This window comes from Chelmon rostratus, chromosome 19 (genome assembly GCF_017976325.1).
Source record: "Chelmon rostratus isolate fCheRos1 chromosome 19, fCheRos1.pri, whole genome shotgun sequence".
Taxonomy (NCBI): domain Eukaryota; kingdom Metazoa; phylum Chordata; class Actinopteri; order Chaetodontiformes; family Chaetodontidae; genus Chelmon; species Chelmon rostratus.
The window spans coordinates 16,796,888-16,940,194 of NC_055676.1; the positions used below are offsets into that span (position 1 = coordinate 16,796,888).

At 40.5% G+C, this 143,307-nt stretch overlaps 8 protein-coding genes and 1 long non-coding RNA gene across 12 annotated transcripts in view; 4 read left to right on the forward strand and 5 right to left on the reverse strand.

The window, feature by feature from the left end:
• The first annotated feature begins 2,009 nt into the window (after positions 1-2,009).
• On the forward strand, positions 2,010-3,034 carry LOC121622913. Its single transcript, XR_006007805.1, has 3 exons — positions 2,010-2,126; positions 2,462-2,607; positions 2,698-3,034. It is a non-coding gene; the product is annotated as an uncharacterized LOC121622913 (long non-coding RNA).
• aff1 (AF4/FMR2 family, member 1) lies at positions 2,884-24,931 on the reverse strand. 2 transcript variants are annotated; one of them, XM_041959981.1, is made up of 19 exons: positions 24,739-24,931; positions 20,085-20,205; positions 18,615-19,451; positions 14,791-14,832; positions 13,002-13,088; positions 12,187-12,220; positions 11,204-11,261; positions 10,288-10,429; positions 9,153-10,178; positions 8,976-9,064; positions 8,614-8,839; positions 8,341-8,432; positions 7,690-7,753; positions 7,441-7,577; positions 6,911-6,982; positions 6,225-6,318; positions 6,068-6,111; positions 5,723-5,961; positions 2,884-5,551 (listed from the first exon to the last, which is right to left on the reverse strand). In XM_041959981.1, the coding sequence occupies exons 1-19, from the start codon at positions 24,789-24,791 to the stop codon at positions 5,427-5,429; spliced, it is 3,582 nt and encodes a 1,193-aa protein (XP_041815915.1). In that variant the 5' UTR covers positions 24,792-24,931; the 3' UTR covers positions 2,884-5,426. The 2 variants fall into 2 exon arrangements, with proteins under 2 accessions (XP_041815915.1, XP_041815914.1); XM_041959980.1 differs by having other exon boundaries at positions 8,341-8,435.
• Positions 24,932-37,647: 12,716 nt separating this feature from the next.
• LOC121623282 (growth/differentiation factor 6-B-like) lies at positions 37,648-39,753 on the reverse strand. The gene is made up of 5 exons (XM_041960521.1): positions 39,531-39,753; positions 38,873-39,030; positions 38,689-38,781; positions 38,460-38,590; positions 37,648-37,797 (listed from the first exon to the last, which is right to left on the reverse strand). The coding sequence occupies exons 1-5, from the start codon at positions 39,650-39,652 to the stop codon at positions 37,648-37,650; spliced, it is 654 nt and encodes a 217-aa protein (XP_041816455.1). The 5' UTR covers positions 39,653-39,753.
• Positions 39,754-42,299: 2,546 nt separating this feature from the next.
• gsdf (gonadal somatic cell derived factor) lies at positions 42,300-45,772 on the reverse strand. The gene is made up of 5 exons (XM_041960382.1): positions 45,418-45,772; positions 44,669-44,826; positions 44,485-44,577; positions 44,256-44,386; positions 42,300-43,591 (listed from the first exon to the last, which is right to left on the reverse strand). The coding sequence occupies exons 1-5, from the start codon at positions 45,537-45,539 to the stop codon at positions 43,442-43,444; spliced, it is 654 nt and encodes a 217-aa protein (XP_041816316.1). The 5' UTR covers positions 45,540-45,772; the 3' UTR covers positions 42,300-43,441.
• An 8,675-nt stretch (positions 45,773-54,447) lies between these two features.
• Positions 54,448-61,038, forward strand: LOC121623056 (serine/threonine-protein phosphatase with EF-hands 2-like). The gene is made up of 18 exons (XM_041960180.1): positions 54,448-54,516; positions 54,632-54,649; positions 54,773-54,781; positions 54,897-55,024; positions 55,425-55,479; positions 55,635-55,810; positions 55,912-56,026; positions 56,164-56,210; positions 56,291-56,457; positions 56,636-56,672; positions 57,189-57,338; positions 57,461-57,802; positions 57,953-58,138; positions 58,303-58,445; positions 58,907-59,013; positions 59,131-59,294; positions 59,408-59,495; positions 59,760-61,038. The coding sequence occupies exons 1-18, from the start codon at positions 54,465-54,467 to the stop codon at positions 59,942-59,944; spliced, it is 2,169 nt and encodes a 722-aa protein (XP_041816114.1). The 5' UTR covers positions 54,448-54,464; the 3' UTR covers positions 59,945-61,038.
• Positions 61,039-61,457: 419 nt separating this feature from the next.
• Positions 61,458-69,565, reverse strand: nup54 (nucleoporin 54). Its single transcript, XM_041960212.1, has 14 exons — positions 69,484-69,565; positions 68,875-68,985; positions 67,761-67,844; positions 66,898-66,984; positions 65,949-66,107; positions 65,000-65,226; positions 64,719-64,906; positions 64,365-64,561; positions 64,203-64,257; positions 63,787-63,880; positions 63,040-63,147; positions 62,573-62,692; positions 62,199-62,309; positions 61,458-62,077 (listed from the first exon to the last, which is right to left on the reverse strand). The coding sequence occupies exons 1-14, from the start codon at positions 69,524-69,526 to the stop codon at positions 61,949-61,951; spliced, it is 1,713 nt and encodes a 570-aa protein (XP_041816146.1). The 5' UTR covers positions 69,527-69,565; the 3' UTR covers positions 61,458-61,948.
• Positions 69,566-70,214: 649 nt separating this feature from the next.
• LOC121622829 (lysosome membrane protein 2-like) lies at positions 70,215-90,586 on the reverse strand. 2 transcript variants are annotated; one of them, XM_041959836.1, is made up of 13 exons: positions 90,092-90,586; positions 82,959-83,116; positions 82,155-82,302; positions 81,485-81,676; positions 81,186-81,277; positions 80,792-80,911; positions 76,723-76,901; positions 74,635-74,753; positions 73,640-73,713; positions 73,476-73,527; positions 73,157-73,309; positions 72,962-73,003; positions 70,215-72,595 (listed from the first exon to the last, which is right to left on the reverse strand). In XM_041959836.1, exons 1-13 carry the CDS (start codon positions 90,212-90,214, stop codon positions 72,485-72,487), a joined length of 1,563 nt encoding a protein of 520 aa, XP_041815770.1. In that variant the 5' UTR covers positions 90,215-90,586; the 3' UTR covers positions 70,215-72,484. The 2 variants fall into 2 exon arrangements, with proteins under 2 accessions (XP_041815770.1, XP_041815771.1); XM_041959837.1 differs by lacking the exon at positions 72,962-73,003.
• A 17,329-nt stretch (positions 90,587-107,915) lies between these two features.
• Positions 107,916-120,131, forward strand: amacr (alpha-methylacyl-CoA racemase). Of its 2 annotated transcripts, none has more exons than XM_041960431.1 (7): positions 107,916-108,038; positions 108,200-108,321; positions 109,694-109,967; positions 111,357-111,500; positions 113,763-113,923; positions 117,734-117,920; positions 118,904-120,131. In XM_041960431.1, exons 3-7 carry the CDS (start codon positions 109,721-109,723, stop codon positions 119,311-119,313), a joined length of 1,149 nt encoding a protein of 382 aa, XP_041816365.1. In that variant the 5' UTR covers positions 107,916-108,038; positions 108,200-108,321; positions 109,694-109,720; the 3' UTR covers positions 119,314-120,131. The 2 variants fall into 2 exon arrangements, with proteins under 2 accessions (XP_041816365.1, XP_041816364.1); XM_041960430.1 differs by having other exon boundaries at positions 109,711-109,967.
• Positions 120,132-129,746: 9,615 nt separating this feature from the next.
• Positions 129,747-143,307, forward strand: part of slc45a2 (solute carrier family 45 member 2) — a 15,253-nt gene continuing 1,692 nt past the window's right edge. Inside the window, exons 1-6 of the mRNA XM_041960784.1 lie at positions 129,747-130,218; positions 132,734-132,910; positions 137,547-137,914; positions 140,131-140,274; positions 142,302-142,425; positions 143,095-143,300. Of these exons, the coding sequence (XP_041816718.1) occupies positions 129,747-130,218; positions 132,734-132,910; positions 137,547-137,914; positions 140,131-140,274; positions 142,302-142,425; positions 143,095-143,300 (1,491 nt within the window). The remainder of the gene's footprint in view (positions 130,219-132,733; positions 132,911-137,546; positions 137,915-140,130; positions 140,275-142,301; positions 142,426-143,094; positions 143,301-143,307) is intronic.

Genomic DNA, 143,307 nt, shown 5'->3' on the forward strand with positions numbered 1-143,307 from the left:
TCCGTCTGCTTCCACATCAGCAAGCAGCATCGACCCTCCACCCCCAACCAAGAGCCCCTGCCCGGCCGGCTACATCTCCTGGTACCTGAACTGCTACAAGCTGGTGGAGGAGCCGGCGAGCTGGGACGCGGCCCAGGCGGCATGCGAGCAGCAGGGAGGCAACCTGGCAAGCATCGACATGAGCTACGACCAGGCCTTCGTCGCCGGAGTGGTGCTGCAGGGCAAAGCCGACGCCTGGATCGGACTCAGGCGGGAGGTGCTGAGCTAGCCACAAATTAAAGACATGAAAACTTATTATTTAAAAAATTATTAAGAATTTAAAACTCAAACGCTGATCTCAGGTCAGACCAAGCAACTAATATACTAGTAAAAAGTACTAGTAAAAAGCACCAATACAACAATGTAGAAAATACTCCTGCATTCAAAACACATAATAATAATCAGCTAAAAGTACTGCAGGAAAATGACCCCTCTGACTGATATTATTATTATATGACATTATTAGATTGTTGTTGCTGCATCATAAATGTGTAAGTATGATTTTATTGTTAAAGCTGGTTCAGTTTGAGCTCTTCTATGTACTTTAAACAGTAGTTAATCCGGTGGTTCCAAGCCGAAGGGTCACAAGATCAATCTGAGGAGACGTGAGATGATGCACAAATCTACATTATGTATGTTTTGGGATTTTTATTGTAATCCTAATCTTTGGTTGTTTTGAACTGTGCTCTAATCTTCAACAATGCAGTGTATTTCATGAGCATATCTTTTTTAATGTAAAATCCTTTTCTAAAAATTAACCTGTCTCTATTTCTGTCAAAAAGATGTGAAGGAGTAAAAAGTACAATAAATCCCTCTGAAACATAGTGGAACAGGTTTACAGACAAGCAGAAAATCCTCATATTCAAGGGAAATAAGCAGAACGAAGTAAGAAGCTGATTGAGAAAGTTATCAAGATATACAGACACCAACAAACAAACATTATTTTCTCATTATTCTCAAGTGGAGCTACTTTCTACAGAAGAATTAACTCAGTCAGTATGGACAGACTCCATAAGGGAGAACTGGAAGAATGTAAGTTTTAACAGTTGAATCCAACCTTATATTGTCTTGTAACGCAGGATGACGGCTCCTACATGTGGACAGACGGCTGGCCAGTTTTCTTCACTCAGTGGGGACCAGGAGAACCCAGCAACATTAAGGACGAGGGCTGCGTGAGCATGCACGGGTCACGCTGGTTCCACGGGACCTGGAACGACACAAGGTGTGACCAAGCTAAGCCCTACATCTGCAAGATCTCCTCAGGTATGTGACACAGCCCAAAACCGATCTGACGTCCGCTTTTTCGTAACACGCACAGTCTACAACCTGAAGCGCTGTCAATGATGTAACTCGTGTCGTCTCTCAGAGAAACCGCCGCCGACTCCCGCCCCCGGTGATGGGAAGTGTCTGCCGTTCTGGATCCCCTACGGTCACCACTGTTACTTCGTGTACAACGGCGAGCAGGGTTTCTCTTGGCCGGACTCCAGACACCACTGCCAGTCGATCAAGACAGAGCTGGCGTCCATTCACAGCAGAGCGGAGGTGGAGTTCATCAGGAGCCTCAACTACACCAACATCTGGATCGGCCTCACCAGGGACAGCCACTGTGAGTGTGGAAACACTTTTTCAGAGCACGGCTTTGGATTATGCATTAAAGATTTGGGTGTGTGCGCGCCAACCTTTTTTTGATGCCTGTATGTTTGGTTTCCTAGTCGGCTGGGCCTGGACAGACAGGACGTCTCTGGGTTTCCTCAACTGGGCTCCCGGAGAGCCCAACGCAGCCTTCCACCCGGGGGAGGCGGCCGAGGAGAACTGCGTGGAAATGTCCCATGACGGATACTGGAATGACAACAACTGCTTGCAGAAGAGAGGTTTTGCCTGCCGCCACCGCCAGTGTAAGGATCACTTTTAAATGACTTTTTGATTGCGTGAAGAGGAATGGGGGCTCTGGTCTGCAGCTTTCATTTCGGGTTACAAAGACAAGCAGCAGTTGAAAAGCTTTTTTATGTGAAACTCTCTTTCAGACTACTCAACAGATGATGGTGGAAACCCAATTTTTCCCACTGATGGTCCAGGAGGTGTCGACCGTAAGTGTCAAACACAGTTTCTCTACAATCTGAGAGTTACCTCCAGACCTGTCACATCATTTATAGAATTATTCGCTGGATTGCTTCTCACCTGCACAACAAGGTTTACATTTGTGGTTCTGAGTTACAGGTCAACAAAAGTGCGAGCACGGCTGTAGACTCTTCTTACTTTTAGTAACTTTTTACCTTCTACTTTTTTCCCACTGGATGCAGCTGGTTGTCACACAAGTGTAGATGTGTTGTTAGCTTTAGAGAAACTGTTGCACGTTAAGTTTAAATTAAAAGTACGTTTAACATCCACGCTGACACACATTTCTGCATCTCTGTTTGTACAGAAGGAGGCCTGATAGCTGGCGCCGTCATTGCAGCCATTGTGATTTTCGTCTTGATCGTTGGACTGCTGTACTATGTCTTCCGAGTCCGGGGGTATAAACTGAGCGACTTAAGTCTTCCAGCGCGAACAGCCAGCCACGTTGACGCGGTAAGTTACTGATTAGCCTGTTATGGTTGGGTGTGAACACAAGTCTTTATGGGAGTGTGAATACTAAGTTGTGTCATTCCTCTGTTGCAGCCCGCTTTCACCAACCCAAACTTTGCAGGAGAAACATAAACCATCATTCAAGCTTTGTACAGTACATCCAGTTTGATACTTAAAAAAAATAATAAATCAGCAATAATGCAGTTTTTAAGTCTACAGAGTTCTTATAACTCTATTATATGTATTGTGATACACTAATGAAAATCAAATGTGTGAAAGGATTAAACTTAAACGGCTGCACTTACACATCTGAAGTGCAGCAGCTGTAATGTTTACAGCACTTTGTGATACATGATACATGTCAGACATGTTGTTATTTAACAACCTTTACAACAAAATACTAAACTGTGATTCCAATTTTCTTTGAGAAAAATAAACAAGAAAAACTCATTTCCAGTGTTTATTCATCTCTGTACACTGCAACACAAATTCTTTACATATTTCACAAAAGGAAAAAAGAAAGCATCCTTCAAATGTTTCCAGTAAATAATTATTTGGACAAGAAGTGTAAACTTGTTGCAGATAAATCCATTGATGAAGCACCAACAATCAGGGATGATGGGAATAAAGCCACAGGTTGGAAAAGACTAGAACACCAAAAAAACAGTTTCTAAACGTTGAACGCCAACATGACCGCGTATTCAGTGCAGACGTCCGTGGTGAGAAACTCTAAAGCTTCTATAGCAGCCGGCTGATGATCTGGCACCAGTGTTCTCGCTCCTTACTTAAAAAAATATCATCATTTATGTGAGAAAATAAAGTTAGGAACACTTTGTGATCCTCGTTTAGCCCTTTTATCGTGTAACTGCGCAGACACATCAACTGAATCAACAAGCGCAACATTTCAAAACCCAACGGTACTCTATTCAAGAAATGCGCCATTTTAATGCGCGAATCTAAAGCAATTTTTCTGTCCCTGCATCACTGTTTCATACTGATTAGCTTTGTATCGTGTGATGTCAACACCTAAACAAATTTGAGCAAACAAAAGTCATGCTTTAGTGCTTAGAATCTAAGTTACAATAAACGAGTGAAGACGAGTCCTGCAAGTTTTTTGTCTTTTGTCCATTAACGCACTGAAATGAACTACAAATACTCACAAAAGTGCATTCTTTAGTAAGCTATAGTTTGGCCATTTATTCTACTCCCACAGATCCAGTAAACATTTTGCAACTCAACAAAGTGTGGGAAACAGAGGAAGAAAGCAGCTTACTGGTGCAAAAAACAAATAAAGGCAACACTACTGTACTACTATACTTCATATCTTTTGGAAGACTGTGGCAGCTCCACTGTATTTGAGAAGTAACTCGAACTGACAGCCAATGTGAACCACTACACGCACCACGTTACCCTCAGGAAGGTCAAACAGGGATGTCAAACTACTCATCATTTCCATTAGAAGGAGGCACAAGTTGATTTTCACTCGGTGACGAGAATAAAATCTACTCCGCTTTGGTCTGACATGAGGACAGCCACATCACCTCTGCCACCACCCTGAGCTGCAGCCGCCAACCGCCGTAACAAAACCATGTGACCAATCATCAGTTTCCGATCATTCACTCCAAATCAGACAAGAGTCAAGACACAAACCAGGACTTACAGGAGCAGACAGGTGAGACTTTAGCAGAAATGGTTATGCCTTGAAATTCTAATGACGCTACACCACCTGATACACAGTGACTCCTTCATTCAGACCGATGAGACTTACAGCTTTCACACTGTCTAAAAATGCCTCCTTATCTAGTGATTGTGATTTGAAGGTGTCCAGACTTATCTTGTTTTGGGCAATAATCATCTGTACATAATTCAGCCAACATTCAACATGTATTTTGTCCCAAGAGGACACATGTCTAACAGTATGGCACATGTTTTTTTTGTATTTTATTTATCCTTATAAATGCACATATTACTGCATTATTGTATATTATTGAAAAACTGAAAATGCAGATGCCAACAATTCGATTTGTTACTAAACATTTTAAGCAGTGACCCATATTCAACCTGTCTCTACTTCATACATAGTCAAAATCAGACTGTCACTGGTACAAATGTTATAAAAATTGACTGAGTTTCCATGGGTGATCCTGGCTGATTGGTGGGAGAAATCCAATGCAGAACTTAAAAAATACAAAATCCCTGAATCCAAACTAAACCAATACTTCAGACTGAAACAGGGAAACTGAATCTCTCATAAGAGAAATGAAATAAAATCGAGTAGCAAAAACTGTGAAAAGTCGGAACATGATACTTTTGAACAATGACTTAAGTGCCTTCAGTTTTACAGGTGTTTTACCGCTCATGATGGAAACAATAACAAAAGCTTTGATAATAAATAAGATCTGTGTCAGTACTGAGGCTAAGCGTAAAATCACACAGCCACCAAATTGTACTTTTGGTTATATTTGATGTGTTTACATCCACAAAGCCCCAATTGATCCCATGACTTCAGCTGACAAAGGACCGGAAAGGTATAAAGCAGGTGCAAGACATGAAATGTGTAAATTACAACAGATGAAACCAAAGTTCTTAAAAGTGCCAGAGGGAAAGAGAGAGACACCAACGTGGACATAAGAGAAAAAAAAAAAAGTATAACAAGTGCAGTGATCTTATGGACTCACACGAGATGACATCTGTGTCTGCCTTTCTCATGAGACGAGTTAATGTCCAAGTGAAGTGAAGATGACTGGCACAAAGCCTGAGGGACAGTTCAGGAGTGACGGGCAGCTTGCAGGGTTTGCAGGCATCCAGGAGCAGGTTGTTGGTCACTTTATCTTTTGGCTGTCCAGCCTCAGCCAGTGGACACCCTGTCTTGTATAGCAGACCATAGAGCTCATGCTTGACATCAGGCTCAGGGGGCCCATAGCTGTGTCCAGCTCTGTCAGCATACCTGAAACAGATAGAAACATTTCAAACATCACACGCTAGAAGCATCGCCTCATGGCTATAAAAGGTCAAGCTGCATTAACATCCATGTCTGTCCAGAGTCACACATGGTGTGAAGATTTTGAAGGAATTTAAATTAAAAGCATTGAGCGTATTTTATTTATTCCATTCTTACCGCTGCCTTTGTGTGCCAGCTCCTCTGCCTGCTCCCAGATGTCATGAGCGCTCAAGAATAACGTAGTGATGTTGACGTAGGTGAACGCCACTTGTTCAATGGCCTGTGGAACTACCACAGCGCTGCTGACAGGGTCCACCACCAACCCGTTGCCACTGAGGTTGGAGCCAGGTCCTGAGCTTGAGGATCCGCTGGCTGGAGACGGCATGCTGGGCATGGGGGACGGGGTGTCTGCGACTCTACAAGGAGACGGGTAAAAAGATGGCGATTTTTTAATGTTTATTTTTTTTTAATACCCCAATGACGGCCAACAGTGATTTTAACTTGCAAAACTGGAGGACTTACTTAGATGTTAAGACAGAAGGAGCGTGTGTTTTCTGAGCAGAGTTCTAGAAGAGATCAAAATGTAATTAGCAAAACAAAACATTAACTGTAACTGATGTATCTATGCAGAGGTGCTTCATTTTGTGTTGACACATAACAGTAATACATGAATACTTACACTGAAGTGATCCGTGAGAGTCTTTGAATACTTGAGTGCAGTTTTGTGTTTGTGGCGAAACATGGCCATCTGCAGGAGAGACTGGCACTTCAAACTACAAGACAAAATTAAATGTTATTGTAAGATTCATAATTCACAATAAATCGTAGAAAACAAATAACAGACTGGTCAACAACTTCTTACTCATTTTCAGTCCTAGAAAAGACAAATGGGCTTATTTTAAGTTCAGGATATTTTATACCCTTAAAATCAATCATACATTAAATTCCAAGACATAAGCTAAGCTAACACATAGGCTCTCTGGGTTTATGTTCATTTGAGGCATGAGCCACAACAAAAAGGGAAAAGATACTCAGACGTGTTTGAAATGGTACACATGCATCAGAGCTAGATCTTCTACCTGGCAGAGTTAACCCACACATACGAGTTGCTGTTGTCAGTGTTTCCAATACTTCATCAGCTCTTAAATCTAAATGTCTAACAGTTCTATAGCACCACATAAAGATAATGGAGTTAAATCAACATCTCTCTGACATAAATAAATGACAGCAAATCAAAATTCAATGCTGCCAATGACCAAAATATAGATGTTGGCAAGCTTAAAAACTTGCCATAGACAGTAATGACATCTAATTAGATACTGGTGTGTGGAGAAACAGCACATAAAAGTGTCATCTGCACCTTACCATAAAGCTAAAAAGTCCTTTTCTGAGGGTGGAGCAGAGGGGTCCACTGAGTTTTTTAGTTTCAGAACAAACCTGTGAGAGTGGAGAATGTGCCAGTAAAACTAAAGCATGAATCAAATTCAGTTATGGAGCCAAAACCTTAAAGGACCAGTCTGTAGAATTTAGCAGCATCCAGATTGCAACCAATTGGTTGGTCTGTTCTGAGTTACTGTAGAAACACGGTGGGGCGGCATGGCAGGAGGACAGAGACAGCAGAAGGACCTGCTGTAGACATAAAGAGATCATTCTACGGTCATGAAAACAACTATTCTTATTTTCAGGTAGTATCAGTATTATATTTAATTTCTGCCAAATTCGGCTGATAGATACCTCTAAATCTTACAAACTGGTCCTTTAACTTGATGTAGAAAAACATTTCAGTGTCATACAGTGTGGAAGAGTCTACCCTGTACTCTTTGCAAGCATGCATGCTAATAATTACCAAAAGCAACTAATAGTGCAGATAACGGATAATAAAAGTGGGTTCGTACTTGAGCAGTTCCACGGTCTCTGCAAACATAGTGTAGGAAGACATTGAAATCTGTGGAACTTTTTCCATGGCAATGCCACTCTCAACGAAGTACATGGCCGCATCCAGGTAGTTAAAAGCTTTGCTGAGCTTATCTGACTACAGAGAGAGCGAGAGAGCAAAAACAAACACAATTTGGTTTTGAGCTACATGCATTTCTGGGTAGACTGCAGTGATTTTAGTAAATATACAAATCAAGAGAGAAACTTACCTCTGCATCTGCTTTGTGCTTCAGTTTTTTGGCCTCCTTTATGTAATGCTTCACTGGATACTGCCTACAGGTCAAAGAAGTTTTATTCGAGGAGTAACAATAATATACTGATAGTTCTTAACACAAGTCTTGACTGAAAATAAGTGCACTGCTCTTAAGCAAAACTGTGGCAACAACTTTACTAAAATCAGGAAAATACCATGACTAAAAATGCAGAAATGTTGGTCTGTTTTCTTTGGACTGACACCTGGTGTTAAAATACAACTTGTATCTGCACAGGGTATCCAGATCGGGAAGAACGCATGTTAATGAAAGGTGTAAATGTGTCGTGATCAGAATGTGTCAGAAATGATCTGCTGCCTGACCAGGAGCACGCTTGGAAAAGAGATATTTAATCTCAATTAGACTTACTCCTGGTTAAATATTTTTTTTTGACAGCAGTTAGCAGTTCCTTTAGCTTTTAAGTAATCTTTAAAGCCATTTGTGAAACAGGAAAAAATGTAAATCGCTTTTTTATTACTTCTACAAACTATCATCCAGTTTCATCCAATCAGTAAATAAAGTTAGAAAGATGTGTTTCAGTATAATAATTTTTAAGCTGTTATTGTTGCATAATGTTGCTTTAACAAAGCAGCAGAAGAGGATGTTTACCTGTCCTCAAATCTGAGCAAAGGCCTCTTGGTCAGAGCTTCCCTGGTGGGCTGTGAAGATGACGGGACGGAGAGGCTGCTCTTTGGGGGCTTCTGCTGGGATTGCAGGGCAGATGTTTAATTAATATTGGAATGGTTTTCCCTCTTGTTTAATCACTAATTAATAAGCCAACAATCACTAAAACTATTTGAACCTGCTGAAACTTGTCTAGTGAGACGAGGCACAGTGCTAACTTGATATTAATAAGCTCAGTGCTTATATCCTGAGAGTCACCTGTACACAGTGTGGGCGCTCCGTGTGCTTTCCGTTGCTCCTCTTGTGCTTGTGGGAGTCTTTGCTCTTTACAGCCTCCTTACTGGTCTCCTGGGTCTCCCCACAGCTGTGTTTGTGTGACTTTGAGTCTTTAGCGGCGTCTTTGGGTGTCAGAGGCGGCTGGAAAGGAACAGGATTTTTCTTGGCCTTCTTTTGTTCCCGCTGATCTGTTGAATTGCTGGAACTTCTGTAGGAGATAAGATGAGGGAGCCTGTGTATTCTGACTTGACTCACACCCACAATGAAAAGAACTTTTCATTTAAAAAATCTAGTTATTATTAATTCTGGTAAGAACAAGTACAGGTTTGATTTATGGGACCTACTCCAGTTTGATGGAAGCATAAGTTGATGAGGTATTTTTGTTTTCCAGCTTCGGTTTCTTCCTGGGAATAGTTTTATTGTCTACCTCAACCTAGAAGACAGAAATGACACATTAAAGAAAAAAAAAAAACAGACTTTCATGATGTATGCTAGCTGGAGCAGCCCTTCACATTTCTCACATTTTGAGGTATACTCTTTTTGCTGGTTTTGGTGCGTTTCTGTATTGTAGAAGCATCAGTGCCTCCTCCATCTTGCTCTATGACCAGCACTGATTTCCTTGCACCGCCGGGTAGCTCCTGGCGGTTGCCGGAGGCCTGGGGGACTCTTGAGAGCAGACTTAGTTCAATCTTGACCAGGAGGGATCTAGGAGGCCTGGAGGGATCCCGAGAACTCTTGGCTGCATGCCCAGTCTTCTGCGGGTGCCTGTGGGTTGCTTTGTGAGGAATCTTGGTGCCCTTCTGGCAGATGGTCTCAGACTTTGTTTTGCTATAACTGATTCTGACTGTCGGGGCAGGAGACAGCTGCTCAAGCTGAGCGGGACTTTGGGCGGGGCAGGAGCAGGGGTTCGGATATTGCACGCCACACGACGGACAATGACTGTTCAGGACCAGTGAGACATCAGGCACTGATCCAGCCTTTCGCTTGTCAAGTGAAGTGTGTTTAGAAGTCCTCTTACTGTCTCTTTTAGTGTCACTGCTGTCCTTGCTTTTGTTGCTGCGTCCTGTTTTCGTCTTTACCTTGGGTCTATCTGTGAAACACGGGTTTTTGTCTCTCGTGGCTACAACTTCCTCACACTTCACATCGAGAGCCGCTTCAGTGTGACCTGGGCAACCTGCCTTTGCTGGTTTTAAGGCGTGTGTGCTGCATGAAAGCTTCCTGCTACAGCTGTTCACATCAGCAGAGGGGGATTTTTGGCTACTATGCTGGTTACAGTTGTCCTGAGGGCCTTCACTGAGCTGCTGGGGTTTTCCAAGGCTATCAGTGAACTCTTTCTGGTGGGAAGAAAGCTGAGATTTAGACTCCCTGGTGGGGTCGACCACCTCTACACTGGAGTGCTTGGAGGTTTGAGTGGGCGGTGGCTGTTTGTGAGCGGGGCTCTCAGAGGCATGTGCACCACTTTGACTTTCAGTGCTGGAGCTCTGCTGGCTGGACCTGATCCAGTTCCCCAACTGCCAATCAACATGGGTCACTGCTGGAGCATCAGTCTATAAAAAGACACACATTTTTAAAAATTAGGGAACAAGAAACAGAGGACGCACGTTCCTGTGTCTTTTATTCAGCGCACACAGACAAAAAGGAGAAGCAGTGAATCACCTCGGTTTTCACTGAGCTGCTCACTGGGGGTTGAGGTGGCTCCTCGATGGTGCTTTCACTGTCCGACTCTGATCTTGAGCTACTCTCTGAGTCGCTGGAGCTGGCGGACTCTAACCCTTTGGAATGTGCTGCTTCAAATGAACTACAGCATACACACACACACACAAAACAACACAATAATATGACACAGTGGTGTTACAGTTATAATTAAACAGCAAACACTGTGGGCCACATGGCCAAGCTGTGCTGCTAAACAGTGTGTCTGGCAAACATGTGTGGGGAAGAAAACAATTTCAATTTGGGTTTTTTGGCAATTTGTTAATTCTACTTTTTTTCTGAAAACCAGAGTTATAACAAATAGTCATTACGTGATTTATTGTTTTGGTTGTTATTCAAAATTTCAAACAGATTCTCAAATGTGGCGACTTTCTTTGTGTTTTTGGTCATATGAATCTTCTCTTTGGGTTTTAGTCTGTTGGTCAAATGAAGCTTTCTGAACACATCATCTTGGACTGAGCCATTTTTTACTTTTTTTATATTTATACACGAAACAATTGAGAAAATAATCTACAGATGAATTGGAGGTGAAAAAAATGTACAATAGCGTCTTTTATTGACAGTATATCTGACTGTAGCGTTTGTAAAATGCTTCTTTGATGTGAACTGATGTCGGTGTAACCACAGCAAACTGAAACCAGCTGATTCTGACTGGCTGGCTGAAAACAGCCCGTAAAGCTTTGGCAAAAGCTCTGATGAAGGCAGCTGGTTAAGACATTATTTTGATTAAACTGCATGAAACCAATGATTCTCTTTCAGGCTCAGTAACTTTAAATGGTCCTCAGGTTGGCAGTTTATGGCTCAACTGCACGCCCTATTTGGAAATGAATAAAAGCTGTCGTTTTGAAAAGTCACTTACGATGAGGAGCTCTGCTGGAGGGGCTGGGATGGATCTGGAGGAGATGAGTCATGGTTTTCTGCAAAGAAATGACAGAGGAAACAAACTGTTCAGCAACATTAAAAAAAAATGCATGTCACCGTAAAAAAATACTCACACTAAGGTGGATTTGGCTCCCGTGCACTGCAGCTGAGCAGGCAAATATTACTGACACCTTCACATTTATCAAACACTAGAAAGACCAAACTTTTAAAACACTTGCATGCTGTCAAAAGCAACGGTTCCTAAAATGTTCTGTTAGCATTTCCCAAACTCCACACCCTCCTAAATTCCACAGCCTGTTGCACAAAAACTGCTTTTCTTGCTCAACATAATGTTAAATAGAACACACAGCACACACAATCTATTTTTTGTCATGCATATAAGAGCCAAAGCAGCCACAAAACATACTATATAAACATTAGTGAGATAACTGCAGGCAGACAGTATTGCTTGATATGACTGACTATGCTTTTGTGTTGAAAGGCTTCTGTTTTTCTGGTATGTATGTATTTACTCTTCTGACTCATTTAAAAGTCAATGGAAAAATAAGAAAACATGACAGAAAGGAATGAGCAGAAACATGTGTAGTAGGTGATGGATGGAAACCAGCAAATGGTGACCAAAAACAAGAGTGAAATGAAAGAGACACATAACAAGACTAATAAATCAGTACATTTACATCAGTAAAAGAGAAGGAAGAAAGAATAGTGAGAGATCACACTGCCTCGCCTCTACATGAGACGTTCTTCTGCCTCTCGCTCTTAATGGAGGCTAATTTGAGATGAAATTGTAGGGTTGTTGCTCTCTGGTATTTTGTGGCGAGTTCACAGAATTGGGCACAGTTGGTTGTACAAGTTGCCACAGAAACAGAGAAGAGAATAAAAGAAGAAGAGAACAATAAAGAAGAAGAGATGAACATGTATATTGAGATTGTATTTTTGCTTCATTCCCTCGTTACTCACTTTGTCCTTGACATAAAGAGTCACGCTCTGCTTCCTGTGAAGAACAAAAAAACACAAGGAATCTCTAATCTGGGTCAAACATTTGCCTGATTTAGAATTATACATTTTCATCTACACGCACACTAAATTGATCATTTTGGTCATCTTGGAGCTTTAGCGTTACTGCGGCCATGTAAAGCTGGACCTGAGAGAGGTGAGAGACAACATGCTCCCCTGAACATGAGGGTCCTCGTCAAACTGCATGGGAATCTGATAATGTCACATTATGAGATATCCTGCATGCAAATTAGAAAATCTGATTTGATTCTACAGCATATTGAAACAAAATTCAGCCATATACTAGTCCATTTCTTGTGCAGCTGACAATTTGACCTCAGGCTGACACTAAAAGAAAGCTCAATGAGCATCCAGAAAGTATAAAACCTTTGGGAAGCATGACTGTGTTTGGTGAAATTATCTTATAATGGGGAAGGCCACTGTGCAACTGCAGTGTTTCTAGCATACTGGCTTGGGCATCGAAGCCAACCCATGACTGTCAGTGAGTATCCCTCCACCATACCACAGAAATGGACCTTAATTTGGCAAAAGAGAGGGAGTTTTGCACATTATCTTCAGTTAAACACTTGAATACTTTTTTTGTGCATCACTAGGATTTTGTCCCCTGCCCCCTCTTTCAGTGGGCTTAATCTGAGAAGGTGATGGTGAGGATGCAGAATTACTGCAACCAAGACTCCTCCTCCTATGTACACGAGGCCAGTGCCAGTGGGCATAAAATCAAGAAAGATTTCAATAAATCTCGACTTTTAAGATCTTACCTTGGCTGGGAACGGGGACTTGGAGGTTTCACCTGTGCTTGGTGTGTGTATAGCTGTCAACAGAGGGGGCCATGAGTGGGTCATTTCCTGTGGAGGGCAGTTTAAAAAAAGAAAATAAGGGAGTGATGTGCATCACTCTATATTAACACTGATGCATGCAGGTTCACTCTTCCTGAGAAGATAAACTTCCATCAAACTGTGTATTTCAGATACAGCGACGGAGACAGGATATTTTATCATATTTCTTGCAGCTTGAAGACTGAGAAGCAGCCAAATGAAAATGCCACATTTTGCATGTCGCCTTTGTTTCTCTGAGAAAGAATATCTACAATTTTGAATTTTCTTATAATTTCAGTGGGAAATATTAGAGAAATTGAGAATAAATTGTTTTTTTTGTGATGGGGAATCTTGACTTCTGTTGCATAGTTCTGAATGATATGGCAGAAATTTTACCATATAATGGAATAAACCTTAATAACTTTGGCTAGTGCCAAGTATCATGCCACGTTAAAATTGGTTGCAACATCTCCAAAACAACTTGTCATGGCTTTACTGACAATTGTGTAAAAATACAAACCAGTACCAGCGTTGTTAATCCCATGGATGGAAATAGCTGGTGGATAAAATGACTCAAATGGGAATAGCAAGAATTCTTTAAAAATACACAGCTTCAATATAATGCAGCAACTATCAGACTCAAATATCTTGAATGAGCTCCATCAGACAAAAACCTTGTGGGGCGCTGATCAAGCAAGGTTCAGGGCACAGCAGCTTCAGAAAAAGACCAAAAATCGGACTTGTCAGAGGAATCCAGGTTCCTTTTGCATCACGCTGATGAAGCTTCAGGTTACACCAGTGCATGTACAGTAATGGTGCTTTTTGGTGTCAAACAATACAGATCATTGGTGGCGTATAGAATAGGTTTCTTTCACATATTAGAGCCTCTGCTGCCTGTTAACTAATGTCTGAACAAAATAACAAGGGAACAACTTGCTCCTACAGTAAATATCTAATGAATGAAACTCTATGTCAGCAAAACAAACATGTTAAGGCTGCTGCAAAGGACCTATACGCTGCTAAATAGTCTATGTCAGAATGTCTTTAATGTTTCAGGAAATACAAATGTTGAAATTTCACTGATCATTTGGTACTTGGTACTCATTCTTTCCCTTGCACTGGTCAGTGGCCCTCATACTGATGTTTGTGAACTACACTGGAGCTGTGATGTGAGTGAATGATTGAAAATACACAGAAACTCTGTGATAAGGAAAATACTGCAGATCCAGAGCAGAAGAGTGTGGTAAGAAAGCTAAAGAAAAGCTTATCGGCAGTTGCTCAAGTTCGTAGGATTGTTAAGCAAAATGTGTCTTTGCTGTTCTGTTATTTAGAATGTGACAAAGTCAACTTTAGATACAGCTACAGCATCTCAACATGACAGCCGAATGCTCTCATATCTAAGTAACAGGAAAAGTGCACTCCCATTTATTGTGCAACAAGAGCTGTCTAACTTATGAAAATTAATTTAAAACTACTATTTAAAAATACACGGTGATATCAGTATCCAGGGTATAGAACATATTTTGAGAAATACATCTTATATTGAAATATAATAAGTGTAACTTCCATGAAAAGCTTTTATTTGTGTTCACATGCACAGTACATGGGACTGCTACTCGTGTGGGCCACATTTATGTGAGTCAGTAATGTGTAAACAAGCAGATTAGATGTTTTAAGCTCAAACGTAAATAAACACACGCCAAGTGTGAGAGTTTTTAACAGCCAGACTTACCCTCAAGATCTCCTCAACACACTGAGCTTCGTTTGTCCTTGTCTGTAAAAAGGAAAGAAATGATGAGCTTCCAAGAGCTGAAAAACCTGTATGCAATTATAACATGAAGACCACAAACACAAAAAGATTTGTTTCAAGGCTCCTAACAAATCGCAGTTAACAAGCCAAATGAAAAAATAAATAAATCACTCCTTATTGTCGATGTGGACAGTTCAACTATATCTCGCATTTATTACCCGCATCTATTAATCTGTCCATCTCTAGTAGGGACATGATCAGTTGTAATTCAAAAGTAATCTTAAAAACAACAATGTGGAAAATCATCTGTAGGTATAATGTGTGAGGCACTGAAAACATGTACAATACAACAGAAGACTTGAGAAGATTTAAAATGCCTGAATGAAAACAATTCACACATAGAAAAAAAAATACAATCCACATTGTTATATGCAATTCCTTTGTATGTACAGTATGCATTAATATGTCGCAATAAAGTAAAACACTAATGTCAAAAGCACAATTATTTAGCTTTTATCTGTAATGACTTGAATGCATTGATTTGATGCCACTGTAAAATCAAATCACAACACAGAAAACTAAAGAAAGCTAAGTGGAGAGGTGCATTGCATTTCAGTGTTAACTTTCGTGGAGAGTTGCAGGTAAGGCTGTGCGATATGACCAAAATCTCTTTTAGGTGTGAACTCCTTGTTTTATCTTAGTTGGTTTGAATCCTTCTGTTCGCAATTAGCCCGTTCAAATGTCCTGCCTGCATCCATGCTGTGCAGAAGAAGCCAAAACATTCTCAAAATCATCAAAATATATTTTGTCAAATCGGGGGAGCCTTTTCTCTTTTGAAATTCAGACAATCCATGTCACAAGGACAAACAATTTGTTCAGTCATTAAAGAAAAAGGCTAAATAACTTAGTTTAACACATATTTTTCATTTAATTATGGTACAATAAATGGATATATAAAAAAGGAAATACATAAAATAATGAATATTGTTATATTTTATATTTTTTGATATATTATTTCTATGTTTGATTTGTTTTAATTTAGACATTTTAAATCTTCCTCAGAACACCTGATTAACAGAAGACGTTGAACGAAATTATTTGTAATGGCGAATATTTGATCTTTGAAATATGAAGAGACAGACTGACTTTAAAAAATCTGAGATTCTTATATTCTGTCTTCCCCCATGTATAGAAAACAGGGGTGGGCAAAACATCTATCAATATAACAAGCCAGCCCGTAATCACTAGATGAGTGACATAGGTCAACCCCCACATCAGATAATACTGTGTGAGAGTGAGTGAGTGAGTGAGTGAGTGAGTGAACAGGCTGCATTTCAGTTTGTTTTCAGGCCTGTCTTTCAGCTTTTCCTTCTGAATGGACAGTGTTTGAGATAAGGTCAGAGTGAATGGGCCCCCAGAGCAGTAATGTAAGTTGGTGACAAAGCTCATTTATTGTTCTGCTGAGCCCAGGGCTGAAGTTATCAGAGGCAGCTGAGTGTATATGTACACGACCAAGTATGTGTCACATGCACGCACGTGCACACACAAACCACAGGGTGCTTGCCACACACACCAAGCTATGCACCTGGGTGAGACATGACACCACATGCTCGAATTCAGCAATATTGCATGCTGGCAGGCAGTATTATATAAACAGAAACTACTGATGTATTCATTCATAAGTGCAGTGGAGTACAAAACAACAAATCCCAAAAGAACTACAAATAATCTGAAATTGTGTGTTTTATGAAATGTTTTATATTCTGTTGTCTTTTTTCCACGAAATGTTGCCTTTATCACTTCGGGAACATAACAGGGCAGAGGGCTGGAGTGTGACTATATGTGATAGTGTGTGCACAAGGAAGTCTGCTCCCTGACCCATGACATCTTCGTATTGACCTGTGTTAGGAATAACACACTACTGTAATCACATTACTTCTTCCAGTTATGTAGAACTGCCCAAAACAAGATCCAAATCATCCTCTAAGTAGTTTGGAGGCCAAAGGGACAATTCCGATTATATTTTATATCCACAAATGTCATATATATCGCTTACTTGAGGAGTGGAGGGTTGGTGGAGAAATAGGGGAATGAGTAACTGCCTAGCTATCCTACATTGGACAAGTCCCAGCAGTGAGAACAGCAGCACATTCAGCACTGCTGTGCTGCTGCAGGAGGGTAAGGGGGAGGTGTGGAGTACTGCAGGTGCAAGGGTTGTGTGTGTTTATGTGTGACAAAGAACAGATGAGTAGAGTTGAACTAGAGTTCAGCCAAAAGTCTCCAGAACAAAACAAGTTCTACCTGTACGCCGGAACAATCTAGCAAGAAAATGAAAAACTATGGAGGGGTTTCAGAGAACATCCTAAAGATCAATAAGCACACAATCCTCTTAGTCCATAGTACACTCTACTCAAGCACAGACAACAGTGTTGAGAAATAAGGACTTCCCTCCTATCACTTCCCACACAGTCCCAGGAAGTGTGAAACAAGAGCTTCAGTGGTATATGATTCACAAGACAATCATGTGTGATAGTAAGCCACTTGAGTACGGCAAAAATCATAAATATGTTTATTTTGGTCAAAACTGAATGACAATTCTTGAAGATGATTACTCATTGACTTTGAAAACATCATGCATCTATTGACCTTTTTTTAAAAAAAAGTCTCTTTTAAACAGTTCTCTGCCTTGAACTTTCAATATAATTAAACTGAAAAACAAATGTCTTGTAATAATAGATAATAATAATAGATAATCTAATAAATATAAAGACTTCTTTACTATATGACGTGCATTATACAGTCATTTTTATTTGGTATAAGATATGGGAGAGGATTGCTGACATGGGACTCTCATCCTTTTTGGCCAATGAAAGCAGCAGTACTGTAACAGCACGGACAGACGGGCATCAGAATCCAAGTGAGGGTTGGCTTGACTGGGTTTTCGCACTCAGCAGCTCACTTGACCGCAGTGAGCTGAACTAAACATGCCACAGCCTGGCTGTGAGTTGAGTTTGGGCTTTTAGGGAGGGGCAAAAAAGACACCGGTTTCATAATCTTTGGAAGCCAAAATCTTGATTAACCAGATTCAATTACCCAGCCCTCATATGAAACATCACAATATACATGTTTCTGAAGAGGAAAAACCTCAAAAAGCAGAAATCAATTGTATACTATTATACTGAAATGGATGGTCTATCTGCAGTCTTGCAGAATACACAACACACCCACATCACTACAGTCCAGCCCAATCTCGTACCAAAGTGTGTGACGGACCCACTCATCCACTACAGGATAGTGTATCAGTGTAAGGCTTTGCCTCACCTAGGTGTGAAAGGTATATGTGTGTATGAAGGTACAGTACCAGCAGGGGGCGATAACAGCAGCAAACAGATGACTTTCACACTGGGTTTGATTCTCGTATGAATTCAAGAGTCAGTGCTGATTGTTGTAAGGAATAGTTATTTTAAGCCAAACCATGATCTTTTCCTAAACCTAACCAAGTAGTTTTGGTGCCTATGCCTAGCTTAGCTTAGAACAAAGACTGGAAATAGCTAGCTTACCAAAGTCCACTTAACAGATCCACTTAAAGTTCACTTATTAACACATTTCATCTTGTTTCTTTGATCAGTGCAGAAACAAAAGTGTAAAAACAAGTTGCAGTTTTAAGGGAAGTACAAGCAGGACTATTTCCATTTCTTGGCAAGCAGTTTCCTTCTGTTTCCATACTTAATGCTAAGCTAAGATAATGACCATATTATATTTAAAATATCATTTCACAGTTTTTGAATTGAAGACAATATACTCACCTCCAAAAACTGTGGCAGCATCTTCACTTTGCCCGAATCAGATTTGTTGATTATCTCCGGTAGAGGCACATATGGCTCTGGTGAAGGCTTTAGCTCAGGTGACCCGCTGACCACCTGATCCTGGCCATCCATGGGCCGAACATACGCTGTAGGCTTCTGGGTCATGACTACGCTGGGCTGTTTAGACAGGAGTGAACTGAAGGTCTGGGAAGGCAGAGCATTACCCTTGTTGGCTTGAGACAGAGATGCATCTTTGGGGGACTGTTTTGTGTTAAATGTGGAAACATCCATAGTGCTGACACATTCAGAGGGCTGATCTGGGGACCCCTGAAGCTGATGTCTATCAAAGGTGTCCTTAGTGTTCATGTCAGTGGTATCTTGGTCACTGGAATGCAGGAAGGGTAAAGGCTGAGCATCAGGAGACTGAGAAGACATTTCCTGGGGAAGGCTGACAGACTCCCTGAGATCTGAGTAGGCTTCTCTCTTCTTTTGTTGATGTGCCAAGTGGCCGAGCTGACTGTGGTTCAAAGACGCATTTGAGAAACTGGATGAATGTCCACGGTGGTTAGGAGAAGAAGAAGCAGTGGACGTCCTCATGGGCTGAGATGAGTAACCGTTACTGGAGAGAGCTTTCTGACTTTGGGTGGACATGTAATGGACCTGGTTATGGAATGGAGGCTTGGTTGGTTTATCTGTGTTTGGCTGACCTCGATTCGACTGTGAGAAGGTTACATAAGTAGGAATGGGTTCACTGGCAAAGGGATTGGGATTATTCACATCCTCATAACTGCCCAGCATCCTCTGGATTCGATTGGAAAGCTCATCCCCTTTGTTTGTCTACAAAAAGAAGGGCTAACAGTTAGTAATATTAACAGAGGACACATATCTCAGTTTACAAAACCTCCTTATAAATATAATTAAACTGGGATGATGTTTTAAACCCATGGTTAAATCCCCAAGAAAATCCACTGCATCGCACTGCTAATTAACAGCACTAAAACAGCATTTCAAGCATAAAGCCCAATTACCATAAATATTGTCAGACGCATTAATTAACAAATAAATATTATTATAAGAAATGAGACATGATGTTCCCTGTTATAACGAGACTCCAGAGTTGTCCACTGTTCTTGTATGTTGTGGGGCAATTTTTCCAGAATAGGGTTTATTCTAAGGCTGTCAAAATTTACCAAAAATAATGTTCGATTACTCCTTCTGAAAACATTTTCAGTCCATTTGAAGACTTATCTTTGCACATTATGTGCATAACAGGGCAAACCAATACAACAACATTCCTTATACATTATACTTGGCATGCAACACTTATGGAATTGAGCTTTTACAACTTTTCTAAGAAGCCAAAAAATAAGGATCTTTTTATCCATAAGAACTTCAATAGAAGCCCTGTTGGAGGCAACACTGCCAAGAGGCTAACTAAGACAGTGTCATCACTTCCCACACAGTCTTTACCTTGTATGGCTCCCCAAAAAGTGGCACATTTTCAGGGTTGAGTTCTTTGGCTTGGCTTGTTTCTTGGTTCCTCTGTTCCCATGCTCGGAGGCGAAGAAGGTTCCTCTCTTCACTGTAAACGCTGTACAATATTATAAAAGAAAGATGGATCTTATATCAGCATTGCATATACAAGTGCATCATTTTAACTCTAACACTAAATACAATTACCCAGTCAGATGAGGTAAAGATGCAGCAGGTGCCTTAAATATTAAAACATGAATCTCACCATCATTGATGACATACTCCACTTACTCAGTGACTTAGATTACAATACAGCCTGTTTTTTATGTCTGTGTTCTGGTTTGTTTTTGTTTTTTTTTAGATTGTCTACGATTCTATACACTTACAACCTCCCCGAAACAACGAAGGTGTCTGATCCTTACGATAAACCCATTTTTGGTTAATGACATCAGAAAATTTAGAGACAGCATATTTATGGCATCTTATCACAGACTCATCTACCCTGGGGGCTGAGCAGCAGTGTCTAATGGGAGAAGACAGTGCCCATCATATCTACAGACAAGTGTAATTAGACTCACAGACGCCATGAGGATTCAACATGACATCTGTTCTCTCTAGTCCCTAAAGATGGCGTGCAGCACATGCAAACATCAAATGCATGATTATGACTACTAGCCATGAAATGATGCCAATAGCTGAAAGAGCTACTTCAGTATAGTAAATTACACTGTGAAGCAAAAGCAGGACCCATGGGATCAGGCCCTGTTTAATGCTTTTAACATAGTAAACTGAACATTTATTTTTCCAGAACATTAAGAAATTTTGCAGTTTTCTTCCCAAAATACAGTGTTGATCATCCACAGCAACCCCAATGGGATGCTTCCATGGCAACAATTGGAGCAGCACAGATTTGGGAGTAAGCCAAACAGATGAGCACTTACTCATTAATTTAGCAGGGATACTGGCCAAATTACTGGTGCAGCACAAACTGGCATTGCCCAGTCACAGGCCCTACATCAGTACTATCCAGGGCTAAAGCAACATACTGTACTGGTATTAAACACACACACACTAGCCCTCCAAAACAAACATGAAACATACATTTTGTTGATGATTGTACATAACGGATGATGCAGCACAAGCATCTTACAGAAATAATTAGAAACAGATTGTGAGAACAACATCTGGGGTTGAATTATTGATGAGGCTGGAACAGAAACCATCTAAAATTAGCACTCAAACAGTGATTTATTCTTAATATTGGGTGAACCTCTAGTCATTTAAGAGCCCAGTGTGCAGGATTTACTGGAAGAAATGAATCATTCATAGGCGTGTTTTCATTACTGTAAAATCACCTGAAAATTACGACTGTTGTGTTTTTGTTACCTTAAATTGAGCTATTTGTATCTACATATCGGGTCTTCTTCCAGAACAGACAAACCAAACACTGGTTCTAGAGCGTGCCTTACTTGCCATGCCGTACTTGGAAGGGAAGAGTGTGCAGAGGGGTATTTAATAGATTGCAATCTGCAACCTCACCACCAGATGCCACTAATTCCTACATGCTGGACCTTTAACAAGTATTTTTTTATGTGCACAAATACTGTATTCAACAGACAAGCTGAACATTAACCCCACTGGCCCACTGACAACTATTCTGAGCAGACTGGCTGACCCTGTTGGTAGTTTGGTTGGCAAGTTTCCTGTCTTTAAATCAAATTACAGTTTGCTGTACTTTGTGTCCTCTGTGTAAAACCTTCCACCAAACAGAAAGAGAGTGCTCTTAGTGCACCGATTTACCAATGACAGATGACAAAAGCTAGAAACTGATTAAATGTTGAATAAAAAGGTGAACTGACAACTTGTCCACATTACAGAATAGCCCCCCCCCCCCCCCCCCCCCCCCCCCCCCCCCCCCCCACAAAAAAAAAAAAAGTTCTGATGCTGGAAAAATATCAAATACATCAATTCATGAAACCATGAAAAAAAAATTTCATTCATTGTGCCATTGTTCAGTGTTTTGATGTTACAAGAACTGCAACAATTAGGCAATCAATAGAAAATTAACTATTTTGATCAATTAATCAATCAATGCCAAACATCCCATAGTTTAACCTTCTCAATTATGTGAATTGCATATATAATAGTAAATGACATATAGGAAGGTAAACTGAATATCTTTGTGGTTTAGAGTTGGCTGGCCATAATTAACTACATCAAAAACTTACCTCAGACCTGAAAAAAATAATCCCTAAAAGCAGTTAATGTTAATGTTGCTTTTGTTTTTTTAGGCAGAAACATTTTGCTTTCCCCACCTGCAGCAACAAGCTAAAGGCCCACAGTGATATGAAGCAGAGGGTTTAGTTTCAGCAGTGAGTTAGTCAATTAGTTGATAAAAAACTGACTGACAAAAATTTGGATAATGACTGATAGCTCTTGGAACACAATGAACATGAACTTCTTTTCTAGTTTTACTATTTCCACATTTTATATACTAAAAGATAAATAATTGACAAAGTTGACTTTTGTCATCAGTTGGCTAGGTTCTCTCCAACCTTCAGGTATTGTCCACCTCCATAAATTTGGACACTTCTTCCATGCTGTTTAACTACTTAACAACATTTTTGATGCTCTTCTTCCCAAACCTAATGACATACTTCTGAACAATTGTTGTACAATTTTGCTGCCAGTGCACTGTTTCCCTATGGGTGTTTAAAGGGACAGTTCATCCCAAAATTATGGAGATTTTTTTTTGTCTTCTTACCTGTAGTGCTGTTTATCTGTCTAGATTGTTTTGATGCGAGTTGCCGAGATCTGGAGATATCAGTTGTAGAGATGTCTGCCTTCTCTCTACTAAAATGGGACTAGGTGGCACTCAGCTTGGGTTGCTCAAAGCACCAAAATAGTATATCTGAAAAACTCAACAGCAATGTCTGTTTCGGGAAATCATGACCCGGTTACTCAAGATAATCCACAGATGTTGTTGCGAGCAATTTCATGAAGGAACTTTTCTCTTTTTACCAAACTATACCAGTCAAACCAAATAAAACAAGAAGAGCAACAAGGAGATGGATGAATGTGAGAGGGATTGAGTGCCTGTCAAAAAGGCTAAACGTTTGTGCAAGTATCTCACCAAAGCTTACCTGCACTTAATGAAGAGCAACATCCGTCAAAGTCATGCTTTTTGCAATATGCCACAATGAATTGAGTGTATCACACGGCGAGAAAGGCGATGTGAGCCTGCATGACAAACCTGCCAAGCATTAGCATGCACAAGAGGTGCAGATATATGCTCCAATGTACAGTCATACTTCAATGACTGTATTTTGCTATCTCTCCCAGTCTCGTAATTATCCTATTTAAATTAAGTGCTGAACTTATATGCCCTTTTTTGTTTGCATGTATATAATATATAATAGCCGATGTTCACTGCATTTCACTTTAAACCAGGGATCTAATTCTGACCACCTAATAAAGGCCAGATGCTGCCTGCTGGTGATTTCAGGATTCACTGTGAGTACTCTTGCCTAAATGTAAGGGGTATGTGGATAGTGGTAATGGTGGTGGGACAGCCCAGAGAGGGGTGGAAAATCCGTATTTTGAAATCCCAACATTAACAGGTATGTATCCCCACAACCTGGCAACTCACGCCAAAAAAAGAACAAAAAAATCTAGATGGATAAACACCAATATGGATAAGAAGGAAAAAATATTTTTTATTGTGGGGTGAATTATCCCTTTACTTCCCAAAAATGATTACACACAGTTTTGGTTTGCAGGAACACACAGTTTTGGTTTAAGAGATTATAAAACACAAGTAATCTGCCAGAATCTACCAGAATATATCAGAAAATGCATGAGCAACCCAAAAAAACAACCAATATAAAGATATATTCTACTTGTATGTGCCTTTAAAACCCAGACTCACTTTTTAAATTGGTCTGCAATACATGACCAGGATCTTCAGACAGCTATAATATTGATCAAGCTGCCATCTGATTAAAGTTGAAGCCACATCATTATATTGATAAATAAAGATGGTGATCATAACAGCAGAAAGAAAGATGTCATTGCAAACTGGCTGTTATACATCTCTTCTGCTCGGATTATCAGAACTTAAGTTACATGTTGATGCTGCTGGAGGAAAATTCAGTGAAATGACATTAACACAAACACTCCGGAGTCAAACCCTTTTGCTGAGTTCTGCTGTTTTAACCTCGTTTATCCAAAGTCCAAGTTAGTCAAACACGACGGTGAAGTTTTAAAAGCTGTCACATATAAGTAGGCTTCGTGTCTAAACACGTAAACGTTATCTTACACAAAATAGCTTTTATAAACACAGCAGCCCCCTTTGACCAGCTGGTAGAAATCACATCAGCCTGCTCTTTCCAGCTGATTCCACCTCCTCCTCGAACTGCTTATCAAGCTAAAACCCCCGCATATTCATTTTATATTAACCGCAGAAAACCGCCAACCCGCACCCACCTTCCTTCTGATACTTTCCCGGAGTTGTAAACTAAAACTTTACTTAAATGCGTGTGAAGTGTTGCTGCTACAGAGCTGGCTAACCGTATCTAGCTAATTAACATTGAGTCGGGCTGTGAAGCTAGCGGCCAGCAGCTAGCAGCTAGCCGCGGCTGTGTCTGCCTACCTCGGCTGAGATGCCATGGTGCGCCTCTCACAACAACCAAAGTTGGTTGTCATGTGTTTCTGACAGTCCTCACCACGGTGTCCTCCTCACTTGGTCACATCGTTTACCGGTGAAGATAATTTGTTCATGTAAATGTCTGTCAGGCCGCCGTTGTTTGATAGTTGTCTGCTAACGTTAACCGTCCGTGTTTGGGTTGTCCACTCTCTCTGCCTACTGGATTGTTCTACTCCACTCAGCCATCCGGGGACCAAGCTCTGTTTTATACACTCAATGCAGTACAAGCTCGTCGGACAACACCTCTAAAGCGGCCATGCTACTGTTTAAAGCGTAAACACAAAGTAAAAATAACGAATGAATCCAATTAGAGCCATATTATCCACTGTTTTTTCTTCATCGCTGCAGTTTGCCCAAACTTTACGCCATTACCCCTGCGTGACAGACATGGTACAGCCATGTGTGTTTGGATATGTTTTTACCAGAGTGCTGTTATGAGTCAAAGTTTTGGCTTTTTGACAGCTGACTTTAAAGCTAATCCATGTTTGCAAATCATCTCACTTTAATATGTGTGCTGACAGACTGGAAAAATAGTATTTTTGGCCTTAAAGGATCACGAATAGATGGATACATAAAACTATAAATACAATCTGACAGAAGTTGACAACAATGCATTATAATGGCAGGCGCAGAAGTGAGAACCACAGAATGAATAGTCAGTGGACTGTCAATTAAAAAAGCTCATTAAAAAGCTATTCAAGCACTAATAAAATTATCTGCTTTGTTTTAAGTGACAATAGGGTGTCTGTTTTGACAAAGGTGCCTTTATTTGAAGCACATTTATACTGATTGACAGAATTACCCTCCTTTCTTTGGTGACGATAATAACAATAAACTTTATTTGTATAGCACCTATGATACAAGAAATACAGGTCAAAGTGCTTTGCATGAAATAAATCCCATGCACCAAGTGCTTTACATGAAAAAAGACAGAATGCACATAAAAACAGGGGTGAAAACTTAATATAAAATAAGATGGAGAATAAAAGCCACACAATGCATAATATTAGGTAAAAAAAAAAACAAAAAAAACCACTGAATAATAGTAATGAAATAAGTACAAGGCAAAGCACAAAAGTTTCAGACCTGCATCAGGAAAGACAAAGCTGGTTAAAGGTTAGAGTAAAAAGCTGAGTTTTTAGCTCCCTTTTATAAATATTCACTGAGCTGGCTTCCCTGATATCTATACATAGTGCTTCCCAGCCATTTTATATAAATATTTATAGCTCATTTGACATTTTATGACTGATAAAATCACTTTATTCCACTGACAGCTCATCTGGAGAAATCAGAATCAATTTTCTGTAGAGAAAAAGTAGCTTGGCATTTCATGGTGAATGGTAGCATTAAGATGCAGCACTCCAGGGGACAGACTAAAGTAACTAATATGGGGGGGGGGGGGGGGATTCTTGTTTTATGTGCCGTTTTCTAACTAAATCAAATCTAATGATTGGCTGTTGATGTGACACCTCACCTGTTCACAGCTAAAAAGCTCTGGACCTGTCAGGGACTCACTCTCCTGCCCAGAGAATACTGAAGCAGACCTTAAAGTCTGACTCACTTTGCCACCTTGGTGCCAGTTTTGGTGAGTGAGTTCAGATCTGATGACACAGAGGCAAAACCGGCAGTGGTTCTGATGTCTCCTGTAGGTTGCAGGAGCAGGAAACAGATGAATCATCTCACACATTTTAAACAAGACATGTTGGATGAACATGCTGATAAAATGCATCAGAAAAGAGTGACTTCTGGGGTGTCCTACCAGGAAGGAAGTGTGATGCTGTACAATAGTAGGTGCCTTTAAAATGGAAGAAACACAATGCAGTGCCCTCTATGGTGCCCTTCAAGAGAAAACATGATGACGTGCCCTCTCGGGCGCCCTTGCAGTGGAGAAAACGTGATGCAGTACAACAGTAGGTGCCCTTAAATTGGAGAAAATACAGTGCCATGGGTACCTTTTCCAGTGGAGAAAATGTGTTGTGATTTTCTGTGCGCTGGTGTCCCACCACATGCATCTGATGCCAGTTTTATTTTTCCCTCCCGTGTCCCTCCGGCAGCCTGAATCCACCACTGTCTGCCTGTTGCTGAGTATGGACGCGGGCACATGTATAACTTAATGCAGCCTGAGCACAGGCTGTGCAGAAAGATCTGTTATTGGACACTCGCCCTGGGTGGTTATATTATGCTGCTACTGGCCGTCTGCCAGCAGACCACACCTACATCGTCCTTCTTCATTTAGACCAAACTGGAGGCTCAGGACAGCTGAATGGACCACGACACCTTAAGATTGTAGACAAACGCAAATATAAAGATCGAACAGCACCAGGTGGGGGATAATGATCATGACATACAGTGCACAATATATCATGATTATTTGATACTAAAAGAGATTTCAAAGGAACATGATTTATTGGCTCATTTCAAATGCAAACATATGCAAAAATATACTTTGACCATATCAGTGCCAGGCTCACACACTCACTAACTCAAACACATGCATTCATCACATTCAGGTTTAACTATAAAATGTGCAGAAATGTGGGCCTGACTGAAACAAAAGCAGACTCTCACAAGCTTGGCATTCGTTTTATTGACCACACGGTATTTATTAAGTTGTATCTATACTGCACTGTCAAAGAAACAGCAAGGACTGATTGAGGGCAGTGATTGGTCAATGACACGCACCATTTTGGTCGAGGGAAGTGTCTCAGATAATTAAAACATAAATGTCTCAGCAGATGTTTCAACTGTTTACTTTTCACTTTTTTTTAATAGCATACTACAGTGAGGAATTTCAACACGTCAACTCAACACTGTCCTGTAACAAGTGTGCCATCCAGAGGCTGGAAGGCGTGAAGGACTGCAGTCTGATACGTCTGCAAGTTCAAATAATAACCACTAGGTGGCACTATATCGCTGTGAGGAAAACAGAACGGAACAGGGCATGCTGAGATAATTCTGGCCACACAAAGGGGAAAATTAAGTTTGGTAAATAGTGGAAGCACAAACACATTATATTATCACCAGATCTGTTCACAATCAGTCCAAAGTAATTTCTGTACAGTTTAGGTATTGCACTATATATACATATGTATATAATTCTGTTTTGCAATTAATTGTAAAATAGGAACTGGGTTTCCAATAATAGGTACTAGTTCATAAGGTTATGATCTTAGTCGAACATGTGAAGTTGTTTATTTCCATAAACACAATCCTTAACATCTCATATTTACATTCATCATTCAACTGAGAACTTCTGCATCACTCTGAGAACTTTTGCCTTTGAACAAATCCAGCAGGGCACTGAGGGTGTCTTGTAGATTTCAAACGTCTCTTAGTGCTTCACAAAGCTGGAGTCGTACATGCAAAGTGATCCACATCTGCGTCTATGCTAAAATGCCATCAAACATCCTCACAACTAAAACAAGAAACTACAAGTGTAAAGTGACATAAAGCAAACCTACAGACAGATTAGCATTTATTCTGATTCTAAAATATCCTTAGAAAACAGAAAACTGTGTATAAACCATATGTTAATAATTGGAAATTTATAGGAATGAAAGCTACCACCTAAATGAGCTTAAATGTGTGTGTGTGTGTGCACATGTGTGTGTGTATAAATGGCTGAAGTCAATTTTCTAGCGCACAGAAAACATTATACAGGAAACTTGTAAAAACAGCTGATATACAAAAACAACCAGCAGGAGAATAGTTGTATATCACTCAAACAGCTGCAGAGGTTGTAATGCTATGCACTGTGTGAAAGCTGTTACACACAGAGTCCAGACAGGAAAAAAATAAAGCCAAATTTGTTTCTGGATTGTTTTTTCATAGATTACGCTCATGTATCTTTTCTGGTTCTACGTCAGTTCCACAGTAGCTGTAAATGAGAGATGTGTAAGCCAGCAGTGTCGTGCAATCATTAATTACTTTGGTGCTATTTTATGTGTTTTGCTAAAAAACCTAAGCAATTCAGATCAGATTTTAAGTAACTATATTAATCAACCATCACTGCAAACTGTGATCCTCATAGATTTTACACTGGTGGAATGTAACTATTTATTAAGCAGTAGCACAAATTCAGTATTTCCATTTACTCTACTTTAAGCTTCTACTCCACTACAGTTCAGAGGAAACACTTTTTACCCCACTGAATTTATGTGACTGCTGTAATTGCTAAGATGTTTACAAATAACACATATGAAGAGCTTATAAATCTGCTCTTTAAATAGATTAAACTATGCAACAGTGTATACAAGTAGAGCTAAAATGGTAAGTCAGTTAACAGAATATTAATTGCCAATTTTGAAAATTGTTTAAGCAATTTCATCAACATTTCATGATTCCTGCGTCTGAAATGTTTTAAAAAAATTAAATGAAATTTTAGGTTTTGCTGCCTTTTCTTTTAATAATTTCTATAATTTATCATTTGGAGTACTTGGGCCATTGGTTGGACAAAGCAAGCACTGTACAGCTGCCACTTTGTGATGGCATTTCAGTTTGAACAATCAATCAACTAGAAAATTCCCTCTGGGAAATTTTGAAAGGGACACGGGGGGCTACTGCCGGGGGGAACCATCTCTGTCAACATAGACATGATCATCTCTCACTGAGCAATGATTGAGGAGCTGTAATCACATTAAGTCTCCTGTGTGTGTGTATCTCTGTAATCAAGTTAACTGTATGTGTGTGCATGTGTGTGTGTGCATGTGTGTGTGTGCGTGTGTGTGTGTTTAAGGCGACAAAATTATCTACGTTTTAAAGTTTGAATGAAGTCTCTAGGAGAAAGTATGGCGAAGCAACGGACAATTGAAAAAGGCTGAAATTTGAACAGTAGATATCAGAGGTAGTCAGTCCCTGATTAATGAATTGCTCTCAGCTGTGTTTCTGTGGCTTTCTCCTTGTCTGTCTCTGTTGATCACCTCAGCTGTCTGTGTCTGCTTCTCTCCTCTGCTTCATGTCTCTGTTAACATGAATTAATGAACTGAATCAATAAACATGAATGGAGCTAATGCTAACGGAGCTAACAGAGCTAACACTAACGGAGCTAACAGCTAACGGCGCTAATAGAGCGAACGGTGCTAACGCTAACAGAGCTAACGGTGCTAATGGTGCTCACAGAGCTAATAGAGCTAACAGCGTTAACAAGGGGGCGGGGGGATGGGGTTTTCATTATGCATTTGTCTGTGTGTGTGTGTTTATGTATCTGTCGTTGTGTGTGACTGCGTATGTGTGTGTCTTCGTCTGTGTGTGTGTGTCTGCTTGAACTACACAAGCAGCCCAACCAGCTCCTACATGGAGATGTGTCTGGTATATGTGTGTCTGAATGTGTGTGTGCGTGTGTAACTTCTGCCCCACCTGCTGATAATTACCTCGCTACCTCTCCCACTTTTTACCTGTTCCTGTTCAGTTTTGACGTGCTTGTTTTTAATCACTTTTTAGCTGTTGGTTAGCCCTGTTTGTGTGTACGTGATAAGAAGAAACGCGCAGGCCCCTCTGCTGGCCCCTATCATTCTCAGGCTGTTTGTCCTGCAGATGTGTGTGTGTGGGTTATTGACCGGCATGTGTGTAAATGACAGTTGCACCTGTTCAACTCTTCCCTTGAAAAAGCGACTTTTTCGCTGTCAGTTTCTTCCAGACAACTTGCGATTGTGACAAAACCGTAGCTGCTATCAACAAAACGATTACACTGTGAGATGCGGACAAGTCTGGGCCAGATGTACGTGTGTTTTATGTCCAGATATTCTTTAGAAAAATGACTAAAGCGTTGATTTAAACAGAGACACTCCCGCAGGCTGCAATTCAGAAAAGAGGAGATTGTATGGGTTTAAATAAAGAGCAGTTCCCCTGAACTAAAGCCTCTTGTGAGAGAACCGTACCTCCTATCATAGTATACTATAGATCATCGGACTCCCGAGAACTTCCTGAGTAGACTGTGTGCTTTTTATTGTCCTTGGACAACAACTTTTCTTTTTATGGTGAAGTAAAGACAGGAGGCATTTCTGCTTTGCTCCCAAAACAGCTCTGAATTTTTACATGGGACTTAATGGGAGAGCAGGAGGGAGCTGGCTGCACAAAAAGTCTCACTATTTAAATTCAGTAAGTCTCTCTGCTTTTTCGAGGACATCACATGAAAGAGGACAAGTTTGTCTACAAAAAGATCCAAAAATTGTGTGTCTCCTATTCACCGTTTGGGTTTTACGGCAATTTTAGAAACACATTTCAGGCGATTACTCACTGGCTGTGTCACTCTAACTTATGACATCACCCACTCTAGGGGGAGAAATTCAGAGCATTTTAGAGAGAAACTTATTAATAATTAATATTATTATTAGGGACACGGGGCAGAGCCCCGAGTCACTTATTACTATCCCGCGCGTTTCTTCTTATTATTAGGGACACGGGGCAACGGCTCTATTAGCTCTGTTAGTGTTAGCTCTGTTAGCTCCGTTAGCATTAGCTCCATTCATGTTTATTGATTCAGTTCATTAATTCATGTTAACAGAGACATGAAGCAGAGGAGAGAAGCAGACACAGACAGCTGAGGTGATCAACAGAGACAGACAAGGAGAAAGCCACAGAAACACTGGCACTGAGAGGGTTGAAAATGGGGAAAAAAGTGGGAGAGGTAGAGAGGTAATTATCTGCTGTTTCCTCAAATTTCAGCCTTTTTCAATTGTCCGCTGCTTCGTCATAGTTTCTCCTAGAGACTTCATTCAAACTTTAAATCGTAGATAATTTTGTCGGCTCAAACACACACACACACACACACATACACACACACACATGCACGCACATACAGGTAACTTGATTACAGAGATACACACACACACAGAAGACTTAATGTGATTACAGCTCCTCAATCATTGCTCAGTGAAAGATGATCATGTCTATGTTGACAGAGATGGTTCCCCCAACAGTAGCCCCCTGTGTCCCTTTCAAAATTTCCCAGAGGGAATTTTCTAGTTATTAGGAACACGGGGCAACGTCCCGAGTCACTTATTGTTATCCCGCGTGTTTCTTCTTATTATTATTATTATTTTTCATCCTCCTCCAAATTTTCGTCCCTTAACTCATCCCGCAGCTTTGAGAAAACCCTCGCAAATTATATATCAAAACGTGCGGTTTGATCGGGATCAGTGTACTATTACTTTTCTCAAATTTTTGAGAAAAGTAATAGCACACCGTGCTATTACTTTAAAAAAAGCCTGCATGTTGTTGCGTCTTACGACGCGAAAAACTGCGATAAATTTCCCATAAGAAATGGGACGGGCGAAAAAATAAAGCTTGAAATTGGAGTTTTTCAAACGTCTGTAGCTCAAGCATACATTCACCGAGAGACTTCATTTAAACTTTAAAATGTAGACCCAAGTCTGGTCTATTGGTGTGTTCATCCACATTTTGATTGGTAGTATAGTTTTTGATCAGTCACTGTTCAATGACAGTGATCGTTTTGAGGGAAATTTTGAGATTATAATGGGTGTGTATTGCGCGGAATGTTCGTGCTAGAGTGGGGGACAGAGTGGCACAGAGTCTAAAAATGATCCGAAAATCTTCTCTTTTTCTCATCGCTACGGCCACAAATTACACTCTACACGCATAATTTTGGGATCATTTTGTAGACAAACCTGTCCTCTTTCATGTGATGTCCTCGAAAAAGCCGAGAGACGTACTGAATTTAAATAGTGAGACTTTGTGTGCAGCCAACTCCCTCCTGCTCTCCCATTGACTCCAATGTAAAAATTCAGAGCTGTTTTGTGAGCAAAGCAGAAATGCCTCCTGTCTTTATATCGCCATAAAAAGAAAAGTTGTTGTCTCAGGAATAAAACGAGATGATATTCGGACTCAGGAAGGTCTCGGGAGTCCGATGATCTATAGTACACTCTGATACGAGGTACGGTTCTCTCTCGAGGGGGGGTTGTTTAGGAGGTGCGCAGAACCCAAATCTCACTGCATACAATACAAACTCCTGTTCTCTGAGTCGCAGAGTCTTTTTAAGTCGACCATTTTGTCATTTTTCTAAAGAATATCTGGACATAAAACACACGTACATCTGGCCCAGACTTGTCCGCATCTCACAGTGTAATCGTTTTTTTGATAGCAGCTACGGTTTTGACACAATCGCAAGTTGTTCGGAAGAAACCGACAGCGAAAAAACTGCTTTTCAAGGGAAGAGTTAACAGGTGCAACTGTCATTTACACACACACCGGTCAAGAACCCACGCACACACATCTGCAGGACAACCAGCCTGAGAATGATTATCTTAACGAGCTCAGTCAAAACAAGGGCATTGTTTGAAAACAATCTCCGTCCAACAAGCAGTTAAACTCAGCTTCAGAAAGCTCTTTGCCAAAGAGGCTGAGACAGTAGTCACACAAATGCAGAAGTTACACAGGCACACACGCACACACACACACACACACACACACACACACACACATTCAGACACATATATACTATACACATCTCCATGTTGGAGCTGGTTGGGCTGCTTGTGTAGTTCAAGCAGACACACACACACAAACAGACAAAGACACACACATACGCAGTCACACACAATGACAGATACATAAACACACACACACAGACAAATGCATAATGAAAACCCCATCCCCCCGCCCCCTTGTTAACGCCGTTAGCTCTGTTAGCTCTGTTAGCACAGTTAGCTCTGTTAGCGTTAGCTCCATTCATGTTTATTGATTCAGTTCATTAATTCATGTTAACAGAGACATGAAGCAGAGGAGAGAAGCAGACACAGACAGCTGAGGTGATCAACAGAGACAGACAAGGAGAAAGCCACAGAAACACAGCTGAGAGCAATTCATTAATCAGGGACTGACTACCTCTGATATCTGCAGTTTTCTCACATTGCAGCCTTTTTCAATTGTCCGCTGCTTCGCCATAGTTTCTCCTAGAGACTTCATTCAAACTTTAAAACGTAGATAATTTTGTCGGCTCAAAATGACCCTCGGCACATTTTGATATCTCTTACGGTTTCGAGCTATGACCATCGAAGGCCGACGTAAGACGCAAACAACTGCGATAAATTTCCCATAAGAAATGAATGGGGAAATTTCCTCAAATTTCAGCCTTTTTCAATTGTCCGCTGCTCGGCCATACTTTGTCCTAGAGACTTCATTCAAACTTTAAAACGTAGATAATTTTGTCGGCTCCAACACACCCCGTGTCCCTTTCAAAATTTCCCAGGGGGAATTTTCTAGTTATTTTTCATCCTCCTCCAAGTTTTCATCCCTTAACTCGTCCTGCAGCTTTGAGAAAACCCTCGCAAATTATATATCAAAACGTGCGGTTTGATCGGGATCGGTGTACTATTACTTTTCTCAAATTTATCGCAGTTTTTCGCGTCGTAAGACGCGAAAAACTGCGATAAATTTCCCATAAGAAATGAATGGGACGGGCGAAAAAATAAAGCTTGAAATTGGAGTTTTTCAAACGTCTGTAGCTCAGGCATACATTCACCGAGAGACTTTATTTAAACTTTAAAATGTAGACCCAAGTCTGGTCTATTGGTGTGTTCATCCACATTTTGATTGGTAGTATAGTTTTTGATCAGTCACTGTTCAATGACAGTGATCGTTTTGAGGGAAATTTTGAGATTATAATGGGTGTGTATTGCGCGGAATGTTCGTGCTAGAGTGGGGGACAGAGTGGCACAGAGTCTAAAAATGATCCGAAAATCTCCTCTTTTTCTCGTCGCTACGGCCACAAATTACACTCTACACGCATAATTTTGGGATCATTTTGTAGACAAACTTGTCCTCTTTCATGTGATGTCTTCGAAAAAGCTGAGAGACTTACTGAATTTAAATAGTGAGACTTTTTGTGCAGCCAGCTCCCTCCTGCTCTCCCATTAAGTCCCATGTTAAAATTCAGAGCTGTTTTGTGAGCAAAGCAGAAATGCCTCCTGTCTTTAGATCACCATAAAACGAAAAGTTGTTGTGTCAGGAATAAAACGAGGAGATGGTCGGACTCAGGAAGTTCTCGGGAGTCCGATGATCTATAGTACACTCTGATACGAGGTACGGTTCTCTCACCAGAGGATTTAGTTCAGGAGGTTCGCCGAACCCAAATCTCACTGCATACAATACAAACTCCTGTTCTCTGAGTCGCAGAGTCTTTTTAAGTCGACCATTTTGTCATTTTTCTAAAGAATATCTGGACATAAAACACACGTACATCTGGCCCAGACTTGTCCGCATCTCACAGTGTAATCGTTTTTTTGATAGCAGCTACGGTTTTGTCACAATCGCAAGTTGTTCGGAAGAAACCGACAGCGAAAAAGCCGCTTTTCAAGGGAAGAGTTTAACAGGTGCAACTGTCATTTACACACACACCGGTCAATAACCCACGCACACACACCTGCAGGACAACCAGCCTGAGAGTGATTATCTTAACGAGCTCAGTCAAAACAAGGGCATTGTTTGAAAACAATCTCCGTCCAACAAGCAGTTAAACTCAGCTTCAGAAAGCTCTTTGCCAAAGAGGTTGAGACAGTAGTCACACAAATGCACACACAAAAAGGGCTAACCAACAGCTAAAAAGTGATTAAAAACAAGCACGTCAAAACTGAACAGGAACAGGTAAACAGTGGGAGAGGTGCAGAGGTAATTATCAGCAGGTGGGGCAGAAGTTACACACGCACACACGCACACACACACACATTCAGACACACATATACCAGACACATCTCCATCTAGGAGCTGGTTGGGCTGCTTGTGTAGTTCAAGCAGACACACACACACAAACAGACGAAGACACACATATACGCAGTCACACACAATGACAGATACACAAACACACACACACACAGACAAATGCATAATGAAAACCCCATCCCCCCGCCCCCTTGTTAACGCTGTTAGCTCTATTAGCTCTGTGAGCACCATTAGCACCGTTAGCTCTGTTAGCGTTAGCGCCGTTAGCTCTATTCGCACCGTTAGCTGTTAGCTCCGTTAGTGTTAGCTCTGTTAGCTCCGTTAGCATTAGCTCCATTCATGTTTATTGATTCAGTTCATTAATTCATGTTAACAGAGACATGAAGCAGAGGAGAAAGCCACAGAAACACAGCTGGGACGAATTTATTAATCAGGGACTGACTACCTGATATCTGCTGTTTTCTCAAATTGCAGCCTTTTTCAATTGTCCGCTGCTTCGCCATAGTTTCTCCTAGAGACTTCATTCAAACTTTAAAACGTAGATAATTTTGTCGGCTTAAACACACCCCGTGTCCCTTTCAAAATTTCCCAGAGGGAATTTTCTAGTTATTTTTCATCCTCCTCCAAATTTTCGTCCCTTAACTCGTCCCGCAGCTTTGAGAAAACCCTCGCAAATTATATATCAAAACGTGCGGTTTGATCGGGATCGGTGTGCTATTATTTTTCTTAAAAAGTCTTAGGACGCGAAAAACTGCGATAAATTTTCCATAAGAAATGAATGGGACAAGCGAAAAAAACAAGATTGAAATTGGAGTTTTTCAAACGTCTGTAGCTCAGGCATACATTCACCGAGGGACTTCTTTTAAACTTTAAAACGTAGATAATTTTGTCGGCTCAAAATGAACCTCAGCACATTTTTTGATATCTCTTACGGTTTTCGAGCTATGACCATCTGAAGACCATCAAGTTTCTCAAAAAATGTTCAAAATCTCTCCCCCTAGAGTGGGTGATGTCATCACTCAGAGTGAGACAGCCGGTGAGAAATCGCCTGAAATTGTTTTCTAAAATTGCCGTAAAATCCAAACGGTGAATAGGAGACACATAATTTTTGGATATTTTTGTTGACAAACTTGTCCTCTTTCGTGTGATGCCCTCGAAAAAGCTAAGAGACTTACTGAATTTAAATAGTGAGGCTTTTTGTGCAGCCAGCTCCCTCCTGCTCTCCATTGACTCCAATGTAAAAATTCAGAGCGTTTTTGTGAGAAAAGCAGAAATGCCTCCTGTCTTTAGATCACCATAAAAAGAAAAGTTGTTGTCTCAGGAATAAAACGAGATGATATTTGGACTCAGGAAGGTCTCGGGAGTCCGATGATCTATAGTACACTCTGATAGGAGGTACAGTTCTCTCCTGGGGGGGATTTGTTTAGGAGGTGCGCAGAACCCAAATCTCACTACATACTGCCTGCTCTCTGCATACTGCCTGCTTCTAATCACTCAAGTTGTCATGGCAACCTCTGAGCTGAACCCACAGGCACAGCTGAGAGCAATTCATTAATCAGGGACTGACTACCTCTGATATCTGCTGTTTACTTAAACTGCAGCCTTTTTCAATTGTCCGCTGCTTCGCCATAGTTTCTCCTAGAGACTTCATTCAAACTTTAAAACGTAGATAATTTTGTCGGCTCGAACACACACACACACACACACATGAACACACACACACACACACACACATGCACGCACATACAGGTAACTTGATTACAGAGATACACACACACAGAAGACTTAATGTGATTACAGCTCCTCAATCATTGCCCAGTGAAAGATGATCATGTCTATGTTGACAGAGATGGTTCCCCCGGCAGTAGCCCCCTGTGTCCCTTTCACAATTTCCCAGATGGAATTTTTTAATTTAATGATAAACTGGCAGCATGAATCCAACAAGTGTCAGCTTCACTTCTTGAGCAGCTCTTTCAAGCTCCTGATGTGAGAGAAATTGAATATATCAGAAATGCATTTTTGGTTTGGTTCCCACGCTCAGCACTCAGAATACATGTAAGGATCTAAGATAAGACCTGAAACTAAAGAGAAGCAGTCTACAAAATCAGCAGAAGTGTTTGTGTGTTGTGTGGGCGCCAGGTGGCTCACAGATGTCACATACTCAGGACCATGAATAAAAGGTTACTCTTCGCCGGGCTGCTGGACGTCGACGCGTCCGCAGCCGCAGCTGCTGGGCAGCTGCACGGAGGATATGATGACAGTGCTGAATTCATCCATGTAGATGATGGGCACCACAGCCTGGGAGGTGGGCTGACAGCATGGCACCTGGACCTGGAGAAGGACAAAGAGAGGAGGACTCAGTAACACAGTTTGATATTAAACTGCATGAACTGCCCAGCAGTATCCAAGTTTTCTTTTTCCTCTAAGGTATAATGTTCAGTTTGTTCTTGCAAATGTTCACTCACTGCAGTAAACACAATGCAAACATTTGTTGCATGCTATAGTGGGGTTTTACATATAAATATACATATATAAAAGCTGCTATTTAAGCAGCTGTTTTGCAAACAAACATTTTACAAACAAAACGTGCGATCGGCTGATCAAATCTGATTGTTTACCCAACAGTCTCTACAGCGCCTGTCACACATTATATGCATTAAGATAAGATAAGATATGACATTAATGCATTAGGATCCAGGTAACGCAAAAGAAATCCTTCTACTGCAGAGTGAGTACTTTTCTTACTTGAAGTTAAACTTTGAGTATTTTTGAAATAGAATTTCATGCACCTGACAGAACGCAGGTTTCAGTCCATCTGAGCACTAACACCGACACGCTGACGCTGTGTCACACACACCTGCGGGATCTTTTCTGCTCACCTCAGCTGGATGTCTTTGTATTTTGGGAAAAAAGTATTGCAAATGTATGTAAATGTAAATCAGTACACTACAAGATAATTATGGTTTGCACACACTTCAAATAGAGAATTATACCTGTGAGTCGGATTCTTGGACATTGGTGAGGGATGATGGACATTGCACAGTGTTCATTTCTGGGCTGCAGAGTGCACACTCAATGATAGTTAGGCTGGCTGGATGGATCACCCAGCTGTCCCATCCCAGATCTGGAAAACAGAAAAATAGAGTTTACACGCATTGCTGTATTTCTTCATATATAAGTGCATGTGAGTACACACGAATATACACACATATTGTTGCATACCTTTCATGAAGATCTCAGAGGCCACGGAACAGCACTTCACGCCTGTACTGTTTCTGCCATCAGCTGACACAGAGTAGCCAGGGACTGCCGGAACTGCAAGGACACAGGAAACAAAAAGAGAGTGAAGATGATTTACGATGAAGAGGAGCAGGAAGAGTATGAGATCTATGAAAGTTCCACTCACTCGCAGCATCCATGGCTCTGTGAGCAGTGTCAGTGAAGGTCCTCCTCCATTGCTCTCTGACACCATCTAGCCCACCAGCAGGTAACTGTGGCTCAGCCTGCAAGTTCAGAGCCCTGAGGAGCCCCTTCCTGATGGACTGCAGTGACTCACCCTGGCACCTGAGCACCACACAGCACTCAAGTCACTTCAACAGCACGTAATATTAAAAAATATTGAACAGAAATGCAAAGAAATGGATCCTGGAATTTTGAGTGTTGATGTTAACGCTTAGTGCTCTCTTTGTGCCCTCGATGAAGTATGTGAGGACTTCACTGATGTTTGACTAAGTTACTGATAACACCGCTGAAACTTAAACAGAACAGTGTGTTACATCTCCGCACATTCTTGGAAAAGCCAATGGTCAAAGTGACCGTGGGTCTTACACAGAACTTCCCTTTAACCCATGTGGAAAGGCAGGCACGCATCAACACATTACAACACGTAATCTGAGAGTCCAAAGCACTGAGGCCATTTCAAAAAACTCTTTGACATAACAAGATGTTTCATAATTACTTTGTCAATCTTGAGGGAGAATTATTCTAAAATGTTCCCTGCATACAAAGAAATGTTAGCACTCACAAAAGCAGAAGACAGCACAGTCTGCGAGTCTGATACTGACCTGTGAGGGGGAACAGCAGAGTCTGCAGAAGCTGCAAGTTCCTCCTTCGATGGCTGCAAGACAAAAGCGATCACCGTGGAAGAGCCCAGAAGCATTGTCATGACAGTGAACGTAAAGGACATGGTGCATGAGTCGGATGGTCAATCTATAAACGACTGGGTTCGAGTCAGTCCAGGCAGGTGAAGGCTGAAGTGCTGTGCGTCTGGTTGGATGAGGCGATACAGTAGGAGTGACCAGGCAGTGATGCAGCACAAGGTATTGTTTGTCAGGGCCTGGGAACCTGCGTTTTTATCTTCCTGTACTCCAGCTTGGCCTTGAGATACTTAACGTTGTTGTTTTGTCCCCTGTGAATGAATTCAGGAAGGATGACCCAGCAGCAGAAAAAGAAAGCGAGACTAATAGACAAACAGTGAGGAATGAGAGGGGGCACAAATAAATCATAAAACACTTGCACCTGTAAAACAGAACTGCTTCCTTTCTACCATACAGTTTCCTCCTTCTGATGCCTCTTACGCAGCTTAAAGGTGTCAGGAAGGTGGGATTTAAGGGGAAACTAAAGGAGAACTAAGGGTTGAACCCAGATGCAGACACAATGGGGACGTAGATTCAAAGAAGGGCAAATTTATTAACAAGAAGACAAAACAACGAAAACTACAACTCGGGGAACTATGACTAAAACACACTATGGGAGAAGGAGTCACACGACAATGAAACAACACAGGGAATGTACACACCTTTTTGTACATGTACATGTATATGTACAAAAAGGCTGACTCCTCTGCACTTGAGCCACTTTTAAACTGTTTGGAAGATGTCAAAGCTTGGATGTCTCAAAACTTTTTAAATTTTAATGAGAACAAGACTGAAGTGATTGTCTTCGGTGGTACTTCTGCGACCTCCCCAGTCGACCTGGGTTCCCTGGCGCAGTTTGCCAAACCCATAGTTAGCAATCTGGGGGTAAAAGTGGACGCGGAGCTTAAATTCGACAGCCAGATTATAGCCGTGGTAAAAACCAGCTTTTTCCAGTTCAGACAACACGCTAAAATTAAACCCTTTCTGCACAGACAGCACTTTGAAACAGTAATACATGCCTTTGTAACCACTCGGCTTGATTGCTGCAATGCACTTTACATGGGGGTCAGCGGGTCCTCCATTGCACGTCTGCAACTAGTGCAGAATGCAGCTGCACGTCTTTTAACTGACACTCGAAAGTTTGAGCACATAACGCCGATTTTAGCTTCACTTCACTGGCTACCCGTCCATTTTAGAATTCATTTTAAAATTCTTTTATTTGCTTTTAAAGCCCAAAATGGCCTTGCCCCGGTGTACCTCTCTGAGCTTCTGCACCCTCACGCACCTACTCGTTCCCTCAGGTCAGCTGACCAGCTGCTCCTGAGGGTTCCCAAAACAAGGCAGAAGCTCAGAGGGGACCGAGCGTTTTCTGTTGTCGCCCCTAAACTTTGGAATGAACTGCCGCTGCACATCAGGCAGTCCTCTTCCGTGGCCACTTTTAAATCTCTTCTTAAAATGCACCTCTTTTCCTTGGCTTTTATCACCTCTTAGATTGTTTATTTTATGTGCACAGGTATTTTACCCTTTATGTAGTATGTTTCTATTTTTATTGTCTGTTTTTACTGCCTATTTTTTATTTTTTATTTATGTACAGCACTTTGGAAACTTTGAGTTTATTTAAACTGTGCTTTACAAATAAAGATGGATGGATGGATGGATGGACATGAACACAAGACACAACAGTGCTAGGGACAAGACTGTGAATAACTATCAACGAATAAAATAAAGAACAGAAAACACTCCAGAAGGAGGAAAGGATAATGGGCTTTGAAAACAGAACTGACTACTGAAGGAACTAGATATGAAAAACAAACAACTCAAAATACACTCCTAGCAAACGGAGGAACAAGAATCTAAATAACAAAAATAATCAAACAGAAACTAGTTACACAACAAAAAGACTCATAAAGAGGAAATGATGGCTTACGAATGAAGACTGTGGCTGTGGTAAAGGGCAACGGAAAAGACAGGCTTGGGTGAATCGACAAATGGACAAAGACACACTCACATAAACACGGCACGGACAAGAACAAGGATATCACAACGAAGAAACACAATGAGACTATGGCTATGGTGATATAACGTAGACAACAAGAGAGCACAGACATGGACAGGGAGGACGCAACGAAACACTATGAACCTGGGCGTCGGCTATGGGAAGGGAAATACAGACAACACTGATGACGGTGGAACACTAACATAAAACAAGACATGAACATGAACAAAGATAAGAACAGCTTACTGGATTACTGACAATAAGCAGACAAAGACAAGACAGCGAGACAATCACATAAAACACGGTGCTGACATGAACAGAGAAAACGCAACAAAACACACTTACATGAAACACGACTCGGACAGGACAAAGGAATCACAACGACAAACACTCACTGACTGGGTGTGGCTAGGGCTAGGACTATGACAAGGGAACATGGGCAACAAGGATTCACAGACTAGGCTAGGTGACACAGACAACGACCCGACAAAGACTGGGGGAAAGACACGGACTTAAATACACAAAGGAGGGAACACTAATGACACACAGGTGGAAACATTCTGACAATCACACGGGAGGGAAAACACAGGAAGTAAAGAAAACCAAAGACACATAACATGAACCTTCAAAATAAAACAGGAAGTAACAAAACCTAGACAAAGACAACACACAATGGGAAACTTAGCAAAAACTGACGTGCATGGCACGGGTCATGACAAAAGGTTGTTTAAATCAACTCATTCCATGCTACTATAATCATATATATCTAGTGGCCACTTTATTAGGTACACCTGTACATAACTTCAATCTGTACTCGGCTCATAATGTTCACTTTTTGTTGACATTGTCATCATGTGCAAGTTCAACCATATTTGTATGACTGAGGTCATAGTTAAAGGGAAATTTTGCCATATTTTAAGTGGATGTCCAGTCAGTGTTGATGGTAAATGCAGTCAAAGCAGTAACTTCATCAGTTTATACTATATTGACTGAGAAAGCTGCATTTTGCTGCTGCAAAATCTGTGCTTCTTCGTCCACCGACGACGTCATTTGAAGCGTGCAGTGATGTGGTTTGCTATGTTTGATATCTAGTCCCCCACTTCTGGGTAGCCAGGGGAAGTGGTGACGCTCAAAAACAAAGCTTGTTCTCTGCGCTTGTGAATTCGCTACATTTCCAGCAGCCGTATTTTATCAAGTCAGGCGATGAAATGCAGCTTTCTCAATATAGCACACACTTCAATTGATTTGTATTTACCATTGACGCAGACTGGAGAGCCACATAAAATGAGGTGAAAATTCCCTTTAAAGGGATATTAGAAACACCTCTCAACGTAATGAAGTCCAAAACAACTCCCCAACTAATTATGACCTCAAACATCCACAGCCAACAACATAGGTTCTAAAATAATTAGCAAAATAAATTAACACAATGTAATTTTGCACTAGAATATCTATATTTATTCTGAGGAGACGACGGGCTTGTGAAAGGTTTTGGCTCTGGACAGTCTAGCATTTTTGGAGGGAACACTCAGTAACAGTTTGCAGCTTTAAATAGCACTCATGAGATTTATGTAATGATAAACTGGCAGCATGAATCCAACAAGTGTCAGCTTCACTTCTTGAGCAGCTCTTTCAAGCTCCTGGTGTGAGAGAAATTGAATATATCAGAAATGCATTTTTGGTTTGGTTCCCACGCTCAACACTCAGAAGACATGTTGCAAGGATCTAAGATAAGACCTGAAACTAAAGAGAAGTAGTCTACAAAATCAGCAGAAGTGTTTGTGTGTTGTGTGGGCGCCAGGTGGCTCACAGATGTCACATACTCAGGACCATAAATCAAAGTTTACTCTTCGCCTGGCTGCTGGACGTTGACGCGTCCGCAGCCACAGCTGCTGGGCAGCTGCACGGAGGATATGATGACAGTGCTGAATTCATTCATGTAGATGATGGGCACCACAGCCTGGGAGGTGGGCTGACAGCATGGCACCTGGACCTGAAGAAGGACAAGGAGAGGAGGACTCAGTAACACAGTTTGATATTCATACTGCAGGAACTGCACAGCAGTATCCAAGTTTTCTTTTTCCTCTAAGGTATAATGTTCAGTTTGTTCTTGCAAATGTTCGCTCACTGCAGTAAACACAATGCAAACATTTGTTGCATGCTATAGTGGGGTTTTACATATAAATATACATATATAAAAGCTGCTATTTAAGCAGCTGTTTTGCAAACAAACATTTTACAAACAAAACGTGCGATCGGCTGATCAAATCTGATTGTTTACCCAACAGTCTCTACAGCGCCTGTCACACATTATATGCATTAAGATAAGATAAGATATGACATTAATGCATTAGGATCCAGGTAACGCAAAAGAAATCCTTCTACTGCAGAGTGAGTACTTTTCTTACTTGAAGTTAAACTTTGAGTATTTTTGAAATAGAATTTCATGCATCTGACAGAACGCAGGTTTCAGTCCATCTGAGCACTAACACCGACACGCTGACGCTGTGTCACACACACCTGCGGGATCTTTTCTGCTCACCTCAGCTGGATGTCTTTGTATTTTGGGAAAAAAAGTATTGCAAATGTATGTAAATGTAAATCAGTACACTACAAGATAATTATGGTTTGCACACACTTCAAATAGAGAATTATACCTGTGAGTCGGATTCCTGGACATTGGTGAGGGATGATGGACATTGCACAGTGTTCATTTCTGGGCTGCAGAGTGCACACTCAATGATAGTTAGGCTGGCTGGATGGATCACCCAGCTGTCCCATCCCAGATCTGGAAAACAGAAAAATAGAGTTTACACGCATTGCTGTATTTCTTCATATATAAGTGCATGTGAGTACACACGAATATACACACATATTGTTGCATACCTTTCATGAAGATCTCAGAGGCCACGGAACAGCACTTCACGCCTGTACTGTTTCCGCCATCAGCTGACACAGAGTAGCCAGGGACTGCCGGAACTGCAAGGACACAGGAAACAAAAAGAGAGTGAAGATGATTTACGATGAAGAGGAGCAGGAAGAGTATGAGATCTATGAAAGTTCCACTCACTCGCAGCATCCATGGCTCTGTGAGCAGTGTCAGTGAAGGTCCTCCTCCATTGCTCTCTGACACCATCTAGCCCACCAGCAGGCAACTGTGGCTCAGCCTGCAAGTTCAGAGCCCTGAGGAGCCCCTTCCTGATGGATTGCAGTGACTCACCCTGGCACCTGAGCACCACACAGCACTCAAGTCACTTCAACAGCACGTAATATTAAAAAATATTGAACAGAAATGCAAAGAAATGGATCCTGGAATTTTCCTAAAAAAATAAATCACTGTGTTTACACAGAAAAAAATGCATTAGTTAGTTGCCACTGTGTACTATATATTTATTCTATAAATACCTGCCAGATGTGGATGTTAACGCTTAGTGCTCTCTTAGTGCCCTCGATGAAGTATGTGAGGACTTCACTGATGTTTGACTAAGTTACCGATAACACCGCTGAAGCTTAAACAGAACAGTGTGTTACATCTCCGCACATTCTTGGAAAAGCCAATGGTCAAAGTGACCGTGGGTCTTACACAGAACTTCCCTTTAACCCATGTGGAAAGGCAGGCACGCATCAACACATTACAACACGTAATCTGAGAGTCCAAAGCACTGAGGCCATTTCAAAAAACTCTTTGACATAACAAGATGTTTCATAATTACTTTGTCAATCTTGAGGGAGAATTATTCTAAAATGTTCCCTGCATACAAAGAAATGTTAGCACTCACAAAAGCAGAAGACAGCACAGTCTGCGAGTCTGATACTGACCTGTGAGGGGGAACAGCAGAGTCTGCAGAAGCTGCAAGTTCCTCCTTCGATGGCTGCAAGACAAAAGCGATCACCGTGGAAGAGCCCAGAAGCATTGTCATGACAGTGAACGTAAAGGACATGGTGCATGAGTCGGATGGTCAATCTATAAACGACTGGGTTCGAGTCAGTCCAGGCAGGCGAAGGCTGAAGTGCTGTGCGTCTGGTTGGATGAGGCGATACAGTAGGAGTGACCAGGCAGTGATGCAGCACAAGGTATTGTTTGTCAGGGCCTGGGAACCTGCGTTTTTATCTTCCTGTACTCCAGCTTGGCCTTGAGATACTTAACGTTGTTGTTTTGTCCCCTGTGAATGAATTCAGGAAGGATGACCCAGCAGCAGAAAAAGAAAGCGAGACTAATAGACAAACAGTGAGGAATGAGAGGGGGCACAAATAAATCATAAAACACTTGCACCTGTAAAACAGAACTGCTTCCTTTCTACCATACAGTTTCCTCCTTCTGATGCCTCTTACGCAGCTTAAAGGTGTCAGGAAGGTGGGATTTAAGGGGAAACTAAAGGAGAACTAAGGGTTGAACCCAGATGCAGACACAATGGGGACGTAGATTCAAAGAAGGGCAAATTTATTAACAAGAAGACAAAACAACGAAAACTACAACTCGGGGAACTATGACTAAAACACACTATGGGAGAAGGAGTCACACGACAATGAAACAACACAGGGAATGTACACACCTTTTTGTACATGTACATGTATATGTACAAAAAGGCTGACTCCTCTGCACTTGAGCCACTTTTAAACTGTTTGGAAGATGTCAAAGCTTGGATGTCTCAAAACTTTTTAAATTTTAATGAGAACAAGACTGAAGTGATTGTCTTCGGTGGTACTTCTGCGACCTCCCCAGTCGACCTGGGTTCCCTGGCGCAGTTTGCCAAACCCATAGTTAGCAATCTGGGGGTAAAAGTGGACGCGGAGCTTAAATTCGACAGCCAGATTATAGCCGTGGTAAAAACCAGCTTTTTCCAGTTCAGACAACACGCTAAAATTAAACCCTTTCTGCACAGACAGCACTTTGAAACAGTAATACATGCCTTTGTAACCACTCGGCTTGATTGCTGCAATGCACTTTACATGGGGGTCAGCGGGTCCTCCATTGCACGTCTGCAACTAGTGCAGAATGCAGCTGCACGTCTTTTAACTGACACTCGAAAGTTTGAGCACATAACGCCGATTTTAGCTTCACTTCACTGGCTACCCGTCCATTTTAGAATTCATTTTAAAATTCTTTTATTTGCTTTTAAAGCCCAAAATGGCCTTGCCCCGGTGTACCTCTCTGAGCTTCTGCACCCTCACGCACCTACTCGTTCCCTCAGGTCAGCTGACCAGCTGCTCCTGAGGGTTCCCAAAACAAGGCAGAAGCTCAGAGGGGACCGAGCGTTTTCTGTTGTCGCCCCTAAACTTTGGAATGAACTGCCGCTGCACATCAGGCAGTCCTCTTCCGTGGCCACTTTTAAATCTCTTCTTAAAATGCACCTCTTTTCCTTGGCTTTTATCACCTCTTAGATTGTTTATTTTATGTGCACAGGTATTTTACCCTTTATGTAGTATGTTTCTATTTTTATTGTCTGTTTTTACTGCCTATTTTTTATTTTTTATTTATGTACAGCACTTTGGAAACTTTGAGTTTATTTAAACTGTGCTTTACAAATAAAGATGGATGGATGGATGGATGGACATGAACACAAGACACAACAGTGCTAGGGACAAGACTGTGAATAACTATCAACGAATAAAATAAAGAACAGAAAACACTCCAGAAGGAGGAAAGGATAATGGGCTTTGAAAACAGAACTGACTACTGAAGGAACTAGATATGAAAAACAAACAACTCAAAATACACTCCTAGCAAACGGAGGAACAAGAATCTAAATAACAAAAATAATCAAACAGAAACTAGTTACACAACAAAAAGACTCATAAAGAGGAAATGATGGCTTACGAATGAAGACTGTGGCTGTGGTAAAGGGCAACGGAAAAGACAGGCTTGGGTGAATCGACAAATGGACAAAGACACACTCACATAAACACGGCACGGACAAGAACAAGGATATCACAACGAAGAAACACAATGAGACTATGGCTATGGTGATATAACGTAGACAACAAGAGAGCACAGACATGGACAGGGAGGACGCAACGAAACACTATGAACCTGGGCGTCGGCTATGGGAAGGGAAATACAGACAACACTGATGACGGTGGAACACTAACATAAAACAAGACATGAACATGAACAAAGATAAGAACAGCTTACTGGATTACTGACAATAAGCAGACAAAGACAAGACAGCGAGACAATCACATAAAACACGGTGCTGACATGAACAGAGAAAACGCAACAAAACACACTTACATGAAACACGACTCGGACAGGACAAAGGAATCACAACGACAAACACTCACTGACTGGGTGTGGCTAGGGCTAGGACTATGACAAGGGAACATGGGCAACAAGGATTCACAGACTAGGCTAGGTGACACAGACAACGACCCGACAAAGACTGGGGGAAAGACACGGACTTAAATACACAAAGGAGGGAACACTAATGACACACAGGTGGAAACATTCTGACAATCACACGGGAGGGAAAACACAGGAAGTAAAGAAAACCAAAGACACATAACATGAACCTTCAAAATAAAACAGGAAGAAACAAAACCTAGACAAAGACAACACACAATGGGAAACTTAGCAAAAACTGACGTGCATGGCACGGGTCATGACAAAAGGTTGTTTAAATCAACTCATTCCATGCTACTATAATCATATATATCTAGTGGCCACTTTATTAGGTACACCTGTACATAACTTCAATCTGTACTCGGCTCATAATGTTCACTTTTTGTTGACATTGTCATCAAGTGCAAGTTCAACCATATTTGTATGACTGAGGTCATAGTTAAAGGGAAATTTTGCCATATTTTAAGTGGATGTCCAGTCAGTGTTGATGGTAAATGCAGTCAAAGCAGTAACTTCATCAGTTTATGCTATATTGACTGAGAAAGCTGCATTTTGCTGCTGCAAAATCTGTGCTTCTTCGTCCACCGACGACGTCATTTGAAGCGTGCAGTGATGTGGTTTGCAGGCTATTTCAGCTTGGATATCTAGTCCCTCACTTCTGGGTAGCCAGGGGAAGTGGTGACGCTCAAAAACAAAGCTTGTTCTCTGCGCTTGTGAATTCGCTACATTTCCAGCAGCCGTATTTTATCAAGTCAGGCGATGAAATACAGCTTTCTCAATATAGCACACACTTCAATTGATTTGTATTTACCATTGACGCAGACTGGAGAGCCACATAAAATGAGGTAAAAATTCCCTTTAAAGGGATATTAGAAACACCTCTCAACGTAATGAAGTCCAAAACAACTCCTCAACTAATTATGACCTCAAACATCCACAGCCAACAACATAGGTTCTAAAATAATTAGCAAAATAAATTAACACAATGTAATTTTGCACTAGAATATCTATATTTATTCCACAATAATAAATGTATTTATTGCACTAATATGAATGTAACTATTGCATTACAATGAATGTAGTTATTGCACTAGATCCTCTAGGTTTGCCTAGAAAGACATTTTGCACTTGAGGGAATGTTCCACAGGTTGATTGGTAACAGGTGATAGCATCATGATTGGCTACAAAAGGAGTGTCCTGGAAAGGCTCAGTCATTCACAAGCGAGGATGGAGCGAGGTTCACCACTTTGTGAACACATGATTGGATAAAAGATGTTACTACATGTACTCAGGAAAACTTTGTAAAAAACCGTTGCCACTAAACACAATTTGTTTGCACTCAGTTTTTTATTTACTTTCACACAGCATCAGGGTTGTAGTATTTCTTAAAATTCTGACTGACATAATAATGGCATAATGGCATTTTTGGAAACTTTATTGAACAATATTGGGAACACGGCCATGAGCATGCTGCTCTTTAAAGTTTGTGTGTGTGTGTATGTTTGTAATTATTAAGGTCAAAGAAATTCACACACACTCGCACACACACACAGAGAGAGAGAGAGAGACAGAGAGAGACTACTTCTATCTTTGTGTGGACCCTCATTGACAGCCCCTTACCCTAACCTTAACCATCATGACTAAATGCCTAACCCTGACCCTAACGTAAACCTAAATCTATCTGAACCCTTACAAACCGGTCTGGAACCTCAAACAGTCCTTTGAAATTGTGAGGACCTGCCAGAATGTCCTCACTCTGTTGGTTAAAAAACCTGTCCTCACTATGTAGCAAGTATAAATACACACACACACACACAGTTGTGTTTCCATCACTTTTGCAGACATTACATAGACTTACATTCATTTCCTGGAGACCCTAACCTTACCCCAAGCCTTCACCCTAAACTTTAATGATGTACATCATGTCCCTATAAGGAAAGTATGTATAGAATAACACCACAAGCTGAAAACAACATATTAAAGGACAGAGGTTGAAGAAAAAATGAAGAAAAAAGGTTCCCAAACAGTGAAAAATAGGACAAAACATTGAGTAATATTCATATATATACAATTGCAACCATACATACACATAGCTACTGGTACAGCTGGTATTCTATTAAGATGAATATTAAATGTGATGCAGTCATATAGTGCAGTCACAATACCACGTTCATCCACTCACACACCAGAAGCAATTTCAGGTTCAATATCTTGCCCAAGGACACTGACATGCAGACTGAAGGAACAAGGAATCGAATCGCTAACTTCTGATTAGTGGAAAGCTTCCACTCTGCCACTGCCGCTCGTGCTGCACAGCAATGGTTCAAAGGTCGCAAACATTATGGTACACGATCTGAGGACTTTCATAAGACATGGTTTGACCCCCGGTAATCAGAAGCTGAATATTTCTTCTGTAACATGACACTTGGCTTTGGATTTCATAGCTGGATTCTGGTTGATGATATTGGCATTGAAACCAGCTGACCTTTCAACAGGTTTTAATACTTTTACACACATTCAGAAAGAGCGCAAGCCACCAAAGCATTGGAAACAGTAGTTAAAAGATTTTTTTAAATTCTTTTTTTAATCCAGTGAAGCATGAAAGAAAAGAGTGAGGGCCTATTTTTACACAAAGCAATAAATACAGTTTTTTCTGCATATGGGCAGTTATCAGTTTCTACTACAACTCCCTTTTTTTTTTTTGGCCGGACATGAAAGGCAGAAATCTGTGCCGATAAACATAATAACAATATTTGTCCCCTGCAGTTATCATTCAAGGATGGGAAGAAATGTAACACGGAGCAATTATGGGTACTGCAGGTGATGTTAACATCTGAAAGCTCAGAGCGAGTAAACTTGGCAGCAGCGATAGGTGTGTGAGCCAGCGAGGGTCAGAGGCACGCAAGGAATGGTAACCTCGAGTCCTCAGGTGCCCTCTCCTCGCTGAGGCACGAACTGGGTCAGGACAAAACTTTCCCATGTACTCTGAATTACTCAGTTTATCTGCTGCAGTGCATATCAAACCATAATTCATCAACTCCGGCGCAGGAATTCTCGGTACAAGCTGATACAAGACTTGCGATGCTTCTTTCATTCAATACAAAATGACAAGATGATCTGAAGTGAAGATTAGATTACATCTGAGATGCAGACATGCAGAAAGAAAATATACCTTTCATGCATGAATCTGTCAGCGTGCTGTATATCTACTAGAAAATATTAACTTTGCAGAAGGGGCTGAAATAAGAGGAAATATATTCCTGATATTTCCATTTTAGCTCACATTTGTACTTTACTTAAGTACAGTTTTTCAATACTTTGAGTATTTCATTTGCTTTCTTTCTATTACATCTATCTGCCAGCTATAGTTCTTAACCATTTCACACATTAAGATATTCAATAAAAAGCATGATAAGCTTACAAAATGCAATGTATTGTCTCGTTGTGGCTCCTTGTAAGCTCAGGACTTGACCACACATATACAGATTTAAAAAAAATGGATAGTTTGTCTGCTCTCTAAAAAAAACAAATGTAAACTAGCCAGCAGTCCACCATTGTTGCTGTTTCAGCCCCCTTACACACAGCAACAATGGCCATGTGTGATCTGACGTCAATGTTTGCATGTACATGTACAATACACAAGAACTACAGTTTTCAAAATTTGCATGTTAGAAGGTGTTTTAAAATCAGTTTTAGTGGCCTAAAATGCGGTCTACATGTGAACGAGCGGCCCAAATGCAGAAGAAATGCTCATTTTGCAAAATATCAGCATATTAAATACGATAATATCATTTAATATATATGAGTTGTCAGCAGTTCAAACAACAAAGATTTCTACTTTAAACAAACATGTTGATTTCACTTTCCAATATTTCACCAAAAAAGTAACAATCAGTGAAAAGTCCAAAATATGTTTTGTTTTGTTATAATTTATGAAGCGGAACTTTATTTATTCTTGTTAAACCCAGTAGTTAAAATTAGCTGCACAACTATGTGTCTTATGCATCAGTATTCAAAATCTAACAATGTAATATATAATATAAACCAGTCAGTTTTCAGTTTTATTTTTAACTTTGATATTTTAAAAGAACATTTTGTTGATGATACTTTTGTCCTTTTACTGAAGCAGGATTTTGAATTCAGGACTTTTATGTGTAATGAAATGTTATCACAGTGCGGCTTTGCTGCTCTTCAACATTCTTCACCACTAACAGCCTCTACCAGCCTATTTGGCCATCAAAACACAAACATGTGATATGATCTTGTGATAGATGGTCTACAGGTCTCAACACCACTGCGACACACTGCCAAGATCTCAATATCAGGTCTTAATTATTTTCAGGCCTCAGCATCTCAGCGCTGGAACGCTTTCAGAAATGACAAACCAGAACCAGTTTCACTGGTGAAATAATGATTGTTACAACATGCACATTCAGATATAAAGGATAACTCTGGTGGTATTCTATATTTCTGTTGAAGAATTACATATTTTATCATATATGAGAGTGGTTAACAAAATAAGAGAAAATAATAATAATCTGCATATGTATCTCCATTACATGTAAAATACTTTTTTTTTACTTTTTTGCCCACATAGATTTTATGTATTTTTTAAGTCTTTACTTAGATCAAATGTGTGTGTATGTGTATATGTATATAGTATATGCAGATATATGTATGTATATACATTAATGTGAGTGTATGTGTATATATATACACATACAGTACATATACACAGTTTATATACTGTATGCATATTTTATTTTGGCGGTGTTCGGCTGAAAATACTCACTAGTGCTCAAATCTGCAACTGAAAATAGTCCCCAGCAGATGCACTGCTAACTGCAAAAAACTACAGTGCACAGCTGTTTTAGGAAATTATTGAGCTGTTCTTCTTTTAATAAAAGTACAGACCCAGGAGTTATCTGCTTTTAAAAAGTGCATTTTCGATGGGGAAAAAATGGGTTTCCAACTGACTGCCACAGACATGTGAAGAATCATGAAGTACTGTGAGACAGATTAACAAATAGTTGGTTTTGGTCTTTTCATGGGATTTGCTGATACAAACAAAAATAGATAATATTGTCAGCCACATCCTTTAAAGCAAATGCGCACACACACACACACACACACAGGTCAGGTCACTGTGTGATACTGCAGCTTTTGACCTCCTACAATCACGCATGAATGAGCGGAGTCCTTGAGAGTCAGACGTCTCCCACCACTTCCTTGTAGTGCCGCTGGGAGTCACACTACCAACATCTGGTCCTGTTTGGGATCACAAAGAAGTCTTTATAGAGAGATGAAGGACTGTGGAGGATGCAAGATGCAGATAACAAGCAGACAACACAGCATACTACATATTTTTAAAAACTTTTCGTGTTTAATCGGATATGTACTAAAAATGTAGCAGGATTTGATGTAGCAAGATGGAGAAGCTACATTAACATAAATTTAGTCGTGGGAAATGTTATACAGATACATTTGTAAATGGATGTCTGCACAACAAGACATAAATATGATTACTGCAGATAGATAGCAGGCTAAATGTAACAGTGTAATTTGACAGTTCAGGTGTATAAAAATATCACCATGAGGCTAAAATAACAAAAATAGTATCTGCCTCAGTTGTTACGACGATGAAGGCCGCTGCTTTCATACTGTGGAAGAGGGTAGGTCTTGATGGACTGATTGGTGTCAGGTGTGCTCAGAGTTCCTCGAGAACAGAAAAGTGAACAAAAAGGGCTACAGTCTAGCCAGAGGTCAGTTAGGTGTTAGTGTTGGGAGAATGTTGATGTTCATAGTTGAGTCACAGGTCTTGAGTGGAGGCCGACGCAAACCTCCTTTCAAAACAATCGCTGCCCTTTATCAGAGCCTTCATCCGTTTATTCAGCGTAGATGCCAGCTGTAGTAAGGTTTAATCCTAATCCACTCTCATCTTGTTTTGTTTGAGCGATCACAAGACCTGTCCGAGACACTTGGCTCGACTATTCACAAGCCGTCAGCCAGTGTGAGTGTGTGTGTGTGTGTGCGTGTGTGTGTGTGATGGTTGGGATTGAGTAGCCACAGAGAGGGAAAGTCCAATTACGACGTTACAAGCACTGGAAGCTGCGCTGGTGTGCCTGGGAAATGGAAAAGTCTAAGATCTTAAAACAGTGTGGCTGGAAGGTTTGTGTAAAAAAATGACGAGGTTTCTTTAAAGGTGCAGAAGAAGTGAAGGAAGGTAATGAAAGAAAGGGAAGGCAGCCAGGTAAGGATACTTTGGTGCCTATTCTATCCATAGGTTAGCAACTGTCGTGCAACATCCAGTAATAAGAATTAGTCCTCTGAAGATTTGTGTATCTTGTTGTTGATGCTGTTCACAATTTATTACCAGAAATGTGTAATAGATAAATAGACAATAGTAGGAAAAGTTGTTATACTGTATACAGAGGTCTATTTCAGGTTGCAAAACACAAGGTCAGGTATTCCAGACTCTCACATGAAAGTATCCTTGTCTTTGACAGTAAAAAAACAGCAAAGGGTCATGGGATGTGGCATGGGAAAATCAGAACTCCAGATGAAGAAATGTGACAGAGGTGTGGCCTTTAACAAAACCAGTGTAGTGGATAGTCATGCTATTGAGTTTCCATAAAAATGGTCCTTTTTATTACAATAATTTAATACCAGTGTCATCACTGTTTGTCATTTCAGTGAGCATCTCTGTTCCAGGTAAATATGTGTTTTTTAGTCTATCACGTCTTTACAGCTCGAAAGTATCTCAAAAAAAGTCTCAGTTGGTTTGGTTTCGATAACTTTTGCACTCTCCGCTCACTTTTTATGCACTCTGTGAAGCTGCTACCGGTGAGTCTTTCAGTCCAGATCTGATGTTGTGAACGGGTGTCTTGGTAGCGGAAGGGGAGGATTACTTAGGCACAGTTATGACCGAGCGCTTCCCTTTTGTCTCCCCGATCAACAGCCATCAGAGCGGCTCTGTTGATCCAGCGCTGGTACCGTCAGTATGTCGCCCGGCTGGAGATAAGACGCAGGTGCACGTGGAACATTTTCCAGTCTATTGAATATGCAGGAGAGCAAGACCAGATCAAGGTGAGGTCAAATAGTTTTGAACACTTTTCGGGAAAATTAAATAGTGTCCACAGTGACATGTCACCACATGACCACTTTATTCTCAACAACGATTGGATTAATTCATTCATTAAATTCTGAGCACATTTTTCAGGGTCCCTAGAGGATCAGTTCTACTAACTTGGTGGACTGGTGTGTTTTCCTCTAGCACCACCATGTGGTTGACATTTTTGGATTTTATTGAAACATATCAATCACTACAAAAGGGATTGCCCTGAAATTTGATAAAACATTCATGGTCCCCAGAGGATGAATTGTAATAACTTTGACGGTCCCTCAACTTTTCATATTGCGCCATCATCAGGTCAAAATCTCCATTTGTCCATATTTTCACTTTAATAATTTTTTTTTCCTCCTGCAGCTCTACAATTTTTTTGGCTTCTTGATGGACCACTTCACCCCAGCCAACAGTGAAAGTAAGGCTGACTCTCAACTCCTATCCGTAGGTTTCATTAGCTTACTGACGGTGAGCCAATCTGAGCTCACCTGCTCTGTACTGAGAAATGTAATGTGGTTTTTCCTCACCACGCTCATCCACCTACCCTACTTTCCCTCTCTGCCTTTAATGTAGGAAACCTAATATCTCACATCTTTCGTAAGAATGAGATCTTTCACGACGCGGAATGGGAACGGTATTTTTGCTACAAGAGCATTGAGGTACCCGACAGCTACAGCGGCCTCCACCTGACCTTCCCCATGACCTTCTGTGGAGTGTCAAAGCTGGTGGAGGCCTTTAAGCACAAACAAGTAGGTACACGGGCACAAAAAAAGTGCACTCATTGCAGCACAAGAAGACACGAGTTTTCTTGCGGCAGTCGGTTTATTCATACTTGTTTTTTCCCCAGTAGCAGCTCCATGCTCGATATGTTCTGCAGCTTCTTGGAGAGACTTGGAGACTCCTAAGAATTCTACCAAATATCAATCAAGTCTCCACCTGCCAACCCAAGGAGATCACTATATGTGGTACATAACAGCAGGCCTTTCCAGGACACATTGTACTCTTTATATATATTTTTGTACATTCTTTTCTATGAGCCGTGAGCGATTCAGCGTGCACTCCCACTGTCAAAAATATCAACGCGTCATTCATCCCTTTACAGGAGATTTACATGGGCACCTTGAAGATCTGCTGCTGATATTCTATAAGGTACTCCACATCATACAACTCATCATACTGCCAGACACGGATGTTTGTTTTAATTAACACCTTTAACTCAATCTGTCCAGAACGGTTTGCCGTCCTCTGAGAAACCATATGTCTTCAATGGAGACTTTGTGGATCGTGGCAAAAACTCCTTAGAGATTCTGCTCATCCTGTTTGGGTTCCTGCTGGTCTATCCAAATGATGTCCACCTGAACAGAGGGAACCACGAGGACCACATTATTAACCTGAGGTAAGCGAGTCTGTGCACTGCTGTCCTCTTTTCAAACTCCTATCAGTGGCTTTGTCTTTTTGTTGTCTTGGTACTAATGCTTTTCTAAAGCTAGTCACAGTAAGCTCATATATGGCATTTTGCAATTAGTGCCCTGATGTGTATACTGATCTGGCTATTCATTGTGTGCTTTCTCCAGATATGGTTTCACGAAAGAAGTTTTGGGAAAATATAGGGTAGGTATTGTGTAATTTTCTTCAATATTTCAATATCATATTACCAAACTTAACTTCAGTGGTGAAATAAATATTCAGATGCTTAAAAAAAAGGTGGCAATAACAGCATTTAAAAAATACTCCATTACAAATTCTGCATTCACTTAAGAAAAGTACATCTGTATTATCAGGAAAATGGACTTGAGGTATAAACATTAATAGTACAGAATATGCAAATGGGTCCTGTAAGTGTTAAGTATGTTCACCACCTTAGCTTAGCATGCTAACTTACTAAGTAGGTCTTAACACAAGGTACAGCTAAGGCTGCTGGGAATGCGTTTTTTTTTTTTTTTTTGCAGGTATCTGATCAAAAAATGAAGTTTATGATCCATGCAATAGTTGTTGAGATAGTTCAATCTGGACCAAAGTGGTGGACCACCCACCCCTGCACCGCTAGCATGGCTAATCATTGCCCGACGTAATAAGATGAGCTGTAAACTGCAATGTAAATAACCGTAAGCTTGATTTGGTCTGCAGGTGCATGGCAAGAAGATACTAAAGCTTCTCCAGAAGATCTTCAGTTGGCTGCCTCTGGCCACAGTGATTGACCAGAAGGTGCTGATTGTGCACGGTGGGATCTCTGACACAACAGACCTTGACACGATAATGAGAATGGACAGACACAAAGTAAGAAAGGCCCTCAGCATCAACATCAAGTGCATCTGAGGTATTTTACAGGCAGCAAATTCAGGATTATCGTGATCTTGATATTAAGCGCATATAATCTGCGTGTTTTTGAATGTGTTCAGTACGTATCAGCTCTCAGGCCTCCCAAGCCGACCAATGGCAGTAAGACTCAGACAACAAACAACAGGAGTAACGAGGCCAGTGGACCAGTGGAAAGCCGCCGTCGCGTGTGTTCTCTGACTCACCAAAGTTCGGCCACAGCTTACAGGCACAACCTCCAACGCCGCTCGCTCCACAGCCAGCCCACGAGCAGTCAACTCAACTGGTCAGTGGAGGAGGAGCTGAAAAGGAGGCGCAGACTGGCTGGGTTTGACCAGTCTTACAGAGAACTGACGAAGTCTGACTCCGACTCGGATCCAGAGTCTGGAGAAACAACAGAGACAGATGAGCATGAGTGGAAACAAGTAAGTGACAGGAGGGATACTGGATCTGGATGGTTGTGATTGTTTTAGTAGATGATTAAACATAATGCACACACCACTTTAATACTTTCTTGTTATTTACAGTTTTTAGGTGTTAGTTAACTGTCCAGATTAACTGAATCTGCCACCCAGATAGTGGACATGTTGTGGAGCGATCCAATGCCCCAGAATGGCTGCATCCCCAACGAGGTGCGAGGTGGAGGCTGCTACTGGGGGCCAGACGTCACTGAGGAAGTGCTGGGAAGACACAACCTCCAGCTCCTCATCCGCTCCCATGAGTGCAAACAGGAAGGCTACGAGTTCTGTCACAACCGCATGGTGAGCACAAAAATATACATGAGGTAGACTCTGATGATGTTAAGAGCGTGGATCTTGTAATGGTTCTGAATGCAGAGATGTGGATTCACACGCAAAACGAAGAGGCAGAGCAGGTGACAGCAACTGAGTTCCTAAACCTGCTAAACGTCTTCTGTTACGTCCAGGTGCTGACTATATTTTCAGCGTCGAACTACTATGAAGTGGGCAGCAACAGAGGAGCCTACATCAGAATGGGCCCCGATCTGGTCCCGCACTTCATTCAGTATCAGGCCAGCAGGACAAGCAGAGAACTCACCCTGAGACAAAGGTACAGATACATATGAAGCTGCACAAAAATTAAGATAACAATTTAAAGGTTTAAAGGACCAGTGTGCTGGATTAAGTGGCATCTGCGGTGCCTGCTCCAAAGGTGAAAAACACAAAAGGTTTGGTTTGTCCGTTCTGGACTACTGTAGAAACATGGTGAACTGCGTGGAAGAGGACCTGCTCCCTCTGTAGAATGAAAATTATATTCCATTCCTACCAATAGATTAAATCCTACACACTGGACCTTTAAAAAATGTCAATATCAAAATCATATTTATGTCCCAAGAACATTAAAACACTTTCAGTTGAGTGACTCATGGGACAACGCGGGTCAAAAAAGCTTTGTGTGAAGAACACTCACAAAAAATATATACTCTTGATAACACTGAGATTGTACAGGCAAGATTATACCAAGATTCACGCAAAGTAAAAATAGATTTTCTTCTACCTGTTCTTCGTCAGTATTGGGTGGACAGAGAGATCGGCTCTGCAAACTCTCAGGAAACAGCTGTTTGTACATAAGTCAGATCTCATCAGTGCCTTCCAGGAGTTTGATCCCAACAACACAGGTACTTTGCGCCCCCCCGGACTGAGACTGCTATACGAGCATAGATGTGGAAACATAATGGTTCATAAATAGAGTTTATTAATAATAACTCCACTGTGTATTGCTGTCAATGTGTCAGGGATGATCTCTTTAAGCCACTGGGCCAGTGCCACAGAGGAAGTACTGAAGCTGGGTCTGCCCTGGAGGGTGCTGCGCCCTCAGCTTGTCAGCAGCACCCAGTCCGGCATGGTGGACTACCAGCAGTGGATAAGAGAGTTCTCCATCACTGAGCCCAGACTAGAGGTCAGCCTTGTACAACTCATGTCAGCATGTTTTTTTTGTGTGTTTATTTCCTTCAGCCTGTTTCCCTAAATGGGATTCGGAGTTCTTGGATCGATTTGACTCTTCCATTTCAGATCTCAGACAACAGCATTTTGGAGACTATGTACAAAAACCACTCCAACCTGGAAACCATCTTCAGAATCATCGACGCAGATCACTCAGGTCAGTGAGCAGCTCAATGTTTCTTTCCTTTTTAATCATGCTGGTGGCATAGCTTTGTCGTTGCCGAACTACTCGATCCACCGCTTTGATCCAGAGTTGAATATCAGCTATGGGGTGGGTTGCAATGAATTTTTGCACAGACATATATGGTCCCTAGAGAACGAAGTGAATCAACAAAACGCATGACATTCAAACACAATACAGATTTATTTTATCCGACAACTTGTGCACAGCTAAATCCTCCTCCTCTGCGCGTCCTCCAAGGTTTGATCTCTTTCGAGGAGTTTCGTCAGACCTGGAAACTCCTGAGCTCTCATCTTAAAATGGAGATCAGTGACAAGGCCATTGCAGACCTGGCCCAGAGCATTGACTTCAACAAGGACGGGAGCATCGACATCAATGAGTTCATGGAGGCTTTCCGACTGGTGGACCTGTCTGCACATACCTGAGAGCCTGGACCAGAAGCTGTAGCTGTATCTGCTGCATAGAGAACACAGAGAACTGTCTTTGATAGAATTATTCACCCGGATACAGGTGGTCTGTGGAAAATCAAATGTAAAGCTGTATCTCATCTATTTGACCTGCATGGGTTGATTGAATGCATTATTGTTTATCCATGAGCAACCTACTTCTTGCTTACCTCCTGTTTAGAAACAGGAAACACAAGTGATGTCATCTTTGCTTTCCTGTTGAGTGCATCAACACCATCCAGACTCGGACAGAGAGCTTCATCACATGGTGCCACGAACATCACCTGGAGCTCAATATCACCAAAACCATATACTGAAGCACAGGAAGTAGGCTGTTGATATAAGCCTGCCATTGGCTGACCATTTCAGTCTGCATTCTCCTCCTCTTTTGTGATCTACATGGTAGACTTTACAAAATCCCTGCAGCCTCTACACTCTGAAAATGGCAAGTTACCCTAACCTGGCCAATAGCAGTACAAACCTGCAACCTGGGCTTAGCGCTGTCCAAGAGGATTGTGATTGGTTTAATGAAATACAAAACAAGCAGGAGTGTTGTTTTTCCAGTTAACCAGAATAATAATGACTTCAGCCAGGGCTTTCTCCAGTGCTGGCATGGTTCTAAAACAAAGTGTAGAGATAACAAAACAAAAGAGCTTGTGGTGGATGTCGTGTATGTTCGTTTTTCACTGAGAGGGTGGAAAAAAAGCAAATTCCTTGTACATGTTCACATGCTTGGCCAATAAAGCAGATTCTGACAGCCCACAGTTGTAGCCATGACAGCAGCTAAAGCTTCAAATATGGATGTTGCTGTAAAAAAAAGCTGTAATTTGGAAAACGTGGATGGCTGACCTACATCTCCAACACAGAAAATCTATACAAGCACCACAGTTTCATGGTGGTGATTATGGTCACAATTCCCCCTTCTGTCACTGATTTATGGCATTGAATAATGGCCAGAGAAGTGTTTTTACAAAACATTACGATGTCACATTGGACAACCCAAAAATATAATGCCTCCGGATGTCGTTAAGAAGTCTTTAGCAGGCCTATGTATGGAGCTCGATTGAAGTTGAGAATGCAGAAATACCTAAGGATAAAAAATAAAAATGTTAGAGAACCGTACTGTTTCACATATCTGCCTGTATTTTTTGTCTGCCTGTTTTGTCACAGTCATGAATCACTTTTTCCACTTTACTTCCACCTGAGCGCTGAAAAACAGTGCGACTGGACCGCATGAGGGGATATAATCTGTGACAGCTGCTTAATCAGGACATGAATCCTATCAACTCAAGCCCTACTTTGATGAGATGTTGGAAAGGGCTTGTCTGAAGGTAAACACAGGAGACGTGAGATGTCCCATATCAGTAACCGCAACAACGCAACAGTATATAACCTCTTTGGATCAAGAACAGGATATAGATGGACAGTGGTAATATCCAGAAATACCTTTACATTACGTACACAAGGGATGCAATGAAGAACTTGTTTTCAATTTAAATGAAATTTATTAATATTTTAACAACAGCATAAAAAGGAATACAAAGATGTATTTACAATGTATTCAGTCACAACACAAACTCAATTCCACAACTTGTTTACATGCCAGTCACATTCATAGTCCCATGAATCCATAATCTGATTGAACGTAAGGGAAGCCAGCTATTATTAGACGATGTTGAGTCTTTCCATTAAGCTCTCCATTGGTCCAGAAAGCACAGATTAACCACTCATTGTTTTGTTGGTACAGATAGAGAGGCATAGTCCTGATAAACTGCCAAAATGGTGGTGAAGAGAGTAATTGCTCCAAATTCGGATTAATTCCTGTGATGAATCCTTAAGACAAGAGATTGCTTCAAGATTAATCCAATACCATGACAAGAAGGATGTGCTGACTTGTGTGGGTGACAGGCATGCCGCTATTTCAGAGGACTGACATGGAGAGTGAGAGCATATCGTATGCATGTGTGTGTTGGTAGGACAGACTCAGCTCAAGAGGCCTCCTCTCATGTGTCCACTGTCACTCAGCCCGTGCTCTATGAGCTTGATGTCTTCCAAGTCATCTTTGATGACGCTGATCAGATGACTTAAACCGTCCTGCTGCTGTTTCAGGTGCTGAGAGGAAGAGATAAGGAAGTGTTTCAGTGTGAAAAATCTGTGCATTCGGAGGTCTGCAAGCACAATTACAGGGCACAGATGTTAAAGTAAGATGCTCTGTGCAAATGTGTTGCCTCACTTGTTTGATTTCTCTGAGAAGATCTGCATCAACACTGTAGCGCTCTTCTGATCTCACAGCACCAAAGTGATTCTGCATCCGGATTTGGGACATTAATTCATTCAACCGACCCTGAAAGAAAACATAAGACAAGTCCTCCAATAAAAGACTGTCTTAAGTAGTGGTTTGATCTCAGCAGCCAAAAACACAGCTTGTGACTTAAAGGTAACCTTTGGAGTTTTTGACCTCTATTAGTTCCATGGGGCTGTTTCTCTAAAATGTCACAACCTTGGTAATTAACTTGTTGCTTTACAATTAAAACCTATAAATATGATAGCATAGCATGAAAAAATTAGCACCTTCACCATACAAACGGCTAAAGTTTTAACACTAACCTTGAACTGTGTGGGGGCATTGAGCTCAGACTGAATAGTGTCCAGCTGCACCCGGAGATGCTCCTCATCCACTTGGATAGCATAACCACTTTTCCTCTGAATCTCCTGTTTGATCAGCACCTGCCAGGCAATCAGGGACAGATGAGGAGGAGAGATTAATATGACAAAACGTATTTGAGCAGAAAGGATAAAGCAGGGAAGTACAGACCGTAAAAGGAATTTATTCAAACTCTCATGAAATTTACAGGTGTTATTCATCACAAGTTGTTTCTGCATGAAAAAAGACAATGCAAGTTTTCCTTTTGTATCAAGCAGCAAAACAGTTAATTGGCAGTTTACCTGGCATCACATGTCCTGAAATGTGACTATTGCACATCTGCACATTGCAATGTCCATGCTGAAATGATCATGCAGCCCTATTTACGACATGTTCTTGCTGAACAAAGGTAGAACGGTGAGGCAGCTACCTGCAGCACCCTGTGAGACAGATCCATCAGCTTCCTCTTGTATTGGGCAATCTTGGCCACCGTGGTCGCCTGGTTCTTCTGCAGTTCACTGATGTCACTGGAGATAATCTGCATGTCCAAATGAGTGAGTAAGTGACTAAAAACTGCTGTTAACATGTTTAGCATTTCTCCACTGACTTAAAATTTTTCTCTTACAAGCATCACGCTGAAACAATCTCTGCCCTGCTGCCACACCTTAGAAATCTGTTTGGATATTTTTTCTCATCAGCATACTAAGATAGCTCAAGATGTTGCATTTTATAGTAATACCAGATAAGTGCTTTTGATATTGACCCAACTTAGAAGTGTGTATGTTCTGAAATTAAGTCTTACATGCACATTTCCTCTTTCTATGCATCGTGAGGGACATCTGGATTTAAATATCCTCCAATCCGAATCAAACTTAATGACAAATTGCTTACATGACAGTAAATGTGAAGGATTGTAATTTACTCAAAGCTATATAAACAAAAACGATTCTAAAACATCTCTAAATTCTGCCACTGCCACTTTCAGCTGTATTTGTAATAGTAATTCCAGCTGTAAGCAACTTGTTGGCAGCTAGCATGAATTGGACATCTGTGTACTCTGTCCTTGACACCACAAAATGTGTTTCAGAATTCCTTTGTCGATAATCAGAGGCCAGTGTGTCCATGTTCATGTCCAGAGAGTCTTTCTGTTACATTTAGAGAACAGTAACAGACTTACATCCACTCTGGTCTGGTGCTGTTTGGTCATCTGCTCCTGGATCTGCAGCCTTCGAAGCAGCTCCTTAAAACCCACCATGGGCACTGGGATTAATCTGGAGAAAAACATTAACATTACTTTCAGTAAACAAACTAACTTCTAAATCGGTTGAGAAAATAAAAGGTGTTACCCACAACTTTAATGCTGTATATTATATTCCACTTATTGTATATGACTTAAGGGCACTAAATATGGTAAATATAGTTTTTTTTCAAACTGCTGCTAAAAGCAATTCAGTTGAAAATATAAGGTGATGTATTCATTGGTACAATAAGTGTAAGTGAGGAGAAATGCTACTTATTTGGGGAAAAATATAAATGTAGCACCACATATATGAACAGTTATAGAAAGTGTACAGTGATTCTTAACCAGCTCACTTCTCTGGGTCAGGGTTGTCCACCTTAGCCTGCTCCCAAATGATGGGGTCCACTCCTAGTGAAAAGAGACAACATCCTCCGTTACAAATCAAGACAATTAATTTGTTCACAATTTGCTGAACTCAGCGAGAGGACGACACAAACATGCACGCAGGCATTTACCTGCAGGTGCATTTTGCAGCAGCTGTTTGAGCTGTGCTGGAGACAGCTCTGTGCGTGTGACTGTCATGGCCACTCCGATCTGTGTGAGCTGGACCTTGATGTTGGCCTGCTCCAGATAACTGAAGAGTGTGGTGGCGGGGATCCGCTTTGAGGTGCCATTAGGAGAACGCTCCACCACATAAACAATTACCTCTGTCCTGAGAGACAGAAGACACATAAATAAGACCCTGCACTGGTGTATGATGAATTTATCTATCACAAAAGTTCTGGCAGCTGCAAATCTTTTCTGAGTCAATAGGAAACCATGTGTATAGTAGTAGTAGTAGTATTGTATGCTGTGTTACAGAAACTTACTGGTCATTGGGCAGGGCTTTCACACCCTCTACATTGACACTGAGTGTCTGGTTGCTTCCCAGGACCTTGTGGAGGGACTCTACCAGCTGTTGCTGCTGAGCTCGCACATCAGCTTCCTTTTTAATGAGAACCAAGACCACTAAACCGTCCTCATCCTTACTCACTGGGACACAGCTGTAGCCCACCGCCTAGGAAACAAAAACACAAAGGACTACCAGTTAATACTCAAACTCGAATGAACCTAACACTTCCAACCACTGTACTGACTTATCTGCCATTACCTTGAACCTGCAGAATGGGTTCTCCTGGGTAAAGTCAACAGGTGGGTTGTTGTTGCTGTAGTAGCCCTTCCCAGTGCCCCAGTACGCCTGCAGCTGGTTCCATTTGGCTAAGATGGAGTCACGCTCATCTCCTAACAAGGTGGGTGCTGACAGAGCAGTGACCTGCTGGTAAAGATGGGTGGGCTGAGTCTGACCTGGCTGCTGGGCCTGTTGGCTGAACAAACCTCCTGATAGGGGGGAAGGAGAGGTTAAATGACAGGTCAGATCATCTTGTCCTTTACTTTTTCTGAAATACCCAGTTGCTCATGGTGAAACTACTTTTTTTTATATTATTATATAAATATTTTTTATATTATTATATATTTATTTTTTATAACATGAGGAAAGAGACCAAAATGTTTCTAACTTTATAAGCTCTAATAGCACAGGCTTATATTTCTGCTACAGCTGCACATTGTTGGATTGATGATGGCGAAGTTTAAATCTGTTACTTTCTGCTTGTTGCTGCCCTCTGCAGTGAGAAGAGGTGTACAGCACAGTTGGAAGAGTCATTATGGTAAGTTGTGTGTAAGCCTGCCTTATATTTATCTGACTCAGTATTTCAAAAAAAAAAATAAAAAATAAAAATCAAACTCTGCTGGTCTTAGTTTGATTCTGAAATGGGAAAATACAAAAATTGTTTGAAATGCATAATTTCCAGCATGCTGGCTGTTTTAAACATACTTTGCTGGCACTCCTGTCCAGGACAGAGTCGTTAACATTTCTCCAACCAGGGTTAATGTGCTCATTTGAGTGTTTTATATTGATCCTTCAAAGATGAGTTGTTTACTAATTTAAAAACAAATGACAGACATCACTTTGTTCTTCAGTGGCTATCTTGTTTGGGTCATAATCTTTCAATCTTCACATGGAAATACTAAAAGTGGTATTTGGAAATATCAGCTCTCACCTTGCTGCTGCTGAGTTGGCTGGATATTAAACCCTCCAAACCCACCCAGACCAGTTGTTCCTAATCCGGGTCCAAATCCTGTTGTCCCAGTAGCAGTCCCAGCGCCAAGCCCAGAGGAGAACCCAAAGGTTTTGTTCTGTGTGTTACCAAACAGGCCTCCTAAAACAGAAGAATGTGCAAACACAGTGAGATAATATCAACTACATTAACGCTACTGAATGCCAGTTAAGTCTACAGTGTTTGGGATATATGCTGCCAGCTCTGCGGAAGGATCACTGCAGGAGTGACAGAAAGGACTTACAGAGTGAGACATCTTGTGGCAGCTATTTGTTGGTACGTCAACACAAAGCTGAGTGTGCAGCAGTACGCAATAGAACAGTTTCAGGAATAAGGTTTAGAACATTGATAGATATTACTGAAATCTTGAGTCATTTTTCCTAGTCTTCCACTTATTTATTTTGCTAACCATTTCTTATTCTAATCTAAAATATTATGACTTTAAATTATTAACTTTGGTCTACATAACGCTTCCTGTAGGACTTACCCCAAGTATTTAGTTCACTGAAACAAATAGCTGTACCTTTACACTTTAAACAGAAAGAAACACACAACAGTCCCCCGAAATGTAATTTCTTGCCCTGCACTGAGCCTCAAAGACAGCCACAGAACAGTGATGGTATATATTCACAAAAAAGCACTCACATCAAAAAGAATCAATATCTCTGTTTTGTAATTAGACCATCTGATGATTTTGATTTTTTTCTCCCCATAATGCAAGTACAGCTGATTAAACCTGCCTTTGATTGTCACCTCAGTTGGGCAAATCTCATTTTAAAAGCAAATTACTGCATGCATGCAATTTTTTCTGCACATCAAAGTAAATGGCAATGAAAAGAAGTGAAAGCTCTTTTTCTTTTTTATTAAGAGTGAATGCAGCTATACAACTGACCTGTGGTGTTGGCAGGAGCAGCAAAGCTAAAAGTGGACCCTGGAGCAGCAGCAGTTGTTGTAGTCGTCCCAAAGCCACCAAACGTGCCTGAGAAACAAAGCAAATAATGACAAATGAGAAAAAGAAGTCGATACAAAAACAGGTGAGATAGATAAATGGAGGAAAGAAAAACAAATGAAATCACTCACTTTAGTAGACGACAAAAAAAAAAAAAAATCAAGACTGAACTTTTAAGATAAATAAGAAGAAAACTGCATTGATCATCTAGCATTGTTCTTCCATGTTACAAAGAAGGTGAAAATGTCTTGGGATTCTACAGGAATCAAATGAGATGAGTGCATAATTCAACATTTTGTCTCCTCATGCAAATGAAAACTATAATGCATGACATTTTATGAGACAAAACAACATACAACATGTGAGATGAAAAATCACTGCACCACATAGATGTGAAAATGGATGAAAATGTGTGTTTAAAGACACAGACTGTACTGATTAATCAATCACAAAAGTCATCTACCTGTGCTAGCCAGGCTATTACCAAAATTGAAAACAGTGCCAGTGGTGGTTGCTGTACCAAAGCACCCCACATTAAAGCTGACTGCTGCTGGGTTGGCATTTAAACCAAACCCCCCAAAACTAAACCCACCAGCCGTGGTGTTTCCAGCTCCCAGCCCCCCAAATCCTGCAGCCAGCAGAGGCAGGCAGCGAAAAAGAGAGAATGACACGAAGGAGTTAAATGACAAAGGGTCAGGCCTAGTATAGGCTCATTAATTGCAAAAACAGTTTAAGTACCTTAATAGAGACAGGACTAAAAACAATCCAAAGCTACTAGCTTTGTACATAACATGTGCTTATCTTACCAGTGTTGGTGGAGCCAAAACTAAATCCTGTGGCTGGTGCAGCAGCAGTGGTGGTGGCTGCCCCAAAACCAGGGGCTGTAAGAGCTACGAAGACAAAATAGAAACAAAATAGTACATTAAACTGGCACACAATTAGATTAGGTCACAACAACAAAGATACCTAAAAATATTTACATACATAACTTCTGTCTTTTTTTTTAGTGAGTAAGCAAAACACTAATATAAAATATGGAAAGCAGCAGTCCCTCTTTATACAGTACCTATGGCAAATTCAAATATTATAGGTAATCTTTCTCTGATAATACATTCATGGGCTCATTCTTCTTGTATTTCTGATTCACTATGTGGAGTTTAACAACAACAGATCAACAGAATGTACTCAGCTTGCACAAAGTACACAGCAAGGTAGATGGCACAATTATTCTAGAAAGCTATACATATGTCTGGGTTTCATGGTAATCTGCTTACATGAACTTCTCTTTGTGCAAAAACAATTAGATGCTTTGCAGTGATACTCAATTTAGGGTAATCTATCTCATATCTAAAGAATGAAATCATTCCGTGCCTCCTCCACTGCTGTAAATTATTATATGACAAACAAACAATAATGATCACAATGATGTCAAACACACATTATGCAAACTGTAAAATTATTACAACCTGTACATTAGTACTGCTTTCAGTCCTATTTTAGTATAGTATGTTTCCTATTGATTTGTGCGCCCATTTATTTCAACCTGAGCCCCAGACAGTGCTGAGGAAACCTCATGGAGAAACAGACATGGACACAAGAGGTTAGTCCCGTTTGCAAGTGTCTCTTCCTGTGTGTGGGAGGCATTCCCGGATTTTTCCAATAGAAACACTCTGGGAGGCGTCTGCTCTTTTTAAAATGTGGGGACGTAAATTTGCCAAAGTAGCCTGTTAACACTTATCCTTGAAGGCTTCTCTCTATACTGGTCCCACACAGGTGAATGTGACAGTACCAAACGGGAATAACCAGTGGCATACAGTAGTGCATCTCATATAACTCTGACCGACAACACATCTCTGATTACTGCGGATCAGGAGTGAGGACAGGTGCCCCCCTCAGTGAGGATCAGCACTCTGGACTTACTGCCGAATCCTGATGAGGCGGTGGTGGTGGTGGTGGCTGCGGGACCAAAGCCAAATGCTGTTGATGCTGTGGTTTTGGGACCAAATGAACCGAATGAAAACCCGGACGTGTCTTCATAAGAACATAGAGAGTGCTATGAGATGTTGGGTGTAGTTACAGTAACGTTACAGCTACGATGAATTTTCCAAGCTGTAACGTTAGTCAACCTCATTTATGTCAACAAGGAGCGTTAGCTAGCTACATAGATGAGCACTAACTTGTGAGGCGTATGCACTAGCCAAAACAGCTAACGTTAGCAGGAATATTAATGGTAACTAGCAAGTAAGCGCTGTTCAAGCCTATCTTAACATTAAACCGGGTTCTAACATATATGTCTAAACAGCTAACTTAGCTACATTCCTCAGGTATAAAGCATTTCACATAATGCTTGTCGTTAGCCGGTAGATGATCCCACCGTCATGACTGCTAACGTTACAGAAGCTTGGTGTCCGCTATCAGTTTCTTTTTTATCTCCAATCTATACACACCATAACGTTCTTTTGACAATATGCAAGTGGAATATTTCCAGCTTCATTTAAATACTCGCAAATCAAATGAAAATATCCTTACTTGCCGCTGTGCTGCTCGTGGCGCCGCCAAAACTGAACGCCATTTTGACTGACAGATAATTCTTCTTCTCTTTCTTCTTGAGGCTGAGCGGTTTTTATCCAACATAACGGCACATTGCCGCCACCTAGAGTCTGAATCAGAGATGGGCACCTACTGCTGCAGGATCAGACAAAATACTGTGAACATCTCATGGAAAATAAACTAATCACAGTCACAAATGCAACTACAAATGCTGGACCACGTTAGGGTAAATGTCAAATAGCAGTATATAATTGGTGATATACTATTGATTGTATATTATTCATAAGAGAAGACCGTAAATCCAACTTCCATTTATGCATCCCTACTACAACATTAGACAAACAATGGATCTTATACATTTGTAAAAATTAAGTTTAGGTTAATATCTAAATATTTTTTTTTTGTGCTTTCAACTGACTATATGTCAAAAGGATTAGAAAATTATCACATTCTGTTTTATTTTCTACACAGTGTCCCAACTTGAGGACGATTAACTAAACATTTGACTTATGTGCACACAATATCAACCCTGAAAGCATCTATTCTGTCAGGTAAGATGGTGCAATTTTACAAATCTAAATTCGCTTGATATACAAATTATAGGCTTTCTTTAATTTTAGCAGTACATTGTCTAAATTAGAAAGTAATTTTATAGGATTTGTAACTTGCATAAAATGAGAACCAAACACAACAACAAAAGTCTTAAATGATGAAGACACACTTACTGAAACTACTTTTATTTTTGTGTACACAGTAAAAACAGTCAACATTTCAAAACAAGCTGACAATTGGAAGAATATGTGGTTATAGCAGTAACGATAACTTTAGAAAGAACAATCTTTAATCAAAATATGGCACAAAGTAGCCCAGGGTCCAGTCATTATGGAGCTTTCTGTTTTGGTTTTACCACCATAACAAAATAATTTATCATCTTTAACCACAATACTCATGTTGTGTAATACTGCTTTTTTTTTGCAATAAAAATTTATGACTTATCCATTCATTCACCCTCTCACAAATTTGTGATGAAACTACATTATGCACTCTTATTTGTTTGTCTTATCATACGTAGTTTAATTACAATCAAAATCAAACACAAATAGTAAAATCAAATGATGAAGCAAAATCTCTCCATGAAACATGTTGCAGCTTCTCCACTATTGTCTGCTATAGTCATTGCTGATTATTAGAGTGCATGTAATGACAAGGTTGAATAAAGCAACTCATTCATCCTTAAAATGTCACAACTAAGAATAAGAGCAGGAATAAAAGCTGAACTCATCACAGTTCAAATGAAGTAAATCTGCAGCATTTTTATATTACAATAAATGGCACCTGAAGTCTAATATGTTCACCAGACTTGAGTGAGAAAGCTGTAGCCCTGTACAACAAATCTATCATTCAAGAAGAGTGTTTTCAAAGTGCAGTATGACCCTGCCGGTATATAAAAACTATAAAAACTGTTTCATGCTCAGTTTTGTTTGGTATCTGGAAGAAAATGATCTAAACTTGAGAGTAGATTTGTTGGTATGACATATCTTCTTTTCACAAAATATGTGAAAAGTACAAAAGGCAAAAGAGATCCAGTAACATTGATTCTTTTAAAGGCACAACTATAGTGTTTCTTCATATTGAACCCTCATGAGTTGCAATGGCTGGACACCTGACATGAAATCTTAAGTTTTCACAAACAATGAGAAAAAAAGGTTGGTTGGTGCACCAACAATGCAAAGGCATTCAACAACAGCATCAAAAAAGCGCATTTTGAAATGATAATAAGATGAATTACATTTTGATATGGCCACATCAGATAGTATAAGCAGTCATAAAGGGCAAAAACACTGCCAACACATAAATTCAATAATGTATGAATCATTGTTTCTGCCATAAAACCCTGTCATGTTCAAGGCTTTACATGGCTGATGAAAGTGTCGCTCATTATAACACTAGAAGACATTTGTGAAGCTCTAGTTTAAGATGTTCCTCATTCAAAGATTTCTACATTAACATTTACAAAAATGAGAAGGACTTCTTATTTTACAAAAAATTAAAGTATCCAAAATATACAGCGTTTTGTCTGATATTAATTCCCATCATACACTGAGAGGAATGTAAGCGGCTCAACACATCTTACACTGTATATATACAAATACATGCCATACTCTAAGGGTTTTTCAGGTACGGGTGATAAGGACACTCACAGGAATCCCTCTACAGCGCACCAACAGAAAGTAATAATGAACAATGAAAATGTTTTGTAACATAGGATGAAATGAAAATGAAACATAACAATACTGGATTGACTAAAATGTCTTCACAAAGACTTGCTCCTCTCACCTGCTTTAATCATTTTATATAATATCTAAGCAGAGGCCCCCTGAGAGCGACTCATGACACTGTATCCAAAAAACTCACAGTTTGTGGACTTCATTACCCTGGTCCCGTCACTCTCTGTGCCCTGTTACAAAGTACTCAGTCGCTAAAATCTGAATACACAATCTAATCGAGGCAAACAGAGAATGAGGTGAGGCCACAGCACTAAAAATCTAATTTATTGTTGTATTTATTCTATTTATTGTTTTGGACCACTAACAAAGTGTTATCTCTAGCCATTAGAGAACCACAGCTTGTTGTCAGCATTTTTACATTAACATTTTCAGCAACTGATTTACCCGAACAGCGAAAAGTAGCCCTTGACACACAGTGTTTTCAAATGAATGTCAATTCTTTTTTCCTGGGAATACAGTGTGTTACTGGACTTTGGGTAACTCTCCATGGCTAAGACTAACTACATTATTTTTAGGACTAAAAATATGTTCCCCTCCTCTACCCCGTTATCCCCCTGAGATTTCCAATTGTAAAGGCAAAACTGACAATTTTCTATGGTGGAGTTTTTTCTCTCTCCTGAAAGGCCAAATCCGTGTTCATGATTCTGAGGTTTGAAGATGTACAAAGCCCCGTCTAAATCTTCCCTCCCTCCTCAAGCCTGTGGGTCAGCTTTAGGTGTCAAACCAATATAGGTTCCATTTTGAGGATCTTCCTTTTCCTTGTCACTGACTGGGGAGTAAGACGTGTCCTCTTCTGTGGATGTCTGTAGCGGGACATTGAGGATAAAAACAACGTGATTAAAAACTCATCTCATCTTACTTTAACCCCTTACAGTTATACCTCTGAGCAAAAAGGGTTGATGTCCTTGAAGGTCCCATCTGTGACATTTTTACAGTACTTAAATAGACATTTAGTATTAAAAATGTATGTTAATGTTTTAAAACCAGACGTTTGGTACAGCACCAGACTTATTTCAGTAGGAGTGAAAGTTATTTAACTGCACTCTGAAAAACGAGATTAAAGGTACACATAGACAATAAGCACTCAATTTAGTAAGACAGAAGCTTGAATAAAGCAAAGACAACATAGAATTAAAAAAAAAATCTGCAAAATAATCATAAAGACTTACAGCATAGAGTGGCTTGGTAAACACAATGCGCTTAACTTCTTTCTGCACAGAAAATACATGCACAGTGCCATTAGTGTGTGGTTAAGTAATTAAATGAATTACACAAAAATTAACACTAATTATTTACTGGGACAAAGCAAGCAAATGGTGAGCTGTTAGAAAAAAATCAGGTATTGGCAGGTAGTGGTATCATACCTTCTTATTGCGTTCCCGGATCAGAAGGACGATGAAGATTGCGAGCATAATGGCACCCAGTCCCACAATAATGAGCGGGAAGTTGGACACTAGTGTGACAATCAGCAGCAGTTTCTGTACTCTCGCTGCGGATGCATCATCAATCACCACACTCTATATGTTAAAAGACAATATGACAGACACATTACGGAGAGAAAATCTGTATATCACTCGTGACACTCTGTACACTCTGTAGCGGTTCAGTCCTGATTTGTGTTGTTAAAATTTGGTAACCTATGCATAAACCAAAGGGGTTTCTTTTTAAAATTGTGTTTCTTACCTCATTTAGGAACATGACAGGAAAGACAGTCTCATTCAGGGCTCTAGTTTTCCTGTTATGGATGTAATGAAAACAGTGTGAAGCAGTCATATGCAGCACAGACACACATCCATCAGTACTATAGAACTATAGAGTTTAGCTTGTGTTTGGATGCAGATACTCACGGGAATCCAGGGACTCTGCTGAGCAAGATGTTTACTTGTGCTCTCTTGTTTGCACGCACGATCACTCCAGTGGTCTGCATGCAGAAAAAATGTAGTATTAACGATGTGACGTAATGCACTGAATCATCAGAACGGACAACAAAATGAAACCTATGTCACTGACTATGTTAACATGCACAAAATGCACAAAATACTATGGCTTTTGCCCTCATTTCGACAAAGACAATATTTCTACAAAGCCGTTTACATAGTTAATGAAAATGAATATTCCTAACTAATAATTCATGAAGTTACATGAAGCCATACATATTCTGATTAATGTAATGACGAAACACAGCCTTGTTTTTTCGTTTGTTCAGCCACCCTATTGAAAATGTTGATGCTGTGACATTTGCACATATCCAAAAAGTCTAATATCCAAGTCTCTCATAATGATTGGTGTGTTTCTCCTTCCAACAAGAAATGCGGCACTTTCTTTTGTGCATATATCTCTATTCCAGCCTTGCAAACTATTGGCTAGGCACCACACAGAGCTGACCTGAAGAGGCAAGAGACCATGTGTTGCAAACTGCAGTAAAAACCCACATTTGAAGCAGAAAATACTACATTTGAATTAAAGTGAAATTCAACGAAATATGCTGTTTACATGACCAGTATTAATATGGAATGTTGTAATCTTTGGAATAATGGTGGAAAATTAGTGTGCATGTATACGTAGCCACTGTCTTATGAGTACAATCGGGATGTTGACACCAATGCAGTTGATTTTCTTCAACAATACTACTTATAAACCACTAGGTGGTGTAGCAGTACTTTTTTTATGTTGCACGGTATCTCACAGCTGAAATGAAGTGAAATACGCTGCTCCTACATATCTAGTGGATTGAAATGTGCAATATGACCAACAAAGATGAGTCCCAGCATTAATGCTACCAATCATAACTGCAGAGAAAAAAGTGCATTTGAGGCTGACAGACTGTTGTCTGGTGGCTCACCGGGTTAAGGTCTAGGAACGTTTGGTGATGCTCTGTTTGAGGGGACATTCCTTCAATGGCAGCCACATATTTAGGGTCTGCCAGGTGGAAATGAGGAAAGGAGGCAACCACTGGGGCACCTATGTGAGGAGAGGAGACAAGAGGAACAATAAGGAAAGTGACAACATTAGGGTAAGCAAAGCATGACATGTATCTCTACTGTACAGTAGTAGCACAACACAGGATTCACAAAAAGTTCTCCTTTCCCCACTTTTTTAAGTGAAGTAATTATTGAACCCTCTCCAATTATAGTTTAATACCAGAGTTTCAAGAGATAATTGAGCTGCCACATGCCTCCATAACAACGTATAACTCAGTATTTTGGCTAATTCAAACATTAATTAGCGAGTGTTCTTATGTCAACATTGAAATCATCACATAACACATAGGCAATATTAAGATGACCTCAAGAGTGTATCTCAGAGGAGCTGTAATATTTTCAAGAAAACCAGTCTTTCCTGATTAAAATGCTAATTTCTGCACAGCTCTTAAGTCAGATCATTAATGCTCTGTAATGGGAACATGCAGAACAAATATGTAGCTCCTATAATGTGCTCTTTTTGTTCAAAATAATGTATCTACACACAGGCAGTGGACAGTGGTGGTGGACATGCAAACCTCTCACTATTCCAAAGGTTGAGATGATAATCAAAGTAGCAGCAAAGAACTTTCCTGTTGTTTGATGTATGATCCAAGCAGGACATAGTAAATAGTACAGGACATTTGGGAAAAGTTCTCAAGAGACGGTGACAAGATATAATCTGAACTCTGTTGCAGGACACGCAGCATGTTACTCAGGGTCAATCTTTCAAAAAAATAAACAATCAGTGCACAAATGGACCACAACCCTGTTTGTATAACATATTAAGGGCTCTATCTGATGTCCAGATAAGGAATCGTGTTACCCCTGCTAAGTTCCTTCCTCATATTGTCAACAGGATACATTGCGTTATAACAATCTGGCCTTGGTTGAGATAACCTGTGCAATGTTGAACTTAATCATTCTGGATGTGTGTTGGTCAACAAAAATAAAAGTAGTCCAGCTTAACAAGAACCACATGTGCCTCAGCAGCAACAACAAAGTCAGATGGTGGCACAGTTAGAGGTGCTGATGAAGTGGGGCAGAGGTGACAGTTTTCCTGCCCTTGTGTTTGGCAGCAGACGTTAGAAAAAAACATTGGACACCCGCAGTCACCTGAGAGGCTGTTCCCCTGACAACCCACAAGGTCACTGCAATACAAACACACACATGTATATTTGCATTGGTACACTTATGAGTGCCATTAATCACTGTGTATATTCCTGAACACCTGACCTAAACTTAACCCTCTGCACGCTTTTTTAAATCCTCCTCACCTGAGTAGAGTCAAATGCCTGCTGCTGGCTACACTTGATTTGTGCTATGACCTCAAACTGCTTTGGTTATTTTATGAAATTCTACCATGCATACATTTACTACAAGTCATGCATGCTTAATACTTCAGTGGATTGCAACCATTAGTTTAGATTCATCTCAGTGCTCGGGATTGTTTCTTTAATGGAGCGATAATCTTAACAAAAAAAACAAAACTGTGCAGTAAACGCAGGCACTAAGGTAATGTCTGGTCATATTCAAGGCCAGAATCAGGTGACAGGGCTTACCGCCCCCTCAGCTACTGAGCCAGTCATGGTCAGATGGTGCCTGAGGTGTGTAGAGGACTGGAGAGCTGTGTCACATGGGTCATTAGGGGGTATTATAACTGGTGATAGTGAGAAGGAAAATAAAAAGAGGACTTGACCTATATAAGTGTATGATCAATTAGGGGCCATAACATTTAAAGTGGGCTGGTAGAAAGCAGAAAAAACAGAACAACAAAAATCATATAAAGACCCAGGTCAGAGTTTAAGCACAGAGGCTTTGAGTAGGATGCACAGCTAATTAAAGACACAGAGGACAGGAGAGTGAAAAAAAGGTTGATGGCAGGTACCATGCAGAAATTAGCATTTGAGAGCAGCACGTGTAACAGCAAAGAGCGGGTGAGAAAATACGCAGCACAAGCTGACATTTACCTTTCCGACAGGGACTGACTTTAAGAAGGCCAGTTCCCAGGCACTCTTGTGGGCTGATGCAGAACCCCTCATTGGCAGGGTTCTCCTCTTTGCTGGCCAAAACAGAACGTGGAGGTGTGAAGCGGTAAGCTGGGATTCCTTTCACCTCTACATCTTTCTGGAATTCCATGTAGATCGACCTGGAGAGAAAAGCAAGAACATAACAGAAAAAATTGAGGACGTTTCAACAGCAGTTTGCAGCCTGAGCGCTAGCACTTGAGAAAGAAAGAAAGTGCTACTGTAAGAAGCAGCGTGAATTCTCAACAGGGGCTGGTGGATGCACAAGAGCGATAAAATCACAGCTCTACAGAATTGCTGTACTAATACTTCTACATTATGTCTAGTCCATTAACATTAAGACCACTTCCAGGAAGAAATAGTCACTCACTTAACTGACTGCTGCTTGGCTAAGTCTGAAGTCAACAAATCCCATTAAAAAGTCATTACATTTCACCAAACTCGTTTGCTGCTCAGAATAAACAATCAACTATAATAACCCCAAAAAATATCTGCACATTCTGCTGGTGCTGTATCCTGATCCACATGGCTTGTCAACCACTCAACTAGTCAATTTCACCTGCCTTTTTGGAACCGACACACCTGTTCACAAGCAAACACAACCTGAAACTCACTTCTCTTCTCTTATTATCTCCCTGATGAAACAATAAAATGGGCACCAAAGGCACAAGAGGTGAAATAACAGTGTTGAGTCCATAATTTAATGTAAAATCATGGCTTGGAATTTCAAGAGAGAAGCTGGAGGAGTTAATTTGGCTTTTCCACTATGCTGAAATCCTGTTGTAGCACTTCATTCATTATAAACACATAGTGGAATGATGCTGTAGTGTGATGTTGACATTTACTTTGTACTGGGAACGGAGAAGTCATAAATTTAAATTTTATTTTAATGTTTGTTTTTACAGCTTTTCAGATAATTACCTTATTGTGAGAAGTTCATCCTTGTTCTATGTATCTGCAGTTCTGCTGTGTTTAGGGAATCCCGACGATTCTCAGTGAGAACAAAGAAGTCTATACAGTGTCAGCCAACTGGCTGGGAGGATACGGCTCTTTGCTACGCAGCCCACCAATTGTGAAACAATACTGTACAGACCTTTCCCTTGACCTTTGAGAGAGAATCCAAGTAAAAAGCTGTATGTGTTTCTTCACTAGAACAGAGCTGTGAAAGCCTTTGCCTTGTACTTTTGGCCATGAGAGACTGTTACAGTGTGTATTAATTTCAGACAAACTAAGCTGAGATATGGTTCTTTTGGATCTAAATCCTTTCATTGTGTGTGGACCAAAATTTGAAACACCTGATAATGAGATAATGTGAGCTACTTTAAAGAGAATGGAAAGAAGAGACGTGGTGGAATGTACTTAGTATTTTACTTAAAAATTACAATATGTATGATGAGTAATATCAACAATAATTAAATCTCCATGCTACGTCTTTCACTTAAGTTTGTAGTGTAGCAGCAGTCTTTGCTGTTTGCAGTGATCTGGGGAAGTCCAGACATCTATGAAAAAAAAGTTATATGAAGTTCAAGTGTTTCTTTCCTGTTCCATGTTTCAGTTTTGCTCATCTATTCAACATGTTGTTTGTATAACATGCTACTTATAGTTTGTTTTATTCATTTCATTTTAGATATCCGGCTCCCACTTTGGGTTGAATCTTTATCTATTGTTTTGTTTTTCTTGTTTGTTTTCGAAGTGTTAAAAGTTCTTTTAAATCATGTTTTTGAAGTCTTAAAACTTCTTCTAAATTATGTTTTTGAAGTGTTAAAAGTTATTTTAAATGAAGGGTCGTAGCTAGAGGAAAGATTAACATATGGCAAAAGGCAAGTTGGTATTTGAACAATGACACCTGTCTGCAATTCGTCAAAATCTTGGTTTTTGCGGCTCAGCTGTCAGTTACTGGACTGAAGGGTCACTTACCCATCAGTGTCACAGATGGGAATTCTAACACTTATTTTATCCTACAGATCAATCCCATATGTCGTTTAACTAAACGCATGTTTTCACACAAAGTGCTGCTAAGCTACTCTTACAGGGGCTTAAGGCCTTAAAAAAACTTGAGCCAAACTGTCTGTGTGAAAGGTTAACACATCTAACTTAATGGAACATTTCCTCTTCAAATTATAGTAAAAAGAACAGGAAACAGGGAGGGAGCATTCCCTTTAGTCACAATAACACAGAGCCATGATGAAGGCACCAGGAGGTGAATAAGTAGGTGAAAGTGTAAACATTTGGGAGTCCAATCAGAGTCAAAGGTACAACCATACCACTCCAACAGATTCTTTCCACACTCAACAAAAAGGGGAAGATGTCTGCAGCAGCTTTTTTAAGGTCAAGGTTATTTTCAAAATTAGAAGCGCTCATCATCATAAAGTACAAGTACAGAGTTTCATCAGAGAATCCAGCAGACTTAGCATTTGTGGAATTAAACCCCAAGGAGCTAGTCATTGTGTGGGAGGCCATTTTTTCTTTAACATTCTTCAAGATTTCCATGACGTTGTCCTGATTCTGAAACCCCCCCCCCCAGGGGATCCTCAAGAAATCAGAATGTCTTTACAAGCATCTATCGAGAACATGTCTGGCACCCTTACTTTGTATTACTTCCAAGTTATACAAGAAGTACAAGAAGTAATTTACAAACTGGCCAAGCCCATGCAGCCCATTGCACATGGAAAGCATAATGAAACTTGTTTGTTCCAGCTGGGCGAAAACTTTTCTGTCCTAAAAATCATTAAAGTCCTTGAAGGGTTTTTGTCTCTTTTTTTTCTTTCTCACTCCCACAGTTGTCCTTCCTCTTCCTCAGCCACCCAGCTTTTATCTCCATTACATTCCTTTTTAAGAAAGCCTTTCCATGAAGTGTTCCCTGGCAAATGGCATGTTAGTGTTTGAAAAAGCCAACACAGTACAGGCTGTAAAGCCTCGGTGAGAAAACAGACGTCACCTGTAGTGCTGTTTGTAAGTGATCAGGATGTTATGATAACAATGCATGGGGTCCAAGGCCTGTGAGCATATTTCCATAGGAGATATTAAAAGCCCCTGTCCTACTGTGTGGTGAGTTGAGTCCAACATTTTTTGGCCAGGTCATATACCAGAAATAGACATTATAACCACACCATCCCAAGGTAAAATATCATAATTGGGACACAGGGGACAGTGGGACAAACAAATGCAAATGTTGCTGCTGTTGCAGCCAGATGACTTGCCTGTGATGACACATAATATAATCTTTTTATACCTCATGTCATATGTACAAAATATAACAATGGCCTCGTATTTAACTGACAACAAAGCCAACAACCTTCTGCGAGGCTGTACTGAAGCTGCCACAATACTTTTCAAAACTGTTTGTCAGATGGATGAATAGCTTCAAAAATACCCTCCCCGACACCTTTCCAACATTACGGGTTAGCGGGGGCTGTGTCCAACCTATACCTTTCTGAAACAGATAAGCTGCCATTCATGATACTTCACACCAAGATCAGAGGTGAGAGAGGAGCCAGGGTTTGAACTTCTCTCTCTAGCTTTAACACAACACTATGAATGCCTTCCACAGGAGACTATCTAAAAATTGTGCAACATTATCCCCATACTTAAGCAGTATTGTGTCTCCCCTCTCAATGGCGATCAGATTTTCACCCAGCCTTCCAGTGTGACAGTTCCGAACAGTAATATCCACTTTTCATTTCTGAAGTGGCATGACAACTCATCGTACAAACAAGTTCAGGTTGAGCATAGCCCGACCCTTAGGTGGTGCTAAATGCTAATGTAAGCATGCAAACATGTTCACAATGGCATTGCTAACATAGTGATGTTCAGCGGGTTTAATGTTTCCTCTGTTCAGCAAATTAGCTAAGCGTGTTAGCATGCTAACATGCGCTTATTAGGATTAAACGCAAAGTATACAGGACAGGACAAATAAAAATTTTGACCTGCAGAAGACTTCCTCTTCTGCCGGTCGTTATTTACAGCTCGATTAGCAACTAGAGCACATGGGAGCATTATGTGAGAGATGTACCTGCAGAGGTCTGGAGTGAAGATGTAAAGGCGCTCGTCCTTTTTCAGCAGAGGGTGGAAAGCACTTCCATCTGATCCATTGATGCTGTTGCTTTGGTTAGACATCCAGAAGGTCAGCTGGCTGCAAAGACAGCATGATGTCACAAATTTAATGTCTTTTTTAAATTGAACCAAGAGAACATTTATGCAATTTGAAAGCATTAAGTATCAGGATGTCCTGTTCTCTCTACTGTGGGCAACAGCCCAATCCAACAGACAGACAGACAGACATAGTCCTTTTTGGCAAAAAGAAGTAGATTTGAGAAACTTTTCAAATCCAAAGGTTACCCAATTTCATTACAGCGGAAGAAGACAGAGAGGGGGTGTTTGTTTGTTTGACCCTGTGACAGTGCTACCTTTGGCCTTTCCATGTTTCAACGCGACCATAATCCATGTAGTTCTGCGTCCCAGTGTGATACACAAATTCCCCGTCGTTACTTCCATTTTTCTAAATAGATCCAAAGATTTAGGTCATTAAATATGTCAAGCTTTCAAAACCAGAAAAACATTTCTTGTCATAAAAACACCTGCTGCAGTGATTTTTAGATTGACTGGATTTCATGGAGGAATTAATCAAAAACAAATTAATAGATCCTCCAAGAACAACATCCAGCTGAGGTTCATCGGCTTTCATTATTTGTAGAGCTGCACATGCCTTGTACATGAGGCCAAAGTCTTTCTCCACATCAGGATTGGAGGAAGAAACACGGGTCAGCAGGGGGTCTTCGTAGCCCCACAGCAATTCATCCACAGTGCGAGTAGTGAAGAGGCCTGTCCCGAAAGAGTTCATCCAGATGGACACCAAGTTGCTCTTCCAGAAACTCCCTTTCACCTTTGTCATTACAGCCTAAGATAAGATAAGATAAGACAAGATAAGCTAAAATAAGATAACATAAGATCAACTTTATTAATCCCCAGTTGGGTAAATTTGGTGTTACAGGCAGCATCAATAAAAATGGCAAATAGCAAAGGCAATAGAAAATACAAAATAAGAAAATACAAAATAAGAATGTATATGTACATTTTATACAAAATACTATAGAAAATATATTGCCAATGGAAAGTACTTGAGAAATGTTGAAAAAGAACTGCACAGGGATTGAAACAAAAATTGCATGTGGTTGTGGATAAACTATGTACTTGCTCTATGTAGGGATGGGAAGTGCCGCAGAGTGGAAAGGAGATGGAAAAGAATGCAAGGTGAGGTAGAGGGTGGTGGGCATTGGTGTGGGATGGATGGAACAACTAAGGGAATGCAGAAGGAAGTTACAGAACACACATTCCACTTTCCCCTACTTGTCTAAGACCTTTACTTCATGACTCACCCAAGCAGGGATGTTGACAGTGGTGATGTTATCCACAGCTGGGTCTCCCACAGACTTGTCTCTCAGGAAAACAAAGCTTTTGGTGTTGTATGCGGACACCTTCGAGTCATTTTCCACCATGCTCACATTGTCTTTATACCTGTACTCCCTGGACAGACATGATTAAATGTAATATTAGCATTTTCATCAAACTTTCCTGTTACAAATGAGTAATGTGAATGAGGGTAAATGAGTATTAATTTCATCACACAACTCCTTCCTAGCAACACAACATGTCTTTGAGATTAGGTAACCTAAGCCGTTAGGTGGCAGGGGTATTTTGACATACGCTGTGGCTGTTGTAACATTTTAGTGAACCTTGATATTTATTCAGAGGTTTCAGTGGGTGCATTAGAAACGATTCCAAATAAGTAATTTATACAAAGTTTCTTGTCAGGACTCACATGACAGACTGGACAGACTTTTTTATCCTAAAATAAGCGTGTCTTAATAGACCATAAGAGAGGAAGCAGAAAAGCAGAAGCTAATGTCCCTTGTTCAGTTTAGATAGGTGATGAGCAAATAATGGACACATTTCAACAGTACTGAAGGAAGAAGCCTTATATAGAAAATCGACTCCTACACTAGAAAGGGCAATTTTTAAAAACTAACCCTACTCTGCAATTCCATTTTCTTCTGTGATACAATATCACATATTTTTACGAGTCAGATTGCTAACCTCAGAAGTTTCATGTGGGACACGTGCTGCTTTCTTTGTGGCAGCCTGTGCACATCTGAGTACATTGATGTGCTCCTGAATCCTACCTGTACGTGTAGGGTCCAACTTGCTTGACCTCTGCTTTTTCCCCTTCGAGGAATTTATTCACATTGGTCACATTGAAGAAGAAAAACTCCATGTAGACAGGAGGGGGAGGGGTCTTCCATGACTCAAACACACGGCTGCCCTCTACCAAAACAATCTCCTGTTGAGACATAAAATATATACCAGTTTAAACAGAATTCATTCAGACACATAAAAATGGTTGTCATGCATGACTACTTCTGTACACATTTTCAGGTGATGATGCACTTGCCACAAAACTTGCAAAAGGTTTTGCGATACTGAAAACATGTTTTGAATTTGGAGTTTCCACAATCTGTCCCAAGTAAAAACAACCCAGAGAACAAAAACAACCTCAGGGGGTCATGGAGGGGAGCTGCTGTCTCAGCATCAGACAAGAGCATTGGCTGCACACATGAATGGTATTAGGGGAGACCCTTCCACAGTTTCATTGTCAGCGGTTGCCCATGACAACGGGCACTCAGGGAAACATATCATGTGATGCACAGGGCTGGATGCCCACTGGTTGCACAGGACTGCGACCTTAATGATCTGAGCCACATTCCTCTGGACTGAGCCTTATGAGGCCCTGGAAGTGCACAAATCTGTACCACCCTGCTTCATTACACAGTATGCTAGAAAATTGTCAGAGCATATGTCATTGCCCCTGGACAAGGATAACCTGATTCACTGCAGGAATCGTTTTGGGAAGCTGGAAAACACAGGGAGTGTGAGAACGAAGGGGGTGAGGGGATTAGTATTTCTTTTGACAACACATCAGGAGGAAATCTCACTCTGACCTAATTGTGTCATATTTGTGTTAAAGTTAAAAGCAATACTTCAGTATGAAATACACCCAAAAGAGCTGGACACACCAATGAGTCCCATTATTTCAGTGGAGTACAGACCCCCAGTTCCCCCCCCCCCCCCCCCCCCCCCCCCCCCTTTGGGGTCCCTTCTACTTGTTCAGAGACAAAAGTTTAGCTGAGTAGCCAAGGACAATAAAGCTGTCACCTTAGATTGAGGAAGGAAAAGCATGGTCTTGCTATATCGTCCTTTCATGCCTCAAACAATCAATATGGTAACCTTCCCAGCATGCTACATGGAATACTGCGTGGAAAACAGGAACAGAGAAACGCTCGTTTCTCAGTACTTACCCCTGGTACTCTTACACCACTCCCTATTTGAAAACACATGTAGCAGGTGAATACACAAAAACACATACGGGAGTGCTTTGATGTCGAGACAGGCAAATACACAGACGTGAATAACACTGGGTACAGCAAGAGGCTATTCATTGATTCCCCCAGTCATGATGCACTAACTTTGCATACTCTAAATGGGTTTGCCTCAGTAGTGGCCAAACACCTAACCAAGCTTGCCTGTAGTCCAGCCCTGCTGTTCCTGAAGCCACCAAAGTCAGATTAAGGTTGACTCAGTTTTACATTGATCATAACTCACAGTGGTCACCAATTAGCTGCACTGTCAGATCCCTGGTTTGTGCTCACACAATCAAACAAAGGTAGCTTGACTACTGTAAATATTTTAAGCAGCATGAATTACATTAATTAAAAGGTAATTATCTAAAGACAAATTTGTAGGTCTAGGGATTGTGATGTCAGTCTATTGGTCCAACATTTTGGTCTAGGCTGGAATATCTCAACAACAATTAAATGTGGGTGAGATTTGCTTCTGACAATCATGAAAAAGAGGATAAATCCTACTGACTTTGGTGATTCTCTAATTTTTTCAATCATGCCGTTTTACTTTTAGAGAAAGTGGTTGCATTGTCGTAACTTTTGTTACACACATCTGTGTTGCCCAGAGAGAGAATCCTAATAACTTTCATTCTCCTGTGACTTTTAATCCACTGACATCATAAGTTCAACATTCCAGTTTGTCCAATACTTTGGTTTATGACCTAATACCTACAAAACTCAAACTAAAACTATTGACATCCTCCTCAGCCTCAGTTGAACTTATTTATTTCCAATGAGGAAATGTTCGCACACTAATGCGTCAAACAAAGATCTTGAACCTGCTTAACATTATAGCTGCAGCATGTTAGCATGCCAACACAGCCTCACAGAGCAGCTAGCATGACTGTCCTGTTATTAGCTCGAATTCATTTAAGATAGACAGACATCTTAGCAACTACAGGCCATGACTTCCATGAAGTTTTGTAAGACTGTCCCCAGCGCATGATTACAAATGATTTTGATGACCCCTGACCTTTTGTTTAGCACACTTATTTCAAAATTTTCCCTGAACATTGCTGTGGTCCATGACAAGGACCACAAGGGACCACAGCACAGACATTTGGAATTAATATTTATTCTTCAAAAGGGCTAAAGATTTTTGATTTTAATGATCCCATAATGTGAGAGACTACATTTCCACTACTGGGAATATTCTGGTAATATTGCTAAATCAGCAGTTAGTTGTGTCAATCACGTCACCTTTTGGTGGTGGCTTTACTGATTTAATACTTTGTTAAATTTGGAACAGAAACTCTATTATTAAAAATGTTTGTGTCAAAGCTGAAAAGCAGGGGAAACCCAGCAGACAACCGGCAAGGGACTGCTAGCCTGCAATGTCTAGCCTAGTCTATGCGAAATTACCAAATTCCTCATCAGGGACAAGTCATTTTTCACCATCACCTCATCAGCAGCCTCAGAAGCTGAGGGGCTGCCAACCCAGCCGGTTTCCCAATAAACCTAGCAGTGTGAAATAGGCTTAGCACACAAAGAGAGTCAGCTGCTGGGAGGGTATCCATGGAATGGGATCCTTCACGCTGGTGCAACTGGGGTGAGGGAGTAATTTGATACGGCTGAAATAAATCACACTGCCAGGCTAGTAGATAACTATGTGTGTCTGCGTGTAAGTAAAAAGCATGTGTGCCACACCCACACATAAATTTTACAGTGAGACTTCATCAAAATTAATTTTTACATTGTATGAGATTATTTTACATACGTACATATCTGTCTGTTCATGCAATTAAACATTCTTGAGGTGCAGAAACTACTTTGGCAAATCAATGCTTGGGTAATGTACCATATCCTGTTTCTCTGTGTCTGCGTGTATTAAACTATGTAAGAATTAGTAAAACAAGCAAAAAATTGGTCAATCGAAGGAACATTCATTTTCAAAGGTTCAACAACCTCTAGCTTGCAACTGACTCAGAAGTTGAGTGAAAAGCATGTGTGCCACACCCATAAATAAATTTTACAGTGAGACTAACATTTTATGAGATTTTTTTACATACATACATGTCTGTCTGTTCATGTACGTAATTAAACATTCTTAAGATGCGGAAACTACTGTGCCAAGTCAACACTTGGGTAATGTACTGTATACTTTTTCTCTGTAAGAATTAGTAAAACAACTGATCAGACCAAAGAATTGGTCAATCCAAGGAACATTCATTTTCAAAGGTTCAACAACCTCTAACTTGCAACTGACTCAAAACTTTCAATTCCTCCTTAAACATGGTTTCATTCCATAAAAAAAAGGTCTTCCTCGTCTGTGAATTTCATTTCAGTCTTAAGGCTTAAGATGAACTGAGAGTCTACAAGTAATGAAATGGTGTAATGATATTAATTTATCCATTAACTTAATGTGAACACATAAGATGCAAACATCATCCCTGCACAATCTCATCAGTAGCACATGATTAACACTTCCTGCAGCCTATTGTTAAATAAACCTCCAAGGCAAACCTTGCAAACCTATATGAAAGTTAAAGAAAATGTTTTTTTTTTTTTTCAATTTGACAATTTTCAGCATGAAGCCCAACTCCCAGCTCTACAGAGAGCTTTACTAATATGCACCCTGATCTCTAAAGTCAACACTAAGCTGATAAAAACCATGTGATACCTGCTATGGAGAAGCAGGTTTGCTATGAAAATAATGATGAAGGTGTGCCATATGATAACAACGAATATGGGCCAACAGTATGTTCATGGCTGCACTGTTATCCAAGTTAAGTGAACCTTCTGGGAAGGCTTTGAACTTCATGAACACAGTTTGAAATATTGGCAATCCAGGAAATCTCTGGACTTTCACATTAAAGGTATTGAGCTACTGTAATTACTATAAATGTACAACAACAAAATGAACTGTAGAGCCGACAGCATGTTTACTGACGCTGAACAAATGGCATCACTGATGCAACCAAACCAACCAACTACTCAAATATCTTTATTCAACTGTATTAAACTTAAACAAGTTCCATTTCCCATCAACATTAGTGAAGTTGAATCCACTGCACTGACTCCAAACAGACCAAACACTGTGACACATTCATTGTGACATATATGTTGCACATGCTGCGAAAAAAATTGGTCTGTTTGATACACGAAATTACCACAGTAGCACCCACACGATACAGTTTTGCTACGTCTGTGTGAGATGGTGAAACAGGGCTAAAACACTGGTCTGAACAGAGACTGTTTTTGTTTTAAAACACTGTTTTAAAATGGAAAAGTATTAGAGGGGACCTTGCCTTCCCAGCATCCAACACAGTCAGTCAAAACAGTCAGGTTATGGCAAAACCCTCAGGAAAAATCAGTTACAATCGGCATCAACTGAAACTGGCAAAACTAGAAATAATTTCCAAATATTAAAATTAAGGATGAGCCTCAAATAAGTGTCAGTGTCTTTAACTAAGAGTGAGACCTCCACACTCCTCCCCTGCCACACGTTTTGAGGGACAACACACCTCTCATCACTTTCCTGTCTCAACAAACCACAAGTCATAACAATCATCACTATACTCCAACGATAAGGGTACACATAGCTTCACATGATATATCATAATAAACAGCATATAAGTTTGTTCTTCTGCTAAATGTTATTCAAAGTTAGGTCTCGCTAATTCTCTGCCAGTCATGGAGTTGGCACAATTCAAATCCCAATGCAGTTGAATTTTGTGCAAAGTTTCCGTTGTGACCTTATTTATCTGTGCTATAATGACTGTTAATGGTCTGCACTTAAGATAGGGAGTGAGTACAGCCAGGCAAAGCGATGAACTTTATATCTAATCTGGAACTGGCAGAGAGGATCTGTAATTGAGTGATACAGCATACTGCCATCATAGTAACAATGTTGGTACATGGAAAATGTGCCTTAGGTCTTTTGAGGCAGGAGGTCAGTCGACAGTTAAGGTCATAACTCTAACTAATAAATATTATCCAATTTTCAAGTGGTTAGGTTTGTTGCAAATGCCAGGCATATATTTATGACACCGGACATTTGGTGAAATAAAAAATGTGTGTTTTTCATACCAAAATATCTTTTGTAGACATTAGCAGTAATATTTCTGTAATAAATAAAAAGCACTTACCCTACGCAATTAGTTTATAAGCATATTCTTTTTTCTCTTCCAGAATTATAGTCACATTCTGATAAACTAATCTTATAGTTTTGTAAAACTGAAAATAAACTACTTGTAGTGATATTTTCCTTTTGTATGTGTCAAAAGTTTTTGTGTGACACCAAAAACCGAGGAACATGCTAGGCTAATGCTCAATGTGTCACCACTCAACTCCAATCATCACATCTATACACAGATGTTAGGAATGTCTCTGAGGAAGGCTTTGTAACGAAGGGACACTAGTGTGTAGTGTGTGACCATCTTGACTGAATTTAAACTGCATCTTTGCAAACTGACATTTAATGACTGAAATTGATTTTGCATATTTCAATGGCATGGAAAAATTCCACAGAGTTCAAACTTTTTCTTGTTGTGCTGATTTGTCCTCAGCAGTGGACACTTTTTTCTTGTGACGTGTTAAAAATACCGACCAACACCAAGAACAAGCGATACGAACCCAGCCCTTACTTATTCTTAGCTGTGGAATTTACCACGTCCTGTCATAATGACATGTATTGAAGGCAGAAACACACATTAGAAATTCTTTTGGATATACCATCTGATAAAGTCTTTCAACACAGTGCATGCTAATGGAAAAGGAAGTGTGGACAAAACTTAAACAGACTGAGTAACTATCTAACTGTGGGAAAAAAGCAGTGACTGTACAGTTCAGGCTACTGAACCCCTTATAACCCATCCTCCTCCATCTCAAGGAGTTTGAGCTGCCATTAGAAGCACTCATGCACGTAATGGGTAACACGTCCCCCTGAATGTACGCAAGAGGGACCTCCCAAACATTTGTCACCCATCAATTCTTTATCAAGCTCATAGTTTTCTGTGTTGAATTACATTTGGTCTGGTGGAGGCAGTATTCACTGTGCTAAGCATGGTTGTGTACTACCACAGCAGAGACTAAAGATATTGTGTGTGTGTGTGTGTGTGTGTGTGTGTGTGTGTGTGTGTGTGCGCGCGCGCCTACCCTCAGGGAAGAGACAATGCAGGCAAGGGGGAGACAGGAGGGCTGATAAGATGCAGGTTTGAGGTGAGCACTGAGACAATGTATTACTCAGACAACACTGACATAACAGTATTATTGGCAGCATTTTATGTGTTGTATTAAAATTGATTATTATTAGGGCGAGAAAAAAAATTGTAGAACTTAGCTAGCAGCCGACCTCCATATGGCACTAAAGCGAAGATTGGTGATCCTAGATAAGTGGAACTAAGTGGAGGAGGTGGGTTGTTAACCACTACTATAATCAGTACCATGAATGAAGTATCGAGACAAGTAAAAACAGTCAGGCAGGTTTTGAGGGACAACACACCTCTCATCACTTTCCTGTCTCAACCAACCACAAGTCATAACAATCATCACTATACTCCAACGATAAGGGTACCCAAAGCATAGCATGATATATCATAATAAACAGCATATAAGTTTGTTCTTCTGCTAAAAGTTATTCAAAGTCAGGTCTCGCTTTCAACGGTCTGCACTAAAGATAAGGAGTTAGTACAGCAAGGCAAAGCGATGAACTTTCTGTGTAATCTGGAACTGGCAAAGAGGATCTGTAATTGAGTGATACAGCATGCTGCCATCATTGTAACGATGTTTTCATTCTCAGCTCTGTCTGAACACAGCAGTGCAGTCAAAAGGGGGAAAATCCACAACATTAATTCATTAAACTGCTCTACATAACCAGGTGCTTTATAAAGTTCTGTGGGGGAAAGTTGTGTTTTTACCTTTTTGAGGCGGTTGTGTATGAGGGTGCGGAAAACTTGGGACACGACTAAGCCAATCCCAACCACCAGCAGGAGAGCGGAGATGGTCCCAACCGCAGGAATCGCGCAGGACCTTCGCGTCATGTCTGCAGGTGCTAGTAACACACAGAGCCGAGCGCGTGACACTCCTGAGGATGAATGGAAACGCTACCTTCCGGAGACGGTAAGCAAGTTTTACTACACTGCCTTTACTACGCAAAAAAACTTCTGCACAGGCTGTGCTACAAGACCTCCAACTTTGCCTTCCACGCTGCTCTCCCTTTGTTTGGTGAGAAGCGTCCTCACGGCTGCCTACTCAAGCCGACGAGCAGCAAAGTAACGGCGGGAGATGTTCAGCTCGCTCTCCCGAGTTTCCGAGTTACAAAGAACTGTTGAGTCTGTTTGCTTGTGGTTAATAATGAAGCGGTTAACTGACAGCCACGAGGTTCCCTGAGTCAGTCTCACTGGTGACCTATAAGCGCATTCAATACCGAAAAAAAATGTGCCACGGCGTATTTGTAGCGGGCTGTAACGGCTCGCCCTCCCTCCGCGCGAGGAGGCCGCTGATTGGTCGCGGCAGTTTGTGCCCCCTCGGGCGAAGACTGTGCGCGTGAGTTCTGCTTGGAGGACACCCAGCTGACTCGGTTTGAGAGCGATCAGATCCAAATAGCTGTGTGAGTGGAGCCCGTAACTCTTTCACAGTACAGCAGCCCAGCCAGCAGGCTTTAGTGTTAGTGTTAACGGTTGAGCACTCACATGAATGGAGGTCATAGAGGCGTAATTATAATGTAATTATTTGTTAATGTTTACAGTATACTGATTGCCATGTTAAAGCGCCCGTGACGGTCAACAGGTCTTTTCCTGAACTTTTCTTTGACTGTCGCAGTCTACCTAATGTGTGGTAATTACAGGTGTTTGTCCTATAAACACTGCGCCAACTAATCTCCACCAACAACAAGGCAGTATGCAACAAGCTCTCCAGGATTCATCTCTTTAGAGAGGAGCTATCCGTTGCTGCAGAGTGTTGCTTCATGTCAAAAGGTTTCAACCACGAAACCACCGCACAACAGTTCAGCGATCAGACTTGAATGTCGCTGGGAGGAAGTCGTTGCCACAGTGAAGTAAATACATGAAGGGGTTCATGCGACAGGTGCTTTCTGCACTCAAACCTGCAACAAGAGGTGCGTTATGAAAAGAAGTAACGGTGGAGGAAGTATTTAGATGTTTTACTGAAGTAAAAGTAGCAATGCCACTCTGTAAAAGTAATGCATTTGAAATGTTCCTTAAGTAAAAGCATTATGCATTACCATCAAAGTATACTTAAAGTACCAAAGGTAAAAGTATGCGGAACAGACAATTTCAGGATAAAAAACATGATCTTACTGGATTATGATCATTGATGCTTTAATGTGTTCACTGCTCACATACAGCTGTGAAGCTTAAATAACACATCATGATTGGTGGATTTATGTTTTGTTTTAATAAAAAGGAAAACTTGACTTTGCAATGTAATAATTTATGTTGTCCAATACATGTAGTGGGATCAAAATTACAACACCTGCGTCTGAAATGTGGTGGAGTTGAAGTGCATAAAATGGAAATACTCAAGTAGAGAACAAGAACTTCAAAATTGTACTTAAGTAGTCTACAGTACTTGAGTAAATGTTCTTAGTTACTTTCCATCATTGATGGCAGGTATCAATAACTTAACATAATCAGTGGTGGAATGTAACTACGTGCTTTCAGGCTTCACTGGACTTGAGGACAATTTTGAGGTATTTGTACTTGAATGCAACACTTTTGTTGCACTTATATTGATATTGATGCTTAATAATATATATGTGTATATAACCTATTTTCACCTGCTTGTCTGTACATAACAGTTCTATGTTTAGTTTTAGCTATCTTTGCTCAGCTTTGTTGTCCTTGTATTTGGAAGCATGAGTATTTCTATCTTTATGTATATTGTTCTTGGACCAGTACATTGAAAGCAGCTTAAAAGCAGAGTCTGTCTGATTCTGTAAATTCAGTTCTGTGCTACTGTATACTTCTGCTCCACTACATTTCACAGGGAAATATTACTATGAATACTGTACTTTTACATAAACATTCTTATGAATGCAGGGATTTTACTTGTAATGGAGTAAAGGATCCGAGACGAGCCTTCGAAATCGCTTTCCTGAACTAACCCTTTGACCCAACAGTTCAGTTTCACCATCTGACACAGACTATTCTTGCTATCTGTCCGGAGTTCACCAGATCAAGTGATAGTAGGAAGTGCAGTCATCTCTTCCCTAAATAACACCCTGAGTGTGAGTGGCTTTCTCTAGATAGCGACACTGGTCTTTAGTGTGTTGAATTTTCACATGGTCAGTCCCTAACTGGTTAGGTTAGGGGCCCAGTGCTCTTCTGCTGGGTCGCTTGTTGACCCAGAGGAAGAGCATGACATATCAGACATGGCGCCATTGCTTTCAGTTTTAAGAGGCAGTCTTCACAAAAGTGTCAGCCACGAGACTATGATGTGACCACAAATTTTCCTCAACACGCTCACAATAGCTGACTCATCTGGATACTTTGACATTTCTGCTTTTGTGTCAGTCAACAGAGTGCAATTTTCACTCTCTTTTAGCTCTGTTTTGGGTCTACACCAACCCCTGAGGGAAATATCTTCTGTATTATTCTATCTACTAAATGCTCCACTGTGTCATCAGCTTGTTGCTAGCTGTCTCTGTCTGCTGTTAGATGCTGAGCAGGTAGTTTTCAGCGACCCCGGGGCAAAAAACAATATTTTGAGAACAGTGAGAGTGAACAAGAACAGTAAAGTCAGGGCAGAACACCTAAACAATGAGCTGAAACTTGTTGTAAAGGACCGTGAAGCTGAGAGGAGCAGCAGATTTGGGTGATAATTCTCCTCGGCCCATCACTACCAGCGACCAATCTCCCATTGTCATTTGATATTATTCTAAAAATGTCAATTATAGCAGCTTTAGTTTTAGATGCATTTTTGCACAGAGCAGCGACTGTGTATGGACAGGAGGAACAAGCACAGTGACCATAACGGTTTCAGTGTATGTACAGTATATATAAGCATGTGAGTGTTGTATTAACATTAAAAATAGGAACTTATCCTTTAAATTGTACATTATCAGAAAGCATAGGAAACACGAGTATTAGTGATCACATGAGAACAGAACATTGTTATAATCATGGCCTTCTAGTGTTCTTGGCATAGAGTACACAAACAGACTACCCTTGCAGTGCAGGTGAACCCTACACAGCGGGAATGTTTGTTGTAGCCTCTATTGATCTGACAGAAACATTTTCCTCGCACTCTTTCACCACACTGTCCCACTTTCATACGGTAACACACCTGAGAGCTGCCAATATTCGTTTGTTTTGCCACTGAGCATGTTAAAAGGAACAACTGTGGGCATCATGAAGGGTTTACTCATTTATTTTATATAGTCTGAAGGTCACATGCATTTGTTACTAACCATCAGTTGTCTATTTTATTGCTTCCCTGTGTAAGCCCAGAGGGTGTTTTGCTTTATAGCCACTGTCGCTTCGAGAATGCAAATAATGCAGCTGGCAAACAGGTGCAAATGCAAAAAAAACCAAAAACAAAATATAGTGTATCTCCAAAGAACAACCCTGTTGAAAAATGAAATCAAGAGCCTGTTTCATCTGCTGTCCTAATTTTATAAATAGTTTCTAGGAAATATATCCATTGTCTCATGCTGTCCCCCTGTTGTTTGCATTCAATAGGTTTCAGTAGCTCAAAAGTCCAATAAACATCAAGTGTATGCTAAAAATAACAGGAAAATGCAATCAACATAGTGCACTCTGTAGGATGTTGCGCCTTTGAATTGCCATTGTGTGAGCAAACAATGACAGAAGTAATAGGATATAGCATATACATACTGGATACAGTTTAACCACAGAAGTCTTAAGTTAGTCTTAAGCCCCACAGTGAGACATGTTCACTGGTCATGTTAAAAATAATCATGAGTTTTAACTTTAAAATAATGCAAAATAACACACGAACCTCCCACTAACTCCGAAGTACAACAGAATGTGTGAAAATCAATGCAACGCAGCGCTACATCACTGGGTTAAAAGTCTGCAAACGATTACACAGACTGCTGATAGGGCATAGTGCGCCATCTGTTTGTCATATGTTTGTGCTGAAGCGTAGATGTAGAGATGTAAAGATGTTGTTCAAAGTCTGATTCTCTTCTGTTTATTGTTCCAACTGTCAGCTGTAGTATTTTTATCCACCATTTATACCGCTGCAGGCGTCTGACGAACTCTGTGGTCGAGGGCAATGGCATCTTGATATTCCTGAACTCCTCTCCTTCTATTCTGCCTCCTGGGTCACTCGGGTCCTCTGACCAGATGGTTTTTGGTTCAGTGGCAAGGCAAAAGGAAGATCACACCCTTGCTAGCGCTTCAACATACATGTGAAATATTTGATCCCTGGACAGTAGCCTTTGGCCTTTGTTGACTTTTGAAAATGCTGACATTTTGATGAAGTTTCTGCTATGGAAGCACTTGCGTTGCTCTAGCTAAGAAAGCTGACAATGAACTGGTAATGTAAGTTGGTAATGTCACTGTCAGAATATGCTGGTTGTTAAAATAAAGGTGTGTTTATGTTGCAAGGCTGAAAGTGGGGGACGTACTGGCTCACCACTACAAAGAGATTCAGCAGAAAAATATTCAGTGCAGGCTGATGGCCTTTAGTTTGCTAACTCATGTGGTCACTCCAAGACACACACACACACGCCTGCACAAGGGTTTTTTTTATTTTTTTTGTTAAATTTTGAAACACATCTTGAAAGACAGTACATTCTCCCATTATAACCATGAAATAGTTGGCTCCCATGTGAGTTAACATCTCTCCCCTCTCTGGCAGGGTGGGTCTGTTCTTTACATTAAGATGCCTGGAAAACAAAGGCCTGATGGCCTCAAATGACCCAAGAGACCACCACCACCACAGGAGAGCCGAAGACTTCTTTCAAATTAAATCCTATTAATGCAAAAACTTTACATACTGCAATTCACACATTTTTATGCACATAGCTTTTTGTTTTACCGCTTATTGTATCTCACCTCAGATTAGATTGTGTACGCACAGACACTTTGGCATGGTTCTCCCAGGGGCTGAACCTGTGAACTTAAGCCCAGAGGACAGTTGAGCATCAGGGCACACTGCCACGGTAAGAATAGATCAGTCATGGGGGAGGGCTTAGAGAGAAGTTGTTTATAACATAGCTTTTGCTTATGTCCACATTTGCTGTTGTTCTTTACAACTGCAGACAGATAACAAGTTCCCAGAAGATACAATATATAATTAAAGAGTACAGCCTGCAGCACACATCTCTCTGGCTGTAACTTGTTACTTTATTCTTTTATGGTAGTAATTAATTTGGTTATCATTAAGTCATTATTAGCACAGTTGTACATTTTAGCTACAAAGCTCAGCCATTTCCTTCAGTGAGACATATTTATGATACAGGTGCTGTTTTCAAACAGGAAAATTAGATTAAATCTCACGTCATCCTTCATTTGTTCCTTTTGAAATCAACCTTTTTCAAAGCTCACATATATTATTGTGACTCTTTTATTTTCCTACAATAACTTTTCAGCCAAATGCAGATATGTTTGCATACTTTGGGTCATGTCCTTGTATCTTTTTTCCCACCTCAGGACCAAGGAAGAAGAAGATTTGATGCATTTAATTGATGCCTTGTCTCAACAATTCTGCTGCTGTCACCTGCTGACTTAAATTGAAGATATTTTTTGGGTTGGTGGTGTATCCCCTCCCCCCTCCATCAGCCGGCTGATGTGCTCCTGAGCAAGGCACTTAACCCCCCTATATGCTCCCCCGGGCGCCTGATGTTTCACTGCATATTGCATGTGCATGCGTGTGTTTTAAAAAACAGTTATGGGTGAAATGCAGAGAAGAATTTCCCAGTTTGGGATCAATAAAGTGAATAAAATTAAATTAAAAATTAAAAAGACTGCAGTACTGCTTGCAGCTCTGTGAGGAAGTGCTCAGGCAGTGTTGCAGCACTGTATCAGGACAGTTAGTGAAATAGTCCAGAAGTGTAATCTACATTGTGTTAGATTCTTGGACACAAATGTTCCACTTTTTTTTGTGACAAGCGAGTTTAAAAGTGAGCTAGTCCATGTAAGGAGGTGGCTGGGCCAACACAGGTGACCGGGGTTCAATTCCCACGTGAAACCAATAGTTATCGTTGATTGCTTTAAGCAAGAAGTTATTTTAACCCAAACCATGATCTTTTCCTAAGCTGGCCAAGTAGTTTTGGTGCCTAAGCCTAACCAAAGTGCATCCGTCACATGATATGTTTCTCAAAAAGTTTTTTTTTAAAGTCTAATCAGATGTTGCATATTTACTGTTGCTAACTTGACCATGGAATGAGAATGACAGTGGATAGGGTGCAGGCAGTAAGACACTTCAAATAAAAAATACGTTAGTTTTCCTGGGTGTCAAAAAGTGTCATGTACTCAAATCCTATAGATAAATTTTCGTGACTATTTCACAAACTGCAGTTGGACAGCATTGAGTATTAAGCAAGGACAATGCTGACATGATGATGTTTAGCAGGTATTATGTTCAAGTCCAGCTGAGGCTGATGGAAATATCATTAGCTCTGCAGGTATTTGGTCATAAATTTAAGTTGTGGCCAGAAGTTTGACCTGACGGTGACACTACATGAAAGCTGGAGGATCACCAAAGTTACTACAATTCATCTCGAGGCAAACATGAACGTGTGCACCAAACTTCAGAGCAATTATTCCCATTTTACACTCAGAGCCAGAAATGCCAACCTCATGTAAGTCTGCAATCTATCTCTAATTTTGTCTCCATAGCGTAATTTTACTGTGTTGGTTTATTCTGCACACACAACATCTGTTGCACATCTATGCATATTTCAGTATGGATCCATGTGGTGAACCAACTGAGACCAGCTATGCTATCCGCAGGGCAATGCCACGGGTGTGACTACAACGCAAAGCTTTCTTTTGTCCAGTGTGATACTGCCATGTGTTGTAAAAGTGTGAATCATACTACTGTATGCACGCATTATTGCAAGCTTAGAATTGACCATTGATATTACTGCTACTACTGCTATGACTGAAAAATCAAGATGACAATGCATTGGGTTCAGGCACAATCTGTAAGGTTAAGCTTAGCAGAATTAATGCTGTTCACAATGTTACAAAATCTGAAATATGTAGTCGAAAGCACACATTTAAAACTCATTAAAGAAATATGAAGAAGAAAATGTGAGTACTGTTTCTTGAAGTCTGATACTTTTACCTCCCTGTCACGCATTATCATGAGCACAGTGTTTGTGGGAGAACATCTGCAGTGTGACAGTCAAAACATCTTAGATCAGGCCCTTATCAAAAAACTCAGTGGTCTCCCTCCTCTGTCTGCGATTTAGGGAGACATGCATCCAAGTCCTGTCATTATCAGCCCACAGCAGTGCAAGGAAACCCATTTCCCAAGGAAGATGTGAAACATGAAGGGATTGTGCTTGAAGGAGGTTGTGTCCGTGCAGAGTTTATGTCAACGTTGTTTATCTTTATTGGCCGAACCACTTCACCTTAATTTCCAAGGTATTGTCCAAGAATCTGCCAGACACACTGATTTACCGTCAAGCAGCTGTAGACAGAGTTTTTATGGGAACAGCAGCATTCATTATAGGGGCAAAATAATTACAATGAACATCATGGAGGGATTTGGGCTTAAAAAGACAAAATCTCAATGGTGTTTTGTTGCACTGATCTTTTCTCCTAAAGGAGATAGGAGGATATAAATCCAACCATCACCACACACCTTGAGATTTAAAAAGCCTATCAGAGCAATGCAGGAATGTCCCACACGTCACCTCTACCCATCGTTGAGACCCTCACTGCACAGGATGTATCATGTCCTTCACCACGGCATGTACGTTTATCTCACTTCCTATGTTTTTGCACACAGTTTGAGGATGCAACATAGGAAATATCAGAGGGGAGTACAGAACACCACACCCTTCGCAAACAAAGGAGACAGTTGTTTAACAGGTTGATAATGACACCAGTACCTACTATATGGCCTTTTCATCGACATTCAGTTCTTTTTAGAAAACGGAGGAAACATCAAAAAAAATGATGATGATCATTTATATGTTATTCTTGTGTTTATAATGGCAATTCAATTTTAATAGGGTGAATGTTTGGTTTTTTATTACTCCATAATCACTGACAGGATGATATTTTCTCCAGATGACCTTTGTCCCAGTTCAGAATAAACGCCCTGAACAACTGGCACCATTGTTACAGGCTGTCTGCATTTCTTATTAAAATGTTCCAGGGCCTGTTCTTTATTTATGTATGACCAATTGTTGTCTGTTTGCTCAAACAATAACTTGGGTATATCAAAGTTATTATCTGATGATGTAATAATATTACTAATAATAACAATCACCGCAATGACAAAATTGGTAATGGTAGTCTGTGTACAGTACAGCTAGTCTGCTTGACCTTTTGCACACAAAAACAAACAACAGCTTAATTATCACTGATCTCCAATACCACATATTTGTGACTGCATGTCTATATATTATGCTGCGACTTCATAATAATGTTATTTGAACACACTGATATTATTTGTAATGGACAGATATTGGTCAGATTTTAGTAGACTACAGGTTTAATGGTTTGATGAGAACATTTGATCTCATGCAATGGCACTTTCATGAGATGTGACTGCCGCTAACATAGCTGCACGCTCCCAGAACATTGTAACGCAGCAAAGGCTTTTTTGTACTGTTACAATATGATTAGGCAGAAACAAAAAACTGCAGTTTTAACCTTGAAATTTGAATGAAAATGTTGTGAATACTCTTTTTTTTTCTCACTGTTTGAGCGGTTCACTATATACCAAAAGACTTTTTGGAGCACACCCTGAACTCCTTGCCAAGGCCACCAAGGCCACCAACGACTAAACACATGAAAACAGTACATAGTACGCTTATCATCAACCCTTTAACAAGGACTCACAGAATTCAGTTTTCACCCCTGCAAAGAAAATGCTCACATACAAGTTTTAAAATCATTGTGCCATAAACTAAAATACCAGAGACGTAATTGTTTCAAATTGCTTGGCTTCAGCAGCAGCCGATAAGAGCAAAGATAGTGTTTGATCAGTTAAATGCAGTATCTAGTGAGGAAGTAACTCACAGGTGACATTAGTAGAGAAAGAGGTTATTGCTGTGGCCTGGCTGCAGTCGGTGGCTGCAGACGCCTTGCGTGGACAGTGGGAAAGATGCCTGCAGGTTTGTGAAGTAAAGACATAAATACAGACCTACTGTCACACTGTAAACATTAACAACTTCCTAACTGAAACAAACATTAGAAGTATTATTTCCATAATTAATCACTGATTAACACCTGTGTCTGTCAATATCAGTTGCTAAAATGCTAATATACAGCAAATGACATGAGGCAAGACAGCTGGCTATCTTGATACAATCAACCTGACAAAATGTTGCGTTATCTGTGTTTCCTGTTCCAGGTAAATATCACACAGTTGTCAGTGGCTGCACATGAGTTTTATTGCTACGGGTGTAATGTGAGTATAAAGTTCATTACAAACTTGATAACTAACCAACCTGACCTAACCTTTTATGTTGGCTTTTATTGTAGGGCATAGCCAGCGGTGCCTGTGCATTTTCATTGTAGTTTATTGGGCTGACGTAAACCACTGTGTTACTGCTGGTTAATCCTCAGTCGAACATAGAAAAGGTCCATTCCCTGGGGAACATGAAAGTGCTATAAAAAATGCCTGTCAGGATTTTCAGTCATCTAGGTCTTGGTTATCCAAGGAGGGTTGAATCCAGGGCAACTGGACTAGGTTGTAGAAACGTGACCACATTTGCCTCTCATCCAATGGACTTCTTCATTTCTAACTGACTGGTTGGGTGGTCCCAGCTATTTAATATGGATGGACAGAGAGACGCAAGAAAAGCGACATGGTACATGCAGTTAGGAATGCACATACTTATATATCAGGGAAACTGAACAACCATTAAGTAAAGACATGGCTCAGCACAGGAGGGCCAACTCCTCAGATCAAGACACAACAGTTTACCTACACGTGAAAGATAAGGGGCACTGTTTTAAGGACAATAACATACATATTTTAGATAGGGAGAACAGATGGTTTGAAAGAGGAGTTAAGGAGGTATTTTCTCATAAAAATGAATGCTGTCCTTTCATCCCTTGCCTTGACAGCTTCATTGAACAACTCTACTGACTGCTCACACCTGGCCACACCAAGCGGTATCAGTGACCTTGATAACAACGCCACCGAGGTTAAATACCTGAGACTCCCCATCAGTCGGTTAGGACTAAAGTTTCTACATCCAAGTCCAGCTGCTCTAGATTCAACCCTACTTGCATGCTCTAAAATATTCTTGGCAAACTAATACTCACTACTAATACTGCATCTAATCAGATTAGTGTTTCTTAATTATCGGTGCACATGATGACACTAAAGGAGAGGTCAGAGGGTCAACAAAATTGTAAGAGGATATATGTGGGATACCTTGTACTGCAATGTTATACATACATACAGGAAACATCAGAAGGTTACCAGACTTACTATAGTTCTTCCTTTGGGAGCCATACCAAATTTCCTGTCAGTCTAGTCTTTGTTCAGGTATCTCACTGGACAGAGAAGACATCCTGGCATTGTGTTTGTCAGAGCACAAAGGTATTCATACCGTTAAAAAAAAGATATCTGGTGCTACTGTTCCATCAAAAGAAGTTTATTTTTAGGTTCACCTGGTTGAGCATCACTTTGGGAGGGCTTGGCAGTTGGTTTGAATACATCACTGGATGTTCTGTCTTGAGTTTTGCTGTGATTGGACATTGGATCTGTTTATAGAACTCTGTTAGTTAGTCTGTTGAACTTTAAAATGCTGCTGCTGCTCCTGTTTCATGTATAGAAAACCTTGCAGTACTGTACAGCCATGTAAAACAATCATTTTTTATGTTTGGAGGACTGAAACAAGCAGAAACCTTTACACAGGTATTTTCAAAGGAAGAGAGAAATTCTACCTCAAGATGCTTAAGGATCTAAAACAGGAACAAGAAGTGCAGGCCAACAGGGTACATGTGGGATTTTATTCTCTCTCTCTCCCAGTCAGTCCAAAGTCCAGAGAGGTGCTGCAGTAATTGCAGTTGTGTGTTTACACAGTGATTTAATATCCTTACCGCAGCTGTTGTCCTCTGTCCCATTCAGACTTACGGATCCCTGATATACACTGTTTAAATAACAGCTTAAGTCTGATGTAGTGTCAAATTTACACTTGAAAACAATAAAATTTACTTTGCACTATGTGGCAATGAAGCATTAAGCCCTGCATTTCACACTTACAGGCAAAAACACTGCAAAACTATATTTCTAGACTGAGGTAAGATGAAGTGTTTGAGTGTGAAGGGGAGGATGTAGCTCTTCATGTTTACGCTAAGCAGCTAGTTGCCCTTTTAACATTCCATCACTGAGGTCAGTTGCCCACTTGACCTCTTACATGCTGTTGAAAATCATAATTTCACAGCATTGAGCGGATTCCTGCAAAACAAACTGCAAAACATTGCAGGAACTCGATTCAAATCTGTTTTAGCATAATGAAATCATTCTGTCACAGGAAAATACAGCAGGAAATCCAAAATAAAGATGAAAACCAAACTGACTGCACGCTCACTTGTTGAGGCTAGCTAACCACTATTTCCTGCAAGCTTCCTGTGATTAAAAATCAAATGTGATACATCTTCGCAATTCAGCTTTTTACACCTTATATCTGATCTTAATAGAGAAAAAAGCAACAGCAGCTACACTAGCTTAGCTAAAAGCTAGCTATCCTAGCTTAGCAGAGTAGCAGTAACTGCTGTCCCACCCATAAATGGTAGGTTATGCCTTTAAATCATATGTTCTGAATTAGAGAATAATTGAAATGGACAAGCATGGTGAAAGAAAACATTTTGTTTGTAGATTAATTTTAAACTTCAAAATTAAACTTTAAGCTTTTAAACTTTAAGCCATTTTTCTCTACTTCACTATTTCTGCACGGTCTGCTCTCTGCTTTTGTTCTTACATTACTAATTACTATCAAAATAATTGTGGAGCTTGATGTCTGAGTGATGCTTGTTCTTAATTAATCAATTAATTCATTAATTAGCCAGTGTAATGAAGAATTAAAAAAAAAAAGAGAAAGCATTAGGAATGAATCCAAAGGAATTGTAACTAATACATTAATGCACTTTGATATCGCCATTTAAGTGAACTATAAAATGCTCCTCTAAAGCATTACAGGTGCAGGAAATATTAATGTTAATTATTGTTTGCACAAGAACTCATAATGGTGATAACGGTGGAGTATACAATTTGCTTAAATACCACTGCTGAGGTGCCCGAGATCAAAACAGTGGAGATGTTCTCCAACTGAAGTGCTGGCTGGATGGTTGAACAGGATTGTTAAAGGTCAATGAATGAGTAGGTCAAACCACGGGCAAAACATTTTCAAGTGTCAAAGTGAATCTTTTCTCTGTCCACTGCTTTGACTACTTTGATGATAATAATGCAACGTACAGGCAGCCAGTTAGATTTCTTCTTATTCTCAAAGCAAGTGACCTTATAAATGCTGCAGACATGCACACATTTCATGAAAGTTCAATCCAGGCGTTAAAAAACTCCTCGATGTCACATCACGGAACACATTTCACAGCGAGCGCTGAAGTTTGTCCATACCAAAAACATGCAGTTCTGTGCCAAGGTATTGTAACACTGTTTTTATTATGTGGGCACAGCCAACAGAGGGCAGCAGCACTCTGCAGCGTTGCATCACTACCCCTCCTCTTATCCATCAGCTGACCACCTGCCTCTGACTTGCAGGGTGGTTGGCGAGGTGGTATTTTTGGCTCATTCACTGTGATTTTTTTTGCAAGGCTCTCAGTAAGTGTCATTATTGAAAGACTCAGCCTTTCAGTCTGTGCTGCTTCAGCTGCTGTCACAAGAGAAAAGCAATGCCTTTGCCTTATTAATAGTCCAGGGTTTCAAAATGAATCACCTGCCAGTGGGCTCAGTAGATTTATGTTTTATACTGATAACAGTGCCTAATGACACATCATTGCTCCAGTGCTTTCAACACGATCCAGCCATCACTGCTGAGGGGGAAGCTGGAAAGTGCCGGAGTAGACTGTCACTTGGCTGCATGGACAATTGACTTCCTCACCAACAGACCACAGTATGTGAGGCTTCACAACTGTGTGTCAGATGTGGCAGTTTGCAGCACCGGGGCTCCACAGGGTACTGTGCTCTCTCCTTTCCTCTTTACCCTTTACACATCAGACTTCAGACACAACACAACCAGCTGCCACCTCCAGAAGTTCTCAGACGATACACTCCCCTGTGATACACACAGTATCACAGGGGAGTGATTTGGAATACAGGGAAGTCATCAATAACTTTGTCGACTGGTGTGGACTAAACCACCCGCACATCAATGCTGGCAAGACCAAGGAGATGGTGATATACTTCTGCAGGAAAGCACCACAGACTACACTACTAAACTACTGGTGTGCATCCAGGGCTTTGAAATTGAGTACAAGGATTACAAATACCTGGGTGTACACCTAAACAATAAACTGGACTGGTCCACGAACACTGATGCCCTGTCTAGAAAGGGCCAGGTCATCTCCATCTCCTGAGAAGACTGAGGTCCTTTGGAGTATGTAGGACATTACTGAGGACTTTCTATGACTCTGTTGCAGAGCTGGCTCTGTCCTGGACTGCCCTCTGGACACCACTGAGGATGTAGGTGAGAGGAGGATGTTAGCCAAGCTGACATAAATCATGGACAATCCCTCCCACTGCATGACACAGTGCCCTTAGCAGCTCCTTTAGTGACAGACTTTTGCATCCAGTGTGTAAAAAGGAACGCTACCGCAGGTCCTTCATTCCATCAGATGTCAGATTATTGAACTCCAGCACCACTTAACATCAGACTGTGTTGATGTTGCTTGACAATTACTATTTGTGCATTATTACATTTTCCGTTTACTTTTTGTGCAATATTACATATCATTTATTCTTTTGTATATTTTTTTTCTGTGCAATAGTAGTCACACTATTTATTATTATTTTTAATCTGAAGGCATCTTACATTGTTCTTTTTCCACAGCTATTGGGGCAATAAATACTTTTTACATATATTTTTTTCTACATACCGTATTTTTCATTTATATAGTCAAATTTCATTTTGTTTGTATAATATGTACATATATATGTCTACTTTTTATTTTGTATTTTGTTTTTTGTTTTTACATTTTAAATCCCAATATGTTCAATATATTAACATCATAGTAAGTAATAGATCATGCAGAGTCCATGTATCCTCAACATTCTGTACATTCCTGAAGACAAATGCCAATATATTGACATTTATTGCAAAATCTTGGACAGTTTGGTCACCCTTCCATAACTGAGCCATACAATTCCTACCTGTTTTTGAAGTTTACTCAATAAATTCTTGCAGTAAGTAATTAGGGAGAAATAATCCCATTCGACTGGTCAGATTTCATCATTAGCTGCTTGGACAACAGGGCTTTTTATCACGGCAGTAGTTTCTGCAGTCAGCACTTAGTCCTGCATCCTGTTTGTCGTAAGGGTGGACAGGATACCAAGGCTCAGATAAGATGTTGAAAATGTCCTGTCTGGTAACACTGTGTTGAGATTTTAAATGTCTGGTTTGTAGCCGAGTGTGGTCTAGGGTCACAGATAAGGTTCATCTCCTCCAAATATAAAGTCATGGTATTCCCCTGGAAAGAGGTGGTCTGGCCCTTCCAGGTGAAGGGGTGACAGCTGGCTAAATGGAGAAGCTGTAGTGCAGTAGAGATAAAATTATTGAGAGTGAAGCATAACGACATTGGCTGAGGCTCAAGAATGTGTTCATTGCAATTAGCTGCAGGGGTCAAGAGATAATAAATGCAAAACAAAGTATTTAATTGTGAGGCTACCTAGTTATAATGTAAAGTGTTGGCTGAATATGCAATTATGGATTGGAGTGTTCATTATTCTGTCTGGCTTTTTGTGCTAAAATCTCAAAGGAGAAAGATCCCCAGTCACTATAACAGTTTAATTTCCGTAGCAAAATGGTAAACTGCAGTTGCAGTCTAGACTCACAAGAACTTTGGTCCGTAAGTCCTCTTGCATGATTTCAGTGGAAGAAGAAAATCCACAGTTCTGTGTTTGTCCAAAAATCCATTCAAAAATTTATGTGAAACGCACATGAGGCTTCAGCAGTTTGAGAATCATGAGGGAATTTTTCTAAATTAACCTTTTAATCTCAATTCCCCCTTTTCCCCTGCACAGTGTTTCCTTTATGAGCTGTGGTGAAGGCCTAGTAACAGAGACAGGATTTTGTGCCAAATATACAGTCATTTTGGAATACCCACTTGCTACTAAAGACTCATTAATTTCAATTGAACTTTGAAATGCAACATTGCACAGAACGGGGATTGCAGATTTTTTTTAACAGATGTCTTCCAATTGGAGACAGGTTAGGGAGGCACATTTTCAATATGTACCAGAGGAACAATTACAGTGACAAATAACTCTTTCATTGCACATTTGGGCATGTGAGGGTTGTTTTAAGGTTGACAGAAATGAGAGAAAAATGTGAACCAATCCATAAATGTCAGTGACTTACAGTAATTTTTACATCCAGCCAATTCTTTTTTCAGCAGTGGTGCATCACAGACAACATCCAAGTTGATAGACTGTTGTTATGTTCTCTAAAAAACAAAAAAGTTTGCAGCACGGGGGCTCCGCTGGGTACTGTGCTCTCTTTTCTTTTCTTCACCCTCAGCCATCGTTGGATGTGTATCACAGGGGAGTGATTTGGAATACAGGGAAGTCATCAATAACTTTGTCGACTGGTGTGGACTAAACCACCCGCACATCAATGCTGGCAAGACCAAGGAGATGGTGATATACTTCTGCAGGAAAGCACCACAGACTACACTACTAAACTACTGGTGTGCATCCAGGGCTTTGAAATTGAGTGAAAGGATTACAAATACCTGGGTGTACACCTAAACAATAAACTGGACTGGTCCACGAACACTGATGCCCTGTCTAGAAAGGGCCAGGTCATCTCCATCTCCTGAGAAGACTGAGGTCCTTTGGAGTATGTAGGACATTACTGAGGACTTTCTATGACTCTGTGGCAGAGCTGGCTCTGTCCTGGACACATCAGACTTCAGACACAACACAACCAGCTGCCACCTCCAGAAGTTCTCAGACGATACAGCCATCGTTGGATGTGTGTCGCAGGGGAACGATTTGGAATACAGGGAAGTCATCACTAACTTTGTCGAATGGTGTGGACTAAACCACCTGCACACCAATGCCGGCAAGACCAAGGAGATGGCCACAAACTACATCAGTGCGCATCCAGGGATTTGACACTGAGATCGTGGAGGAGTACAAATACCTGGGTGTACACCTAAACAATAAACTGGACTGGTCCACGAACACTGATGCCCTGTCTAGAAAGGGCCAAGTCATCTCCATCTCCTGAGAAGACTGAGGTCCTTTGGAGCATGTAGGACATAACTGAGGACCTTCTATGACTCTGTGGTTGCATCTGCAGTCTTTTAAGCAGTGGTCTGCTGGAGCTGTGGAAGCTCTGAGAGGGACAGAAAGAGACTCAATAAACTGGTCAGGAGAGCTGGCTCTGTCCTGGACTGCCCTCTGGACACCACTGAGGATGTAGGTGAGAGGAGGATGTTAGCAAAGCTGACATCAATCATGGACAATCCCTCCCACCCCCTGCATGACACAGTGGGGCCCTTAGCAGCTCTTTTACTGACAGACTGATGCTTTCAGTGTGTAAAAAGGAACGCTACCGCAGGTCCTTCATTCCATCAGATGTCAGATTATTGAACTCCAGCACCACTTAACATAAGACTGTGTTGATGTTGTTTGACAAATTACACTCATACTATTTGTGCATTATTACATATTTCGTTTACATTTTGTGCAATATTACATATCATTTACTGTTTTGTACATGTAATTCTTCTGTGCAATAGTAGTCACGCTATTTATTATTATTTTTAATCTGAAGGCAGCTTACATTGTTCTTTTTCCACAGCTATTGGGGCAATAAATACTTTTACATATATATTTTTTCTACATGCCGTATTTGTCATTTATATAGTCAAATTTCATTTTGCTTGTTGTACATATATATGTCTACTTTTTATTTTGTATTTTGTTTTTTCAAATGTTCTCTGCTGCTATTTTTCTTCCTGCTGCTACACATGCTGCTGTAATGCCCAAATTTCCCCGGCTGGGTATAAATAAAGTTTTATCCTATCTTTTCTTATCTTACATTTTAAAATACTGAATTTATTTACGTAAAATGTATTTATTTAAGCATTTATATTTGTATTACAATTTAGAAAACCAAAGCACAATAACGTTAAATATATTTGGAAATATTTGTAAAAAAAAATAAAAAATAAAATCTCTATGTGCACGTATGATAACTGGAATTCCTTGTGTTTGTCAAATGAACGATTAAAAAAAACTTCATTTCCCAAAAATCTTGCGAGGGGCGCGCTGAGGTCACCAGGAAGCGGCTTGTAAACAGAGATCGCTTACGTTAAACACGAGCGTACACCGATGTCCGCCCGGCTAGGCGGAGTCAGCGCTAGTTGTCAAAGGGGGTACACTGCGGTGTCCCCTGGCTGTCCTGCTCAACCTAAAACCGTTTCTAAACAAAAGCTGTTTAACGCTGAACAGGTGGGGATAAAGAGGATCACCGGGCGACAACATACCAACTCAGTAAGTTTTGTGGTACAGTGCACCCATCGATTTAAATCAGAATTATTCTTGCAAAACAGCAAAAGTCACATTCACAAGCTGCTGCTTAATCACCACTAGCCCCATCATGTATGTTTCGCTAAGTCTTGGATTAATTATTGTCTTTATGCTTGTGGTTGTAGCGTACTATGTGAGCCGCCGTCGGGCATCTTTGTCCACTACTAACGGCTAACTAGCGTGTGTAGGAGAGTAGCAACAGCAGCCGTCAGCAGCAGAGCGTCCTGTCCGCGGCTTGTTATCACAGGTAAGCCGAACTGCGGTTAAAAGCTACTTTTAACTTACTCACATATACTGATGTGTTCTAATAAAGGCTGCAGCTACTCCGGCCGTCTTGTTCTGACGTCCATAACAGTAGTTTACATAAAACGGGTTAGCCAGTTAACTTGTTTTTGGTCAGCCTGCCTGTGATGCATTCGCGACACATTGTTTTTATTAATGTCGGACAATGTGACGCTTGGTACGGTGCCCCACGTCCATGGCGTACTACAACAGTTTGCACAAAGTTCTTTAAGTATTCAATACTTTGTACAAAGTTAGTTAGTACTTGGTGAGTGTGTTACTTCAGACTCTGTTGTTTACTTGGCCTGTAGCGCTTCTTCGTGAGGCACTTTGGACTTTGAAAGTGTGGCAAAGGACAAATTAGCTACTTTTTCAGAGTCTAAAGTCTAAATTCAGTGTTGGAAGTACACAGATGTTTTACTGAAGTGAATGTAGCAATGCCACAGTGTGCTGACCCCTCCAGAGAAAATGCGCAATTAAAGTTAGACCTCTGGTTTAACGTTTACGCGTCAAAACAAAAACCTAATGCAAATTTTGCCGTAGGCCTGCAACTACTAATTATTTTTATTTAGAAAAAAAAAAAAAAGACGCCGCAGAGGCAAACATCTTCATGCCAAGATCCCTCAGAATCTGGCTTTTTGCATCACAGAAACACTGTAATTGCACCAATTAACACTAATTGATTACACTAATTACATGGTGGCAACAGGGTGGTGTGAATCCATAATCTGACTGATTACGTTCTGTAAGGCTAAAGGGTCATCAATGGGGAAAAAGACAAATTAGCTCACTAACACAAACAGGTGAGGTGTTATAGTACTGTGCAGGCCAATGTTATCAAAAGTATTCAATATTATGTGTTTAAAAAATAGGATCTCTGTTAATTATACATTTGATAGTATCAAAAGTACCAAATCTTGAAAAAAAAACAAAAAAACAGGTCTATGATGAGATTTTCAACCCAAGGCTGCACAGATGACAGCTGTCAAAACACGCTATGTGATTTGGAGCAGAAAGAATCAGCTCTAAATAAGTTAACAGAAAATTAAACGATCTGCAACTCTCTATGATCATGTGATTTAAAAAAAAATATTTCAAGCAAAAATACAAAAAATTCACAGTTTCAGTCTTCTGAAATGGGAATACCTTTGACTACCTTTAGATCAGACAAAACTTTAAAATTTAATTTAAAGATGTCACCTTGGGCTCTGGGAAGGTGTGAAAAGCATGTTAATTGCAGCCATAACATCATTTATCAGAAGGTTTGCTGTAGAGAACGTATGATAATAATTAATATCCTCTGCTATTCTTGTTGCATTAAATTTCATTATACTTAGAGCTGTATTCCTTCCAGTTCTTTCATCATGGCACTGGCTGGAGTGAGAGTTATTGAGCTGGCAGGCCTGGCTCCAGCACCGTTCTGTGGCATGATCCTGGCTGACTTTGGAGCCAGGGTGATCCGTGTGGACCGGACCAAGGCCGCCATGTCTTTGGACACACAAGCACGGGGCAAACAATCTGTGGCCATCAACCTGAAGACATCAGAGGGTGTAGCCCTGCTCAGGAAGCTCTGTGTCCAGTCTGATGTGGTCCTTGAGCCCTACCGAAAAGGTCAGACCACCAGCACTATGAGAACTAACAGCGCGATGAGTTATACTCTGTTATACAGAGTGGTTAGAATCAGTGAGCATTAATACACTCATGTGGAAATACTCAATTAGTTGTAATAAGCTTAAGTCCTTCATTCAAGATCGTGCTTAAGTAAAAAAACAGAAGTAAAATCAGTAATAAGTATTTCAAGTATTAAAAATGAAATTGCATGCTCTGCAGAAAAATGGCTATTGATGCATCAATGCTCAAGCTGTATATTTAAGTACTTTATATTTAGTTTGGTATTTGAATCCAGTGTGTGCCAATTTAGGGTCAAGTCCCTTCCAGAGGGTCACAAGATGAATAAGTGGTGTCATGAGATCAATAATGGGGCAGGAAAGAATAAAAAACACAGTGCTGATAAACAACTTTCTTCTCATTTCTTTATTTTGGGGGCTTTGTTTTGAAATAGTAGATACTTAAACTTCTTTGGGCCTCATGCATTTATTGAAATGAAACCATCTAAGAAGTTTTGAGAAGAAATCAGCTGCAACAATAGGTTGATTAATTGATTAGTTTATCAACAGAAAATAAATTGGCAACAATTTTGATAATTGTTTAGATTATTATAACTTTTCCAGATTATTATTAGTTTTGATATTTTTCAATATTGTCTGACATTTTCTAGATTGTAATAAATAATTCACAGATTAATCTAAATTAAAAGAGGCTAGAAATCACTCTTAGACTGAACTGCTCAAAGATTTCGGAAATGTCACAAGTGGCCCCACTAGACGGTGCTTCTTTGTGAGGGGTCACAAGACAAACAGGTTGGGAGCCACTGGGTTGTAAAAAAAAAATGCAATGCATTTTATAAGATCCTCATATGTTTTGCATGCAAAAATCTTAATTTGTAAAGAAACTAGTATTTATAAATAAATAAATGTGGTGGAGTAAAGAGTACAGTATTTCCCTTTGAAATGTTGTGGAGTAGAAGTATAATTTATCTTATAATGGAGATACTCAAGTAAAGTATTAGTACCTCAAAATTGTACTCAAGCACTTGTACTTGTACAATGTACTTTGTTACTATCTGCTACTGGTTGGCCAGAATTGATGTATAATAGTATAATAATTTTAGTCAGATCTTATTAGATTAACAGTAATCACAGTTATTTTTACTTGTATTTATATTAAAATATAGAAACCAATTCAAACAAATTGATACATTTCAGTTTAGAGAACCTCATAGTCGTAGATGTACTCTGAGGTATAACAACCGTGTTTTTTATTTAAATCTGTATGTGTATATAAACATATATGTAGGTAGACACTGATGAATGTGATCAATGTTTTTGATTAATGTAATTATAGATTGTATTATTGATTGACTTTCTTCTGACCCCGCAGGTGTGATGGAGAGGCTGGGCCTCGGTCCACAAGACCTGTTAAAGGAAAACCCTCGTCTGATCTACGCTCGCTTGACTGGGTATGGACAAAGTGGATCTTATGCCACCACAGCTGGACATGACATCAACTTCCTTGCCATGTCAGGTAATAACACACACAACTGTGAATGTTTGTGGATTGAATGCTTAGACACCTTGCAGTGCACACTGATGGATTGAGTATTCATCCAGATGATGAAGGAGGATAATTCACTCCTCTTTCTGTTGTTTTTCTGTCTGTACTTGAATCTGCGTCGGCCCAAATCTGTTGTTTCATGACCGTGGACACATGAGCTGAGTTTCAGTGTATAATAAACTCAGTGCTCTCAGTGTGCGTGAAGTCAAGCTTTTCTTTTCCATTATTTTATATTTTACATTAGTCTACCAGGTGAACGTTCGATAACATTTAGTATGACTTTGGAAAGTTGCCCATAAACCTTGATTATAGCCAACTATTCAGTACAGTGGAAGGTCCACAGTAAGAAATCATATACAACAAATGGATACCAACCTTAGATCAACAGTGTATTAAATTGCTCGTGACTGCCAGCTTAATCACAAGGTTTGATACGTATATGTAACACCATATACGTAGATACCACTGTGGGAGTGATACAGGTTAAGCTGATGTCCCAGCTGGTTTGTGATCTGGGAAGTCGTCCATGAAAACTGTTTGCAAAGGGGCAGGCACTTTCAAAAAATTCTTCGCGGGTTATATATTTATGGAAATATATTAAACTGTTTTATCTACAAAGGCAGACTGCCAGCACTCATTTAGTTTCAGTTCTGTACATTCAGTTCTGTACTACAAACCAAATGACATTTTAAGTTCAGTATAAGTTGTAGGTAGTGTAATGTGACACTCAAATGACAAAAACTGCAGAATCTTCTGCTTTCTTTCCAACTAATAACACTTGTATAATTAATGGGTTACGCAGGCATTCAGGGGAATGAAATAGTCTAACATTTTCACCATAATGGTCTTAAAAGCAGGCCTTTTAAATGCTTGGCTAGTGCACACACTGCTCATTATTCTGCACAATCTGTATTTTGCAGCACACAAAAAGAACCTAGACAGGCCTTAAAAAGAAATAAAAGTAATGAGGCGGCTGATGCAAAAATGCAGCCTCGTGAAGAGTCAAGGCCAAATGCCACATGTTTGGGTGGCATTCAGCCTAGCTGTAAGACCCAGAATATAAAGTCTCACGACACTAATCATGGTGCCATATCAAGCTTCACCCCACTACAGTAAGATGTGAGTAACGAACTTTAAGCACATTCAGGCAGAATGGATGACAAAACATTGGCAATGCAAACGTGATCACGCAAAGCAAGGTCTGATATGTATATGTATAAACCTACAGATACCACTGGGGGCTGATACAGGTAACTCAACCATGTGGTAACCTGGCACATGAGGTTGGAGCACTTTATGAGAATAGATTGAAAAGAATTTCTCCCCCAAAGCTCATTCCCAACACTCACACTTTCTAAATCAATCCTAAACCGCTTCTTATTGTAATACAGCCCTCATAAACTCAATAAGTGCAGGTTTTCAAGAGATCTGTGCTGCTTTGTTTTAAGCTTTTATGTCCTTGTAAATGTGCCTGTACGCTTACCCCATTATAAATCCACCCAGTGGTGTTTTTCCAGTAACATCACTCTAACTGTAATGAGTTTATTGAGTGATTTGTTGCTGTAATGAAACTGCTGGTATTTTCATTCGGTTACATGTTTGTCTGTGTTTTGCAAAGAAGAATGGACGAAAGGCATAAAGGGAGGAAAAAAACAACAACGCCATCCCCAGAAAAGCAACAGCGCCATCTAATGTCACTTAGTTTAACACAGGAACACCCATTGAAGCGTGAGGCACATTTTAGGGATGTGTTGTATGGATTATAGAGCACATACAGACCGAAGTAGAGGACCAAATGAGAACGCTGTGGAGATACCTGCCACAGTGAGTTTGCCTCTTTAGTTGGCACCCCCGCAAAGTAGAGGAACAGAAAAAGTTGAAACCTAAATTTTGAGAAAGTTGCTGTAACTAGTCTGTGCAATACATGTTCAAGGCGCTTTGTAATATCTGTATGTTGACAGTTGCAAAAAGGACAGAGTAGACATGCTGGTTCAACACAGGAAACAATTATTATGTCAGCCTTGTTATTATTTGAGAACAGAGTTGTATATTGTATGTACTGAAAGAAAAATCTTTGCGGGGGCTGTTAACCTTTCCTTTTGAGGTTTTTTGCAGGCCGCATCACTCCCTTCCAAACTAATTAGTCTTCTTTCACTTTCAGGGCTGGGGACTGTATTGTTGCTGTATTGTTCTCCACTCATGAAGCTGTCATCATTACATTCTGTGCCACAGGCCTTTTGTCCTGGATGGGTCGCAGTGAAGAGAAGCCCTACTCTCCGCTGAATCTGGTTGCAGACTTTGCAGGAGGTGGTCTCACCTGCGCCCTGGGGATAGTCCTCGCGCTGCTGGAGAGGACAAGGTCAGGGAAAGGACAGATCATTGATGCTTGCATGGTAAGCATATTGTCAGTCCACCTGCCCTGTTTTTGTGTGAACAAAGTCTGAGCTCATACAAATCACATTGGAGAGGCTTTGCACAAACTGCAGCCAGACACTAGTGGGGTTAAGGCATATTCACACTAACAGCCCGCTAGCGAATATATGCAAATATATATGCATGAGGCTGCGTCAGTGTGGGCAAACTCTGAAATTGAAACCAGGACATCCAGGCTGAAGACTCAGAGGCAAGATGTTACAAGGAGGGTTATCATAGCAGAACTAATTTTCTTCTCTGTCTCAAAGTTTGTGTGTAAACAATTAATTTAATTAAATGCTACAAACGAGGTTCCCATCATGGCAGCTTCCCACAGTCCAGGTGTCAATGTTACAGACACGGTCAATGTACACTACACAGTTTCCTGTATCATGTTTCCAGATGATGGTGCACCACGCTGTGGCAAACTTGAGTCAGGGTCAACTTTAATTGGACTAAATGATAAGTTGGACAGCCCTTTGCAAAGTTATTTGAAAAGTGTCATCAGAGTGAATCCTGCTGTGCCTGACATCCACAGCTGGCTGCAAAGTAGAACCACTCTAATGAACGCCTTCAGGAGGAGAAGCTCTCGAAAGTATGAATTTAAAACTTAAAACCGAATGCACATAGCACACTGAAGTGTATTTTATTGTGAATCCAGGTTACAGCTGCTTTGACATGTATCCAGTGAAGGTCTTAATCTTCATCTTCATCTCATAAAGGTCTCATACATACGCAGCCCCTAACAGGATTTGTAACAATCAGATTGTCCTCTTAAATTAGTCAAAGAAGGACAACCTTTGGACATATTTTCATTAAGAAGGGTCACAAAGGAAGCAGCAGAGTCTGAAGTCAACCTTAAGAAAACACTGGATCCCGCAGCTCCCATAATGCAACTATTAAATGCCCTCATTTTTCAAACCTAAAGCAAACAAAAACAAACAAAAAGCCTAAATCAAGAAAACCCTCATTACCATCAGCACTCGGCTGCATTAACTTCATGTTCCCGCTTTTTTTTTTGGGTTTGTTTTTATAAACACTCAATACTAGTAATGATGCTTTTTCTTTTTATTGCAATCTATCAATTGTGAAAAAATGTATTCACCCATTCAGTCAAAGGTGTGTCATCAGTCATGTCATCACTGCCATTCATCCATTTTCTGCCTATTTTTTTGATGCTTTATGTGGGCTGAAGCCAAACCCAGCATGCACTGCACTGGCCAGGGGTACAATACACAAGGTTGATGTAATTTACAACTGTGTGTATAATTGCCGTTTTTTGTTCTGTAATGTAGCAAAGGACAATTTGAAACTAATGTAAAAATGTGCCACTCGTACTGATGAACCTGCAGAGAATTATTTGCAGCTCCCCTCAGCTTGATAATGAGTCTCAGCTCATTGTTTAGTTGTCCTGTTGCAATTTTGTCTGTTTTGATTCACTCTCACAGCTCTCCTAGTGTCTTTTGTCAGCAGCAGCAGGCAGCTGGTTACAGAAAAAAGGTCTTAAAAACCCCCTGTACGCTACCTGCTTAGCACCAAACTGCACACCCAACTGAACACAGTTAGCAACTAGCTGGAGAACATTTAGCAGCTAAAGAGCAGAAGACATCATTTTACATCTTATTCTGATAATGAAACTAGTTGCATCATCATAGATGAAAACTGAAACCTGAAACTTTCCGAATCAACTTAAAAGGTGATATGTCCATGCTGCTTTAACGTGTTTCAGCTGCTCCCGAGTGGCCGTAGAATCGGTTATTGCAAATGTAATTGTTTTTCTTTTCTGCAGTAGACACACTGAAAGCGGCGTCCATGTGCAGCACAGTGCACTGTCCTGCTTTGTGTCGACTTAATCTCACAAAGATTTCAAATTGGAGACAGTGAATTAAAGTGGTGTAATGCAGCAGCACCCAGTATTGCATTCATGCCCAGAGCACGGATTTAATTTTCAGACAGGGAGAGCAACGGGTTAGTGAGATCTAAAGCCTGTTTCTGTTTTTCTGTCTCTCTCTCATCCTATTGATTATTTCCCCTTTTTATTTTAGTTTCAAATGATTTCATGCCTGCTGTTACCACATTAATCGATCTGAGCCACATTCTGTTTCTTTTAACGAAGAGGGGCCTCTGCATTTTAATTGGTGGTTGGCTACTTGGAAACTGTATTTTTCTGTGATAGTATGAGGCATGCCTGCTTGTCACCAAAGAATATAAAAATGCAAGTAGTAACAGAGAGTAACAGGTCTATTTTTCCGTCATTCACGAGGCGTCGTCCTTGTATTTCTTCGTAATGGTCAAATTCAAATCTTATGATCAAAAACAGTCAAAAGAAGGAAACACAGTCAGGGAATCGGCACAGCTTTCCCACAGACTCCATATGCACGAGTCTTGGTTTTGGCATAAAATAAATGAGAGCATTGAAGCTCCGACCAGCGGCAGACCTTCTTCTGTACTGCGATTTGTTCCTGATGACTCAGAGAGCAGCAATTTGGAGGAAAACAGTTGAGCCATTTTACTGAAGTCCAGTGTAAAGACAGAACACCATTTCAAATATTTAAACCCCTTCTGTTGATCAGACTTGTCTTTTAAGCCGCAGCACAGTTCATTTGAGGTGAAGGAGCCTGATTAGATCCCAACAGAGGAGTTAAATTGCAGCAGTAACAGCGTGTGCACATATGGAGACTTGAATGCATTTTGAGTACAGGCAGCTGCTGGTTCATACAGTAAATATCAGCGGAATACCCTCTGCGCAGTATTTCGGCAGAGAAGCCTAGTTTTCAACAAATAATTGCCACGTTTCTACAAGTTCTCCTGCTTACGTACAAAGCCCATAATGGGTTCAGACCATCGCTAAACACCTTGTTTACTATATGCCTTCAAGAACACTGCGATCGTCTGCTGCTGGTTTATTGGAGGCTCCCAGCTGAAAGACAGTCAGGGATGCAGCTTTTGTCAGTTACATCCCACAGCTCTGGAACACACTACCAATAGATATGAGGGACGACAGCCAGCTGAATAGATTTAAAAGAAAGTTTAAAACTTATCTTTTCACTTTAGTCTTTAACTAGCCATGACTTCCTCACAGGCCTGAAACTTTTCTGCTGGACTTCTTTTAAAGTGTTGTATTTTACTTGATTTTATGCATTTAGTGAACTCTATTTATTTATTTATTTTTACCATTATTATTGAGTGGTTTTATTTTCATCTTATTTTTCACTATTGTCAAGCGAGTTTTATTCTCCATCTTATTTTACATTAAATTTCTATTCCTGTTTTTTTTTTTATGTTCATGCTGTCTTTTTTTGTGTGCAGCACTTGCTCCATGTGGTTTTTGTGTTGTAAAGCACTTTGAGCTGCATTTCTTGTATCAAAGGTGCTATACATATATCTTTTATTGTTTACATTATTGTTATTTGAATGTTATGTATATTGCAACGGGACGACATTTGATCTGCACTCCGTGTTTTCGTCCTGTTTGGTTTTGCTCAGCCGATACTAGGAAACGTGTTGCGGATATCTGCTCAAGCCGTCAGCTTCTGCTACACTATGAAAAAGCTGCGTCCTTGTATTAGCGTACATGTGAGTGCACGCAGGAGGCATCTTGCAATTTTAGTCTGAAGTAATTAATGAATAAAAAGGGTACGCTTGTATTTTTAGCAAACTCATGGTACTTTATATTCATTAAGCTGTAGTTTGCATGTGCCTGGAATAATTCTGCATAAAATCTAAATAAGAATATTGACTCTTCTGACCTTCTGTTGTCCCTTTCTCTTCCTCCCTCTCACCATCCTCAGGTAGAAGGAGCAGCATATGTAGGTTCATTTGTATGGAAATCTCGTAGCATTGGTATGTGGGACCGTTCAAGAGGACAAAACCTGTTGGACAGTGGAGCGCCCTTCTACGACACCTACCAGACTTCAGACGGAAAGTACATGGCTGTCGGTGCCATAGAACCGCAGTTCTACAGACAGCTGCTGAAGGGTTGGTGGAATGCAAAGCAGTAGCATTATAATATGTTATTGCTATTTGCTTTAAAGTAGCTTTTTGTTGTTAGTTTATTAATTTATTGTACAACTAAAAATTCCATTTCCATAAAGAGAGTGGAACCTCTTCCTTCATATGTCCTAGAAATGAATCAAAAATGCTGCACTAGCCATTATTCCTAAAGTGAAGCAATACCAGTAATACAATACAAAACAACCATGTATATATTCACTGTACATATGTGCCACTTGTGTAGGTTGGCTTCAGATACAGATGCGCAGCAGCTGTGATCAGCCCTGTCAATCTGCCCAATTAGTGGTTTATGTGTGGTTATTTATTTATTACAAGCCTGATTCCAAAAAAAATAGGACACTGTACAACATAAATACAACAGAATGTGATAACTTGCCGAAATTTTTTGACATGCACTCAACTGAAAACAGTACAAAGACAATATATTTAATGTTAGACCTCATCAGCTTCATTGAGTTTTGCAAGTATCTGCTTATTCTGAATTTGATGCAGCAACACATTTCAAACAAGTTGGGACAGGAGCAGCTAAAGACTGGGGAAGTTGTGGAATGCAATACATGGACTCAGGAACACTTTATAAAACTGTAAAAACACAGTTTGATGAAGATGAATGTCAAAACAATGAAAAATGATCGACAGTTTAATCATACTGACATTGAAAAGTGATCACAGTGTAGAGAAATGCATGTTAGCAACCATAAAAAAAAATCAAAACAAAACAATGTGAAACAAAAGAAGCTCTCTTTGAATTTGCAGTAACGGCTTCAGGAGAGCAACCACAATGAAAATGAACAGATTACCTCTCAAGTGAAACTCATGGGGCTTCACAAAGACAAAGTGACCACTGCCCTCAGATGTCAGATATTTCTCTGTTTTACATCATTTTCCTTTGGCCGCAGGTTTCTCCACTCGGTTAGATAAGTCTTTTTTTTTTTTTTTTTTCCTAGGCTTAGAGTTGGATGCTGCAGATTTGCCTCCTCAGATGAGCTTCAGTGATTGGCCGGAGCTGAGACGGATCTTCACAGAGCGTTTTGCTTCAAAAACCCAGAAGGACTGGTCAGTGGTTTTCGATGGGACTGATGCCTGTGTTACACCTGTGTTGTCTTTCGAGGAGGTGAGCTCACACCCACATAACCAGGAACGGGCTTCTTTCATCAAGGACTCCACAGGGAATGAAAGCCCCCGGCCGGCCCCGGTTCTCTCCCGGACTCCCGCAGAGCCTTGCCTCGCTGCAGACCCCGTAATTGGGCAACACACAGTTGAGGTCCTAGAGGAGTACGGGTTCACATCAGCAGAGATCGACCAGATGCGAGCAGCAGGGGTCGTAGAGTGTAGTGCTGCCAAAGCAAAGTTGTAGAAGAGCATGAGTCAAAAGCTTGCCTGAAGCGTTAAGATTTGGGGAAAACCACATGGGAGATGAGACGGACTTTAATAAGACCAATTATGAGTTGTACTGTGAACATAATCAATATTACTGATTGATTTGGACAATAAACAAAATGAGATACAGAGCACATCTGAGGGATTTGCACTAAGACCTGCAGTTACATCATGTCTAACACAACCAAGAAAGGAAAGTAAGGAAAGGAAAAACAGGTTTTCTTTTCATGAGCGAGAAATTCAAACTGAGATGGTGAGAGAGCATGAAGTACTTCCATCTCACCCACGTGCATTCATTCTCTCAGGCCAGAGCAAGGTGATATACACATGAGTCTCCTTGTCCCACACACTTACTTCTAGTGTAGTCGAGCCTTGACAGGACCATGTGAAAGGCCATCCTGGGCACTCTCCGAGCACAGGATACAGTTTTGGGTTTGTCAGCTAGTCATAGTCGTCAATTTGAAGAACTGCCTCGTTTTTGGGATTTTTTTTTTAAAAGGGGAAACAGTCTCATGTGCCAACAGAAGTTTGTGTGCAAAGATTGATAAATCAGCAGCACCAAAAATGAGAAGTAAATACAGAGTTTATTGTTTTGCTCTCCCACCAGGGCCTCCAGGTTTTTGCACGCTGATGCCTGATGTCAACTGGAACTGACTGTGTTGTGTCGTAGTTTTAATGTCTACTGGAAACATAGATATACATTTGCAGCTCATGTAATTGTATATTTATGATCGTTGCCTCTAATTTTCTTTATGCTCACTCATTTTAAATGTCAATATAAACGATCTCACAGCACAGCTTTTGTCATTACACTCTTTTTTTCCCTTCATGTCATTTTACCTGATGTCATAATGATTGAATATGAATGAATATGATTGATATGAATGATTTTTATTTGCATTGTCAAATAATAGTTTTGGTACATGCCTCAAGCAATAAAGGAATATCATTAAATATTCGTTTTAAGTTAATGAATACAGGCATTCATATACCTCCACATATGAATTTGATGCCTCAGAGACATCTGCTTCAGAGCTGCTCTGGCAAAAATACATCTGATGCATGCAGATGGCAGAGCAGAGACATGAGCTGGGGCATGTGCAGTGGACATCACCACACCGGCTAGAGGGCCAGTGAATCAGCTCCTGCAGCCCAAAACGATATTATGGTTTTGTGATGTGTGTTGAACATACAAAAGTTGCAGATGATAGTGCTACACAAGGAGTGAAAGGGAATTAGAGATGTAGAATCAGAGCCATTATTTATCCTGGAAACATTAAAACTAAAATGCGGTTAGACTGTAGCCCTTATTCATGATAAGCAGCGAGTCCCTGCAGTGATGAAGTAATGAGAAAATAACTAAAATATAAGATATAAAAGTATTTTTTTATTATGAAACAGAAGAAAACTCCACGAGGGAAAAAATACTGTAGATTATGGGGGATTTTAATTTGTTAACTCATCAATGACATTTAGTACGTTGTAATTTACACAGCTGGTGTCACCTGTACCTGCAGTAGTTATTCATCACCTCACTGCAGCTCGGTGGTGCTGCCGATGGTTTAAATGATTAAAGGCTCAGGGTGTCTTTGGCAGGACGACTAATTATAATGAATTCCTGGTGTTTGCAAACCTAAAACACCTCCAAAACACTTTTTCTTACAGCAACACTGTGATTATTGAAATTCTTTTAAAACCAGATTAGTTATCGCTGCAGGACACACGGTACAGATAAATTTAAACCTTGGTTGTATGAAAAGTTTGTAAAATAGAATAAAACATAGGAATGTCCCAGTGCATGAAATGTTAGCTTAGTACTGTATGAAGAGTATGAATTATACAGATTCTAGTTATTAGGATACAGGGCAGATTATAGGTTCATTCCATTGTGCATATTGCCATGAGCCAATGTGTTTTAAGCTGTATAAAGTCAGCATCAGAATTTGCATGACTTATAAAGAACTGGCTTATCAGGAAACTCAAACGTGGCTCTGAAATATGGGGACAACATGTCAATAATTACCTTTACTCTAACAGATATTAAACAGACATCAACAAAAGAGTGCACATGTTGCTTACATTTCAGTTTTGAAATAGCCGAGAGCTGAATTGTGAGTTCAGTCAAATCCCTAAAAACAGAAAACCACCCTGGCCCCCGGTGGTAACTAACAGGTGTTGAGTTGTCTGCCTCTGACATAAGGTGATCAGTGAAAATTGTAATTGAGAAAGCAGCACTGTATCTTTTCAAGCACGAAGCGGTTACTGTGGATACACAGTGTTCACGGAAACAATTTTCTACTGAAGAAATCATCCCAATGGAACCTGCATGGACGGATTAATCCACAAGGGGGCCCCGGGGGGCAGAAAACAAAGCTGCTAAGAACCCCAGTTCCTCTCCTGTTTGATGTGCAGTTTGTCTGTGCTAGAGCTCTATCTGGCAACTGTTGCAAACATTAGTTAACAATAATGTGCAGCATTATGGCAGAGATGCTGAAATAACACGAGGATTCCTGTGGAGTTTTTTTTTTGCAAACAAACCAAGTTATGTTTACGGAAACACTTTCTGATGCAAGGGCAGTGTGTGTCTGCTTGAGGCCTTAAATTGTTGAATGCTCGTCCTTCCTCATAAAACATTTGCAGAGCTGTTTGAATTTGACTGAAAGAAAATGAAGTAGCAGCTACATTTATAGTTAATTAATCATCTCAGTTAATCAGCCAAATATTTTCTGCTCCCAGCTTCTCAAATATGCTGCTTGTGTTTGTTGTGTGTAAGAGCTGTGAAATATCTTCATGTTTGTGTTGATCCGGCAAGAAGAAAAAATGGTTTAATGGCTTTGATGGGTGTTTTTACCACTATCTGGAAACTAATCGAGAATGAAAGTCATCTTTAGTGTGTGACATGTGTGTTTGGCACAGCACAAACTCATCTTGATTATATGTCTATAATTGTGCAGAGAGGCAAACATCACAGAACCTTAGCAACCGCATCCATCTGCATGGTTAGATACCACCAGAGCTGTTTGACATTTTGAGAAATATACTGTAGGCTCTCTTACTGAGAGTTAGATGAAATATAAATACCACTCACATGTCTGTCTGTGATATATGAAACGAGAGCTAGCAGGGATTTAACTGGGTTTAGCTTAGCTTAAGAGAGCGGAATCCTGGGGAAACAGCTTGCTTTAGCCTTAGCCTTAGCTCTTCTGTGCCAAGATGAAAAATATATGTCTGACAGCCTACCAGCAGCTCCAAACCTCACTGATTAATACATACTAATTTTCTTTACCAAAACAAAAACTAAAAACAATGTGGTTTTAAAGGAGGCATGCTGGAGGAAGTATTTCTTGTCTTATTTCTATTTCTAGCTGTTCCTCCTGCTTCCAGTCTCTCTGCTAAACTCAGCTAAGCTAAGCTAACCAGCTCCTCGCTATAGTCTCATATTTAACAAACAGACTATTTTGTCATTGAACTCTCAGCAAGAAAGCAAGTATGTCAAACTCTTCCTTTAGGGTTAGCCCATATAGCCCATTTCGTTCTGTAAGTGTTGATGTGGTAGAATTTGGTGGCACAAGGGGCCACTAATAAATAAACTTGACCCTAAACCTACAGAAGCAGAGGAGTAATCTGCACTGTGAGAATGGGATGTTTGTGATTCCCAGCCTGATAGTTGCTCATCTGCTCGTCACTAAGCAACCTGCAGATGCTACAGCGGTCTGTGATGGACCTTCACAAGCCTTTCTCACATTGTTCAAATGTGCGCCATGTCTCTGCTTCTAGAAGAAAGTTACATAACTGTTCTTAACCCTTTACGGCGGAGCTTTCCCTGTCTTAACACCATCACACATCATGAATGTACTATTGCGTACACGTTTGTAGTGTAAAACCTTAAGGCATGCATGTACGGCATGTGAGGAATGTCTGTGGTGTGACTCCAAACATCTGACTCTCATCGTGCCAGGCCAATCGCAGTGCAACTGACTGTGAGCATGTAGCATGAGATTAGTGTGGCCCTTAAACCCGGCTTTATATGCATGTAAGATGAAGTGTGCGCAGTAGTTTCAGACCATTCATAATCTCCACTGAGCAACAGTTATTCACTAAACATACAGAAGAGACATGATAAATATTTAAAGATATTAACCTCCAATTTGTCACCACATATTGTATCATAAGCAGGTGGATTATAGATTTAGGTGCAATGTGGAGTGCTGTTTTTGAACATTTATTTATGAAAATGAATTTAAATGGATGCCATTTTGATTAGGAGCACCTCATTAGCATTGTTAGCATTCCGGCAACCATTCGTCACTTGATTTGCTGCTTTTAAGTGACAGACTGAACTATTAATGCAATTACTGCATCGAGATTCTTTTAAATATGGAGCAATAGCTTGCATAGTCTGTTTTACCAAGACGCAGAAGTTATGCAACATTTCTTTCCTGAAATTCTCATTTTTAAGACAACTTTGACAAGCCCGGAGGCACGAGGTTTCTGGACTCAAATACAGGCTCAGACACAACAGCAAGGTTTCAAAATAAAAGAGGAATTTATTTAACAAAAGACAATCAGACAGGAGGGAAACACACCGGGAAGTCAAGGGGCCTGAAACGAGAGGAGAGTTAAGTTTCACAATAAAACAGGAAGTGTAAGACAAGACATGACGCTCATGAACAAAAACACTTAACAGATCTGACGAGACATGACAAACTTTATCCTTAAGTGGAGGGCTGCAGCTAACAGATCATTTTCTTTGTCTGCTGTTTAATCAATAAATGGTTGTTTTGTTTATAAAATGACACAAAAATAGTAAAAAAAAAAAAAGTCCATTATTCTCCCAGAACCTTCAAATTGCTTGTTATATCAGGCCGTCTGGCTGAAACTCAAAAATACTCAGTTTAATGTCTTATATCACCAAGAACAACAGAAATTCCTCAAAGGAAATGCTGCAGATTGATTTTCTGTTGATCGACTAATCGATTAAGGTTGTGCTCTGATTAAACTGTGTCCCTCGTTCCATTACATTGTAATTGTGTGAAAGTTCGACTACGATGACAGGAAGATATCAATATTCCTTCACACGTGTATGCCGGTGTATGTCAATGTGTGCGCTCGGAGCATTCCCAGAGGTGATGAATCACGCTTGTGTTTTCTTTCTTTCACGTGAATATTTTCCATCATTCAGGAAACAGAGGGCGATCTTTCCCTCCTGCTCCCCCCTTCCTTTCTGCTCCCACTTTTCTCCTACTGATCAGTATCCTTCCCCAGGGGATCACGTGCATCATCACTTGATTAGCGGAAGGTGCTGCTGTAGCCGACCACAAAAGAGCCCTTGTGATTTCATGCTTTGGTGAAGAAGAGTCTACAGTCATGCTAGCAGGTCCAAAGGCACAGCAGGAAAGTATTTACTGAGCTAATAAATCAAAGTGAGAAGGGGGGTTATTCTCTCATAGACTTCTATTCAATCGCACTTCTTTTTGCATTGACTTCACCTTTCAGACCCCAAGTCTACGTCCACTTCTTTTATACTTATACTAACTAGTTTTATCGCAGCTATTATTAGTTTTCAAGCTGTTACCATCACATCAATGTAATTCTAGCTCTAATTTTCTAACTTTTCAGAAAACTGTGGAACTGAAGCATCATGAACAGAGAGGATCCACACACGGGATCAAACTCACTCTCGTTAATTGTGTATTTCACAAAAACAAACGAAAGGAGTTCGCCCCAGATAAACAAAGAGGATCAGTGATTGGTCATTAGGTGCACATTCTGTCTGGCTGCTGATTGGATGACTTAACACGCTACTGAAATATTGTTGACTGGAGAAAAAAGGTCATGTGATATCTAAAGTCAGTGGGATTCATCCTCTGGGGGCTATTAATGTCTGTGCAAAATGTCATGGCCATCCATCCAACAGTTGAGACAATTCAAGATAAGATAAGATAAAACTTTATTTATCCCTAGCCGGGGAAATCTGGGCATTACAGCAGCATGTAATAGCAGTGGGAAGAAAAATAGCAACAGAGATAGAGAACTTCGAAGAAAAAATATGAAATACAAAATAAAAAAGTAAACCATATATGTACATATTATACAAGCAAAATGAAATTTTGACAATATAAAAGAAAAAACATTGACAATGGAAAAAAAAATACATATTGCCCCAAAAGCTGTGGAAAAGAACAAAACAATGTATGCTGCCTTCAGATTAAAAATAATACTATTGCACAGAAGAATAAAATATACAAAACAGTAAAAAAAAAAAAATGTAATATTGCACTAAAAATGTAATGGAAATAGAGTATAGAAATTCAGTTCGGACCAAAGTGGTGAGTTGGTCCACCTTCACTTCACTGTAGGACCACACAGCAACTGACATGGATAGTGCTGCATTTTAATTAGACACAAGAAAGCTCCTTATTATTGGAATTCTGCCTCAATAATCATGTCCGTCACAAATGTTTTAGTGTTTCTAAACCTGATTGATTCAGGTTCAGAAAATGTGTTTGAACTAATCCTTTTCTGAAGTGGCCCGACACACCGTTTGTTGTCTGACAGACCACTTGAATTTCTTTATTTGACAATGAGAATGTCAAGATGTCATTCTGCCTTCGAATTCCAGCCTCTGACATGGAAATAACCTTAGATAATGAATAATAATTAAGAATAAGGTTGTCTGTTTTCTACGCCTACACCTTTATACATGGAGAAGAGAGATTTCATTGCTTTTCCCTGGGTGGTGGGTGTGGAGCGAGTGGGATTTGCTTCAGCAATGTTTACAAAATAGGAGACTGTGACATTTGTAGTCACGATAGCACTGTGGCTCTGAATGGTAATATTGTCAATTATTATTATATCAATGTGGTCCCCTTCAATCCAGACTGAAATATCTCAACAACTAATGGAAGGATTGCCATGAAATCCCCCCCAATATGTTACGATAAATGGTTAAGATAGCAATTATTATACCTGCTAAATCAGGATGTTTCTATTGATACTGTAAGCATGCTGGCATGCTATAACAGAAATGTAACGCACACCAAGGCTTGTAGTGAGGTGCTGATCACTGGAAGATGACTAGCATGCTTTCATTAGCATTTAGCTCAATGCACAGCCGTGGTAAACTCTTGCTAACCCGCGTAATACAGTCCTTTGGTTTGTTTGTGCTTTTGAGTGTCTTCACTTTCAGGCACAACGAAACTAAAGAAAAACCTTAGATAATAAGTTCAATACCACTCTAATGCCAACCAGGAACTGATTAGCTTAGCATAGGATAAAGACAGGAAACAGGAGGAAACAGCAACCCCTGTAAGCCACAATTGTTGTTATAACACTTCAGTTTTTTAGAAATTTCACAAACAAGATTTAACTTGTGTTAATTAGTGAGCTTTAGAGGTGCTGGTACTGCAGGCATTTGCTACCTGTTGCCAGAGCCAGGCTAGCTGCCTAATTACCTAATTTCTGTTTATTGAGATTAACCATGGAAGTTATGAATTACAATCATAATAATCTAATTCTAACCCTTCATAACTGTAACCCCCAGAGCAAGGCATTAATAAGTGCTTCATCATGACCAATAAAGAACCAACATTCTACCAATATGCATGCTAATAAGCAATTAGTCAATGGTGAATATGTGTACCTAATATAAAGGGTTACCATATTAACTAGTATGTATACCGGTTGGTAGACTAACTTACAGCAATGCATTGTATTTCATAGGCTCTTTATAGATCTTGTATGAAATAACTGCAAGGTAAGTAGAGACTAAATAAATGGAGTAAAAATTGCAACTACTCCAGTTAAGTACATGTACCTCAAAACTGTACAAATACAGCACTTGAGTAAATGTACTCAGGACCAGTGTTTCATTCTGGACCAGCTGTTTTTTTCTGTATAGTTGGACTGTGGTTGTTATTCTACCTGTTATATGATGATTTCCAACCAATCAGACACTGTAAGTTGGACCACTGGAAAGTGGCACATCACTGCAGGCTGTCCTGTCACGCTGCTCAGCACTGATTTGTACTCGGAGATTAATCCGGCAGTTTTAATGAGGATATTGGAGCAGAAAAACGATCATTCAGCACAGCGGGGCCAGATCACTGCAAGAAAAATAGGCCACCGCACCCGAAAGAAAAGTGTTGAAAGGTTTAAGGGTAACATAGCAAAGATGTGTGTGTGTGTGTGAAAAGCCAAAAGAGAGGGAGTCTCTGTCTCTTATTGCTCACACACAGTGAATCTGTTTGTCTGATTGAGTCTTAATAATATTTATGTGATTCTTGTGATTGTTCTTGGGGCTGGTCTGCTGATTCTGAGCGGGACCATAAGCTGACCTTTGACAGCCGCAAAGTTTCCAGCAGAGAGCCAGTCGAAAACGTCTTCCTCAAAGCCGTTTTAAGCTTGCAGCACTGTGTTGTCTCTGGCTTCACCTCGGCTTAAGTGCAGCAAGTTAGTCACGGATGAGCACGCCAACTTCGAGAGGAGTCATGAATAGAGGCCCAGCAGGAGTAGGAAGAAGAGTGGGGTTTTCTTACGGTTTGTGCCAGTGTTTCACGGTACAGGCTTTTCTTGACAGTTAATTAAAGAAATGTGAAACCTAATATGTAAATGCAACATCGCCATTACTTTCCGTCAATCTCACTTGTCTGGTTCAAAGGAAAAAAATAGATATATCAATGAATAAATCTTTTCAAAGAAGCACATGATGATCTGATGACACACTTAACAAGTAACAAGAAGCAATGAGCAAAACTACTGGACTCTAATGATCTTTTACTTTGTTGATGTGGGCTGGGTCTTCCTCCTGGAGCTCTCTGAAGGTTCAGATCAATGCAAGACAGAGTTTCCAAAAGAAAGAAAAGCATGCAATCACACACACACACACACACACACGCACGCACGCACACAAACACACACACAATGACTATTTTATCATTTCTTCCAAATGTCACTGACCCTAGTTAATTGAAATTTTAATCTTTTTTCTTTCACTTCTCAAGCCACTTTTCTATTTTACCAGCGACTTTTTAATTATGGAGACTGGAGCAGCCCATCTGCATAATGCATAGTTTTTCAGGTTTTAAATGATTGATTATGATCGCCACCTTTGAAACAAGACTAAGGGTCTGCAGCTGTGCTAGCAGCTCTGTGAGGCTCTGCTTGGGCACTGCGGTTACTTTGAGGTAAATGCTAAACACAGCATGCTAACATGCTCACAATGACATGCAAGTATGACGTTTTTTATGTTCACCGTCTTTAGTTTAGCACGCTAGCATGTAAGCATTCCTAAGTAGCAGCTGAGGCTGATGGGAATGTCAGTAGTTTTGGACAAATTGAAAATTTGACCTGATGATGACGTCCTAGATTAAATAAATAAATATCACCAATGTCATTAGAATTTATCCTGAAGGGAACTTTAATATCTGAACCAAATTTCATGGTAAATCATCCCATAGTTGATGAGAATTTGTAATCTTGACTGACAGACTTTTTTTTCATCCATAAAACATGTTTGTTTTTTTTTTTTTTATATAAATAAAAGTATAAAAATGTAAATTAAATTATGGATAAAAAAACGCAAAAGGCAAAGAAGGAGAAAAATGTGAGATTCACTGTAGTCAATGAAATAACAAAAAACATAATCATTTTTAAATATCTACGCAAATCCATCAGAAAAATCATAAAGCAATTTAATTGTTATGCCAGAAAGTTGGCATGAAATCATCAAGTGGCGCATTTTAATATGCTTTTACTGCTTTTTCTTGTTAACCTTTTCTACCGTTTGCTTAATACATATAAAGACTGAGTGAATCACTTTTCAAATAAACTTTTAAATTTACCAATAAATGAACAAAGTCTGGTGGCACCCGCCTCCCCTCAGAGAGAAGAGTGGCTCCTCATTAAGAAGTAAATACAGGCTAATCATTCGTGACTGTGGAAACAATGGAATAATTGACCCTCTCACACACACTCACATGGATCTACATAACTCCTCACACACACTCCCATGAAGTGCCCCGGGCCTTTACTACAGTGCTTTGAAGGTTGAACAAGGGGAAGAAACATTTAGTCATTCCTTAAATACACCCCCTTCTTTCTCCCCTCCCCTCTCCCTCTCTTCTTCACTGAGTCCCTCTCTGCTCTGCTCAGACCAGGATCCAGACCCTCACGTGTAAAGCAAAGCTGTGTGGCTCCTGGACTCATTGCTCAGCTATGCAGTAGAGAGGAGGATTAGCTCAGGCTGAGCACCAGTGCAGAAATCGGGCATTTGGCCATTGGTCCGTCACCTGGAGGACTGGGAGAGACATCACAGTACCGTGCTCTCCATCTTACCTGAATCTCTTCTTCGGTTCATTCTCCCTCCCCTTCTCCCTTTCTCCTTCTACCCCTTTTTCCCCTTTCTCAACCATGACCCTTCTATCAGAGGACCAGTCTGTGAGGCCCCAACCCTGCAGGGTTCCGGAGCCTGGCAAACCCATCAGCTCATCTTTGGACCGGTACTCAACAGACCACACTGGCTCCAAAGAGGACTACATGGACAGTGGGGACAGTGCTGTGTTCGGGGCCGTGGAGCCCCCCAGGCGCTCACGGGGCCGCCTCATCCTTCACGGCATGGTCATGTTTGGAAGGGAATTCTGCTACGCCGTGGAGGCGGCGTTCGTCACGCCGGTGCTTCTGAGCGTGGGCCTCCCCCGCAGCCTGTACAGCTTGGTGTGGCTGATCAGCCCCATCCTGGGCTTCCTGCTCCAGCCCGTCATCGGCTCGGCGAGCGACTACTGCCGCTCGTCGTGGGGCCGGCGGAGGCCTTACATCCTGACCCTAGGCGTCCTCATGCTGCTGGGAATCACCTTGTTCCTGAACGGAGATGCTGTCATCTCAGGTGAGAGGAAGTGAAAGGTAGACTGCAAGAACCAGATAGTAAGAGGGGGAGGCACAGATGTATGTTTAGTTTTGACGTACGAAAAAGGGCAGCCTTTTAATTTAGAGGAATCAGAGAAGGGAAAATCACTTCTTTCCATCTCAGAGAAAATACTATTGATATTTATGCTCATAGTGGGAAATGTGCAGGAGAATCTTTGTAACTTATCTGTAAAACAAACATGATGACTGACATGATGAAGATAAATGTGTGGACATAAGGTCCTGAGAGGCCCTCACGCTCACACTTTTAGCTTGTGACTGGAGTTGAATGTGTGATTTGTTCGGCGGGTCCTGAGCTGATGCCCACTGGCACAGACAGGTGACGAGGCGTGAGTGAGAAAACCATCGCTTCGGACACCGCTGATAACATTTAAAGCGTTTCGTGAGAATCCGCCGGGCTCCAGGCGGCATCACGAGGAGATCGCCGCATAAAAGAATCTGTGACCTTTAAGAATGAGTTGAGTTGCAGACAAACCACATGAGCTGATTCATTGCTGAGAGGTACCAGTGCTGCTGTATTGTTAAGCACCAAACAGCTTCACAGTATCAGTGTGCAGTGAAGGGCATATTCAGCGGTAATTGGTAGTGACAATTCAGTTTAAATGATAGGCCTTTAAACACATCATCCTCAATACCTCAATCAAGTCTTTTGATTGGAGGATAATTAGAGTAATCATAAAACAAGATGCAGAATACTGCTACTCATCTGTGCATATTTTTTAGCAAACCTTTAAAACTCTGTAAACACAGTGATACTGTGGTGCATTATGTTGAGAGGCGGTTTCATAATATAACCACACAATTATCTGAGAAAAATAGCAACACAATGTGTGTTAATATTAGCTGTGATTTGCAGCCTGTAATAAATCATGAAGGAGGCATTGTTAAAAAGATTTGAGGTTGAGTTCCCATTAAAAGGCTCTGGGCTTTGCTTTAATCATCGTACAAAATATAAAGTATTTCTTTCTTCTGACAAACGCTGGATAAGCTGCTTACGTTTCCGTGTTTCTCAAGTTCGGAGTGAATGCAACAGGAATCGTATGACATTATGTTTGCATTGTTGTAACAGCCCTCGGTCCAACAGCTTCAGGCTGACCCCCCAAGAACTGTTGCTTCAATTCTAAATAGTGTTTTCATTCAATCATTTCATTATGTTTTCAGGTTGTCCGACTGTACACACTGTATGTATGAGCCATTATCGTGAAAGTGAGGGAATTTCTTCAAATTTGGCACAAATGTCCTCTTGGACTCAAGGACGAACTGATAAGATTTTGGTGATCAAAGCTCACTGTGACCTCACACAACAACATATATTTAGTCATAACTCAAGAATTCATTTTTAATTCTGACAAAATGTCACACAAATGTCCCATAGGATAAAATGATGACATAATATCTAAAAGGTCAAAGGCCAGCTTCACTGCGACATCATAATGTTCTGCAGAAACTCTTTTCTGGCCATTATTCAGCAAGAAGAAGAAGAAGAAGAAGAAAAAGAAGGCAGATTGTGATTTTGTCAGATGCTGAATTGTTGACACTGATCTTGGGCGTCCACCTTCAAACTGTGCTGATTGCATAGATCTTCTGTGCTGCCGGGTTGAAGATGTGTGTGAAGCATCTACGTTTTAGAGTTTGTAGCTTTTTTGCTGCAGCATCCACATTTGAAGCATTGTAGCCGTAGTGATACTGAGCTTCAGGTGACTGTCGTTGCAGCATGTGATGAAGCTCTCTATCAGTCCTCTGTGCTCCTCTGGAGGAACAGTCTCTAAATGAAGACTGCATGTTTCTCACTGGAAATTATTCACTGGAGTCAGACACGACAACAGCATACATCAATATAGTGATAGCTTCCATTTCACCAAGACTTCATATCTTTTATTAAATTCCTTCAAAGTCATATATGAGTTTGGACAGACAAGACGCATGTAAATGCAGCTGGAATGGTTGGAGGAGGCAAACAACTACAAGACGTGGTGGTAATTCAAGTTATTTCATAGCAGGAGAAAGGTCTGATGTAAAAACAAGTTCAGAGCATCAGAGAGGTGTAACGCTCTGTTGAACTGAAATGTCTTTTGCAGCAGAACATCTACTCATCAATCATCATCTAATTTAAAGTTTTTTAGCAAACTTTTATTTTGTTCTTGGCTTTGTAAAGTCACTCATATCTCTTACAGAGGTCATAAAATCGACTCCATTATGTTCTAATTACAGGCGTTTTGCTTGTGATGTTTTCAGCATGAAGGAACACAGAACAGAGCAGCCAGGTTATAAATATAATTATAACCTGTCAGACATGATTGGTTTGCTTGGAAAAAAATGCTTCTTATTGTCTTCAGACAATCTTACAGTGAGTTGCTGCTCTGGGATTCGCTCTCCTGTGATGTGGAGCTCCAAAACTTTCAAATATCACACTTGAAGTTCAGTAAAAACGACTAATTGATGTGGGGGTAACGTGATTTCGCTCTCCTTTGCAGCACTCATCGCTGACAGGTCGCTGAGGAGCACGTGGGCCATCGTGGTGGTGATGTTCGGAGTCGTGCTGTTTGACTTCTCTGCAGACTTCATCGACGGGCCCATCAAGGCCTACCTGTTCGATGTGTGTTCACATCAAGACAAGGAGAGAGGTCTGCACTACCATGCTCTACTCACAGGTGCGTAACGCAGACCACGCACACATGCACCAGCACGTAGATGCACACACACCACTGCTGTTACTGCTTCAATCCTCACAGTGTTGTTTTATGCTTATTTATGCATGTTTCCAATGTGCGTCTTGATGGATTTGTTTTGAATGCATTATCAGTGGTTATTTGTTTTGGAGCGTTCCGGTGTTAATTGCTTCCTCATGAGTGTTTCGTCGCTGAGCGACACAAATAACAGATTCTACTGGTGAATGACAGTCAGACTGGATCTTGTTCTGGTGGGTGGAGCAGCGTGTACTGTGTCGCTGTCTGTGTGTGTATGTAAAGATGATTTTTTTGAGGGTTCTTCACTTTCTTGCTGAGAGTTAGGTGAGAGACTGCAAACCACTCTCATGTCTGTATGTTAAATAAATGAAGGTTAAAGCTCATTTCTTTAATCCATACAAAATACTGAGGATAAAATGACAACTTTTTGACTATTTCTTGGCTCGGAACAGTGACATTCGTCTGCTGGTTGCCTGGCAACCTCACTCTGCAGACTATAGAAAGTACTGTAGTCACTTTAAGTGTGACTTCTGTGACTCCCTATTTACAATATTGTGTGCTATATTTACTGTCCGCCATTGTATTTGAGTGTCCAGCCTTCTTTTCCTCAACAATTCCACGATAGGACAACAAAATACACTGCCACAATCCCACAATGCAATTCCCCACATTTCATTGATTTTCTAAAGCCTGAAAACAGCGAAGAGAAGGTGCAGAAGTCTAGTTTTCTCTCCAGCCACTTGAATTATAATATGCTGAAAGGTTATTCGGGTTTTTTTTTTCTCAATAAAGGCAAAATCCCAACTATCCCAAATTTAATAATAATAACAAACTTTATTTGTATAGCACCTCTCATACAGGATTTGCAGCTCACAGTGCTTTACAAGAAAAAAAATCACATGCACCACCTTAGATAAGACATGGACAATGGATAATGGACATAAAAACAGATAAAAAATGAATGTGAAGTAGGAGGAATAAAAAACGTGTGCTAATGATGATAAGGATTAAAAAATAAAAGTAAAGACAATGCATAAAACCACAGAATAAAATAATAAATTACAGATAAAAATAGAGTCGAATAACGTTGAAAATAAAAATAAGGATAAAGCATCAAATGACAGCATAACATAATAGAGTATAGATAAAAATAGATTACACAGAATATATGAAATTGAGTAAAATACAACTTTAAGTATTGGTCATGTTACTGAATGCTGTGGTGAGAAGGTTAACTTAAAGCTGCCATAATGAATATTTTTGTGTTAATAATGAATCAAATGATGCCGATAGTGACAAAGACACTGAGAATTATCACTTGACTGTGCAGTTTTCAGCTCTACAGAACATTTTAACATGCTTTAGCGCATTGTTTTGGTTTTACGACCTGCAGCAGTGTTGTTTTGGCTCAGCTAGTTAGCGACTGGCTGGTCAATTAGCAGCCAATGACCCTGACATTTCCCTCAGGAGCTGATAGAGCCACAAATAGTGGCAAGTGTGACTCCAAATACATGCAAATGTTGCTCCATATCAGCTGAATGTGCACTAATGTTTGCTAACAAGCTAAGAAAATGCAATAACGTGCCAGTGTGTGTGCTTTTGTGCAAGGCTTACCTGTGAAAACCAACTGTGTATAAGATTTTTTTTAGTTTTCACACAGTTGTGACAGTGATGGTTAGTAGATAACAAAACTCTGAATGAACAAACACACATTTTTATGACAGTTTCACTAATTAATGTCTTGCCAATACAATGTCTCCATATGAAAAAATATCCCTCTCTTTATCAGCTTTAACCAAATGCTTCCTTTTTTAATAGTCTCAGTGGGCACAGATTGATGCCATCTGGAGTTGTGGATTTCCATTTCTACTCAAACTGAATTTTCCTGTTTTCTGAAGGGGGGGTCAAGAGTTGGTGCATTTGCATTTGTGACAGCCTGGATAATTGCACACCTTGTTCTTGTTCTTTAGCAGGGTTGCCATTTATGGACATATTCAGAAATGAGGGGGTTTTTTTCCATTTGAGCAAACTGTGATTAAGTAGATTCTCCAAGACCTCATGTCCTACTCAAAAGCTAAAAACAATCACTTTGCCACCCTGTGGTGAAAGAAAATCGTTTTTCTCCCTGCCTTTTTACAGCATACATGAGAAATACGCAAAGCATGTTCCAAATGAGTTTTTTAACAACTACAAAATCAAATCAAATCATTTTCTCACATGCTGCTCGGGGGCAGGATGATGTTTGAGCATCAGCGGTGCGCTCAGCTGTCAGCAGGCACCGGGTGTTGTGAGCATGCAGGTCAGGCCGTAATCCAGCCCTGAGCTAGTCATGTGCTGCAGTCATGGGTCTGGGCTGAGAGAGACAGATACCAGGCACATGACTGTGGACGCCCGTCCCACTGCTGGTATGTGAGGTTTGAGGAGGAGGGAGCACCGAATGTTGTGTGTTTCTCCGTGATTCATGTACCTTTTATATGAGCTTCTCGAATCACCTTCCCTGAAGCTGGTCAGTCATGAAATGCTGTCTGCTTGTGCAAAGGCATGGGCAACCTTTGACAGTTCAATTGTCATCTGGACAGACAAGATATTTCATGAGTAACAGATTTTTCAAGTCCATGGATGGCATTGTTGTTCTGTTGATAGGCTGATCGATCGCTCCGCCACTTCGGTCCAGGTGGTCACACGATGAATCGCGATGACCGTGATCCCCTGACTTTGCATCTAGTGCTACCAGCAAGTGTTCACTTATCCAGTGAAATATCTCATTGTCAACCAAAGACATGGGAAACAGATGTAATACCATTATTTTTGATATTCACGGTTTCCAGACAATTAATCCTAGCGGCTTTGTTGATCTTGACTTTTCCTTTGTTGTCACCATGAGGTTGACATTTGTGGCTTGGAATGAAATCCCTCAACAACTTTTGGATGGTTTACTATGAAATCTGTTCCAGATATTCATATCTGTCTCCATCTAACCCCATCATCTGACTGACATTTTAATTTGTCCAATATTTTGGTATACGACCAAATAAATCTGCAAAGCTAACAACATTCACATCAGCATCAGCTGTTACTGTGTGCATATATTAAAGACATAAAAGGGTGGACATTTCAAAGAATTTTGCTAATCTGATTTGTTCAGTTCAGCTCAATGATTCCTAGTCACTGACCATGTAACTCGCTCACTTTTAATCTAAATTCAGCGGACTATGACCATTTAATTGCAATGAACGCGTCACGATTCATCTTTAGCTTCAGTTCAGTAGTTCAGTATGTTGTTGATACAAATTCAGTTCAATACAAAACCACCATCTACAAGCACTGTTTGTTATGTTTATAGCTCACCAGCTGGGTGTCAGTAGCTTTCATTGTCTCTCATTAAGATTTTAATGAGGACGTAGCCTAACGCACTGTGCTAGCCAGTGAGTCCAAACAGTATCTATTCATGCATAGTTAATATATACTGGAAATCATATTTGCTATCACTGTAATTACATATTTTTTATATATTCTTGTTACTCTGCATGTTATTTGTTGTAACCTGAAGTGAACTGCAGAATAAAACAGTTACAGGCTGAGAGCTGCTTGATGCTGTGAGTGTTCCATTAAATACAATGATGTCTTATACCACCTACTACAGGAGTGTGTTTGATATCTGCTTCAGTGAAGATATCACTTATTAGGAAGGATGGACACCAATACATTTAGGAGGGCAGAGGAAAGCACTAAAAGTGAATCAACAGCGTCTTGTCAGGCCAAAAGTGAATATTGATGGGAACAACCTTAGACTGAAGCTCCATCAGGAGGCTTAAGGCAACCAATTTCACATTGAACTCTGAAGGCTGTTAGTGCTTATTGCATTTACAAATTCGTAATGCTACGAATCTGAACCCATCTGGCCCTGGTGAGGATTCTATCCCACAGACGCTCCACTGCTAATAGCTACTGACTTACAGTGCAGGCCCACTGAAACCAAACAAACTGTGCAACATTAGCAAACATTATGTGTGGCAGTGGCACATTAGCTTTGTCATTGTGAGTATTTTAGCATGCTGTCGTTATCGTTTAGCTCATTTAGCCTAATGGCATCATTGTTTGCAATAAAGACATACGGTAAGTTTGAAGTCTGTTCTTTTCGTTGTTTTCATGCACAGTAGTTGAACTTCCTGTCCCTTTGTCTCCAGCTCCCTCAGCCTTGCAGAAAAACAATCTTGTGCACACCAAGTTGTAGCTTGATGGTAATAAACCTCTTCCCCTGTTGTTTTCAATCTCTGTGTGTATATTTTTGAGACCGTCCACAGTGATATCTCTGCCTTGCTCTGTTTCGCTGTGCTGCAATTAAAAGTTCAGAGTTATTTTAGGGGCAGACAAAGTCAGCAAACAGGAATGTTCCAGTAATGCAGACGAGAAGTGACGTGATACTTTACCTGCCAGTTTCTGTAAGGTAGAAAAATAGCCTCCATTTCAGATGACTAACTGTAAACTGTAAAGAAAAAGGGTTCTAGCAGAATTAGAGGGTGTCCAGCACTTCCTATTTAAAACAACTGCACTATTCCATCTACACCGTGCTATAATCTTTGCAATCTGTGTGTTCCAGGTCTGGGCGGAGCCTGTGGCTATCTGGTGGGAGCTATGGACTGGGGTCATTCAGGGATCGGGCAGCTGCTTGGCTCCGAGTACCAAGTCATCTACTTCTTCTCCGCTTTGACCTGGGGCATCTTCCTCACTGTACACCTCTTCAGTATTCCGGAGCAGCCTCTGGGCAAGGACCCAGCTATATCTGAAGCCTCATCTTCCAGTGCCCTCCGCTTACTGGGCTCCCACAGCAATGGATACGGCGCCCTGGCCAAAGAGCCCATCTCTCCTGTAGTACCTGCATCTGCCCCCGATCTCAGGCCAAGGTCTTTCTCTGCTCTGGGGGAGGCTAACTCTGTTACCTCCAGTGCCAAGCAGCCAAACAAGGAGGTATGTGATATTCAGGATAAACAGCCTCTGAAGATGCAATTATTTTGCTGCATGTGTGTACAGTAGGTGTATAGTAGTATATACACATGGCGAAGTAAGATGAAATATATTTTTTCTTTTAGTCATCCATCCATCCATTTTCTATACAGCTCGTCCTGATCATGCTCACAGGCGAAATTAATGCAGCAGAAAACTAACTTGCAATGTTGTCTCAATGTGATGTGATGTGAGATGCCTTCACAAATAAACAGAAAACCCAGCTCTTGTTGAAAGATACAAGCATGTGGACAATGTGGTATGGGTGTACTTTACCAAACAGTAAATGATGTGTGACAACGGACACAAGCTTCAGTTTCTGAAAGGAAATCTTCAGAGAGATGATGATGATGATGATGATGACGATGACAACCTTTGATGTGTTCTTGCTGAATTACCAGGAAATGTGTACAAGAATGCACAACACATGAGGTGTTTTCATTTGATCTCATGGTACGGTCATAAAAGCGTTGCGTTGGATGTGGCGAACAGTAGCTTTAGTGTGGACGCAGATGCTGAACACAGTGCATTTTGTGTGTTAGTGATTCCCTTCTGGTCCAGCCTTAGGGTTCAAAGTTTCCCTGAGACATCAGGTCTACAACACCCATTCAGTAGACTTCCACCCATCCTTTCTGCCTGTCCGTGGATACAAAGCCATTACCTTCCTGCAGTGAGAAAACAGCACTAACAACTGAGCTCTTTAAATGTATTTCACAAAATGAAAGCCAAAATAACTCAAGAACAACTTTAAAGCCAAGTGAAATAAGAAGCTTTCAAGTCAGGCTTGACATTTTCTCCCTCTATGTTGTCTTTGTGGAGGTTAAACCACACTGAGTGTATTCTGTCATGCTCGTGTTCAGCTAGCTTCTTTTACTCAGTCACTCTGGAAAGGCCGCTAGTTAAAGGACTTGCAAGGCAAGCGTCGCCAAGAAGCCGTAAACTGTACTTCAAAATAAGCACAGCCATGCTAGCGGCTCTGCGAGGCTGTACTTTGAGCTAAATGCTAATATCAGCATGCTAACAAGCTCACAATGGCAATGCTTGTTGCACAAGCTCCCATCTATATCACCTGCAGGTCACAGGCCCAAACTACCACTCAGAAATTAAATCTATTTTTAAACCTATATTGTTAATATTTCTATGCTAGGTCAATTATAACAATTATTGATAATATTTTTGATATTGTTTTTACATAGAAATCGTATTTAAATGTCTTAATTGACTAACTGTGGTTGGTCTATAGGAGGAGTTTCCTGTTTAAAAGCAAAGAGCAGAAGCTCCTCAGCGTCAGTTTATTGTTGGAGTTGATGTTGGTCCTGTTCTGCCAGAGCCCTGCTGCTAGTTGCCCAATCGCCATGAGCCGAGCCTGCAGTTCCTCTCACGTTGACTGATGAGATTCTTTATGTCGCTTTGAAATGTTTTTAAAACTGCTCTGCAGAGGAAGCTCTTTAAGCTCTGTAAATAACCTTGTAAGGATGATTTATAGCAGTGTGCAAGAGAAAACTTCCATTTCCTTCATATGCATTAATGTGGTTAATGAGTAGTGATGAATCCTTTTTTGATTCTACAAACTCTGGATAGCGTGACACCATCCCAGCATGAGCTGACTTCTGACTGTTTGATATGTCACGATGAAAAGCAGGAGGATGTCATATCATCCTCTTAAAACTCACTCTGGTGGCCTCGCTTGAATGTAAGGACTTTTGACTAATCATCTCGAACATTTCATGCTCTTGCTTTAGTAGTCTTGCGCTAATTGCTTTGATGTGTGTTTTTTCCTTTGTTTCGCAGAGCACATTGATAATATAAAGTGCGGGTGTAAAGTTTATAGTTTAAAATATAAATGTATTTTTGTTATTATTAACGAGCATCTTTTTTCTTTTATAAAAAGTTACTTGTTTGTAGTCTTTCATCAGCTGTTCTTAACCCTTGAGCCCTTAATGTGAGGTCCTCTGTGATCTTTATGTTGAATCCCTTCATCATTCACTATAATTAAGGTCTTGGTGTTGCGTTTCTTTTTTTTTATTATTGTTGAAGCTTTTGAACTGTCATCGGCTGTGGGCTTAAGCACAGCAAGCAATGAAATACTAGGAGAGTAATGAGTGCTGTGAGAGGAAAAGTTTCTTTATTGTGTCGGTGTTGTTGACTCTGATGTCGGAGATGTTTGTGTGTGTCTGCAGGCCCAGAAGAGGATGACATTCAGGTCGCTGATGAAGACTATCGTGAACATGCCAAACCACTACCGCTGCCTGTGTGTCAGTCACTTACTGGGATGGACAGCTTTCCTCTGCAACATGCTCTTCTTCACCGATTTTATGGGACAGGTAGTGATTTGTGTGTGTCTGCATGTAGATAACGTACATGTGGGCTAAACTCCTAATACAAACCACTCAGTTATAGCCATCGTAACCCAACCCATTTATATCAAAGGATATTTAAATGTCTTCATTTCACATTGTAGCTCAGCCTGTTGCTCTGTAGAGCTCCTAATCTCTTCTTATTTTCACTCATTAGTCAGTCAGTCAGACATTTCCAAATGTCACCTTGGGCTCTGGCACACTGTAATAGGCTTTTCTTGATAGTATTTTTTCACACATAAGATTGGCGACAGGAAATGAAGGGAGAATGAGACGATCGACCAGACTCAAATAGTCTGATAGACAAATCATACATTGCAGCCCTACAAATTTCACAAAATATTTTAATTTTACAATTAATCTTGTATATTCACACCCTGACATGATAATATGTGGTCATATATTAAATGACTGATTCAACATTTTGGAAAATAATGCTTATTTGCCTTCGGAGAAGATCAAATTTACTCTTGTGTCTGTACAGTAAATATTAAGATGGCGCCAGCATACATTTAGCTTAGCTGAGCAAAAATTCTGGAAACTGTTAGCTTGGCTAGGAGGAAACCGCTAGCCTGACTCTGTCCTTAGGTGATAAAATCTACCCACCAGCACCTGAAAAGCTCACACATGAATTTGGTATTTCTTCCTAAACTTAATTAGTGAGCTTTATAGGTGTTAATACAGAGCTGGGCTAGCTAGCAAAGGGAAACAGAAAGCTAACTGGCTGCAGGCTGTAGCTGGATTGATATGAGAACAGTATCAATCCTCATCTAACTCTTAACTGTTCGGGTAATTGAATGTGAAAATACAGCCAGCAGCCAGTAGCCAGTTAGCATAGCTTAGCATAAAGACTGGAAACGGGGATAAACAGCTAGCCAGGCTAAATATGTACAACCTGTTAGATTTTATGCTTTAGATGTGTTTACATGTGTGTGGGTTTTGTTTTACTTTTGGACAGAGCCAGACTGCTTTCCCGCCGCTCCAAATCTTTATGCTAAGCTAACCGCTTCCTCCTTACAGTATATTTATGATACAGCTGAGTGTCATCTTTAGCATAGAAGCTGTACACTTTACAACATGTATGTTTAATTTCTAGCAAAATCTATCTGAAGGTCAAGTTGTGGAATTGTTATTAATATGAATATGTATTAGAATGAAAACAGAAAATCAGAAATTTCAACGGCAGCTATTTTGAGAATTCATTAATCATTTAAAGCAAAAATCAAATGTGAGGATTTCAATTTCTTGTATGTTTTCTATCAGTGTAATCTGAATGTCTTTGTTAACTGATGGTCAAATTTAACAACTGAACTGAAGACATCACCTGGGAAACTGGAGTATTCGTCACTATTTTCTTTCATTTTATAGGCTAAACAGTTAAACAGCTAAAATAATCAACCAATTACTCAATGATAAAATAATTTGCAGCCCTAAATATGACTAAATGTCAGAGAAGGCAAGGTGGCAAAGTGAGAGCAATAACATTAGAGGTTAAGAACAGCAAGCTGTGATATGTTCATGCTCCATTAATCCCTGTTTGCGTGGGGCCATGTGGAGGTTGAGGATGGGGGACTGGTCTGTTGTTGTGTGCAATCTTCTGTTGACATGTGTAGTAACGATGAATGTCTCACAGTTTCGTGGCGTGCATGCTGATCAAAGGGCACACTTCGCGCCGTGACGTAGTCCTCGCCGCCATGGTTCATTAACGCCCGATGTGCGAACATGTAATCTCATATTGCAGGCATTGTTATCAGGGGTGAGACACATGTTATCGGTTCTCCGTTGAGTTAGATTTTGTTTCTTTTTATAGAAGAAAAAAAAGATAAAAGCATGTATTAAAGATTGAGGCCAACATTTGATATCTTTGCCAGTGAGGCCGTGTGCTTGGATCTCCTCAGCTTTTATGGTTCTTTGGTTTTTTCTCCTGAAAATAGGCCCCATGAGTGTATTTTCACACTCAAACTCTATCTTCTCTCTTTTCTCTTTTTTTGCAGATTGTATACAAGGGAAATCCTTATGCAGACCATAACTCTACAGCCTACATCACATATGAGAGAGGGGTAGAAGTGGGCTGCTGGGGGCTCTGTATTAATGCTGTGTCCTCTGCTCTCTACTCCTGTGAGTAACTGTGTGAGTGACAGGAATAAAGAAAATGTTGCTACTTCTACATTTATCATTGCAGCTGGCAAGTCATTAGCATTATTGTGTCATGCACTGGCACCGTTAGCTCCTCTGCGAACAACGGCCTGACATGGTCGTGTAATTAGAGTGCCGCTTCCTTCGCTGTTGCACTGGGATTGCAGGCTGTGCTACAGCCATTCACAGATGGCTCTGCTCGGATGAAACACTTTTTTTTTTCCACACAGGCCCGCTGAGTTGCACTGCCAGTTTAGTTTAAGTCCAGAAGAAAGTCTGCTGTAAAAGGAAGAAAGGGAGAGAAATTATATGCTACATACAAAGCCAAGTCCAGCCGCTGAGTGTGAAATTGGCTCTATTTATAGTCTGGACCATGAATTTTCTTTTTCTTTTTCTTTTTTTTAAATAACTGCTCTGAAACAAAAGACAGCCTGTCCAGTCAAGTGTTCAATCAACTGTAGCTTATCTAATGTGTACTTTGGAGGGTTTAGGATAACATCTTTTAGAGTTGTAATGCCGTAAAAGACAAAGCACTAATCGGCATATCTAATATCTACCCTGAACCAACACACTTCATAGTGGTTTGTCCCGATTCTCAAGTAAAATTCATCTCCTCTGTAACAGTGTTTGCATGACGTGTGTGTGTTTTAGATGTGCAGCGCATCCTTCTCCCATACATCGGCCTGAAGGGATTATACTTCATGGGCTACTTTGTGTTCGGCATGGGCACCAGCCTGATTGGACTCTTCCCCAACATCATCGCCACGCTCATCCTCTGCAGCGTGTTCGGCGTCATGTCCAGCACGCTCTACACCATCCCGTTCAACCTGATCGCTGAGTATCAACGTGAAGAAGAGGTACTGG

Excerpts from the sequence above, each read along its gene's own strand:
- aff1 (XM_041959980.1), bottom strand. The coding sequence starts at position 24,791 with ATGACAACCAACTTTGGTTGTTGTGAGAGGCGCACCATGGCATCTCAG. Across the intron at positions 20,206-24,738 it reads ACCATGGCATCTCAGCCGAG|CGTTTACAGTGAAGAGAGGA; the intron begins GTAGGCAGACAC and ends AATATTGTACAG. Across the intron at positions 6,983-7,440 it reads GAGACCGTGGAACTGCTCAA|GTTTGTTCTGAAACTAAAAA; the intron begins GTACGAACCCAC and ends CCACTCTCACAG.
- LOC121623282 (XM_041960521.1), bottom strand. The coding sequence starts at position 39,652 with ATGTCCTTTACGTTCACTGTCATGACAATGCTTCTGGGCTCTTCCACG. Across the intron at positions 39,031-39,530 it reads TCTGCTGTTCCCCCTCACAG|GTGCCAGGGTGAGTCACTGC; the intron begins GTCAGTATCAGA and ends TGTGGTGCTCAG. Across the intron at positions 37,798-38,459 it reads TCCAAGAATCCGACTCACAG|GTCCAGGTGCCATGCTGTCA; the intron begins GTATAATTCTCT and ends GTCCTTCTCCAG.
- gsdf (XM_041960382.1), bottom strand. The coding sequence starts at position 45,539 with ATGTCCTTTACGTTCACTGTCATGACAATGCTTCTGGGCTCTTCCACG. Across the intron at positions 44,578-44,668 it reads CAGAGCCATGGATGCTGCGA|TTCCGGCAGTCCCTGGCTAC; the intron begins GTGAGTGGAACT and ends GTGTCCTTGCAG. Across the intron at positions 44,387-44,484 it reads CTCTGAGATCTTCATGAAAG|ATCTGGGATGGGACAGCTGG; the intron begins GTATGCAACAAT and ends TCTGTTTTCCAG.
- LOC121623056 (XM_041960180.1), top strand. The coding sequence starts at position 54,465 with ATGGGATGTGGCATGGGAAAATCAGAACTCCAGATGAAGAAATGTGAC. Across the intron at positions 56,458-56,635 it reads GACCACATTATTAACCTGAG|ATATGGTTTCACGAAAGAAG; the intron begins GTAAGCGAGTCT and ends TGCTTTCTCCAG. Across the intron at positions 56,673-57,188 it reads AAGTTTTGGGAAAATATAGG|GTGCATGGCAAGAAGATACT; the intron begins GTAGGTATTGTG and ends TTTGGTCTGCAG.
- nup54 (XM_041960212.1), bottom strand. The coding sequence starts at position 69,526 with ATGGCGTTCAGTTTTGGCGGCGCCACGAGCAGCACAGCGGCAA. Across the intron at positions 64,562-64,718 it reads AAAGCCCTGCCCAATGACCA|GACAGAGGTAATTGTTTATG; the intron begins GTAAGTTTCTGT and ends TCTGTCTCTCAG. Across the intron at positions 62,310-62,572 it reads ATGCCCCCACACAGTTCAAG|GGTCGGTTGAATGAATTAAT; the intron begins GTTAGTGTTAAA and ends GTTTTCTTTCAG.
- LOC121622829 (XM_041959836.1), bottom strand. The coding sequence starts at position 90,214 with ATGACGCGAAGGTCCTGCGCGATTCCTGCGGTTGGGACCATCTCCGCT. Across the intron at positions 80,912-81,185 it reads GAAACATGGAAAGGCCAAAG|CCAGCTGACCTTCTGGATGT; the intron begins GTAGCACTGTCA and ends CTGTCTTTGCAG. Across the intron at positions 72,596-72,961 it reads TTACCAAGCCACTCTATGCT|ACATCCACAGAAGAGGACAC; the intron begins GTAAGTCTTTAT and ends GTCCCGCTACAG.
- amacr (XM_041960431.1), top strand. The coding sequence starts at position 109,721 with ATGGCACTGGCTGGAGTGAGAGTTATTGAGCTGGCAGGCCTGGCTCCA. Across the intron at positions 113,924-117,733 it reads AGATCATTGATGCTTGCATG|GTAGAAGGAGCAGCATATGT; the intron begins GTAAGCATATTG and ends CACCATCCTCAG. Across the intron at positions 117,921-118,903 it reads CTACAGACAGCTGCTGAAGG|GCTTAGAGTTGGATGCTGCA; the intron begins GTTGGTGGAATG and ends TTTTTTTCCTAG.